Source organism: Rhipicephalus microplus, chromosome X, assembly GCF_043290135.1.
Source record: "Rhipicephalus microplus isolate Deutch F79 chromosome X, USDA_Rmic, whole genome shotgun sequence".
In the NCBI taxonomy this organism is placed as follows: Eukaryota; Metazoa; Arthropoda; class Arachnida; order Ixodida; family Ixodidae; genus Rhipicephalus; species Rhipicephalus microplus.
Window position 1 is genome coordinate 39,087,478 of NC_134710.1, and position 144,179 is coordinate 39,231,656.

Here is a 144,179-nt window from a genome sequence, read left to right on the forward strand (position 1 = left end):
GGGAACGGGTACAGAAAGAAAGAGATCGAGAGAAATTCTCGGTCAAAGAAATTTCTGGGTGAGCTTCGAACCCATGTATTCATAATCCGAAAGCGAGCGCCGACCACTAGGCTATCCAGGCACGCTAGCCGAGCATTTGTATAGTGTAGGGTAGTAAGAGGGAAAACAGAGAAGTGAGCGAAGGGAGGAGAGATGTGATGAGGAGGAAGATGAAAGGCGGAAGAAAGAGAGTAAAGCCCCATAAAAAGAAAAAAAAGACAGAAAATCAAATTTATAAAAAAAGAAAAAGAGAGAATGACAAAGGAACAACGGACGAGAAATAAAGAGAGAGCGAGAGAGAAAGGTATAGTAATAAACAGACAAAAAAAGGATAAAGACAGCAAGCAGAGCCACGCAGGGTGAGAAGGTAAAATCCTAGCCAAGCCAGGACCAGTTATTTGCCTACCAGCTATGCTGTGAACGAGACTTGCGAAACTTGGTGCAAGCTGCGCTAATGTTCTTCCTTTTTTTGCTCCACGCTATTGCTTACTTGGGCTCGGTAAGTAGCTACACCGTGTTTTACAAAGAAATAATGAGAAATTACGAATTAGAAGCAGAGAGCTCAACCACACTCACATTCACTGTGCTACAACAGATGGTTTGAAAGAGATTAAGGGCAGGAAAGAGCTTAAGAAATAAAAGGGAAATGGGCACTGCGTGTGCACCTGGCTGCGTCTGAATTTTTGAATCACTTAAATTTGGCAGCACCTAAATTTTATTTAAGCTTAGGCTCCTTATAAAGCGAAGCATCTTTGAAATTGAAATTTCGGGTTAGCATAAGCGGTCGATTGTAGTGTGGAGGTGAAGGCGCTGAAACACAACTGAAAAAGTATCTGGTGGGCTGCAGCTTCTCACGCTCACAACTACCGCGGAAACGAGGGTAAATGCTTTCCTACAGAAGCGCGAAAAAAATTCATGGGGGAATCATATAGCCACCACTGACACAAAACAATCTCTTTGTACGACCATTTAAGGTTAATCGCGCTTTCTAATGAGAGATAGGAAGAAGAATGGAAAAAAAGATATAAATACAGGAATAAGCTGCCTTGTTGAAAGGTCAATTATACTGAATTGCAACTGTACACAGGGACAGCACAATACCAGGACAACAACAATAGCTAATACGAGATTTGATGGTACTGCACCATAGGCCCTTCAGAGTAAGAAAAAAATATCGGTTCAAGGCCAACGCATGGCTTGAAAAAAAAACGTGCACTATATAATATAGCAATAAACAAGTTCCTGTAAGAAAGTAGTATACTTGAAAATCATCGAGGAAAACGTTTTTGTATAATTTTATGCACATCATCTGGTCTCACGGTGTAGCGTTATGCCTCGCTTGATGTGTTAACTATTATGATTCCCTGCGACTAGATTTTCCTAATTTCAATGTCGTTTTGTGACTGAACGTTGCGTACCTATATTTTCAGCTCATATGGTGTTCCTGTGACTGCATTTTCTGTGAAATATACTGTTATGTGACCAGACTGTATTGTGTGGTGCTTGCCAGGCGGCCGCAACGCTATTGTACTCACATGTACGTATTGTCGCTAGGTGTTTTTTTATGGAATTTCTTTGTCCTAGCTGTGATTATCATGTATCTTATTCTCTGTGAAATGGAGCAGCTGGTGGTGCATGAAAACGCTATCTCCCAAACAACAAGTATTTAACAAGGTGACCAAAAAATTTCAAGATTTCAATACTTCAACACTGTGCAAATAATGTACAGAGAAAAGAAATAGGTAGTTATGGGCGAATAACCACAGCGCAGTACTTATGCATCGTTGCAGTAGCGCTGCTGTCCTACTTGACAGGGCACACTTTCACACAAACAGAGAGACAATCAACTCTTTTTTATTCTGATAAGCATCTACAGGGGCCCTTATCGGAGACCATAGAAATTACTTTCTACCCAAAACTACCCAAGCACAAGCTTACCCATTTACTGGTGTGGACTCAGAGGAAATATGTTGCATGAAATATGACTAATTGCTTGCACATAGCAAGTCTAACATTGGCATAAAGTTGTGATGAACGCGAGGCTCTTCACAAAGTGAAGCCACGTAATTGCCTCACAAGTGTCGAAATCTGCACAGCTGTTAGGTGATTTTTGTTTTGAGAGGACAACTCTGTTTCCGGAGTGCTTGAGTTTATTATTTAATTCAGTGACTTGTTATGACGATCGTATGAAAACAAAACAGTTATCATTTTTATACTTTTGTGCGTAAAGTGTGAAGTAGTCGCTGTGAAAAAAAAAGATGGCGATATAGTAGGCGTCATGTCAGTGACGTCAGTTATATGCGCTGGAACTGTGTGGCTGATCTTCCAGTTCAGTGAAAACAGATGGTGTCTCGTTGTCTCTACCAAGCCCACTTTTCGAGCATTTTATTGTACGCGCTAACAAAGGGAAGCGCTACAGATGCATCACGAGCCCGATAAAACTGATTCTTCAGCCTAACAACATTGCCAGAAGACTCTTCCTTTCCAGGGTTATGAAAAAGCAATATGAAGAATTTGACAAAAATTTACCTGGTGAGCATAGACCAAAGTTGAAAAAAATGCTGTCGGAAAATAAAGGCACAAAATAGTAATATCTGCCTTTACGTCCCAAAACCCCGATATGAGTATAAGGGACGCCGTGGAGGAGGGCTCCGGAAATTTTGACCCTTTAGCGTGCACTGACAGCGCACAGTTCACGAGCCTCTACCACTTCACTTCCAACGAAATGCGACTGTCGTTGAAGGGTTTGAACTCGTGACCTACAGGTCAGCAGCTGAGCACTAAAAAATAAAAAAAAATGTTTCTGGATATGTGGGGTTAAACGTCCCAAAACCGCCATATGATTATGAGAGAAGCCGTAGTGGAGGGCTCCGGAAATTCCGACCACCGGGGTTCTTAAACGTGCACCCAAATGTGAGCACACGGGCCTACAACATTTTCGCCTCCATCAAAAATGCAGCCGCCGCAGCCTTGATTTGATCCTTCGACATGCGGGTCAGCAGCCGAGTATTTTACCCACATATACCACTACGGTGGGTCACAAGCAAACTTTTTAGTTCGGTGTTTTGAAACCCGTTCGGGTTCGTTGATCACATTCAAGTAAAATATTACAGATCATTAGGTAGTGATGAGATTTGTGCAAGATTCTTGCATGCGCTTCCAGTATACTGCCGTTGGTGTCGGGTTTAGTGTTACGACGAATAGATTGCACTCAAAGTTTGGCAAAAAAAAAAAACGTTATAACTTTGTTCTGGCAACAATTTTCTTTGACTTCAGTAAACTGTTTTAGGGGTTTTAGAGATGCCTGTCAGGTGACGATTAAAATATTAGTCCCCCAAAATATTCGAATTATATTGCCCAGACAATGTAATACAATGCCCAGGCACGTTCTACACATTTCACTAAAAGACTGCCAAAAATTGTCGCTCCTCAACAGTTGGTACACGTTTTTTTTTTTTTTACAGGAACGGCTACACATTAAATATACTAATCCTGAAGTAAACCAACCGATGGCAACGTGCCAGGAGTTCACGCAATCTGATCACGACCTAAATAACAGCATTCTTCACTTAGATTTCGTGTGAACACTGAATTTGAGCGGGTTTCTAAACGTCGAATAGAATATTTCTGGGTTTTTTTTTGTACAGGGCCAGTGTAAGGTTTTTGCGTTTTTAATCAATAAAGTCGTGAAAAATTACTCTATGAATCTCTTCAGTCAACCAATTATAAATAATCAAAACACTCATAACACATTAACAAGGCGTCAGTACTGGAACAAATTCTCTGCAATCATCTTTTAGAATGGATAGCTTAACGCATTCGCAGATGAGGTTTTCATCTAGCGATATAGCATTAGATGCATAACTGTCTGCGGTGGTAAACCAATACAAGTGCTGGAGTCTGAGCCTTTAAAGCAGATTAGAAATGAGTCGCAAAACCGCCAGTGACACCTTTGACCTCTATCCCATTTGAGTCAATATAGTGTAAAGCAGTCTCCTCTATCGAAAGAGGTGAACCGAAAGAAGGTTCATCTCTTCCGATTCACCTCTGGACCGTTTGCGTGTATGTTTCCAAAACTCAGTCGGCTGGCCAATAACTCTTTGTTGAAATAATTCGATATATTTAAAAATGAAGAGTTCGGTGAACTATTATTGTGCCTTCCAATGACTAGACGGGCAACGTTTATAGACTTCCTGTTCGTGCAGTCTTTATTCATGCTTCATCAAGATACGATTCAGATGGGGACAATAAATGCGAAGCATATTTTAGTGAACCTAAGGCTTTTTGAGCACTTCTATCTATCTATCTATCTATCTATCTATCTATCTATCTATCTATCTATCTATCTATCTATCTATCTATCTATCTATCTATCTATCTATCTATCTATCTATCTATCTAGCCACCTACGCCTTGGTTCTCTTATGATCGGCTCCCTTTTTTGGTGCAGACCAAAATTGACGTACGATGGTGACAGGATTGAATGAATATGACTGTCTGGGCATAATATAAATAGCATAACTATCATGGCAGGTATGTCTTCAGACCCTCTCCTCGACACACATGGGGCACAAACCAGTATATGAGGAGCTTCGGAAGCTTGGTATCGGCCGTTGGTAATCAACAGTTTGTATCTGCTCAGGTACAGCTAGAATAGCAATTGCTAATTTAATAGAAAGAGATTTCAGAAAATCCGACATGGGCAGCGTTGACCAGATGACTGCAATAAAAATGAGGACCCCAGCAAAAATTTAACCCAAGAATTCTTTGTGGCAATCAAGTATTCTATACCTTTCAGCCACACCAGGTCATGAGAGTACTTTGGAAAAAGACTCCGCACGCGTAATGTTTCTGTGATGTCAATTGCGGCTGCAGGGCTGGCTATCTTATTTTATAACAAAGCAATGAACACTATACATATAGTAGGCTCAGGGTAAGTAATCTGCTGAAGCCCTCACAGATCACAAGGAGGTAATAGTGAGGAAGGACACCTTTAAGACAATGTAGTCCGGGCTCAATTGACTGCTGTCCGCCGTGAGCGCGTCCCCCGAACGCGAACATGCCCCAAGTTGTTCATATTTTCTCGCGCAATCTAGCGCCTCCCCAATATGTGCTTTGTGTTACTGGCGTCATGTCGGGCTAATGTAAATTGTGGTCCATTCATTGGCTGCGCTATTATATATTGTAAAACAATACATTTTGTGTTTCTATATTTCAGCAAGTATTAATATTGAAGCGTTGCTCAACGCTGGAGGAATGCGCTAACTGTTGCAAACAAGACTTGGCCACACTGCTTCCTCCTTTCCCCACCTCCGCGTTTCTGTCGGTCGTTGAAGCGATACAAGTTTTTTACCCATTTATCTTCCCCCCCCCCCTTCTTCCTAGGTTAAGCTGCAAAATAAGTTTGCACTGAAGCAATAATAAATGATCATTTTTGCCAACCACCGGATGGCTGCGTTTGCTTTCCATAGCTGTGCCGCTGTGCCGCTGCATGCAACAGTAACAAAATATACGTGTGACATTCACATCATTGCATCGTAAAAGAAACTTCGTTTCAATGATACTGACGTCTGTGCTCGAACGTCAGTACATAATTGGTATACCTGTTAGCACTAAGAAAGAGACGCTCCTCGAACTGGGAGTGCCCAACACCCCCAGGGAGGTAATCGAAGCACAAAGAAAGGCGCAAAGAGTCCGTCTCTTGTCTTCGAAGACAGGCAGAAACATACTATACTAATGTCACCAGGAATGGCCCCTTTGACCATCGACGAAAATGTCACCATGCTCCCTCACAGAGACCTTTCAGGTTAGCCCTTTCCCGAGAAATGCGAACCCTCAATATTATGTGGCTAGGCGCAAGGCGTGAGGCCGCTCATGCATTGCGCCTAGCCATAATATTGAGGGTGCACATTTCTTGGGAAAGGGCTAACCTGAAAGATCTCTGTGAGGGAGCATGGTGACATTCTCGGCGTGAGGACGCTCATGTTTTGCGCCTAGCCTGAATGAGTTCCATCAACGAAAGCTCCAGTTATATTCTTGAGTATCTCAGTAGATCTCAGTAGAAAAAAACTTGGTTTTTCGGCTGATAAAGAGAGTGTTAAGTAAGTTTATGGGTGAAATTTATTGGGACAAACAATTCAGTTATTTGGCATGCATATATCCCAGACATTTCTGCGGGAAGCGGCAATAAAACTATGCCAGTGAAGGAAATTAGAAAAAGGAATTGCTAACCACAGGTTATAATTGTTTTCTATGAAATGATGAGAATTCGAAAATGTAAACGTATTCGAGTCAATTACAGAGGTGTCTTAAAGTCAACGAATAATAACTCTCGGTAATCAGGCTTTGATAGGGGTAGTTAGTTGATCTGAAGTCGTTTTTTTTTATTTATTACTTATTTATTTATTTTTTTATTTTAGTAAACTACCTTTTTATACCGGGAAAAACGAAAAGTTTACACACATATGTGCGCATTTGGGTGCCTATTGTCTTCGCGTTTTTTTTTCCTTGCTGTAAATGTAGAGCGCAGCCGAAGAACAATAAATATGTGTGAATAAGAAGACATGACGTTCCCAATGCAAGAAAAAAATTGATCTGAAAGAGATTGGGTAAATGCTAGGCGATACAGGAAGACCAAACAAACAACTATTCAGACTACCCAGGGGTAATTGAAAGTCAGATCGATTCAGGGATCATGTCTGAATTGTCCACGAGTCTAATGCATGTGAGCGACATATGAAAACCATGAAAACGTCACCTCTAGTAACACGTAATAATAATAATAATAATAATAATAATAATAATCAAACATTTATTTTACGTGCCCGGTAGCAACCATAAAGCGTTTGTGCAGGCACACGCAAACATAAAACTAAAGCAAAAAAAATACAATACACAAAATATCTTCAGAGAAAGAGCCTAAATCAAGAAGCGAAAATCCACTGACGAAAACATGTCAACACTAAATGCGAAGAATAAAAAGAGGAGACGATAAAAATTGATTTATCGTTTCCTCTTTCAAAAAAATTGATTGAAAGTGAGAAATAATGTGAAATATACACAAAAGGCTTCCTTAAAGATGGAAAAAAGAACGATTCTGTACATTGTGTAAAACTATTTTAAGACAGTGCAGAGATGAAATGAAAACAATGGCAGTGGACTGTGAAAAAGAGGAAGATCATGAAAGTAACATTATATAGACTTTGTATTCTGTGAATGTCAAAGTATTGGAAGAACACTGCAGGTACATGAAACGGCCGATAGTCTTTTGTTAACTTCGCGGAATTCGAAAATTATTACAACTGAGAGATACTTAGCAGGATATTATATCACGAACTAGCTTGCAAAAAGAGGTCAGCGCACCAGCGCACTTTTGTTGGCAGTAAAGTTATGGCACTGATAATAATCTAGCTGTGTTATGCGAGATCTAGAGGGACTACTTGTAAAACAATGGTTGTAAATGCTCCTAAATGCTTTCTAAGTTAACTCACTGATGTCACTGGCAGATTTAGCAATGCCATTTGAGATCAAAGATGCATATTCAAACTGAAGAATAGATATTGCGGTGAGTGTGGTGTGTGAGTGAGAATGTATTAGGAGACAGAGAGGTCAGCCTGAGCTAGTTCGCTCTAGCCTGCTAATCTACACAGGGGATAAGGGAAGGGGAAGGAAAGAGAGATGAAGCATGATGATGGGGACAAGAAAAGGTGGTGCGTATGTACAGTAGCCACTTAGCATAGTACCCTACAGTCTAGTATCCAGTCCAGTGCTTTTGATGTAGCAGTTTTTTGACACGGTTTGGTCGTTCATTGCTGACAATATGTAGCTTTCACTCAATGGCGTTCGTCTGATGCTTGCCAACGTTGCAGTTAGCATTTTTCTTTGCGTTACGCATAATGTGCAGTCACAAAATATGTGAGCTAAAGTTTCGCGCACTTGGCAGCGCTCACAATTCAGGCTGTCCGCGCGGCCGATTAGGTGGGTATAGTGGCGAGTGAAGGCGACGCCCAGGCGAATCTGGTGCAGTATATTAGCATGTCTTCGGCTGATTTTAGCTGGAAGACGAAAAGTCAAACCGGAGTCTGTTTCCCGCATACGCTTGTTCCGATGATCTGGTAGCGACCAGTAAGTGGCAGCGCATTCGCGCATGAGCGATCTCAACAATGTGTTGACGTCACTTCGCGAATACGTTACTTAGACGTACATAGGAGCGTTGTATACTGCCGCTCCTGCTTCGCTATCGGTAATTTCGTTTCCAACCAGGCCGCAGTGTCCCGGAATCTATTGGAGTGTAATCAAGTGACCACTCCTGTGTGTTAGGTCAAATGCTTGGATGATTCCTAACGCTAACACGTACGATTGGCTTCTTCTTGAACAAGAATAGATAGCATATTGCGGTGAAGAATGCGTGGAAGTCTAAAGGAGAATTTAATTCTTGCGAAATAAAGCTGCGAGGAGAAAGGCCTCGCATGACAGCACGAATAATGGCGTAACTAAGATGCTTTTTTGTGTAAAAAATCCGTACTGATTTTTTAGTGGCTTGGTGATATAAAGGGGTGTTTTTTTTTTCTTTTTTCTTTCCTAACCGATCCGCCACCTTGCGTGTTTTCGCTGAACTCATTTACAACGTTTAGCCTGTGCAGAAAAATTTATCATGCTTTCAAAAAGTACACCAGGACCCCTGATCTCATAAACCTTACGCAATGACAAAGTATCGACAGGAACGGAAATTACACTGTGGATCTTTTGCGAGTTACACTCATGAATTTGGTTCCTTAGGTATTCAGGAAAATGTTATTTTTGTTATACGCCATTCAGAGAAAGAACATAAATCTGGCTGCAGCAAGCGACAGTCGTCGGCTGAATTGAATTTGCAAAATATCTCTATGTCATCGGCATACAAGAGAAAAGCAGAATAACAAATTGCAAAATAGGCATCGTGACGGCAAAATAAAATGTAAGAGTGGGCCTAATACCGACCCTTAAGGAACCTCACAAGTCACTTTGTACAAAGATGACGTTTGGCCACTTACGGCAGCATTACATGCCCTATTAAGCAGATATGAAGGAGATTCACAGTAGGCGTGTCAACGTCGAAGTGTGCAAGTTTAACTAGAATTAATGAGTGGGTGACTTTGCCAAAAGCCTTGCTCAGGTTATAGTAGGCTACGTGAACCAGTCCTGTCTGAGAAGTAGGTGGGAAGATGTGCGTCGTGAAACTAGCAAGATTTGCAGTAGTTGAGCGTCCAGTGAGAAACCCGTGTTGATGAGGAATCATTGAACATTTCACGTTTAAATACAATATATTGTGAAAAGCCAGATCAAAAATCGTTGATGTGGCACAAAGTAGAAAAATCGAGTGATAATTAGAAACATCAATTTCGTCGAAGCCCAAATTAAATACTATAGAACACACGCTGTCTTCCAACAGGCTGGGAAATGAGTAAGTGTTGAGACAGATGTTAAATACTGCAGTCAGTACTGGGGTAAGTATATTACCACAAGCTTTTTGTGTGGCAGATGGGATTCCATCTAGGCCACACGATAGGCATTGTTTTAATCGCCTAGTTCATGAACAGATCAGCTTATTGTCCGATCTGATTGCTGTAGAGTGTGAGGCCCTATAAATGGACAGTCAGCGATGGCATCCGCATGAACTCCGTCTAAGTTCAGTGGTCGGGACTCCCCCCTTTTGCTAGACCAGTTGCGTATATACTTCCAAAACTCAGTCTATAGAAAACGTTTTTTTTTTGTTCTAATAACTCAAGGTATGAACTGTGGTCACATTTATAGAGGCGTTTAGAGAGAGTTCAAAAAAGGCTGGACTCTTCCTTCCTAATAAACATTAATATCGGGCAAGTTCCTATAAATACATCTTTGCAGGAAGTGCACAAATTTTAAGCGAGGACACGAAGAACTCCTTAATGGAGAACATTTACCCTTCTTCTGCGCGCCATCTTTTAATAATAATAATAATAATAATAACAATAATAATAATAATAATAATAACGATGATGATGGCCATGATGGCATCATCGTTTATGATGAACGGCTCTCCCGATAACGATAGTTATAGCGCGAGAACAAAACGACGAATCCCGGCTGCGGCGGCTGCATTTCTGATGGAGGTGGAAATGTTGTAGGCCCGTGTGCTCAGATTTGGGTGCACGTTAAAGAATTCCAGGTGGTCGAAATTTCCGGAGCCCTCCACTACGGCGTCTCTGATAATCATATGGTGTTTTTGGGACGTTAAACCCCACATATCAATCAATGGGACGTTGTACCCCACATATCAATCAACAAAACGACGACACAGAGACAAGAAGGACACGAAAGACACGAGCGGTCGTGTCTTTCGTGTCCTTCTTGTCTCTGTGTCATTTTGTTCTCGTGCTATAACTATCGTCATGCCATACCAACTAGCCCAAGCTGCCACACTTCTAAGTCCCCCGATAAATCCCAATTTCCCAGCATAACAGTTATCGACCATTCAGATTTCATGGCATTTTCTGTTACGCATTAGTTCCAGTGTGACAGATTTGCTGTGAATACATCTTCGTCAGGGATAACGCAGGCGGCGATTCACGCAGACCACACAGAAAGCGTGACGATGATTAGTGCTGAAAATATAACTGTTTGACTGTGTCAGCCCTCATTTGCATAGAAAGCTTTGCTTCCTACTTTTTCGCCTGCCTGTATTCTTGAAGCGAATAACGAGCAATCTTTTTCCTTCAGAAAGAGTGAGCTTTTTAAAAAGTTTACCTTTTGTTGAGATATTTGTGCAAGCTTGTTCCTGCCACAAGTTTTTCTTATTGCTTTTAATATTCGATAGACGGCTGCTCAGACTGAGGTGGCCACCCACCTATGGGCATTAAGAGCAATGTGTAGGAAATGAACTTTCATGTTAATTTTTCTATTCTTGTATGACGCTGTAAAGCAACACGTCATTTAATAACTTCAATAACTGCCATCAATGTGCTTCCTTAGCTGAAAAGGTTGTGCCCGCCCTTTATCGGCAGAACCTTTATACACCAGTGCTGGCGTAAGTGACGGTTGGTGGTGTTTAGGAAATAGGAGGCTTGAGTATATACGCCAAGCTACCTGTGTTATGACTTCACTGACAGCTCAACTTAAGTTATTTTTTTTGCCTTAATTGTAGTCAGTGCCATTACTCGCCACATTAGGGCACCGCCTTCCGAACCGTTGTATTGTAAAGCTTTTTTTTCTTCATCCAGCTTACAAAAAACTTAAATCTGCTGTCAGCAACCTCCTCCTGTAAGCCACTTCTAAGAACTTAAAGAGCGTCGCTGTATCCCGCTCTGCGAGGGCTTTCGAAACGAACAAAGCTTTTCGATAGTGGGACCTCGATTTCGAAAACATCGCCTTGTACTCTATAGCCACCGTAGACGAGGAGCAAGTCGCACTTTAATCGTATACCGTCCCAAATTGAGCTTAATCTCGGCGTTACACGGCACCTGCATCACGTTTTTCGCCGCCCCGCCGTGAAATGCTCTCATCCGTAGAGAGGTTAAAGGAATCACCATGATTTTAGCATTGCCGCGCCGTGGTGGTCTAATGGCTAAGGTACTCGGCTGCCGACCCGCAGGTCGCGGGTTCAAATCCCGGCTGCGGCGGCTGCATTTCCGATGGAGGCGGAAATGTTGTAGGCCCATGTGCTCAGATTTGGGTGCACGTTAAAGAACCCCAGGTGGTCGAAATTTCCGGAGCCCTCCGGCGTCTCTCATAATCATATGGTGGTTTTGGGACGTTAAACCCCACATATCAATCATGATTTTAGCATTTGAAGAACGTGCCTACGAATTCGTGAGTGCATGCGCGCGTCCAAAGTTGAAAACAACCGGGGACATCTGTGGTCTTGAAGACCTAAAAAAAGGTCCCTGAAAATTTTTATTAAAAAAAATGTCTTTTTCTTTCAAATTAGAGGCCACTTTGATGATATGTGGGGTTTAACGTCCCAAAACCACCATATGATTATGAGAGACGCCGTAGTGGAGCGCTCCGGAAATTTCGACCATCTGGGGTTCTTTAACGTGCACCCAAATCTGAGCACATGGGTTTACAACATTTCCGCCTCAATCGGAAATGCAGTCGCCGCAGCCATGATTCAAACCCAGGGGCCACTTTACAGAAATGTAACTTGTCCTTTTCAATTGAAACTCGTGATCTCATGAACGAAGTCTTAAGAGCCTTACTCGGAATTTTCGTCTTCCTCCATATGTGCGTTTAACAATGACTATGAGAAGTAACAACGAGGAAGGCATGGGGTGTAACTGTACTTTCCGCTTTTCTAGGTGAAGCGGGTGCAACAATCGCACGTGTATGCCGCTCACGAAATGAATCGATGTAGCGGGAATACATTCTGGTTTCGCCAGAAATGGAATGGAATGAAAAAACTTTATTTCAGTCCTACAGGACGCGCTTAGCGCGTAGCGGGCGTCTCCCACGTAGGGACCGACAGGGAGTACCTGGTGGCCGCTTCGTGGGCCTGCTGGACGGCCCATTGCTGGTTGGCGAGAAGTGAGCTCCTGAGGGACCTCTCCCACTTGCTTGAGGTAGAGTCGGGAGGAGTTGTTCTACACTTCCAGAGCATGTGTGCGAGTGTCGCTGTGTGTCCACATGATGGGCATGTGTCGCTGGGGTATGCATCGGGATAATAAACGTGAAGCGTGGCAAGGTTTGGGTACGTGTGTATCTGTAATAGGCGTAGGGTTAATGCCTGCGGTCGGTTAAGTTTCGGATGTGGGGGTAGAAAAATGCGGCGTTCCAGGTAAAAGTGCTTTGTAATTTCATTGTACGTAATTGGTGCATCCCGATTGGTTTCTAACCCAGCAAGATGAGGTTGTCCTGTGGCAGTGCGGTCGGTAAGTGCGCGCGCTGCATCATGGGCGATCTCGTTGAGGTTGGATAGGGCACCCGGCACCTGGCCGAGATGGGCGGGGAACCAGATGACAGTGTGGTGCTTCAGGGCACTCGGGTCCACATTGCGCAGGATACGTAACGCCTGGTCGGAGATGACTCCGCGTTCGAAGGCTTTGATGGCCGGCCTGGAGTCGCTGTAGATGAATTCCCGTTTGCTGTCGAGCATAGCTATAGCTATAGCTACTTGCTCCGCTAATTCGGGGTTTCGGGTGAGGATTGTGGCTGAGTTAAGAGTCTGCTGCGCGGATGATACCGCGACCGCGGCGAAGGCTTGGTTGTTGCGATAGGCAGCGGCATCCACGAACGAGACGTTGTCCGCTTCCATGTCTATGCGCTTGAGAATGGCGCTCGCCCGCGCAAGGCGCCTGCCTCTGTTGTATTCGGGGTGTACATTTCCTGGTATGGGAGCGATCGTGATAAGATCACGGATTTCACGGGGAATTAGAGTCAACTCTGGGGGGTCCCTGGCCCTTGAGGAGAAGAAGCCGAGCTCGTGCAGAATATGGCGGCCTGCCTTGGTGGTAGTGAGTCGGGTCAATTGGACGCGTTCCTGAGCTTCGGCGATCTCTTCTAGCGTGTTATGCACGCCAAGCTCGAGGAGTTCGTACGTTGGAGTGGTGATAGGGAGGCCAAGGGCTCGTTTGACCACCTTGCGAATAAGCGCATTGAGTAGATCGCGCTCAGCACGTAGCCATTTGTGTATAGCGGCAACGTAGGTAGAATGGCACAAAACAAACGCGTTTACGAGACGCAGCAGGTTGTCTTCTTTGAGGCCATGGTGCCTGTTGGCTACTCTACGAACGAGTCGTATGGCATTCTCAGTCTTAGTCCTGAGCTTGTGTACTGTTTGGGTGTTGGTTCCGTGGGACTCGATGATCATGCCGAGGACCTTGATGGTGTCTACCCTGGGTACAGTATGGCCATCTCTGGTGTGGAGGGTGATATTGCGTTCCGCCGGAGGTTTCCACCCTTTTGGCTTGGCACCCCGGCGTTTGGGCAAATATATCAACAGCTCCGACTTCGCAGGTGAGCACCTGAGACCGGTGTGGTCGAGGTAAGACTCGGTGGTGTCGATAGCCTCTTGCAGGGCGGACTCAATGAAGCCATTCGACTCTGGGGAGCACCATATGGTTACATCATCCGCATAGATAGTGTGATTTAGCCCGTCTATTTTTGAAAGTCGTTCAGAAAGCCCGATCATCACGAGTTTGAAGAGCGTGGGTGAGAGGACAGATCCCTGAGGAGTGCCCCGCTGTCCGAGCTCCACTTCTTTCGACACGAGGTCTCCTACGTGGAGGACGGCTTTGCGTCGAGTGAGAAAAGAGCAGATAAAGTAGTAAAATCGATGACCTAGGCCGAGGGCTGCAATCGCTTTCAAGATTAACGAGTGCGTTATTGTATCGAAGGCCTTTTCTAAATCGAGACCGAGTATTGCACGAGTGTCCCTAGTGTTTCCGCCATCTAGAATTTGATGCTTTAGGAGTAACATGGCGTCTTGAGTGGATAACCCTGGTCGGAAGCCAATCATGTGGTGCGGGATGCAGTCGTTATCTTCGAGGTATCGACCAACCCTGTTGAGGACGACGTGCTCAGCCACTTTGCCCACGCACGACGTGAGAGATATGGGGCGTAGGTTATCTAGGCTCGGCGCCTTTCCTGGTTTGGCTATGAGAACCGTGTGAGCTAGTTTCCAAGCATCGGGTATCTCACCCTTTTTCCATATCTCGTTGATAGTGTCAGTGAGGTATGTGACTGAGGAATCGTCCAGGTTGCGTAGGAGCTTGTTGGTGATGCCATCGGGACCAGGGGCTGAGCGGCCATTTAGCTCATGGAGAGCTCGGCGCACATCTTCAATAGAGAAGTCGGCGTCTAAGTTAGTGTTGTCGCTGCCAGAGTAATCAGGGTGAGGGGTCACAGGGCCTGTGGGAAGCGGGAGATATTTTTACACGAGGTTCTTGACAACATCTTCTGGTGACACTGTCCGTTTAGCCTGATGAAGTATCTTCACGATCGAATGACGCTGATTTGTGCGGGTGTTGGTTTCATTGAGGAGGTGTTTGAGTAAGTTCCACGTTTTGCCATTTCGAACCTGACCATCAATCGAATTACAAATTTCGTCCCACTGCTGTTTTGAAAGGATGCGGCTGTGATCCATCATGGTCTTGTTCAGCTGAGATATGCGTTTGTGTAACCTCCAATTAAGGCGATGGCTCTTCCACCGGGCCAATAGAGACTGTTTGGCTTCTAGTGGGTGGGCGAGACGACTGTCCATCTTTTCGATTGGAAGGTCTGTGCTGATAGTTTTGGTTGCCTTGTTTACATCAGCTTTGAGCTGGGCCGTCCACGTCTCGAGGCTCGGTGGGGTATCGGGAGGAGGTCGTTCTGCGCGGGTCTTACGAAGGAGGTCTCAGTCGATCCACGTGTACGACTTGGTCTTCCTGCTTACTGTGGGGAGGTGTACAGCCAATATGAAGTGGTCGCTACCGAGATCTACCGCGAGGTTTGACCAGCGGGCGTCAGAGATATTCTTGACGAAGCATAGATCCGGCGTAGTATCTCTTTGCGTGGACGTACCAGAGCGAGTGGGGAAGGTTTTGTCCGTAATGAGAAAAAGGCCCATGTCATTCGCAGTTTTCCAAAGCTCGTTACCTTTGGGTATCTCGTACGTGTAGCCCCAGGCGCTATGCGCAGCGTTAAAATCACCTGCAATCACTAGCGGGTTAGGCCCAGCGAGACGGACAGCTTTCTGGAACAAGCGTGTGAATCTTTGTCTATGGTGGCTGGGACTACTGTATACATTGAGCATGTATACGCTTTGTTGTGATATGTTGCCAGGGAGAATTTCGACCATAACGTGCTCAATTTCGGGCACATTGAAACTGTGAGCTGTGCAGGTAGTCTTGTTAGCGACCAGAGTGGCGATACCACGTCCTTCCGAAGGGCCGGGCAACCACTGGTATCCGGAAAACGTGGCGGTTTGTACTACAGTCTCTTGTAATCGCATGATGTGAGGTTTGGCTTCGTCGCTACGGAGGTATTGCTGCAGGAAAGCTTTCTTGTTGGTGAAGCTCCTGCAGTTCCATTGCCAGATTCGCAACTTGTCAATTGGCCTGGCCATGTTGAAGCATTTAGGAGTCGGCCTGGGCACGCGGCGGGTGCATAAGGGCCGCGTGATGCGGTGGACTGGGCACGGCTGCACGTTGCGACAACGGCTTACCTGCGGCAACGGCAGGGGCGACGACGTGATCAAGATATTGCTCCACTTGGCCCAAACGATTACCGTGTACCGCGAGAGTAGACTGCACGAGAGCCATGCTTTCGCCAAGAAAGCAAAGACTTTCCTTAATCGCCGATAGCGTGCTCTTAATGTCGTCTAACTCTTCCTTTAAAGCTGGCTGGTCATGGGTGACCGCGCGTTTCTTGGGTGAGCTCTCGCCGTCGTCGTTACCGGCGCCTACGGGTTGCGGCTGCAAAGGAGTAACTGCATTGTCGTCGTTGTCGGTTGTGGGCGTAGCAGCGCGTGTGTTTCTGTCAGTTTTTAGTTCGGCAATCGCGACTGTGAGTTTGCGTATTGTTTCTTTCATCATCGCATTTTCGTGCTTTAAGATCGCTATTTCAGATGTGGTGTGTGTATCATGCTCTGGGAGTGAACCCAACCCAACCTGTGATGTAGTGTTTCCTTTTCTCCGGACGGCGTCCGCCCAAGTGAGAGGTCCCAGCTTATTCTTGTTGGCGTTGCCTGGTGATGGTGGTGCCGATGGGCCAGGCGATCGTGGACGCGAGACCCCGGTGAGACTGGGGTGAGGCCTAGAACCAGCATGAGGCCCGGAACCTGAGTGGGAGCCGGAGTGTGACCCGGGCCGGGAACCTGAACGGGAACCGTGACGTGAACCAGAACGAGACCTGGAGTAGCCTCGCGATATAGATCTGGTTGGGGTCCCACTTCGCGCGCTGCGGGAGTGGGTCCGAGGGTGGCTCCGGGACCTCGATACACGCATGGTGCGGTTCCTGGGACGACTCCGGGATCGGGACAGGGATCGGCTGCCATCGGATCGACCATCTGTAGAAAGCTTCAAGGCCTGGTCGTCGTCAGCGGTTGCGTTGAACTCGTTCATTGTTTCGTAACTGCTGTGTCGCGTCGAGTGTGCTCACTCCCTTCGTCGTCGGCGCACCACGTATAGAATGTGGTAGCGTTCTTTACATTCCCTGTCGGCGGTGAGGTGGGCTCCTCCGCAAAGCTTGCATGTTGGTGTGCAGCGGTGTTTTTTTTTTTTCGGGGTTCGGCACGTTGTAGCCTCTGCAGATAACGTCTCCAGGGTTCGGGCACACGTCCGCTCGATGGCCGAGCCGACCACAGGCGTAGCAAATATCTATCTGTCTACGGTATAGTGTACATTGAAGTAGCACCGATCCGTATTGCACAAAATTGGGCACACGATGTCCATCGAAGGCCACGACCACTGCAGTGGTACTTCCAATGCGCTTGGCAGCCAAAGCTAGTGGATTGCGGTCGTTGACAATCTTCGCATCAATGTCCGCCGAACCGTCTTGAACGGGAATCCCTCGAATGACACCTTTGCATGTAGAATGTGGTGCCGCTTCGTAGGCACTAACTTCATAGGTCTTGTCAGCGATGCGGATTTCTTTAACGCACACGTAGCGATTAGCATTTTCTCTCTTTGGCGTGCTTGCTACTAAGATATTCTGTTTAATGTTGGGGCAGAGCGTGTCTGCTTGCTGTTCCGATGGGCTGATACCTGCCGAAGACGAAATGGCTTCAGCGATTGTCGTTGAGCCAAGCCTAGCGATGTTAAGGCCCCCTCTGGGCATAATGATAATGCGGATGTCGTTCTTTGGCAGGTGAGGCATTCGGCTTGCTTGAATAATCTTGTTCTTCACATTTTCTCTGTTGCGGGCTTGTGCTCGTTGCGTTTCAAAGCGCTATATGACGGCACACGTTTGGAGCCTTCATTTTTTGCTCTGCGACACGAGGCAGTCTGCCAGCCTTGGTCTGGCGTGATTTCTTCAGGGTCAATGTCTTCTCCTGTCACTTGGTACTCCATCGCTCAGCGAGACAGTGCAGCTATGGGGCGCGCAAGCAAGCACGCGCCACGTTAGAGCAAAGAAGACACTCGTCAGGGCTAGCTGTCGGTGGGCGAGCGACGATGGCGGAGGCGAAATAAAATGCAAGAAGCAAGCACTCACTGCACCCAAATTGTGTCGGCAGAGTCTTTGTGTCTTCTGGAAGTCGTTTCACTAATATGACGTTGAAATCACAAAGTGGCGTCACAAAAACGTTGAAAAAAGCAGGAGCCGTAGTGGAAGCGTTCGCACACTTCGGCTTCTTCTTCTTCCCTTCGCCAGAAACTCTTTCGCTGTTTCTTTTATTTTGCACGCCCAAAAGGTTGAACACACGTAGATAGTTAGCCCCGTTTATTTTCTTTTTGGAGTTGAAGTTTTAAAGGCTTAGTGCAACAATTGCATGAATTTGTTTAACGAAGAGAAAAACCGGGCGAATCATGGGACAGTGAAAAAAGGCAGACAAAGCCCTTTAGTTCATGGACTTGCGATTCGTATGTACTCAAAGAACAGTGTTGTACGAAACGGAATTACAAAGAACAACGTTCCAGGAACTATAGTTCATTTTGGCAGGAATGTGGTAACGACACCGTTACAGTCAGGATTGGTGGAACTAATTACGTTTACGAACCAACGGTAGACGAAACTGCGTTTCTTCTGTTAACGTTCTACGAAAATCAACAGGTCCGCGCACATACTCATGCAGCACATCATTCAGAACAGGGAGGATGGCAGACCGCATCTGTCACAAAATTGTACCACTCGCAGGTCACGCGTCTATTCTACATCTTGGTTTTACTTCAAGGCGACCGCCGGAGTTGCAGGCAAGTGAGTGACGCTGAGACCAACCGCGTGCGAAAGGGACTGCTGTTTTTTTTTTTTTTTACAGCAGAGCTGCTACGCTTCATGTTCGCCGTCTGTGTTAGAAAAACAAATCATCATCATCATGAACCATTCATTCTATTCTTCTCCTGCATCGGTTCCACGAAACGTGCGTTGATCGGTCTCGGTCGGGATACAATAAATTCCGACGGCCGAGGAAACGAGTGAAGAGAGCGTAAGAAAGAAAGATATGGCGACGGAAACTTCTTGGCAAAAAAAATCGGCCCCGTATCTGCATGTTTCACTGCAAATGTCGTCGAAAAACGACAGTCTTGCGTGTGGAGAGAGTGAACAAAACGTTTATTTGATGTTCTGCGCGAGCAAATCGGTGAATTGTATTCTGGAAGTGCTGCGTTAGAGAGTCTTGATAGGTGCAGCGAAGGCGAGCGAGCGCATCGAGGCACGTTGAACACGAGCGCTATCTGGCAGTGATCTGGCAGGTATCGCGGGAATGTTGCCTAATTGGGTATGGTTTTGGACTGTTTGATTGTTATTCTGTGTTTATTATAGCTATTTATTGAATGAAGGAGAAGTGGAGGCAAGGGGTGTAAAATTAATGTGCTTCTGTATTGACTGATGCCATCGTTGTGTTGGATGGAGGTGAGACGCCTTCGACTGAATTTTGAACGCACGCTGCGCCACTTATACACACGGTTTTCCGCAGCAGCGAAGGGGCGCTGCCACGTTTGAACAAGTGATTTATGGCCTTCTCCTTTCCACTTCACCGTCAACGACAGCTGGCCGATTTGCCTCGCCGCCTGTTTCTCGCCATAGGCTGCAGGGCAACGTGTGCCACATGCCACATCGCGGCCGCGCTGCCGCAGAGAATTCCATGGCGCTTCGGTTCGGTGGGACCATCTAATTTTCCTTAGAAAAAGTAGTTGCGGAAAATCACGGCCGGCTGGATCGGTCCGCCCGATCCAGGCGGCCGTGGGAAAATTGTCTATACACATCGCCCGCGTTCGAGGCAGACGAGATGAGGCACGAACCGAGCCGAGCATGCGCAGTAGGAGGGTGGACGGCGCCGACGCCGAAGATCGTGCTACGAAGAAATGCTCCGCATTCAATATCTTAAGCGCGGTATCCTGACCGTTTCTTTGGAGACCAACTTAGAAAATACCACTAGTGGTACACTTGAAATTCACGAGCACGAAAGTTGCAGTTCGACAAGCTTGTGTTATGGGCTGATGGTCTTCGAAAAAAATTTGTCTCAGAGGGTTTAACTAAATTACTTTTACCTACGTATAAGCAGCTGTCGGTGATTTCAAACTTGTATAACCTATGTAGCGTGATGTTAGCTTTGAGTTTCTTTCTTCATTTCGCTTCAGGATTATCGAACAAACTTTTTTTATTGAAATGTCAGACGTAACGTGCATGTAACCTGTTCATACACCGCTACTCAAGAGCCCCGATTAATGGCAGCGAGCTGGCTTTGAAGAACGTGACAATGCGATGAACTTTAAGCCGATATTTGACCGCTTCTTGTTGACCTCTTGTTCTGCCGAGTTAATATGTGGCTTGCGCGTGACATCATTGACTCACAATATGGCTCCAATATGGCAGCTTAGACGACATCAATAGAGTGTAAGCACGAGGTGGCTGACTTGCTTCACTGTGATAACAACCTCACTGGAACGTAATTGGTCCTGTGTGCGTGCATAATGAACGAACAGCATGTGAGGCACTGAGAACATTAAAGTAACCCCACTAAGTTGGCGTACCACCATGTGGGTACACCAGCGAGGCTGTTTGACTGACGTCAGTGCAAGCTGTCGATACCTTCTTTTTTTGAAGACTTTACATAAACCTGCGCCTTGATATTGTTACGCATGCCTGGGAAGAAAACGAAGATGGCTGAACATGCTGGCTGCCCCAAGCTGGAGGAAGAAAGAAGACGACGACGCTGCGATCATCAACCTGTTGGCCGCTCCGGCGCCTTTCTTCGCGACCAAAATAAACGGCCCCCTTCAGCCGTATACGCCCTGGTCCTCCTTGTGCGTAACAATATTTTGCGTGTGTGCAAGGAAATATAACTGAATTTCATCACTCCCACACAACAAATCTCGGTGAATGGCACACGGCAAAAGCTATTTGGCAACAATCTGTTGCAGTCATAGTTTATTTTAATTATTGGTATTGACAGCAGAAGGCTGGGAAAGCTTATACTGACCCTCAGATAAGTAAACTTTCAGAGTACAGCAAGTTTTCCTGGTATGGTAATCATTCGGCACGTGAACGGAGGAAAGAAACTTCGAGGGCTCATTTCTATCATTTGACTTAACCTAGATAAGACCAGCCAATAACGAAGCCAAGGACGGCGTGTGGGAGGTAAATTGTACGGTTTTAAATACATTGCAGCAATAGAAACAGGTGTGAAGAAAGTAAAGGGGACAAAAATCGGCCCTGTATCTGCGTGTAATCTGCAAATGTCGTAGAAAGACGATAGTCCTGTGTGTGGAGAGAGTGAAAAAGACATTTATTTGGTGTTCTACGCAAGAAAATCGGTGAATGGTACTTTGGAGGCGCTGCGTTAGAGGGCCTCGAGCGTGCAGCGGAGGCAAACGAGTGCATCAAGTCACGTCACACGTGAGACATGAGCGCCACCTGGCAGTCTTCTTTCAAAACGAAGCGCGTGGCTCTGAGACGGGTGTGCGCGCCCGTCTCAGGGGTGATAATGTGAGGAACGCAAGGCGACGAGTAGATGCCACCACCATCGCGTCTTAGCAAAGCGTTGGAAATACTCACTCTTTCGTGCAAGCGTTGCATGGTCAGCGCAGCGTGGAAAGCGCTATGGTCCTAAAAATTACTTATGTATGAATTTTCTAGTAAAAGATGCACATGCAGAATATATATGTGTTGTTATGGTGCCACAGACTTGCGCAAAAATTGCTTAATAATTGCCAATTGCACAAGTATGAACGCTAAATCTTGAGCAACATTGGTTGGCGCTGCGGATGGGGTCGACCGTTTCAAGTCGGTGCCGTTACGAGCAGACGAACAGACAAATGTACAGACAGACAGACCAAAATTTTTGCGTCGAATATCCCCAAGAAAGATTATCGTGTTTAAAAGGCAACCTGCTGCTATGTGAGGTACACCATGCTGAGCATATGAGAGTAAAGCTTGTTTATATATATATATATATATATATATATATATATATATATATATATATATATATATATATATATATATATATATATATATATATATATATATATATATATATATATATATACGAGAAAGCAAGCAGTTCCTTAATAGCTTTACGTTTCGGCCATGGCACGGCCGAAAGGTAAATCTATAAGGGAACTGCTTGCTTTCTCGTACGTGTAGCAGCTTCTTTTCTTATACGTACCAGAACCACTGAACTTTCCCAATAAAAAAAATTATATATATATATATATATATATATATATATATATATATATATATATATATATATATATATATATATATATATATATATAAACACGGCACCATCACTCTGATGCATTAACACCTATCTATGCTAGGACAGACACATATAAGTTTTCCTTTTTTCCACGGACTATTTCAGAATGGAATTCTTTGTCCGCACCATACAACTTGTGACGATGGGTGACATGTACTTTTCTGTACCTTTTTTTATGTGCATACTATCACAATTTTGTTAAGTTCTTTTGAATATGTTAATATGGGCAATTATATATTAGTGTATATATATATATATATATATATATATATATATATATATATAAGTGTGTGTGTGTGTATATGTATATATATGTGTGTATGTATGTATGTGTGTATATGTGTGTATATTGTGTATATATATGTGTGTATATATAGAGTATGTGTATGTATATGGATATAGATTTGTATGTTTATTTGTGTATGTATATACATATGTATGCTTTAGTTTTGTGTACAATTATGTATGCCCGTCCTGCAAGGACCACGTCGTGGTCTGCAGTATGTTCTAAATAAAAATAAAAAAAATATATCAGTAGGCGTTTTTTTAATGTACTAGTACCACCTGAGTACCATTACTAAAGCACTTCCCTTTGGTCATCCGAAGTCGTTGTTCAGTACTCGTTTAATGCTCTGAAATAAATGGTACGTGTTCTGTAGGCGCTATCAAGTACAAATGAAACAGGACGGGGTATCACGCTCACGCGCGAAATATGCATTCTTCTTCTAAGCGGAGTACGTGTTACGATCCTTGACCGCGGCACAGTTGGCGCGAACTAAACCTGTGCGGCGGACACATGTGTAACCGCATGACGGAAGCCAAATGGCCTTTGAGTGCACGTCACTTAATGCGGATGCACGTGCGTCGACGCTGCGCAAGGCAGAGATTCTTTTGTCTGGTCGTTTCGGGACCAGCAATGACGTTTAAGTTCGTCGTGATAGCAGCTTATCCACGATTCCCTCATCGTGTCTGGTACTGGTGCGTTCGTGTGTGTACATATACGCGAGAGACAAGAGCCGCCTAGAGAGTTATTTCACTCATGCAGCACACCCAGACACGCGCCAAACTCAGCCGACATTAACAACAACAGCTGTTCGGGAACGACGAACCTCACCCAGCAGCCGCGACAGGCGCGCGGCGAATCGGCGCATTTCTGCGCTCGACAACACGTGGAAAAGTTAGCGCGGGCCGAGTCGTGGAATACATCTGGGGAAGGTCCTGTGGTCCCTTGGGTTCGTACACTTCTCCGCTTTCGTCGGTTTCATTAGGGAGCAGAATATACCAGCAGCACCCGGCACTCAACAAGACTAACACGCATACATCTGAAGGTATGAAAGGGAAAATGGGAGTCCGTCTATGAATACCTGGAACGTTAAAAAAATTGATACGGGCTTGCAGGAACGAAAACATCGAAGCGGAAGTGCTTTTTTTGTTAAATGTTTACCTCGGAAACTTTATTTCTCGGGAATAGGTGCAAACACTCCTGTTATATAACTTCGTGCAACTTTTAAAGTGGGGCTATGCTGCTGCTTAACTTAAACTCGCTCCAACTTGAGGATAAATATTCAACCATTTGTCATTGCTTAACTATATAAGCTCACTGACTAAAGGCGGGGGTGTAGATATCCTTCTCGAGTGTGTCACTTTTGTTTGTTTTTGACGCCTTCAAACGTAATGTTCAGTATAGAGCACCAACTCGCCCAAGTTATCATCATCTTTTGGGCATGTTGGTGGTCCACATCTGCGTGCTTTTTGCTTGTTTTTTTTTGTTTTGAGAAGTTGTTCGCGGATAAAGCCTTCGGAGATTCATCTGCGGGTGCCTAGATAAAATGCTACATATATAAGATTCTGCTCTTCGGGTTCCCCATTATGCTCGCGCTTCGCTGGATGGGATCATTGTTTCATCAAAGAGTTCGTTTTCACAGAAATTCCGGCGTCGGCGTTAGTATCGGCGTCATTGGTTGTGAGCGAAAATTCATCATCCCCTGTGTGATTGAATAATCGAGAAAGATGCAAATAAGATAAGTAAAATGATGCGAAATCCTGGAGCAGAGTGGGGATCGACCCCGGTTTGTTTGCGTGTTGTTGCGTGGCAAGCGGATGTTGTACCACACGGCCAAGCATCTGCTGCCGTGAAAGTGGCTTTCATGCTTCACAAACGCACGCGTCCGGTATGCATGCTTCACAATGAAACATGAAATATAGCAGTGATAAGGCATGGTAAAAACATCCATTGCCAACGGGCGTCAGAATATGTGATTATCACAATGAATTCGTGGTTGAAAGCTAGTACCCCACTACAAAAGGCACGCACGCTACTGCGCCTATTTTCTTAAAGCCACGTAGTGGGGGCATAGAACATTCGAAAAAGTTTTATGCACAAAGTTTTATGCACATAGCGACATCTTGTTCCTAGTACGCACTAGGAACAAGATGTCGCTATCACGTTGAACTCCTAAGGGCGAAGCTTGAGGGTCCCCTAATTTTTTTGTTTGTCTGTTTGTTTTGAATCTAGTGTAGCCTTTAAGCATTAACAGGAGTAATTTTCGTTGCTTCGATGTCTGCGCTACCGCTTGCAGGGAAGTCAAAGCGTTATGACGTAGCATATTCCACTTTTGTCATTTTAAGTATGTCCGGCTTAGTTTTAGCAAGGTCTTTCGCTTATCTAGTTTAGGATTGCGTATAGTCGTTTGGACATTGCTACTAAGAAAGGAAGGAAAGTAACGTTATTTTTGTCCTGCAGAACGCTACTGGGTCACGCACCGGGCTCAGTCCTACTATATTACGTCAATTTTTTTTTTGTAGTTCCACTTCTCATAGGTCATCCCTACGAGCGACTTGCTGTTTGTGGTATATCGATGAGAGGAAACAAACAGACCAGAGTGCAACGAAAAATTGCTCCATACACGCAGCCCGAAATTTTTTTCTCTTTTCGCGTTGAGTGGTTATTACTGCAACATTCTGTGATACCTTACCATTCACCCGATATGGCATAAACCATACTCTCGCTTTTTTTAACAGCAGCTTTTTTTAATATACGTAAGCAGTTATTTAGGCCCCGCCGCGGTGGTCTAGTGGCTAAGGTACTCGGCTGCTGACCAGCAGGTCGCGGGTTCAAATCCCGGCTGCGGCGGCTGCATTTCCGATAGAGGCGTAAATGCTGTAGGTACATGTGCTCAGATTTGGGTGCACGTTAAAGAACCCCAGGTGGTCGAATTTTCCGGAGCCCTCCACAACGGCGTCTCTCATAATTATATGGTGGTTTTGGGAGGTTAAACCCCACATATGAATCAATCAGCAGTTATTTAGGACGCATACATACAGAGAGTATGCACTGACGTCAATTCGGCAGCCATTTCGTAGTACAGAATGCACAGAGAAAGGCACGCTTTCTTATTTTAATCTGCCTGTTTTCAGCAGAGCTGGAAGCTATGAATTTTACATCAAAATTGCGCGTGATGACGTCACGAGAATGCCCCCTATATAAGCTATCCGCCATATTCCAGAACGTTCCTTCACTCAATGCTTGACTATGACTTGAAAAAGTCGATGGGAGCGCCGTCTCTATGAAGCCCAAGTCACTGCGTATCGGCAATATCCTGCAGCAATTTTCGAGAAGCACAGCGCCAATTTTAGTCGAGCAGTGGCGCAGTGCTCAACTCAGTCAAGTGAAGGACGGAATTCGAGTCGAGGAGCGTTTCTGAATACGGGGGTATGTCTGTGGAGGGCGTTTGTGAATTTATGATACATGTATATGCTCTCGAGCAATACGAAAGCCACATTAAGCGTTTCAGGTGGCAGAGCAGGAGGCAAGTAAAATGTCCCGCTGCTACGCTCAAAGACGCGGGTTCAATTCCCAGCAGCACTGGCCGCATTTAGATGAGAGCAAATTGCAAAGCCGCCAGTGTACTTAGATATACGTGCTAAAAAAGAATCCCGCGTCGTCACAGTTAATCTTGAGTTCCATTCTACGGCGTGCATCAAAATCACATCGTGGTTTTTGCGCAGAAAACCCCGAAAAGGGTTATGAATGTTGTCACGAGGTCGTCACGTTGACAAAAGCAGCAACCAGCATAATAATGCGTAATATTCATATTCCATTCTCACAGGCAGTCTGGGCTTGAGAACCGTTCTTGTACTGAGGTAGATACGGCACACGACTTTCTTACAGCCATGTTTTGTCGGTACACTTAGCATAAGTTTGCACACTGCCTAAATAAAAAAGAGCTACATTATTGTATTTTTCAAAAGTTGTGCTGTTCAAACTCCTGTTGAAAATGTTTCTCCCGATTAATTAAGTGGTAATCGGCAATCAGAATCGCGCAACAGTGGCTGGACATTGCTTTTGTTACTTTAACAATGGCGCTATGACTGACCGAAATACAAAGCGGCTTTCGAGCAATGCTACTATTCACAAATAACCGTTATTTTGCAAATAAGCGAGCGTTATTCGAATAGCAGCTTCGCCGACAGCTCAAACAAAAGGCGGTGTGCTCGTTTCAAACAGCTGCCACGTGGAAACACCTGCCGTTCAGCAGAATACTTTTCATTTCACACCGGTACTCTGCTTGATGTAGAGTCTCATGACTCTCTGATTGACTCTGTTTTTTTTATATTTCCTTTCGTTTTGCCCCTCTACTCCAGAATATATACGGATATTCACAAGAGGTTATTCATTCGAATTTTCACATTACTTCAACTCTCGCTCTTTTTTTCAGCACAATAAGCTTGAATTACCTTGAGTGTGCGGTTTTATCTCAACACCAAGAGTACCAATACAATCTAAAAATACTTTTGCTGTAATGCATAAAGAGCATAAAATTGACTGTGTATATAATAACGTCATAAATTATACTTGGCACCGAAACGCGATGTGCTTGGCGTGAAATTTTTCCCATCTATTTTATCAAATGATTGTAGGAGATGGACACTCGCTTTTTCTTCCAAGCACTGCTGCTTTTGTGTGTTTCGTAGAAATGCTATGGTTTTGCAATAAACTAAAAAAACAATAACTATAGGCCATATATAAATGCCGACATCTATCAGTTGAAATGATTAGCCCCATCATGTTGGTCTTGTGGCTAAGGTGTTCGGCTGCTGACCCGCAGGTCGTGGGATGTAATCTCGGCGTTGGCGGCTGCATTTCAGATGGAGGCGGAAATGTTGTAGGCCCGTGTGCTAAAATTTGGGTGCACGTTAAAGAACCCCAGGTGGTCGAGATTTCCGGAGCCCTCCACTACGGCGTCTTTTATGATCATATGGTGCTTTTTCGACGTTAAATTCCACATATCAATCAGTTCAAATAATACTTTTTTGTTCGCGCCAAGCGTTTATTCTACAAATTATTTAGTTTATTCCATGTTGCTTCGTTTTATCGCGAAGGTGCTGTGCACTTACTAAGCCTGCCGGGGTTTCGCATCTAAGGTATGTCGAAACCAGCGTGTATACCGAGTCAACCTTTTTCAGAATTTTCTTACACCGGAGCGTTTGGATGTTGACAGTGAAACTGCGGAAAGAGTTCTCAAAATAAGCCGATGGGGAAATTGTGTAGTCTGGTGTTTTGTTGAAACCGGGTGAACGAAGTTCAGTAGGCGAACACCTGTGTGCTACCACGTGTTCGTGGCAAATGCCATGTATGGCTTGCGTGTAGGAAACGTGGAGAATGAAACAGATAAGTACAATTGAGCACATTTTGAACCTTTGTTACGGACTAGTGCGATTTGAAATTTATCTTTTAGGTTGCGTCTAACGGAAATCTTCGCGAAACTTCATTATTTTGGACTACGCTTGGAGAATTTCTTCATACGAGATTTCTCAAGGTGGATCACCCGTGAATAACAGTTTGATAAATCATTATCATTGAAAGATAGATTTGTTTATTTATTTATTATTATGTGGGGTTTAACGCCCCAAAACCAATATGATTATGAGAGATGACGTACTGGAGGGCTCCGGAAATTTTGACCCCCTGGGGTTCTTTAACGTGCACTCATATCTGGGCACACGGGCCTATAAATCATTATCGTGGTGCTTTACTGCGGTCTTAAGGCACCGACGTTATTGCCTGCAAATGTAGTGTTAAAATGCTTCTATGAGGTCCTCTTCTTACTTAGTGCTTTGGCAAAACAGAGAACATTAAAGAGTGCAAGCAATATTGCTTTTACACCTCAAATGGTGTTTGTGCAGTCAAAACTTGCAATTTTTTTTCCTTTATTTGACGGACACCTATCAGAAAAGTGCGCATTTCAACGGGTGATTTGGCATTGTATAAATAGTTTGAGAGGCTTTTCACTAACATTTAGACATAATCAACTAACCAATGACGTATTTCTGCCAGAAACGTTGTAGTGAAAGATAGCAGAAAATGCCAATAAACTGCAAGTTTTATGTAATAACAGAATTTTTCAAAATTTATTTCTACCTTTCAGATACGAGTGACTGTACCTACCACCCGCATACTTTCAGATGTACTCTTAAATATCGTGCATCAGTGCAACCTCTTATACACTATGGCAGGTTGGCGACGCGAAACTGTGTACTGACTAGAGCGCCAAACCTAATGGAAACCATGCTTAGGACTATGTGTAATGTTATGACTTAATTTTGATACGGCTAACGAAGTAAATTTGATTAGCTCCATATACTTTTTAGGACATCTTGTGGATTCATTCTCATACACTTGTACAGTAAAGAGAACAGCAAACTTTCAGGAGCGTAGGATTTACCTACCAAACGTTCCTCTATTTAGGCCACACGCTTTGTCTTTTTGTACGAGTGAACACCTCTTAACTAGCGGGCAGTCATGACATATTGTTTGGCGGCCAACTGAATTTATCAGCAAGTGTCAACACAAACCAATGAATCATGAAACCTGTTTTCCCAAACCCAAGGCACATATTCTTTCTGGTATTTAAAGTTTGCCGTTATTGGAAGACTCGCACTGTTACGTATTGCACCTCTCACACCCAAGCATATATGCTAGCGCTGTCACTCATCCTATTATCAGCCAGCATGCAAGGACGCGGATCTAATGGATATTGGTGAAGTGGGCGCGTTCAATGGTTGTGAACCTCTTCATATAGGTACACAGTTAGTTGGAGATTCACAAAGGCACGAGAAGCCCTTGATTTCGCAACAGTAAAAAGCATCTCCCTGCCATAGGACGCGACCAATTACGCAAGTAATCGTCATCACTGGGAAGGGCTGCTTGACGAGAGTAGCAGGCATTTGAAAAAATATCCAGGAAATCTACTGACCCGTAAAGCAATAAAAATGAATGTTGTGGTGGTGGCAAGACATAGCACATACACCAACACCCATAACGGCTGAATTTTCAAATTACTTGATTCCTGATTGGTGTTCCACTATTGTCCGATTGCCTAATCTGTAAAATGTGCAACCTCGCGAGTAGCGGCACCTTTATTACCAACACTTTTATAGTAAGAACTTTATCGTGCGCATTGCTTCAGGTTCTGTTAAAATACAGCGTTTGTTGCTTGAATCTGTACTGCAGAATCATAGAATACAATGAAGTAGCACGGATAAAGCCTCAATATTCTCCGATCATGTATTACTGTGCTTACTCAGCGACAGCTCTCTAATTAGAGAGCTGAATTTGTCACATCAATTCTGCATCACGCAATGTGCATAAACATTCATAAAAAAATTGACATTCATCAAGTGCAATAAGTAACAATAAATTTTGGTCAGCTTAGAAGCATTTTATTTTCGTTAAATACCCGTAGATAACTCTTGCTACAAAACAGATGGCTACTTTTTTTTCTTTTCATAAGTATAATAATTGATTGATATGTGAAGTTTCACATTCCAAAATTATCAAAAGATTATGATAGACGCCGTAGTGAAAGGCACCGAAAATTTCGACTACCTGGGGTTCTTTAACGTGCACCGAAATCTGAGCACACGGGCCTGCACCACTTTCGCCTCCATCGAAAATGCAGCCACGACAGACGGGATTTGATGCCGCGACCTGTGGGTCAGCAACCGAGAACCTTAGCCACTAGATCACCTTGACGAGGTCTTTTCATAAGTATAGAGTTGAAATACTAAACCTAATTACAGATTATTTATTTTGTCTTTGAAAAAATATTTGAAAAGCTGCTATTAGTTTTCATGTGTGGCCGTGAAGAAAATACTGATTATTATTGTACTTTTGTGTGTGATGATTTTTTTACTTTGGTCTTTGATGTACCGAAAAATTCACAGGCGAAAATTCTTAGAATGAACAGTAAACTAGTTCAAACCATGCAAAGAATCGTAAAGTTCTACCCAGTGCTGAATTGGCAATAATTACTGTTCGCAAGCGCTAATTGTCATTACAGAATACGCTATAATTTCTAAAACGCCTTTAAAAACGTCGCTATAAAACACCTACGAGAACTTTCTTGCACGCGGGACATTCTAAAAAAGTGTCCTATTCCGCCCGGCATACCATCAACTGGTGGAGCTTTGATTACAACACTGGGTTTCGTTTGTATAGAGACCCAGAGTCAAAACCAAACCATTGACAAATTTACTAATTTATTCAGTTATTTTAAACTACTGCAGGCCTGATAGGTTCAAGCAAAACTAAAATGTTGAAACAAAATTGAAACAGTTAAAGCTCACAAAGTAAATAATAGCTATAACACACAAACAAAGCTTTATCACAGCACGGGCAATAGTTGTTTGCAACAAACAGACAGACATACTAAAGGCAACTGCGTATGTTCTAATGCCTTTTCAAAATCAGCGTCAAAAAACCTATGGTAATAGTTTTTGATCAAAAAGTATGTAAAAACAGCGAATAAATAATATTTATAACGAATGTTGCTTGTTCATTTATTTTCTATTAAACACCGCTTCGCCACCACTGCCCTTTTCATCAAGGCCCTCATTCACGTTTTTGCTCAAGCTGCCGACTTCAGAATGACTCTTTTTTTCCAGCAAATGGTCCCGTTTTAAATGCAATATTAAATGGCGGACATGAGGTGGTACGAGCATAAATATGCGTTGTGAAGCTCGGCGTTGCTTGTTTACCAAACAGCTGCGGACGCTGAATTTGTATTAGAGAGAAATGCAAAACAAGGAACACTTGTATACTTGGATTTAGTTGCGCATTAAGCAACATCAAGTAGTCAAAATAACGTGAAATTTAGCGCTACTGCATTCATCATATAGATGATTACGCAGCCTCGCAAAGTGAAGCCTCATTGGCTATTGACTGAATGGAATGGAGAAAAAATACTCAGCATTAGTGGCCAAAAAGTAGTCGCTGTTAGAGAAATGTTCTGCAAAAATATTTCCGGGCTTGTGTTGTTTTGCATTTAGCGACTTTATTACATACGTGCAGATGTTCTGCGCAGAAGTGAGAGATTGAATAAGCATGAGGTATACAAACACTCTTGCATCGGCCCATTCGTGTTCTAGATGTCTAGAGCTGTGTTGTGCCACTAAGTTACCGGCCAAACAAGTATTCTACTCCACTTCATTATTTGCTAGTCATTTGCACTTAGCACTTATCAACATGGCATTAACAGTTACTTAGTAAAATACACAAAGGAAGCGTCTCACAGGTGGAAAAATAAGGCAGGCATGGAGGGGGAGTGATTTTTGTAAATTACGCAGCTGTTTGTAATGATACGTATTTGCATTGATTGTATATGGTCTCATAGTTGCAAAACGTTCTTTCATATGAGAGAGAGAGAAATAAAGGAAGACACCGCTTTATTCAGAGAAAGTCTCCGGTTGACTATCCTGTATTTGGGAAGAGAAAAGGGGATGTAAAATAAAAAGACGAGAAAAAACTCTGTGATGACACTACAGGGTCATGTGTACAAAATGTTCAACAGCACATCACTATTGACTGCGAACCGTCATGATTTGTTATGAAATCCCGTTTTGCGAAGAAAGCACAACGCTCCCAGAGCGGCTCGAGTTGAAGACCCCTAATGTCTGCACTATAACATTTTCTCATTTATGTTCATCGTGATGCAAATAAAAGGTGGTGAGTTATTTACAGGCATGCCAAACTCGTATAATTATGCACCTTCTTCTTAGATTAGTTCACTGGCACTTCAGTGTTCTAATGGCCTTTTAATTGCTAATTGTTGCGTATGTCCACTCCCTATAGTAGTGCATAAATATGCATGGGATACAGAGGTCAATAGTCTTTCGAAACCTTACGCAAATACTTGACCTTTGCAATGATTAGGTACGTTAACACCATCTGCTTGCTGAAATACGTACTAATTATCCCTGCCACTCGAACCTTGCGTTGCCATGCGCACTGCATAACAAATAAGCGATGGACAGGCATATAGTCTGGTAGAGTGGAGGTTGTGAAACGTCGCAGTTCCCCGTAAATGAAAGCCCCAATAAAATAAGTAGTCTGCTTCAAGTGGCGTCAGCTTACCGAAAGGAATGAAGATTTCTTAGACGTATACGCTACTGCATCTAGTTGCTGAGGTCACGAACTGCCTTTTTTTATTTTGCCGCAACTTTTGTGATGTTCAAGTATTGTAATTGAAATGCCCATTTGTCAGATCTGTTTTTTTTTTTTGCTAAAGATTTTGTAGCTGGTCGGTCACCTTCGGGGACGCCATCATTATTTTTTATTGTCCGTTCCGAAAAATCAAAGATTTAAATTTGTTAGACTTTTAAACATAAGTACCACTTATCGTTAGTCAGTCACTTTCTCAATAATATCTACAAGTACGCGATCGGCTCACCTTACTAAAGTTCGGGTAGGCAACTTTCATCTATTTTCTCTCACTCTTTTTTTTTAGCCCACTTTAACAAGGAACTGTTTTTTCAGAACATGTTTCTTGTGATTTGACTTTCTTTGTTTCCGCACACTTTAGACGTGATGCAAACGTTAAGCGCGTCTCCCACACAGAAAAAAAATCACAGTATGGCAGTATTTGGCGCAAGCTAATTAAGAAGATTCTTTGGGGAAAATTTGCTTCGGTAAACACACCTTGTCTGGTGCAGGAGACGAGACATCTGAAGTGCTCCCTAAAGGTCTTTGGCCTGTCAAAGTATACAATCAGGCTTATTGCAATGAAGTTCATGATTACCGACAGAAGGAACGGAAGTTAATGTACATCGGTTAACAAAAAGGAGACATAACGCCAAATGGCACATTGTGTTGCTGAATGCAGACAACATGATTCCAGTTACGAAGCAGCGTCAGACTCGAGTAGGTATTGTGAAACATGCAGAAAGGCGGAATGAACTGTACCGTTTTTGTTTGTACTTGAGCATATGTGCACATCGCAGCGGAGAAAGAGTATAGTTTACGTAAAAAAACCAGAACACCATCAGTTTGGCCAATCATCCTCTATACACTTCTCAACCTAATAAAGGGCTCAGGCTCACAAAAAAGGCAACAAGTGCACAAGGTCTTTTCTTCTCGTATCTCAGCGCTACCGCTGGTGGTCCACTGGGACACCTAGGATGAATTGCGTGCTCTCTCAGAAGGCTTGTTGGGGTCGAACACGGAAGTACACGTTCGTGTTCGATACTGCAGAAGAGAGCCGTAGAGTCAGCCCTACGGCACTACCTAATTGGAGGCACTCGACATTGGGGACACGTAGTGCTTATGCTCTGTTCCAGTTTTTGCGTGCGACTTTAATAAAATACGTGATTGTAGGTAAGTCATATTTTCGAAGGAGTACGTTTAGCTTCTACTCTCTCCTCCTCTAACGAACCGGAGAGAACGTGCATTTGGGATTGCGAAAATGAAGGCATTCATTTCTTGGTCATTTGAAGTGCAACGTCCCAGCCCAAAATTTGACCATCAGCGATCCTGCTGAAAAAAAATTTAGCTGAAAGGTAATAATGAGCGAGTGATTTCATCCAGGTATTTCTGTTCAAAAAAATCTTTGTGTTCACATAAATGTGTCGAAGAAAAAGAAAATTTAGGCGGCAATAAATTAAGCGTATGCAACGTTCAAACTGGGTATGGTGATAAATTTGGTTTTAAAGCAATATGTTGTCATTTTTTTCACGTGACGTAACAACTAAAACCATATATTACTTCATGATGAGACAAACGCAAAAAATACACACACTCAGAGAAGACACAGACAAGTGCTTGAACAAGATCACTAAGAAGATCACTAAGATCACCGCCTAAACAAGATCACTAAGAAGGACCTGTATCTTCTTTCCAAGATAGACGACGCCCTGGATCGACTTCACAATGAGAGGTATTTTTTTTGATGGACCTCAAGACCGGCAATTGGCAGATTGAAATCGACAATAGAGATCGAGAAAAACAGTCTTCATTACACTGGATGGCATATTCGAGTTCAAGGTTATGCCCTTTTGTTGTTGTTCGGCACCTGCGACTTTCCAACGTGTTATGGGTGCAGTACTGGCCTGCTTAAAGTGGCAGACTTGCCTTGTGTATCTGGACGACGTTGTGATGTTTTCCTCAAACTTCGAAGAACACCTCCGGTGCCGTGATGCTGTACCGCAAGCTATCAAGAACTCCAGACTCACCCCGAAGGCAGAAAAATGCGATTTTCATACGAGGAGCTCTTGTTCCTGGGCCAGGTGATCAGCAAGTCCGGCATTTGCCCCTACCCGCACAAAAAAGCTTCCATTGCCAACTTCCAAATGCCAACCGACAAAAAGGCCTATTTTTCTTGGCCTATGCACCTATTAGCGGCGATTCATCGAAAACTTCGCCCGCATTGCAGAGGCACTCACTAACCTTACCAGGATGGACGTGGAGTTTAAGTGGGGAACTCCGCAAGAGGAAGCAATTCAGAAACTGAAACGACATCTGCAGACGCCTCCAGTACTAGCGCCTTTCGACGAATTCACTGAGTCAGAAATACAAACCGACGCAAACAATGTAGGACTCGGCGCCGTTATTTTGCAGAAGACTAATGAACTAGAAAGAGACATCAGTTACGCAAGATGGTCGCTATCAAAGGCTGAGGCCAACTATTCAACAGAAAAAGAGTGCCTTTCAATCATCTGGGCTACATCGAAGTTCCACCCCTACCTTTACAGCAGGCCTTTCAAAGTTATGAACGACCACCACGCCTTGTGCTGGCTAGCTAACTTGAAAAACCTTTCAGGACGCCTCACACGGTTGAGCCTGAGACTTCAGGAATTCGACATTACCGTGGCTTACAAGTCTAGAAGGAAACACTCTGACGCCGACTTCCTGTCACGTGCCCCCATCGAACCACCACCGAAGGACGACCCTGACGATGACTACTTCCTAGGAACCACAAGTGCCGACGACTTCGCCAAGCGACAGCGAGCTGACCCAGAACTCAGGAGCCTTGAAGAATACCTCGAGAGCAAGGCCGCCGTTGTTGCAAAAGTATTCAAATGAGGAGTTAAGTTGTTTTTCTTGCGGAATGGCATTCTCTTGAAGAAAAACTTCTCGCCACTTCGGGCCAACTACCTCGTCATAGTACCTTCAGCGTTACGTCCAGAAGTTTTCGGTGCTCTACACGACGACCCAACGGCTGGACACCATGGTGTTTCCCATACGCTTGCCCGAATACAGGAGAAGTATTATTGGCCATGCCTTTCCGCGACGTCACTCATTACGTGAAGACATGCTGGGACTGCCAACGACGAAAGACACCAGTGACTAGGTCAGCCGGACTCCTCCAGCCCATCGAGCCACCTCACCGGCCGTTCCAGCGAATCGGCATGGACTTATTGGGGTCATTCCCGACATCAAACTCCGAGAACAAATGAATCGTTGTGGCTACCGACTACTTCACGCGCTACGCCGAGATAAGGGCTCTTCCCAAAAGCAGTGTCACGGAGGTAGCAAATTTCGTCATCGAAAGCATTGTCCTGCGTCCCGAAGCCCCACAGGTCCTCATTACTGACAGAGCTGCGGCCTTTACGGTGGACCTAACTCAGGCGGTCCTGAGGTACAGCCAGACAAGTCACCGCCGGACCACCGCCTATCCTCCACAGACCAATGGCCTCACCGACCATCTGAATAAGACCATCGCCGAAATGCTGGCCATGTACGTCGACGTCGAACACAAGACGTGGGATGCCATCCTTCCGTACGTGACCTTCGTATACAACCCCACCGTTCAAGAAACGACGCAAATGACACCGTACAAACGAGTCTACGGAAGCACCCCGGCAACGACGCTCAATGCCATGTTACCCAACATCTTAGACGAAGAAAACGTCGATGTGAGCAAGTACCTTCAGAGCGCCGAAGAGGCCCGACAACTCGCCCACCTCCGCATCAAGAACCAACAGACGACGGATAGCCACCGTTACAACCTTCGACGATGCTTCTTAAAATATCAGCCCAGTGAACGTGTTTGGGTGTGGATGCCGATACGCCGACGTGGACTCAGTGAAAAACTTCTGCGACGGTACTTCGGACCATACAGGGTAGTACGACGTATCGGCCCACTCGTCTACGAGGTAGTCCCCGATGGAATTACGAACTCTCAACGGCACTGATCGCGAACGGAAGTCGTTCATGTCACGCGCCTCAAGCCGTTTTATACGCATTAACGAGCTGAAACTCTGTATTCTATTGTTGCTGTTATTGCTGTATTGTAGTTTATTGCTTGTACTTTTTCCACTATTTTTGTACCGTCGTCTTTTAATAAAGCATCGGGACGATGTCTTTTTCAGAGGGGGACAGTGTCAGGTTCTGTTTCTCAAGTTTTGTTATCACCCCGTCACACTACATTTAGCGCAAACCGCACCTACGATGTTCGAGAAGCTTTAAGGCTTTAGTAGATCATTTTTTTAATTACTCCCACTGAGAGAACGTCACAGTTTATTCTGGAACTTAGCCCCGCCGCGGTGGTCTAGTGGCTAAGGTACTCGGCTGCTGACCTGCAGGTCGCGGGATCGAATCCCGGCTGCGGCGGCTGCATTTCCGATGGAGGCGGAAATGTTTTAGGCCCGTGTTCTCAGATTTGGGTGCACGTTAAAAAACCCCAGGTGGTCGAAATTTCCGGAGCCCTCCACTACGGCGTCTCTCATAATTATATGGTGGTTTTGGGAGGTTAAACCCCACAAATCAATCAAATGTTTTAGGCCCGTGTGCTCAGATTTGGCTGCACGTTAAAGAACCCCAGGTGGTCAAAATTTCCGGAGCCCTCCACTACGGCGTCTCTCATAATCATATGGTGGTTTTGAGATGTTAAACTCCACATATCATCAATTATGGAACCTACGTCACCGCTAGTGATGACGCTAGAATATTCGTTGGCAAGGGTGTAAATGCCGACACGCTTCGCTGCTTGTCAGTTGATCGACGGCCAATGCTCTTCCCGCCGCTATCAGTGTGCCAGTGTCTTGCTGTAATCTGTCTTTTTTTCGTGGCCGCAAGATCGGCAAATTAAAAACGCAAGGCGACGGGTAGGTGCCACTATCGTGTCGTCTTAGCAAAGCGTTGGAAACACTTGCCGTTTCATACAAGCGTTGCATGGCCAGCGTAGCGTTATAAAGTCTACGATCTTTATTATTATTTATGCATGCCTTTTTAAGTAAAAAATACACATACATAATATTGAAGTGTTTTTACACTGCCTCAGATATGCGCAATAATTGCTTTTTAATTGACAATCGCACAAGTATGAACGCTGAACTTTGAGCAAAATTGGTGGGCGCTGCGGATGGGGTCGGTCGTTTGGAGTATCGTTTAGTGACTTTGGTGCCATTTAGCGTACCGTTAAGAACGGACAAACATACAAATGTATAGACAGACAGACAGACAGACAGACAGACAGACAGGCAAAAATTGCTGCGTCGAAGGTCCCCAAAGAAGACAATCGTCTTGAATAAACACTTTTCGTTTCGACAAGTCGTCTTTACCTTTGTCAGCGTCACAACACCATGACAATATTGAATCGTGAATCATTGTTATATAGACCGAGAGTGTCACTAGCAATCGAAGGAAATTTAGGGCATTTCGAACAGGCGTTATCTGCAGCTGACAACTCGTTATCTCTTTCAAGTGCGAAGTTGTAAGCCTAAATCATGTAAGGTCCATCTAAAAAGAAACAGATTGATAAATAAATAAATAAATATGCCTTACTATGAAGTACAGCTACGTTCGGTATCTACACAGCTGGACACATTGCACCAAAATCCACGTTGTCTGTTCTCACCTCTCATCTGAGTTCCAAGCTTGTCCAAGCCATCATGTGCTATAGTAGTACATACCATCCAATGTGGGGCTCTGCTTCGATGAACATTCGCAGCAAAGACATGACTGATATTGTGCTGAATATGGGCATGATAACCAATAACAATGGATCTCCTACATTTTTCTTGGAATATCATACAGCAGCTGTCTGGACATTTGTTTTGTTACAATAAACCTCTTGTAAACGACCTCTTGGTGTGTATATGTACGAACGCGTACAAGTGAGCATCTCGCAGTGTATATACAACTAAAAAAATTACTTTGTTCTACTCCCCTGGCAAGCCTTCTAAACATCTGTGAATGCCCAGTGTGGGAACGTTTAATTTATTTCAGAAATGAAAGGCTTTATAGCATCGGCCTTGATAGCAAATACCTTGCTCGTCAGTGTGTCAAAACCCTGATCGCATTATTTATTTTATTTTTTATTTATTTGATACTGTCATCCCCGTTCTTGGGTCATTACAGGTAGGGTGTCACAAAGTACATAACGTCCACACAAAAAAGAAAAATTCAAAAGCACATACGAATACGAGATGAATAACCAACAACAGAAAAATAAGAAACAAACAACAGTGACTACACACGTAAAAATCTACGAATAAATGCTGACAACAAAATTTAGCACGCATCACTACAAAAAAAACTGTCTAATGCGATTTCGAAATTTACTGATGTCGTTGGTTGCACAACCGCATTGGGTAAACTATTCCACATATCTATTGTGTAAGAAAAAAAGGAAATGAAGCACTGTACGAGTACATGCGTGCAATCGATTGCCACGCAGAAAGAAAATACAGAAGGACGAGATCACCATGAAATCTGTCTACATTTCGCTAACCACTGTGACATGTACTCCGACACCTCGATGAGCTCGACAGGCAATGGTGGAGAACGTTTTGTGGCTCTGTGGATTCCAGGATACCACTATCACGAATATGGCAGGCTATGCGAAGCCTTCCGACACTTGCGCTACAGTTTTTCCATATATGAAGTGTAACCCTAAAGCAAGAACAGAGTTCCATAGTAAAAGTAAAAGGTTTTTGCCGATTGCTCGTAAGCATGTCCTTCTCAACGAGATCACCTTCATAATATCCCTCAATACCATCTTATGAGGAGCGTCTCGACTTGCCATTCACTTTGCACGAGCTCGACGCTGCACTCCCTGCCTCCTGAGGCCCCTCCACACCAAGACCTGCTGACATCTCTTATTGGGCTCTATTTAATCTAAGCCAAGAAGCATGAAAATTTCTTCTGTCATTCTATAATGCTACGTGGGACAAGGTGAGAGTACCGGATAACTAGGAAGTGCAACCGCTTTGTGGCCACATTAAAGCCAGGCAAGGGCCCTACCGAGCTCTCTTCTTACAGACCTGTTGCATAATTCAGTTGCATCGGCACGGTAATAGAGCGTATGGTGCTTACGAGACTGGCATGGCTCTTTGATAATACTGTAAGCACATTATTGACACCGTTTGACCTTCATCTTCTTCATCTGTATATATTCATCGTCACGAAAAACGTCGTCTTAGTTCGAAGGGTTGATCAGGCGATTCGGCCTAATAAACGCCGTCGAGACTCCAACGCTGCTACTGTCTTACAGACTGGTGGAGGCTGCTTTGATCCCCAAGTCCTCTCCGACGTCACGTTCCCCTGGAGCTTCGTTCGGGTCGCCGCTTGCTTCCCCCGTCCGCAGTCATGGCTCAAGAACCGCTGCCCGGAACATCCAGCATCCCTGTCCAACAAACCATTCCTGCGTGGATTGTCTACGCCCGGCGGCGCGACCCACCCATCTTCTGTGGTCTCCCACGCGACGACGTCGAGGTATGACTAAAATAATACGACATGACCAGTGTTTACAACCAATGGGATGAGCCTCAAAAACTTCGTCACGTCGCCTTCTACCTGTCCGAAGTCGCGAAGACGTGGTAACCACGAGAGCAGCTTCCCGGATCGGCCTACTTTTGCTCAACAAGTCCGTAGGATTTTTGGGAAACTGAACATCCATTCCGAAGTGTCGAAACGAAAGCTCGATGGGCGTGCCCAACATCCGGGGGAGACGTACACTTCGTACATTGAAGACGTCCTTGCCCTTTGCCACCGCGTGAACTCGACAATGACAGAAGCTGATCGTGTTCGCCACATCATCAAAGGGATAGGCCATGTCGCGTTTAACGCTCTGGCTGTTAAAAACACCACCACCGTTGAGGACGTCCTCACAACATGTCACCATCTTGATGAACTCCAAGCAATTCGATTGCACCCAGACTACCCAGACGCCAGTGACAGCCGGCCTTCCTCAGATACAGATTTGCGCGCGCTGATTCGCACTCTGATTTGCGAGGAACTTCAAGCACAAGGGTCGCCATGTGCACCCGCCCCTCGGCTTCACTCTCAATCTGCTGGTCTGCGCGACATCATCAAAGAAGAGCTCTCATCCATGGCTGGCGCTCTCCCATCGAACACTACGGCGCCACCAACACCACCCATGACGTATGCGCAAGTCGCTGCCATGCCACCTGCCTTGGTTCAGCACGCGCACCCTGTTCCTGCGCAGTCTAACGTAGCAGCATTTGCACCACACTCGCCTGTCCCAGCGCCAGTACCAGCGCCTGTGACAGCTCCGGCACACTACGCCCCCTGGCGCTCGCCTCGCCCAATATGATACTATTGTGGCATTCGGGGTCATATTTCACGATTTTGCCGCAAGCGCCAACAGGACGAACGCCGTGGCTACGATGTTTACGAAAGGGATTCGGAGCCATCCCCGAACCAGTACCAGCGACTCCCTACGACACGTTCCTTCTCTCCGACTTCTCCACTCGCCGCACCTCGCCCCTGCTATCCCGGACGCCGCCGGTCCCCTTCACCTCTGCGACGCTCAACATCTCCTCTGAGACCAGCTTTACCTACTTCTGACTACCACTCGGAAAACTAGCTGGTGCAGTTTTTGGAGGAAAAGCTGCATCGCTCGAACAAACACCAATACCTCCAGAGGGCCCAGCCAACTTGTTATTAGTGTATGTGGAAGGGGTACCACTTCAGGCATTGGTGGACACGGGGCTGCTATTTCTGTTATTCATGCGGATTTGTGTACTCGTCTACGTAAGGTTACCGCACCTTATACTGGCACTCTCTTACGTAGCGCAAATGACTCGCAGATACAGCCGTCAGCACAGTGCACCGTTAGAGTTTTCATTGATGGGATCCGGCATCATATTCAGTTTGCTGTGCTGGCTTCTTGTGCTTTTATGCTTATTTTAGGATGGGACTCTCTTTCTGATGCTGCTGCTTCCATCTCTTGTCGACAACGACTCATACATATGCGAGAGACGGATGATATTTCCCCGAAATCATCACGTGACCGGCTACGAACAGCCAATGACTTCCTTTTGCCACCTAACCACGAGCACGTTATCACGGTTATGTCTGACTCCATTGACCACGGTGACGTCCTAGTCAATCCATCAGCCCGTTGTCTATCCAGAGGGATTGCACTTTCATCGAGTCTTGTCCGCTTCTCCAACGGCCCCGCATTTCTCGCAGTACTGAATATCACCAATGATCCGATTCTGCTGACCAAGGGCACTGTTGTAGTTTCCAACGTGGACACACAACCTATCTCTGTAGTGGCTTCGGATACCAGTCTGGTGGAATCACGTTCATTACCAACAGATGCCCCACCTTCTACGGCTCTCGTCAATGCCATCAGCACAGATCTCACTCCCCCGCAAGCAGACGAACTACTGGCGTAGTTGTCTAAGCATAAATTTTCTTTCGACGTACATTCCACTGCTCTAAGCCAGACTTCTGCGGCGGCTCATCGCATACACACCGACGGAACTTCTATTGTCCGCCGTCGACCATACCGTGTTTCTTCCAGCGAACGCGAGATCATCGACAAGCACGTTGCTGATATGCTCAAGCAAAACATCATCCGCCCCTCCTCAAGCCCTTGGTCGTCCCCTGTCGTTCTCGTAAGAAAAAAAGACGGTTCGGTGCGATTCTGCGTTGACTACCGCGCATTAAACAAAGTAACCAGGAAAGAAGTATATCCCTTGCCTCGCATTGATGATGCCTTAGATTCTTTACAAGGAGCGGAATATTTTTCGAGCCTTGACCTGCGCTCCGGTTATTGGTGAATTCCAATGCGCGAGGATGACAAGGAAAAACTGCCTTTGCCACACCCGACGGACTTTACGAATGTAACGTCATGCCTTTCGGCCTCTGCAATGCGCCAGCAACGTTTGAATGACTGATAGACACTGTATTGCGGGGCCTTAAGTAAAAAACATGCTTATGTTACCTTGACGACATCGCCATATTTTCTTCAACATTCGAACAGCACTTGCAGCACCTAGATGAAGTTCTGACTTGTCTCGCAGCTGCTGGCCTTCAGCTCAACACCAAGAAGTGCCACTTTGCTAGCAAAAGTATTAAAGTACTCGAACATCTCGTCAGCAAAGATGGAATCCGGCCTGATTCCGACAAGATTACCGCCGTTCTTCACTTCCCGGTGCATCAACGCGTCAACGAGCTCCGAAGCTTTCTGGGCCTTGCGTCGTACTTCCGGCGCTTTATACGAGACTTCGCCACCATTGCTGCGCCACTTCACCAACTCCTTTCCTCCGGAGCATCATACGTATGGTCGGACGAATGCCAAATGGCTTTTACACCTTGAAACGTGCCCTCACGTTTGAGCCAGTGCTTTGTCTTTTCGATAACGCCGCACCCTCTCTCCTTCATACTGATGGCAGTGGACACGGACTCGGCGCTGTACTGTTGCAACGAACAGAGCGTTATGACGAATGTGTGATCGCATACGCTAGTCGCACCCTCACAGCAGCAGAGAAAAACTACACCATCGTCGAGCAGGAGTGTCTCGCCGTTGTCTGGGCCATCCAGAAGTTTCGACCGTATGTTCACGGCCGCCACTTTACCGTCGTCACTGACCACCACGCTTTGTGCTGGTTGTCGACGTTGAAGAATTTGTCTGGACGTCTTGGTCGCTGGATACTTCGTCTCCAAGAATACGAGTTTGACGTTATCTACAAATCCGGCAAGAAACACAATGATGCCGACGCCCTTAGCCGCTGTCCTTTACAATCCTCATCAGGCACTCCTGGCCTGTCACCGACTGTGAGTGAACCCATCAAAGTGTCTCCGTCAGTTCAATCACTCGCCGCTGTCAATTTTCTTTCTACCTTCGACAACGAGACGTTTGCATCCCACCAACGCAGTGACACTTACTGTCGCTCTATAATGCAGCGCCTTCAAGGCTCCTCTCGTCCTCCCAACGCCCGCGCCCATCGACAGCTGCGGAACTTCAAGACTGAAAACTCAATCCTTTACCGCTTTGTATTTCACCCCGAAGGACAGCGCTGGTTTCCTGTTGCTCCTCGTTACCTAAGGGCGCAGATTTTGGAGGCGTTTCACGATGACCCCAAGGCTGGTCATCTTGGTTTTCAAAAAACCTGTGAACACATCCGCAGTCGTTTTTTCCTGGCCTGGCCTTTCCAACTGCGTAGCGCGATATGTTGTGTCATGCTCGCTATGCCAACGCCGCAAGCGACCCACTTCCTGCCCGGCCGGTCTTCTACAACCTCTTCCGTGTCCTGACGCTCCCTTCGATGTCATTGGCATTGACCTCTACGGACCGCTACCAATATCAGCTAGCGGCAAGCGCTGGATTCTCACAGCAGTTGACCACTTAACAAGGTACGCCGAAACAGCTGCACTTCCTTCAGGATCACCAGAGGATATTGCCACATTTTTTCTGGAGGCAATATTTCTAAGACATGGTGCACCACGCATCTTATTGAGCGATCGCGGCAAGGCGTTTCTCTCGAAACTACTCGAACAAGTCGTCCGCGCATGTAATACGATTCATAAGACGACATCCAGCTACCATCCCCAGACTAACGGCCTCACAGAGCGCTTCCATCGAACTTTGACCGACATGATATCTATGTATATAAACGCCGACCACACCAACTGGGATACCATCCTGTCATTCGTGACTTTTGCGTACAATACCGCTACGCAGCGCACCACGGGCTGTTCCCCATTCTTTCTCGTCTATGGCCGTCAACCAACATCTCCGCTCGACATCACCTTTTTTGACGTCCCTGTGAACTCGTCATCGTCATCGAGGGAGCACTTAATCTCTCACCTGGCCGATTGTCGCCGACGCGCCCACCTCAATACACAGGCAAGGCAACAAGAGTGGAAGACTTGCTACGATGGCGTCTACCGCGTAGTTCACTTCAATACTGGAGACTAAGTACTGTTGTGGACCCCAACGCGGGTTCCCGGCCTGTGTGATAAGTTTCACTCACGTTTCATCGGCCCCTACGCTATAGTCGAGCAGACGTCTCCTGTTAACTATCGACTAACCCCTGTTGTCATGCCTTCCGACGGCCGTTTTCGTGGGACGGAGGTTGTTCACGTGTCGCGCTTAAAACCATTCGTGCGCCGTACACCACCGTCATAAACAGCGGCCTAATTGGCCGCTTCCGTGCGAGGGGGAAATTAGTGTAAGCACAATATTGACACCCTTTGACCTTAATCTTCTTCATCTGTATATAATCATCGTCACGAAAAATGTCGTCTTCATTCGAAAGGTTGATCAGGTGATTCGGCCTAATAAACGCCGTCGAGACTCCAACGCTGCTACTGTCTTACAATACTTTCATCTTGCCAGATTTTATGAATGCTTTCTGCTGGGGTCATTCATCTATAGACAGATTTATCGACCTAGTTTCGTTTGTGGAGCAGGAAATACAACACCGGAGGTTAGTTCGTGCAATTTTTTGGTCATAATAGGTGCCTACGATAACGTCTTTTATGAGGTCATACGGTTGCAGTTGCAGTTTATCGATTACATACGCATAGATTACGTAATACTCGTAAACAGGTGAGGATCCCAGAGTATAAGAACTGAAAACGGGACCATCGGTTGAAAAGTACAATAAAAGTGAATTAAAAACAATGGGCAGAAGATTAGCAGGTGATAATAATAATCATATAAACGGCCAAAAAGCAGATTAGTAAATATCAATTGAAGTACAAAATAAAACAACAGTACAATAAACTGAAAAACAAAATGAAAAATACAGTATACAAAACAATGCAACGCAAAGTCAAACGCAATAGAGAAATTAGAGCGAATGCAAGTAGAAAGACTCATACAAGAAACAAAAATAAAGGCGAATAAAAGACTGTGGACAAGTGAAAAAATTATATGTATTAACTCAGGTGAGCAATCAACAGTTAAAGGAAAGATCTTATTGCTGTTTCAAAACTCAAGAATGTGGGCACATTTTTAATTTGAATGGGCAGACTAATCCGAAGTTGAGTGGTAGAGAATTTAGATGTTTCCTTACAACGCGCAAATGACGCGATTGAAGACGTTGGAATAGGGAGAAACTTCACGCATGGATTGCCAACTGTTTCATTCAACGTGCCATTTTCATGTTGACGTCTGATGGCAACACCAAGAGGCATCACCTCAACCATGGTTGAGGTAATGCTTGTTGAGGTTAAGGTAACAAGGCGTGGTCCACAGCCACACACTGTTCAACATTACTCTCATTGATTCTAGTGGAGAACATCCTGGCAATGTCAAAACCAGTCTATACGCAGACGATTATTGCATATGGGTCTCAGGAGTAACGCGTACGCAAATGCGGCAAGACTACAACAGGTAACGTCAATAACATCTCAGTACTTTCACCATTAAGGCCTGGAATTTTCAACGGCAAAGGGTGCTGCAGTGGCGTTCACGGAAAAATCAATGACGCGGTATCTGATTTTAGCTGACGGAGCAGTGATTTTGCTGTCACACATTACAGATATCCAGGTGTTGTTATTCACCCAACCTATCATGGTCGAAGCACGTCACGGCACTGCAGACAAAACTAGTCAGCTTTGTAGACGTGCTTAGTGTTATAGCTGGACTAATATGGGGCCCCTCTTGGAGAATCTTTCAGCAGTTGCACCAGGCATTGTGTATGGGATATCTACGCAATAGTTCACCTGTTTTTTTTTTTCACGTATGCGTACAACGTGCATTCGTACGTTCAAGAGCCTTCAAGCGCGAGCACTCCGGACATGCCTATGCCTCCCGCGTCAGGTTCCACTGAAGAGTCGCACTTGCCATATGAAAGTTTAGATGTCTTGTGAACTTTTCTCTGTCTTTCTCTTTCTTACATTATATTACATTCTGGATGGTCTTTTAGACTAAAAGCTGTAATGAAACAGCTTGACTAAGGCCCAGAAGACCAGTTACATGACAAGTGACAGCTGAAAATTTTCGAATCCACCTTCGCCTGCCGACTCAACATGCGAACCCCCTTTTATCTTCATTGCAGATGCACCCCACCGTGGTGGTCTAGTAGCTAAGGTGCTCGGCTGCTGACCCACAGGTCGTAGGATCGAATCCTTGCTGCAGCGGCTGCATTTTCGATGGAGGCGAAAACGCTGTAGGCCTGCGTGCTGAAATGTGGGTGCACGCTAAATAACCCCACTTGGTCGAAATTTCTGGAGCCCTTCACTACAGCGTCTCTCAAATTCATATGGTGCTTTCGGGACGGTAAACCCTGCATAACAATAAATTATCAATCACTGCAGATGTATGGACCAAGTAGCGAATACTTGAAATGCACCAATTCTTACAGACGTACCGCTCCTGTGGGGTTTACACCAACCATCATCCCTGCAGTGCCACTGTGCACACAGCGTAATCAACCAGAGTGCCTTAAAATACCCAGGATTCTGAAGAAATAATGGGTTCCTTGAGCTGGCCTAAAGCAATTCACCTTGGCATACTTGACTCAGTGATACGACGCAATACACGAATAAACGTATGGGTCGCTGACTCCATGAATTTCGACTGCTGCATTTGTGTTCCATCAACTGGATATTTTCCACCAGTACAGGTTAGACCACAATTTATCATAATCAACAGTAGCAAACTAGGTCGCTATAGGTGAGCCTATTCGCATTGTATTGAATCAAGCTCCACAAAAGTGGACAATACCTTCTGATGCAGAATCTGCGTTGCTAGCTTTCAATTCATTCTCAATAGGAGGCGCTTGAGCTTTGCCTTCGAGTATATAGCAAAAACAGACCTTATGCTCATCGCCTCCTGAACTGCTAACCTGCTTCGGTTCTCGGTGCATGCCTCAGCCGTGCCGTAAGGAATCAAAAGTATTATCAATCACAGTTGTTAAATACGCACTATGCCATAATTATTTCTTTGGCGAATCAGCGAAGAGCGATCTACGCTTTTGTAAGGCACCACGTGAATCCTACGCGGCGGTTCACTTCATTGATGGTTCTGCAGCTGATCATAACTGAATATGTCTGAGCACGTTCTAATGGGTTGGCCTTTCAAACACCGATTCATTGCTCCATTCGCATCTTTGTTCGCCTAGTGTCATTGTACGTTTCTGCCAAGCGATATGACGCGTTAGGGAAACTCCTGCTCGCTAATCTTAGATTGCTTTTTTTTCTAAGCAGTTTCCCCAAATCACGATGCTCTGTGTTAGAACACTTGCTGGTCACGCAGGCGGCCTGTATTCGATCATCACTCGGACACTTGTATTATCTTTATTTTCATCTTTCTTGACTTTTCGGTCATGGACAAGATAGTTTTTCGCTCACAATCATAGACATCCTCGCCGGTGCTGACATGGACATCGACGCTGACGCCGGAATATCTGCGAAACAAGCTCTTTAAAGCTATTGCGTCAATTCACGTATTGGCTTCCGAAATCATACATGCATTCGAAATCGCGGAGCGAAATGGTTACTCGGCAATCGTCCGATAAGTACCCGGACACCATGGCTTATCAAATAACGTGCTAGTGGACGCTAGCAAAAGCCGTGTTGGATAACAGCGCCATTCTAGTAAAAATTGCCTACTTGTGAAGTGATGTGAACCCATTGTTGAGACCGCTTATGCGAGCGTTCACAACTTACTGCTCTAATCCGGACCATGCATTGGCAAAGGCGTCTGCGCGAAACAGACTGCCACAATAGTTTTCCACTCCCGCGTAAAATAAAGCAACACCATGCCCGTTTACTCTACAGGATTCGACTATAGGAGTCACCTTCACTAGACGGCTGCACGCGCACCCCATAGGCCGTGCTGACAGCCCGAATGGTGAGTGCGGCCAAATAGTTGAGACTAACTCAACTAGTGTGCGACTGCAATCTGCACCAGTCCCAACGCACGACGCTGGCTTCAGCGTTGGCCAGCATTTCTGTAACCACGCTATGTGAATATGATCTATTGTCCGCAGTGTCCGACCAGACAGCATCGAAGACTGCTACAAGGACATTTGTAGATTTTCTCAAAAGTACTGGGCTTGACACAAGTAGACCACTGTTTTGCGTAGTTATTGTGCATGTGCATCACCTCCTCTTGTCCTCCATTGTAATCTTTAACACTCTTTTGCTCGCTTTTCTTCGTCCCCTGTGCTGAGTTGTTGGCCAGAGTAGAAAAGCTCAGGCCGACCTTTCGACCGTCTATCTAATACGCTGTCTCTCTCTTTTATAACTTAAATTGCGGAAATATTTTTTTAATGAGTTTCTCTTTCAATAAAGAAATGCTTCGCACTTGGTGACAAATTTTATGTAGAATAATGTAAAAATAAGAGAAGGCATTTTGATACTTTACAACATAAGGAACCTATTTAGGGTAAAGAAGAAAGATGACGTTTTGAAAAGTTGATTACTACCGAGAATGGCCATCTCCTTAAAGCTGCTCAGTGGGTCGAATATGCTTAAGACTAATCCGTTTTCTCCTTTACTTTTTTACTAAACAATTTCTTTTCACGGCATGCCTCCGAAAGTATCTCTGCGACATGTTTACATAGTCGAAAAAATCAATTTGCTCCGTTCAACTTACTTAGTGGATCACGCGGCCATTCTTGACAAAAAGACCCCACGAAAGGTCAAATATTTTTGAAAGACACTTCACTTTGCTGATGCACAAAATGGAAGAGGCTTTAAAAGAAAGTGATCTAAGGAAAGAAAGTTCTGGTAGGCCCCACGCATCGCTGGAAACAATTTCATGCCAGAAAGTTACCGAGCAGCTGCCTGCGCAGCATTTTCTTTTTTACTTTGAGCTGTTGGAAGTGCACCTGCTTTTTTGTAGATCGAGAAGGAAAACGAGGACGTTGACAGAGAGATGCTCGTGGAGTTTGGCCTGTGTGGTGTTTAGTAGCCTGTGCGGCGTTTGAGTGTAGCCTGTGTAGCGTACGTGTGTTTTATGACGTGTTTGTGAACTATTCTTTTTATTACGAGGTCGAAGTCAACAATTCAGAAGTGGATTACCGACCTGAGTCAAAATATCAGTGCCTTCGACGGCTCCGAGGATGATTTTGCAATTGTGAATAGATGGAAAGTGTTCGTGAAACGTCAAATATTCATGGGTGGCCAGCTGGTTACACGCTGGAAACAGCCAAGGCCCGATTGGTAGGAGCTGCCGAGGACTGGTACCGCTCAAGGAGTTCCAAGATCACGTCGTGGGAAGAATTCAAGGTGCGCTTCCGTCGTGCCTTCGTCAGCCAGACTCCCATTGAAGAACGGTGGCACAGGATGATAGAGCGTGTGCAGCAGCGTAATGAGAGCACGGCCACCTACTTCCACTCTAAGGTGCGTCTGTGCCACGAAGTCAACCTCGACTTTACGGATACGCGAGAACAAGTTATCTCGGGGTTGAGGTCTCGTGAACTATGCACCATGCTCCTGGGTAGAATGCATGATGATGTCGACGACCTACTGCACGACATCTTGAAGCTCAAACGCATTGAAGGGGAAAGACAGAAGATTTTCGGCACACGCAACCAAAGCCCCAAACCTTCTTCAGGTTCACAATGCTGCCTGCCTCCCACCACGGCAAGAAAATTAACGACCGACGCGAATCAAGGAATGGAACGATGCCAACCATTACCGCACGTTGACCAGCACGTCACTCCAGAGACCGATGACTGCGTGACAGGCCGTCGTCTCCTCTCAAGAGGAAGCACCCCGGCAAAAACAGGTTACGCCCCGAGCCTACAAGAACCCGTAGTCGCGCCTGCTACAACCCCCGGAAGACACGGGAACCTGTTTTCCGAACGAACCCCATCACACGTCGTGAACTCCTGAGATAGTAAGGCACCGGTTCGAAGATAGGCGAAGAATAAAAACCCAGAACATTTGCCGCAGCGAACGGAAAGCAAAAGACAGGAACGAAGCGGAAGGTGAGGGTAAAGAAAAGCAGACAAACTCCCAACCCGGTGCTACCGAAAAAGACAGGGAGGAAATACCCCGAATGAAGAAAGAAGCAACAGTAAAAATTAGTGTAAAAGAAAAGAAGGGAGAAGACGAAGCAGCACTCCAGGGACAAAAGGCGACACATAGGAATAAGGAGGAAGAAACTGAGGTTGCATAAGACAAAAATCCAGAAGACCAGCCAAGTCAAGACGAAGAAATGAAAGGAAAAGAATCGGAATAGTTGGAAAACAGTGACGGAGAGCAGACGCAAAGAAAAAATGAACAGCCCCGGACCAACGCGAATGGAGATAGTGAGCTGAAGCAGCCGAAGCCAAGAGAACCAGACGACACCAAGAACAATGAAGATGCCGGAGCAAATCCGAAGAAAGAACCGCCGCAGACGGGCCAACGAAAGTCGAAGCCCGAGCCTACCCAGGCGTCAAAGCCGCAGTTTAGACAAGAGGACACTGGCATCGTGCGTGGTGTGGCTTGCTTGAAAAGTATGGTTATCTCACATGTGGTAACTCGCATATGGTTAACTCACCTGCCAAGTGGTTTGTGGAACTTCCCCGTAATATTTGTAGTGTCGTGTCATTCACTCGCTGACATAGCCCGTCTGATTTCCCTTTAAGCACCAGCCAGCACAAACAAGTGCCTTTCTAAGATATAGGCTACGTAGGACAAACTAGCTGGTACCTAAGTATCACAATCTGTTGTCTAAGTATCACAAGAGAATAAATGGTCGAAAAGGAAAGGTAGGTAGGTCAACCAGTCCAAGATAACCTTTTTGCTACGCTGCACGTAGGAACAAGATGGGGAAGATTAAAAGAGAGAGGAAAGACAAAAGGATAGCACACCACATAGTCCGTGCACAAGCATCTAGCCAGTAAGAGTCCATCAATCTGGTGTCTAACGCGATTTCACAGTCACATCTACTTGTACGGGTTCTCAATGGGGTCTTCATTATTTCAAGAGTGGCCGTAAAATTTCATTGGGTTGAAACTGTACATCGGCAGAGAGCTCAGTGCACAAGGGAAATCATGGATGTTTTTACATGTCACCGGAAGGTGACAAGTGCATAAGTCAACATTATTCATCCGTATCACAGGCAGAAGTTCCGTACTTAAAGGGGCCCTCCAGCACTCTTGAAGCACCTACTTTTTATTTGTGCTTTGCGTACACTGATAGCTGGAGATAATTTTAACATAGGTCTAAGCGGCGAGACCAAATGATTTAGTGGATTTAGTGTTCTGGTCACACAATAAAGTCACTACATTGCTGCCGACTTCATCACCCCGTAGTGGAGCTTGTCAGAACTTTGCGGCGGAAATGACACCGACAGGTTGCCGCCCAATTATTGGACAAATATAAAGTCACAAGCAATTATGGTGTAGGGTTAAAACTGAGATTACTATTCTGTTTTATTCTTTGTCTGTGTGCTGTTTTATCGAACCCTTAACAAACGTGGCCACAACAAAAATTAACACTGTGACTACAACTGCACGAAAGAGACGCCGGAGGACATTTCGTCGCTGAATGTTTCACTTGCGTGACTCCGATGTCCATACGAAAGATCTCTCTCTCTCTCTCTTTCTTCCCATTTCTTGCTTCTGGGAGTTTGCGAGCGTGCGCTGTTTAAGCAAAGCCACTATAGTTGAAGGGGTGCAGTGCACCATCGTTGTTTGTCGGGCGGCTCACCGAAATACGCGCCAAGGGTCAGCAGCTATGTTTTTGGATATTGTCTAAAAACGTTGGTCAACAACAGTACTTCACTGTCTTGCTTGTTCCACAACTTCTTTTCTCAAAATAAGAGGAGGGAGTGGCTCGAAATGTTCTAAACTACCGCGGGAAATACCTCGCTTCGACATAGTGGTGGCACCCGCTCACATTTTGGCCAGCCATGCGTCAGGCACCTCGTTTGTTACTGTAACAACAAGGTCAAGGGACCATAGTATTACTTTGAACAAAAAAAGGTACCAATGGGGTGTGAGCTTCTGCTACGTAGGCGCTTCCAGCTGATTTCATTGGGGTAGCCCTCCGACGTCACGGGCGAGTGAAATGTGGTCAAGGGGCCTCGCGAAAATCAAGTTGAGGGTCGGCATTCTTCTTGTATTTTGAATTTTCTATGCCGAGTAAAATCAGACTGCGTGCCGTTATCACTGCCGTTTTTGCTGCATTGTTCTGTATGCACTTAAGTCACAACCCATAAAAAAAACATGATGGGTTGAACAGTGTTGGAGGGCCCTTTAAACGGATGGTTTGTGCTATGTTTATATTTCATCAGCCTCTTTTTTGGGGTTTTGGAAATTTTAATACCTTGTGTGTGATGGTTGCGTGTTTTAGTGTTCTTTCAGATGCTATTTATTTTGTTTAAATTCGCAGTAAAGTTTCAATTGCGATAACGCACTCCTCTCTGTCTTTCTTTGCTCCTCCTCATTTTTTCGCACTACCCCGCCGTGAGGTGTATAGTGGCTAAGGTACTCGGCTGCTGATTCGCAGGTCGCGGGATCGAATTCCGGCTGCGGCGGCTGCATTTCCGATGGAGGCGGAAACGCTGTAGGCCCGTGTTCTCTGATTTGGGTGTACGGTAAAGAACCCTAGGTGTCACAATTTCCGGAACCCTCCACTACGGTATCTCTCATAATCATATCGCAGTTTTGGAACGTTAAGCCCCACATATCAATGAAACCAATCATTTTTTCTCACTGTTTATTTTGTGCAAGACAGAAGTGAACAAACTTGCCCAGTTGACCTATCGCAACCATGTTACGACACTTTTTTAATCAATATTGTTTTTTTAAACGTAAATCAATTTCTAAACAGCAGTGCCTTGATTTCTCCTAGTGGCGAAACATAGCAAGAGGGCGTGACGACCAGCAAACGCCAATTGGAGTATGGGAAAGTGACGGGAGAAAATGCCCTTGTCTTAGCTTTTTGTTTATATTCGATGGAGATCGGTTGGCAGACACTTTAGGGCGTTCGACATGCATTTCAAAGGAATTTACAGCCTTTAGCATGCGAAGGAAGCAATGGAAGGGGGGGGGGGGGGGGTAGTAATCTTTTCTGGCTTTTTCTTTATAGCTGTATGGGTTGTTATTGCAGATTCTTTTCATGAACAGATTAGGCAGGCTTTAATGGCGTTTATTACCTATTGTAAAACGCACATATGTCAAAAATAAGATTGGAACTCCGAAGGCTAAACTTCAACTTGCCGCTTGAGTTGTCACTTGTGATACCATCCGCAACAGTGACATCAAGGAGCCGTTAATGTCTACCGTCAGGGCTGTGTTCATTTAGTGAAACATATGCCTAATTTTACGGTGTCGTCATTGAAAATGTGTTTGAGAGCACAGTGCTGTGTTCAGTAGATAGATAGATAGATAGATAGATAGATAGATAGATAGATAGATAGATAGATAGATAGATAGATAGATAGATAGATAGATAGATAGATAGATAGATAGATAGATAGATAGATAGATAGATAGATAGATAGATAGATAGATAGATAGATAGATAGATAGATAGATAGATAGATAGATAGATAGATAGATAGATAGATAGATAGATAGACAGACAGACAGACAGACAGACAGACAGACAGACAGACAGACAGACAGAAAGACAGACAGACAGACACACAGACAGACAGACAGACAGACAGACAGACAGACAGACAGACAGACAGACAGACAGACAGACAGACAGACAGACAGACAGACAGACTTCCATTTTTTAGCGCGTTGTAGCAAGGCTTGGAAATTAGACCAGCCACGATGACCTTGAAAAGCCAGAAGCTGCACACACCCTTCGTAGTCCGACGGAATCCCGCCTCGTTGGGACATATAGTGCAATATAACAAAAACGCCGACCAAGATAAAATACACAAAATCTAAAGAATAGACGTTTCAGCTCCCTACACGGGTGCCTTTTTCACAAAAAGAAGAGGGGAAAAAAGTGAAAAAGGCTCCTGTGTACAGAGCTGACACGTCTCGTGTTAGCTCCCTACACAGGGGAGCTGTGTATTTTTGTGTATTTTACCTTGGTGGGCGTTTTTGTTATATTGCACTCCTTTTTTTTTTTGCTTGCACCATGCTGATTTTTGCAACGCAGTGTATAATGCATAGGCTGCGCATGCCCTAGAGAGCGAAAAACACGCGCGTCATGTCGCAAGTCGACGACCGTACGTGCTAATATTTTCAATAACGCACTGTCCGGCGTCTGTGCTGCCACGCCGAGCGAGCCAGTCTCAGCTTAGACTATGAACAGCCATGCGGAAGATCCTAGTGTGTGTAGCAAGTATGCTAGGGGCGCTTCTCCATGCACGTGAATGAATTCGCCGCTTTGTTTTCGATTGATCAGCAGTGCCATGGTGAATAAAGCGAAATGTAATCTTTCTTTTTTTTCATGTGGCTCACTCATTGTCTTTGTGCGTTGCTTTACGCAAGCAGCATGAATGGCCAATTTCATCGCGTCATTGTGAATGTGCGTGTTTTAACCATAGCCTATTACACACCCGGCAAATAAATCTGATATGCCTGTCCAGAAAGTTCGTTTCGAATTCAGCGCCTGCTTTTTCCACTTGAGCAGCATTCCAAGTGCATCGTTTTGCAGTGTTCTCTATTTGTTGACATGCGTCGTTCTGCCAGGCTTGCCACATGCGCTTGGCGTTTTGTGCATAATAATAACTGGCGTTTCCCGCAAGTTTCTCCCCTTCATCATTTTGAGTGAACTGGTGGTGAATGCTGGCGTTTGCACAATTGGCGTGGCACATTCGTCTCAGTAGCGGAGCGGTTTCCATTCGTGGACAGAAATTACGGATGTCATCATGTATCAGCATACACTATAATATATGGTAGCGCAGACAAAGGACACGAACAAGAGAAGGCACAGAGCACTGTGTTGTCTTGGATGTGCCTTCTCTTCTACATGTCATTTGTCTGCGCTATCATATAATATGAAGCTACCATACTAACAAAGCCAAAAAGCCACCTTCATTGACGACACGCATCCCTCACCCTTCCCTTCTTATAACCCTTCTTCTCCGTCTTCTGCTTCGCTCCCGAAACGCGAGCGCCAATTTGTCCGGGTGAGAATCAGTAACGTTGATGGGAGACAATGTGAACGGAAAAAGAGAAAGAAAAATTCTCGGCAGAAAAAAAAAACAGCACACGGGCTGCGATTCTTCCGGTGGGGAATGCAATAACTCTAACGGGCGAGAGAACGAGTACAGAGTGCGAGAACTAGAGAAAGAGCTCGACAAAAAATCACAGCATACCTACGGAGCGGATGAGTGGAGTGAAGCTTCCGTCAGTCCGTCTGTGCTCCCGTCCGTCCGCACGACCATCCGTGTGTCTATCCTTGCGTCCATCCGTCTGTCCATTCACTCATCCGTGAGTCCATCCATCCGTCTGTCTTCCCGTTCGGGCGTCCGCACGTCCATTCATCCATCCGTCTGTCCGCTAGTCTGTCTATTCGTCCGTCTGTGCGTTTGTACGTGTATCCTTCTAGTGAACACTCCAAATACAGCCATCTCCCATATTGTATCCCCTGTAGCACATACCCGCTCTAGAGCGGGTATGTGTCACAGGGGATGCAAGATGGGAACTGTCAAATGCGATTCTTAAATCTCGAACGTTGCAGCGAATCAAGAGACCTAGCGGTCATCAGCATCATTGAACAACAAACCACTGCTTCAGTGCTTTGCACCACTACCCGCGCTTCGCGAAGAACGAAGCGGAAACTGTAAAAAAAAAAAATTACGGCATATTCACGGGGTGAATGATGATGAATGGGCGAAGCTCCGGAGGGATTCATCGGTAAACTGTGAATCTTCCGTGTAATTCGCCCAGTCGATCATCATGTAAAGACGTGAGAAACGCTGTGTGTGTATATACACAAATCAACTTTTATTTGTTCTTAGACGATGGATGGCTTGCGATGTCCCTTCATTATGACGGCTTTATGGTCTGTGAAATGAAGGGAGAGCGGTTCCTGTATGGGTTGCAGTGGGCAATTTGCAAATACTAGGTCTATGCATGTTCCTCGGATCGTGGTAGGTTTCATATGGTCAAACTATATACGTCTGAGTGCATATCTAGAAGCCATATGTTGGATAAGCCAATTATTGTCTATGATAGCCACGTTAAAGTCTCCAAGTAGTACAAATGGTCCATTCTTGTATTTGTTCTCATAATTTCGTAACGCAGTGTCTATGAATGTCTTGATGTTCCCGGTCGACAGGTTGGGTGCGAGGTACATGGTCATGAGGACGATTCCAGAGTCAAAGAGTTTGATGGCTGCATATTCTCCGCACTAAATCGAACGATTGCCTTCAACCAATGACACGCGCCATATGTGACATCATTCCTATTTTATAAGATCTCGCGTCTTTCATCAACTACAAGTACCGCTTTCTAGTTTATAACTTCTTGCATCTTTTCATCATCAGCTACAAGTACCACCATCTAGTAAACACTACAAGAACTAAACGAGAGGTGGCTACATACAGGAGACGGTACCGCCATCTAGTGAACACTGCAAGAACTCAACTAGAGGTGGCTACATACAGGGGACGGTACCGCCATCTAGTGAACACTGCAAGAACTAAACTAGAGGTGGCTACATACAGGCTACAGGGGACGCACAGCCCACGCCCTAAGGAGCTTCGCCCCTAAAAAAAGTTCGTAGAGAATTCGCTAGCTAACCCTATTCAATCCGAAGCCTGTACTTTCCATAATCCTCATGAAAATACACGATCGCAGCGACAGATTCCTCTCTAGGTATAATTGTATGAAACTCTATGCCTAATGTGGACGGTAAAGTCCCTGGATATTTTTTTGGAGAGTATCATGATTTTTTAACCGAGCTGCCACGACTCGCACTTTTCTTTCCCGCCTCTCGCGCCGTCACTCGAAAAGGTCAAAAACATCGCGCGAGTTATCAGCGTGAAAGCATTTATGACATGACAACGGCGAGGGCCGGCGCCCGCATGATGGCCTTTCGGGAGAGGATACGGCGTGCTGGTTGAGGGGATTCGGCCTCTCGTGAGAGGATATAGAAGAAAGTACAGGAGTGGAGGAGAGCATAGCTGCTTTCTATAATAAATGGAATTAGGGGAAGAGCACCAATTCTGGACGGGTAGTGCTGCGATGAACCCCCCCCCCCCTTCCGTCAGCCTCGATGGATCAGTGTCTAAGGTGCTCGGCTACTGAACCGAAGATCGCGAGTTTGATGTCGTGGAGGTCTCATTAAGATAGAGGCGAAATGGTATACAGAGGCCCGTGTACAAAGCAATGCCATTACATGCTATAGAACACCATATTCTCCAAATTTCTGGAACCCTCCACTACGGTGTCTTTCATAATTATAACATGGTTTTGGGAAGTAGAACCCTATTATTGTTATATTAGGGGCGAAGTTCCATATGGTCTTCAACAATCCGGTGCTCTCCCGATGGCGTAGCCATCCCAGAATATCCATAGACAGACAGATGGGTGGACTGATGGACGGACGGGCGGATGCTTCACCCTACTCATCATCATTCACTCCATGGATATGCTGTGATTTTTTTAGTGCGGAGTATTTCTTAGTCGCACGATGTCACGCGTCGTGCGTCAGTGGAGATGTCCACACCCACACTGCGCATGCTTGCGCCTCGCGTATGATGCAACATGCTTGCGTCACGTGCCAACTGATTGCTCCCCCTCCCCCCTCTCGCTCCGCAGGGCCGACGCAGGCAGCGTCTGCTATGAAAAACCGACCGCTCAATCTGCACAACCGTTCACTGGCCACCCCGTATATTGTCATGGGGTCGTGACGTGAACAAATGGAGCACACTGCAAGTCAAATAATAAACTGTTTATTTGGGCGAACCTGTGCCCAGAAAACGGAAAGTCAGATTGCAGCCCTGATAGTGTCGAACGGAGCGTCAGCCGTCGATTAACTGACAACTGGCGAAGCGTGTCGGCATTTATACCCTTGCGATCGAATATTCTAGCGTTATCGCAAGTGGCGACGTCGGTTCAAGAATAATCTGTAATGTTCACAAAGTGGGCGTAATCTTAACAAAACGATCTACTACGGCCTCGCTGCTTCTCGGACATCGTAGGCGTGGTTTGCGCTGATCGTAGTGTAACGAGGCGATAACAAAACTTGAGGGAAGCAACGTGGCAATATGTAGGCACTGGATCGCACATCAGCGTCTTACCACTCGTTGAAGGCAATGCTTCTCATTCATCGAATAAATAGGAATAATAAAGCCCAAATATCATTTAAGCATTCCCAAACCATCTTTCGCCTCGCAAGGCCAACGCAGGCAGCGTCTGCTAATAAAGACCGACTGCTGGAGCTGCGCAACCATTTACAGGCCACCCCGTATATGTAGGCACTGGATCGCACATCAGCGTCCCACCACTTGTATCAGGCAAGTATCTCCTTCATTCAATAAACAAGAATAATAAAGACGAAAAAACGATGAAGCATTCTCAAACCACACCCAATTATGCAACATCTACGTGATTTCCCCCCCCTCTGCAACGTCTTTACTCGAGCTCCCCACGTGGGAAGATGCAAGCGCCATTTTTTATAACCTTCACCCCTTCTCCACTTGATGAGGAACTCTGCACACGCCTACGCACTCAAGTATATTATCCACAAGCGTGCTGTAAGTGAACGACAAACACGCATTGTTGAACGTAATGATGCCGAAAGTTAATATTTTTGCTAGGAAAACACAAGTAAGCCCCTTAAAAACGTGACAACTGACTTGAAAGTTTTGAAGTGACTCGGCGAAAAAAGAAAACCAAGTACGCTTAATATAAGCAGCCCTAGGAAACTCTGCAAATGATATAAACGCAAAAATAGTTCTGTGAGGAATATGATCGAGCGCATAGACTTCTCAGACTAGAAATTTTCTCCACCTTCACTGCAAACCTATAAGCGTACCCAATATGGCTTCATAGAAAAAGAACGATGTGCACTTGTATATACGAGGCCTTACACGTATGACAATACAACGCGCAAGTGGATTTAAGTGATTCCGCGAATTTCGTCCCATTACTTTTATGAAAAAGGACGAAAATTCGGGCTGCTTTTGAAAGAATTTGAACACAATAATAGCATCTCTGTGCAATGCAAGACCCTCAGCTCGCTTCGGGTTTCGAACAAAGCATACCCGGTGTATCGTCTTACGAACGCTTAATGGCGTATACGTAGGCAGCTGCTGCTGGCATAGGGTAGCGGTTCTCTGCTGGGTACGTTGAGCAAACACTAAGTAGCTCTAGTGGTTTTTCGATGTACATTCAACTCATTATCTTATAAAAATATGCCAGATCCCGCGCATTCAGGAAGTTGAAGTCACACGAAGCAGTGGGTATATAGCGACTTATACAGCATTTTTTATTGTTTTGAGTCAAGAGATAAAAAAAAACTGGCTCATTTGTGCATTGTGAGCAATTAAGTGTATGTCATGGGCAGGCCCTTAGCGACGAACGTTTTTCGGAAGGGTAGCAACCACTTGCTGAACGCCTAAACCGTTTGAGAACTTCTCAGCGCAAAAATTTCAGACAACTAACATAAAAGACGAGGACGAGCGTAGATTTTCAACTGAATTATGACTACTAATACGCACATATATATGTTACATGTCTTACATATATGGTCTTATCTTTTTTGCTGTAACATACGTATGCGCGTCTTAGTAGTAATAAATCAGTTGAAACTCTACGCTCGTCCTCGTCTCTTGTGTTCGTTGTCTGAAATTTTCGCGCTGAGAAGTTTAATAATAGATTACCAGCTAGCTGAACCCCACACATTACTTCACCATTGAGAAATGTGCCTATTTGAGAAAGCCACGATCAGGAGGTGGAAGAGGCTCATGGGACCCTCTCCGCTCCACTGGCTGCGCGATCGATCGTAGACCTACCAGGCACCCTGACTTTGCTGACGACCAAAGGTGTCCGGTGGGGACGTCTGTTTTCACGTTAGATCCCAAATGCCAGCTTCACTGAAATGAACCGCACATTACGGTGCGATGATGTGCACATAAAGACAATGGCACTGTTACGAAAGCCGATAGCGAACACAGCACCCACATGTAACGTTGCAGCTGTATGAGGCCAAAACAGGGACTTTCTGGTCAGCGGATTGAAGCACTGGCGTAGCACTGTGGTAAAATATAAGATTAGTGTGTATAACGTCTGGGTTCGATTCCGGCTGTCACCATAATTTTCTAATTTTTCATTCCTCACATTTTTCCCTCACTGACAAAGCTACCAACACCTGCACCCTTTAGCGATAGAAGCTTCATGACACGATCGTGTAAAGCTTTTCGTAAGTTTGTTATCGCCGATTACGGTTATATACAAAGTGTCTATCATCATCATCATCACGATCATCGTCATCATCATCACTATCAGCCGGACCACGTCCACAGCAGGACAAAGACATCTCCATGTTCGGCCGGTAAACTCGGTTCTGTGCTTGCTGCTGTCACTTTACACCCGCAAACTTCTAATCTCATCTGCCCACCTAACTTTCTGTCTTCCCCAAACCCGTTAGCTTTCTCTGGAAACATTCAGTTACCTACGACCCACAGGACTATAATGTTCACCAACCAAGTCAGAACTGCTAGTGATCTCACCATGACGTGCGCGACGCCCGACAACACCGCACATCAACGTGGTAACCCGAGATGGAACGCCGATACCACACAATTCGACGCTCACAGTTTTCGGTCTGCACCTACAGGATCTGAACCGCAACAACGTGACGATACAGTAGCTCCACGCAAAGCTCTCGCTGTCCTCCCGTTTACTCTAGAAGGTGGCCACGTGGTACCAGGGCATGAGAAAAGACAGTCTACTACGACTCACCCAGTCGTTTGCAGTCAGCCACATCTCTTACGGGGCATTTCACAACTGAAAAATGATCAGAAAGGCGTACAAGACGGCCCTTGGCCTATACGCCCACACCAACATGGGACACATGCTCGCGTTGGGAGTTCACAACACGCAGGAAGAAATGGCAGAAGCCCAGAGAACGGCGCAGTATCACCACCTGTCCGAGACCAGGACGGGAAGAACGATACTACAACGCATCGAGATCAACAGGCCAAGGACGACTACGGAGGTAGCAAAGCAGCTACTTCGGGACGTTCTCTAAAGACTGCGGGTACCGCCCTTACCGAAGCACATGCACAGCAAGTACACCAAGAAAGAAGAATGGCGAGAGCCACGGTCCTCACAAAGGGACATGCCAATGATCCGCGCGCGTACTATGTGGACGTGGCGAAGTATCCGCAACGGCCAAACACGTACGCCGAAGCAGACATTGCAGCAGACACCGGAGTACTCGCAACATCGGAAATCATACGATGCAAGTCACCCACGCAAATCGAGGAGTTAGCAATCTCACTGGCACTGGTGATCCCGGATTGCCGCATGGTATTCAGCGACTCAAAACCGGCATTATTCAACTTTGCTACGAACAACGTGCATGAAACCACCGCAAGAGTATGTTCAACAATAACAAGACTGGAAACCAACGTTACCGTCAAGTGGTTCTCTGTGCATGATGCAGAGCTGGACGCGAGCCCGAACCGCAATGGGGAGGCAGATATTGAGGCACACGCGCTAACTAGCCGCGGGTCTTCATCAACACATTCCTCGGAACCGGAACGACCTGATGCCGAAGACGAAGAGTATTCCATAACAACCTACGGCGACGTTCTGCAGAGGTACAGAACGAGCAGACACCTCTACCCACTGCCTCACCAACCTCTAGAACGCAGCGAAGCAGCCACACTACGGCGGTTGCAAGTACAAGCCATATAGACCACCGTCTGGGCAATGCACGTCTGCCCGGAGGTATACTCCACAGATATAAGCCAACTCTGCAAGAAGGCACGAGCCACAGAGAGACATCTTCTCTGGGACTGTGTGCCACCGCCGGGTAACGAAGAAGCAATGCCAGCTGACATCAGAAGCAAAATCATGAGCAAAGAGCCAGGCAACCAAAGAGACATGGTCCAGCACGTGGTTGACATCCTTGAACGCCAGCAGCTGAAAGCGGAGCCCCCACGGGCTTGACGCGAGTAGGTTGCTGCTCCGGGACGTCCGAGAATGCTAGAGTCTCCTTTTCATTCTCCTATCTCTTCCCCATTTATGCCGGATCAACAAGAAAGTTGTTTCACCAACTTACGTTTAAGGACTAGCGGTTATCCTGCCTATATGTGCTACATGCCCGGCTATGTCCATATCTTCTTCATTTCAAATATATCCTCAACCCCAGTTTGTTCCTTGATCCACTCTGCTCTCTTCTTGTCTCTAAAGATTACTCCTATCATTTTCCGTTTCATCACTCACTTCATTGTCCTCAATTTAAGCAGGACCCTCTTTGTAAGCAGAAACCGAAAGGCACAATCTGTGCCTTTCGGTTTCTGCTCCGTAAGTAAGTATACCGGCAAGAGGCAGCTGTCATATACCTTCCTCTTGAGGGATGGCGTCAATCTACCAGTTACGATTTGAGAGTACTTGCCAAATGTGCTCCACCCCATTCTTATTCTTCTAGTTACTTCAATCTCGTGGTTCTGCTCCACTGTTATTACCTGTCCTAAATAGACGTAGTCTTATAAAACTAAAGTGCAATAATAGCTATCTCTAAGCCCCGGTCTCTTCCGAGGTTGTTGTGCATTACTTTCGTTTTCTGATAATTACGTTTAAGACCTATCTTTCTGTTTTCCTTGTCTGATTTTGAAATCATGAGTTGAAATGCGTCCATACTGTGCCATAATCAATTTTTCAGAACACAGGAACTCCGACGAGAATGGTCAGCGCATGAAACACGAGTTTACTTACGCTGTACTGTGCACCATCTGTGCCTTTCGGTTGTCCATTTCAGCCATTCTGAGGCAAGTCGCTGGAACTTCACTGCTGCCATCAACTCCTTCGCGTTCATTCACGTTTGTGGTATGGCATCACAACGCTAACAGAAACTACCAGCCTTCTATAAGGGCACAATCACAAAAGCGAGACGTTTCGCGCGCAGAGTAAGATACTGGGAAAGCGTGACCTTACGGACACCTGAAGGGAGGCGAAGGAAATGTATTTCCGATAATATTTCCGCCAGAGGAGAAACCAGAGCTAGTGTTTAAGACTCAGTAATCTTGAGTTGCAACTCAGTAATCATGAGTTGCAATTCCTCCCCTGAGTTGCTCAGCAATGCAACATCATCGGCGAAGCGCAGGTTACTGAGATATTCTCCATTATCTCTTATTCCTAACTCTTCCCGTTCTAGGCCTCTGAAAACCTCCTGCAAGCACGCGGCAAATAGCATTGAAGAGATTGTATCCCCATGTCTTCCACCCTTCTTGATTGGTATTCTGTGGGTTTCTTCATGGAGCACAATGGCGGCAGTTGAACCTCTGTAAATTTTTTATGAAGTTTATATATGCTTCGTCGATGCCCTGATTCCGCAGTGTCTGCCTGACTGCTGATATTTTTACTGAATCAAAGGCCTTCTCGTTATCTATGAAGGCTGTGTATAGCAGTTGGCTGTATTCTTAGAATTTCTCTATTACCTGACTGATAGTATGAATGTGGTCAATTGTTGAGTAACCTGTTTGAAATGCTGCTTGTTCTTTCGGTTGACTGAATTCTAATGTTGTCCTGATTATGTTAGCAATAACCATTGTAAATAGCTTGTATACGACAGAGAGTAAGCTGATCAGCCAGCAATTCTTTAACTCCTTGTCATCTTCTTTGTTATGTATTAAGATGACTTTAGCATTCTAAGAGCGGTACCCTTCCCGTCAGGAGACACTTCGTAAGTAGGGTGGCCAGTTTTTTTAACACAATCGGTCCTCCATCTTTCAGATGATTTGATGCTTCCAGATCCTCACCAGCATCTTTGATTCTTTGCATTCCTTCCAAGGCTTTTCTGACCTCTTCTTTCATTTCGTCTGAGGTATTGCTAGGTCTTATAATAAGCTCGTGGTTGTCTCGGCTACTGTACAGATCTCTGTAAAACTCCTTCACTATTTGAACTATCCTATCCATATTGGTAGTTACTTTGCCTTCCTTGTCCCTTAGTGCATACATCTGGCTTTTGCCTATCCCAAGTTTCCTCTTCACTGCTTTGACGCTTCCTCCGTTTTTCGGAGTGTGTTCAATTCTCTCCATGTCATACATTTTCACATCGGATACCTTACACTTAATAATCAATTTTATAAAGGTCTTCCAATTCTATTTTGTATGTTGTATTTGAAGCTTTCATGCTTTGACGCTACATTATGAGTTTCTTCATCTCCTCAGACAGCTTGCAAGTGTCCTGTTTCACTATCGTACCTACCTTTTCAACAGCACACTCCGTAATGATACTCGTCAGATTATCATTCATTGTGTCAGCGCTGAGGCTGGTTTCCTCGATAAAAGCTGAGTACCTGTTCTGAAGCGAGACTCTGAATTCCTGTACTTTCCCCTCAGTGCTAGCTCATTGATTGTCTTCTTTGTGTATCAGTTTCTGTCGTTCTTTTGTCAAGTCTAGGTGAATTCGAGACCGTACCATTCTGTTGTCACTGCATCGTACCTTGCCAAGCACTTCCACATCCTGCACGATGCCTTGGTGTGCCCTCATTATAGTCTATTTCGTTCTTAATTTTGCTATTAGGGCTCCTCCATGTTCACTTACGGTTTCCTCGTTTTTGGTAGAAGGTATTCAAAATCCGTAAATAATTGCGTTCTGCGAGTTCTACTAATAATTCTTTTCTGGCATTTAAAGTATCAATGCCATAATCTCTTACTGCCTGGTCTCCAGCCCACTTCTTCACTACCTTTCCGTTGAAGTCACCCATCAATATAGTATACTGTGTTTTTACATTACGCATTACCGATTCCACACCTTCATAGAAGCTTTGAACTAACACGTCATCATGGCTGAATGTAGGCGCGTAAGCATGTACCACCTTCACCTTGTATCTCTTATTGAGTTTAATTACAATACCTACCACCCTTTCAATACTGCTATATTATTACTCTATGTTACCAGCTATGTTTTTGTGGACAAAGAACCTCGCGCCCAAATCTCTTTTGTCAGCTAAGCCGCGATAGCAAAAGACGTGCCCATTCTGTAGCACTGTATAGGCCTCATTTGTCTTCCTAACTTCACTGAACCCTATGACGTCCTACTTAACACCCTTTAATTCCTTGAATAGTACAGCTAGACTTGCCTTTATAGATAAGGTTCTAGCGGTAAACGTTCCTAAGTTCAGGTTTTCATGGCGGCCGGTCCGGACCCAGAGATTTTTAGCACCCTCTGCTGCGTTACAGATCTTACCGCCGCCATGGTCAGTTGTTTTGCAGCCGCAGGGGACTTAGGGCCGTGGGCTAATTTACGTATGCATGTGGGAGGTATGTCTATTACCAGTGGCTTTTACCCTCATTCTTTGGGTCGTGGTAAGCGGGTATGTGGCACACCGGACTGAAAGAAGCGTATAATGATGCACGAGAGAAGTATTTCACGCTATTTTTGTAATGGCCCCTTTATTGTTTTCGTCATACACTAATGCCCTGCCATGCAATATTTAGCGTGTGCCAAGTTAAGAAGACGACTTCGAGAGCACACAGACGTATGCACAGCTAGATAGATACTAGATATATGCGTAGATAGAGACAGACCAAACCTCTGCAGTTCACTAAGAAATGCTTCGCACTTAACATGTACTATGTAATATAAGCGCGATAGCGTTAAAGAGCTCATTTAGCAGGAATTCCGGCGTTGGCATCAGGGTAGGAGTCAATGGTTGTGAGCGCAAAATCATTATCTTATTCGTGACTCAGAAATCGAGTGCGACGCAAATAAAATAGATGAATATTTAAAAATGCTGAAACAGAGTGGGGACCGAACCAGGGTTGTTTGGGTCCAAGTGGGTATCGAACACGGGTCGTTTGCGTGGCAAGTGGATGTTCTACGAAATGGCCAAGCCTCTGCTGGTGAAAAGAGTGAAAATAACTTCCTCTACTTGGAAATGCAATAAAAGTAGCTTTCATGCTTCACAAACACACGCGTCCTGTTTTCATGTTTCACATTGTAACATGAAAAAATATGACAGTAATAATGCGTGGTACAAGCGTTCATTGCCAACGGGCGTCAAAATATGTGATTAGCATAATGGCTCCGTGGTTGAAAGCCGGTACCCCACTACAAAAGGCCTACACGCTACTGCACCTATTCCTTTAAAGCTATGTGGTGGGTGCATAGCGAATTCGAAAAGGTTTTATGCACTTGTCTTTGAAGTGTGGACAAAGAAAGGGATGTCACTGTCGAGTTCAACTTCTAAAGGAGAAGCTTTAGGGTCTGATAATTTTTATTATTGGGGTTTAACGCCCCAACACCGCGATATGTATATGAGAGACGCCGTAGTGGAGGGCTGCAAAAATTTCGACCACCTGGGGTTCCTAAACGTGCACCTAAATCTAAGCACATGAGCCGAAGCCTCTGCTCTAGTTATCTATTCCTAACGATACGACTGCAAGTTCTGCTGAAAATTGATTTTAAAAATTAGTCGCCAATTTCGTATAAGGCCTTCGAATGCTAGCCGCCTTGTTCTTGTGACGTTTGTTTTATACTTCTTTTCAATTAACTTCCCCGCTTCCCGAATCAAAGAAAACTACCATGTACGATGCGGTCTATTTCTTCAATTAAATGACGGACACCACAAACAACTTTTCGGTCTTCTAAACTGTGTTGTGTGCAGTAGAAAGCAATCAGGTGAAGTTGGTGATGCATTCATGGTTCCTATAGGACAGTTGAACAACACTGTTTGGGAAAATGTCTTTATGTCAACTCGTCCTCCAAAAAAGACGCTTTTCTGCGTGTTTATGTACTACGGCAGGGTATTATGGGGCCATATTGTAGACGTAGCACAAAGATGCCTTCGGTTCCATTTTTAGTTTCGACCGATCGCTTATCGATTATTCAATATTATGAAAGAGCATTCAAGCAAAGTGGACTGGCATAGCTGCAACAGTGCTGCCAATATAATATGTATATGACAATCTCTTATTATAAAGAATACGTCGGCGAGCTATTTTGAAGCGCAACATCTCAGAATGAGAGTCGTTTCGAGAGTGTTGTGAGATGCTCAGTAGTCGTGATGGCTAAAGAAAGTTATACCGAAAATCATTTTCAGTTCGTGACGCGAGGTAATCAAAAAGGCCGGAAACCATCAGACAAATTTTACCTTATATATCACTCCTCCTGAGAGAGAGAGAATAAATTCATAAAAATGCAGGGAGGTTAACCAGAAATGTGGGCATCCGGTTTGCTACCCTGCACTAAGAGACAGGAGAATGGAGAAGAAAGATGAGAAAGAAAGCGATGAGCAATATAGACGCACGAAAAAGAAAAAAAGATAGCGGGGATGCTGTAGCGTATTTGATAACCCACTAACACGCAAAAAGTTCAATAAATTTTATCTGATTTTCTGTGCGAGGACAGATCATGTAGGCTTTCGTGCACTAACTGTTCTAACAAGGGTATGTCGTCAAGGTGGGCCACGAAGCAGCTAGCTGCCGTCTTTGCACGCTGTAACGAGGACAGTGACAGAGAACGTGCTCTGTCGTTTCATCGCTGCCGCAATGATCACAAGCAGCACTGTCTTCCATGCCAGTTCGGCAGGCAAAAGATTTAATGAAAGCGATACCAAGCCACAGTCGGCAAAGCACTGTTGTCTCAAGTCGAGAGAGTCCGGACGTGGGCCGAAGTTGACGAGACTGATCCAGCCTATGCTGTCGCATGTGCCGTAAGCACTCTGTGTTCCACGGGGATTTTACACCTTCATTAGCAATTTGTCGCATTTTCATTGCAGTATCAGTCCTTGAGAATGGACTATAGATTCTTCTTCACCACCTTCGTCTGCGGATCGAGGAGCTGCATAGGCTTGTTCGTTGCCCAATATGCCACAGTGACTTTGAAGTCACTGAAACGTGATTTCGTGTCCTTCGTCGATGAGGTGGTGAAGCAGCTCTCTAATTTCCAGCACTGGGATTCATGAGGTCCCCGGCGAAAGGTGAATACCCAACACTTTAGTGCTGCCTTGGAGTCCGTGAACACGCTCCATTTCTCGGCTTGTTGATGTTGAATGACTTTAACTGTGCTACGTACAGCAGCAAGCTCCGCGGCTGTCGATGTCGTGTGGTGGGATAACCAAATCTTTGTCGTTGTCGCTGTTGCAGGGAAGATCACCGACCCTGCAGACCCATCCACTGTAGTTGAAGCATAAAAATATAGATGGTTATGCTCACTGTACTTCTAATACAACAAGAGAAGAGAAAGCTGCTTTAGCGCTGGAGACGAGAGCCGGGCTTTTGTCCGTATGCCTGGAACAGTGAGTTTAACCTGTGTATGAGTCATACACCATGGGGGAGTTGCAATTATGGAAGGAGTTGTGTATCCTGTAGGTATGCGTGTACGATATGACAAGGCTGTCTGGCAAAATGAGGCACGAAGTCGGTCTTCTGGCAATGAGGCTAGATGATGGGCCAAGGTATGATTAAGATGCCTCATGTGTGCTCCGAGCGTTTCCAATGTGATATGCGCCTTGAAGTTGAGCTGGTAGTCATTTGCGATTGCCATTGTCTCAGCTGTTGACGAACATCACCGTAGCCCCAGAAAAACTTGCCGAGCCATAGCCTGGACGCTTTCTGGAGTGTGAATGCTGGTTCTGCAGGCAAGCTGTATCGCAGATAGCCGAGAAAAAGCGTCTTGAACAATTGTATCACTGCATGTACTGGGGTCCCCCAAGTTTTTTCTCCAAGACACTTGATTAAGTTAGCAGTGTCCGTAAGCCTATTTTTCATGTAGGCCACGTGTGGATTCTATCAGAGAACTCTATCAATTAATACGCCTAGGAATTGGTGTGTCCTGACATATGGCATGATTTGGCTGTCGATAGATATAGCGTATAGTCTCATTGGCTTTCTACTAAAAGCAATCAATGCGCATTTCGCTGGCGAGATCTTCAGACCCTGTTCATTCATGTACACCAATACCAACGTCACAGCTTCCTGAAGCCTTCCGCATACCTGAGGTCAAGTACTGCCAGATTCCCAGACGCCAATGTCTTCAGCGTACATAGATAGCTTGACCCCACTTCGTAGTCATTCCACAAGACCAATGAGAACAAGGTTGAAGAGTGTTAGACTCAAGACGCCACCTTGCAGAACTCCATGGTGCATGGAGTGTTGGAAGGTTGTACCACCTGCAGTGTTCACAAATAGGTTCCGCCCTTGTAAATAACTGCGTGTCCAACAATACAGTTGTCCACCTAGGCGCACTGACTCAATGGCTTCAAAGATGGCGTCATGAAAACGTTGTATGCTTCTTTCACATCAAGAAACATGGCAACAGATAATCGTTCACATGCCTTTTGATGTCAGACGAATACGTGGCAAGGTCGATAATATTGTCGATAAAACATCGGTGACATCAAAAACGAGCCATGGCGTTTGGATATATTTTGTAGTATTCAAAGTACCATTCAAGCGTGGCCAGGATCATTTGCTTTAGTACATTTCTAACGCAACTTGAAAGCGCGATTGGTCGGTAAAAGGTAATATCTAGGGGAGACGTACCAGTCTTAAGAAGCGGTACCAAGCGGCTAATCTTCCAACCTTGCAGAACGACGCCAGCTTGGCAGAATTTGTTGAAGATGTTAAGGAGTGCATCTCGTGCCCATTCACCAAGGTGGCACACCATCCGGTAAAAATGTCATCCGGGCAAGGCGACGACGATATATTACACAGGACGAGCGCCGCATCAAGCTCCTGTGATGTAAACAGTATATCCATGTGAGGCTTCCGTGAGTTAGGAATATGGTTCGATGTATGTAGGGTTGTGTGCGTTGTCTAGCCCACAATTTTAGCGCTGAAATCTTCTGCCACCTCAACTTCATGTCGCTGAAGGAAAAGTGCGAGGGCTTTGAACGGAAAGCGCTGTTCTCGGACAGAACGTAGGCCTCGCACAGTTCTCCATATTTGCGACAGTGGTTTATAATGATCTAGCGATGCACAGAATTTCCTCCAATGTTCGGTCTCTAATTTGTCGAGGCACCATTCTATCTTCTTTTAGATGCACCGGGATGTTCGTAGATTATCTATGGAATTGGTGTAACGGTATTTTCTTTCGGCACGAGAGCGGATCGCACAAAGTCTCTCTTGCTCGAGGTCAAATTCAGAGTACTTAGGAGAGCATATTAGTGCGCGCATAGCCGCATGTGCAGTTTCCATAATAGCTTGCTGAAGACCATGAAAGAGGCCTTCCTTAGAAGCGTTCTAAAGTTGAGTTTGGAACATAGTCCAATCTATTTTTCATGTCGTGGTAGATGAGTACGTGTTAGAAATATCTTCGATCTTCAGGTAAGTGGGGATGTGGTCGCTTTCGTGTGTTTTGATGTCCAAAAACCACTTTACTCGTGTAGCTAATCGGTGCGACACGAAAGACAAATCAAGGCAGCTGCTATAAGTGGTGCCTCGCTAAAACGTGGGACTTGCGTCATACAGAAGGACGAGGCCATGGCTGCAAGCCAATCATGCTAGACGTCGACCTGTTCAATTAACACTCGAACTTCCCCAGATGAGATGATGTTCATTGAAGTCCCCTGTGATAACACAGGGACCCGGTCGTGCCCTTAGGATGCCGTCCAGTGTTTTTTTTTTCGTCGAATGGACCTGATTGGAATATATACACACCCAGAAGTGCAAAAGTCAACTTCCCATTCTTAACGGTCAAGCACACATGCTGATTGTCATCGTGAGGTTTCACTGGCTGGACGACGTAAGTAAGCTGCCGGCCAATAAATACAACAGCCTTGCTGCTCTCGATGTCACTTGATGAAAATGTGACTCGTAGCTGGATAGTCTGATCGGTTAGGATAAGTACGGTTCACATGTAGTCATGATAGGAAAAAGTTATAGACTAACGAACTAACGGAGATCAGAGATGCGAAATCTAAGACCTCTCGCATTCTACTGAAAAATCTATGATTCTCGGAGCTCTTGTCGAAACGACTTGTGATTGTGGGCCATGGCTTTACTGGAGACTTGAGAAACCAGGCTGAACGCGTCCAGCACTTGTAGCACACTTCTAGCAGTTGGCGTATCAATGCTTGTCACAAGACTTTTGATGACAGTCACAATAGATCGCAGCATACAAATTATTTCACGATCTGCTGTCGGAGTCTCGTGAACAGCAGCACTGGCTTTCGCTGGAATTAGGGAGTGGGAAGCCAGCTTAGAAGGCCGTGCTTTCGCAAGCGCCAGCCAATCTTCAAGGGGGATAAAGGCTTCAACGGTGAAGGTATTCTTGTGCTTTTCGGCTTTTCACTAGATGTTTATGGTAGTGTAGACTGAAGGGGTGCATGAAAACCACCGTGACTGGAGCGCTTCTGCCAGCAGCGACGTCAACGTCGGATTTTCTGTGATGCTTCTCTCTCAGTGGAGTTATCTATGACCATTTGTTTTAGGATACCAAATTATTTCTTGAGTCTTGAGCATTCCTCAGCCATGGCTTCATGGGTACCTCGACAGGCGTCTACCATATGCAACTCCGTACAGGCGTCTACCATATACATATACATACAGGCGTCTACCATATACCATATACATACAGTACAGGCGTCTACCATATGCAACTCCGCGCACCGGGGGCATCTGGTATAGTTCGCACAGACGCCCTTGACATGGCCGATCTTGAAACACGTATGGCACTGAAGCGGCTTTGGGACAAAATCGTTATCATATGCTGGAAATGCCGAACCTTGACGTGCGTAGGGATAGGGTCATCCTTAAAGACTATCTTAACGCAGCGGCTGTTCCCGAGGTGGCTTACATGCTTGATGACCACTCCTTTGTACGCCGGTTTCTTTTCAAAATGGGCAGATCCATGTTTGGGATTGTCAAGTGAATGTCGTAAATGACACCTGCAGTGCAGGCCCCAGCCATTGGTACGACCACTCGTACTTTGATATCTCCTAACTCTGCCATCGTTCCAAGTTTCTCCAGCCTGTCTGCCCCCGTTGTGTCCACAGCTAAAACTTTTTTACGGGCAGTTAGACGAACCTCTTTGATTTCATTCTGTGCAAATCCCTCAAGAACAGTGGACATAGCTTGCCTGTTCATGATTCAAATGCTGACGGAAGGATCCACGGGCATGAAAAGGGTGGTATGTGGCCAGCGTACACTTCTTGACATCACGGTTGACGTGCTTGCGGGTGATGACGCCTTGATGAGCCTCCATTGGGCCTTCTGACTTCTCACAGACACGGAGCTGTCGTCCGACGAGTCATCGCCGTCGATTGAGTAGAGAGAAAGAGAGAGAGAGAGAGATAAAGATGCAAGGAAAGGCAGGGAGGTTAACCAGACGCACATTCGGTTTGCTACCCTGCACTGGGGAAGGAATGAAGGGGAGATAAGAGGTTGCAGAGAGATAAGAAGGTACACGCAAGTACGAGCACAATCGGGGGAGCACACACAGTCTACAGGCGGTCACTCAGGTTTGTTGTCTTCAAGTTACGTAGGAGTGCTTTAGTCGCTTTCTGAGCAATCGAGGCAGATGCCCAAGGTCCCAGAATCTTCTGCACACAGAATGGTCTAGAGTCAAGTTGATTCAGAACCATCCATAGCTGGCATCGCAGAGTGTCGTAGCAAGAGCAGCTGCGCAAGACGTGTTCAATGGTCTCTTCAGCTCCGCAGGAGTCACATGTAGAGGTGTCTGCCTTACCAATGCGAAAAGAGTACACCTTTGTGAATGAAACACCCAACCAAAGGCGACATAACAGTGTCGCTTCAAAGCGGTAAAGTTGTGATGGTAGCTGTATCTTGAGCGAAGAATACAGTTCATATAAGTAAAACCTTCGGAAGCTGGTAGACGACCAGAACGTGTGTGTAAGATCTCGAGCCACCAAGTAAAGTTGTCTTGCTGCATCAGTCCTTGATAGAGGAATCGGGATCACACGGGTTCCTTCATGGGCTGAGCGGGCTGCATCATCGGCTAACTGATTTCCGGTAACACCGATATGCCCAGGCAGCCATTGATATATAATATTATGTCCTCGTGCTAGAGCTTCATGATGGCAATGTCTAATTTCATGTACCAATTGTTCATGATTCCTCCTACGCATGGCAAACTGCAAACTCTGAAGTGCTGCCTTCGAATCACAGAATATGACCCATTTTCCAGGACGCTCTTGAACGAGATATTGTAAAGCAGCTCTTATAGCAGCAAGCTCTGATGCCGTAGACGTAGTAATATGCGACAACTTAAATTTGATTGTGATTGCTGCAGCCGGAATTACAGCGGCACCTGATGAGCTGCTTGACGAGATGAACCCATCAGTGTATTTCTGCGTTCGGTCCGAGTACGATTCATATAATAATAGCAGTGTTGCTTCAATGCTACTCTGGAGTGATCACTTTTCTTTTTGATAACCGGAATTTCTAGACGTACTTGCGGCTGGTCAAGGCACCACAAAGGACATGCAATTCTCGTAGCTGGCGTATATCCTGATGGAATGCTGTTTAGGTGGTTGGCTATGACGTCTGAAAACGTAGCACGTGGTCGTTCGTAGGGTAGAAGGGCCAAGTGGTGGTCGGGGACCCGGCTAGCATGTCCAATGTGCTCTCTGAGGCAATCCACAACTATATATGCCTTGACCGAATGGTCTTTGGAAAGCACGATTGTGGCATAAGTAGAAGCGCATCGGGGCAGTACTAGGCAGATACGCATCGTCTCACCCTGCGAACTCTCCACTGAATGAGTATTGGATTTGCAACTGTTAGTCAGTACCGGCAAGCTGTAGCGCAATAGACCCAGGAATACGGCCCTGTACAGCTGTAGCATGGAGGCCACAGAAGTTCCCCATGCTTTCCCGCACATGAATTTTAATATATGCACAATAGATAGCAGTCTTTTCTACAAGGATGCACAATGCGGGTTCGACGAAAGACTTCTGTCGATTATTATGTCCAGGAAACGATGCGTCCGTGCATATTTGACACTCTGCCCATTGATGTAAGCAGGGTGTGGCGTCATTGGTTTCCGTGTTAACGGTATCAACGCGCACTTCAAAGTTGATATAGTCAGGCCTTGTTTCTGAAGGTAAGCTGTTGTGAGGGTTGCTGCCTGCTGTATTCGTGCACGCACCTGAGGGTGAGTAACTGCAGCACTCCAGAGGCAAATATCATCGGCGTATATGGATAGGCACACCGACCTTGGCAGAACCTCCGCCAGGCCAATGAGGGCAACATTGAACAAGGTGGGGCTTAAAACACCTCCCTGAGGTACTCCACAGTAGGTGTAATGTTCAGTAGTTTTACCTTCATCTGTTTGCACAGAAAAACCTTGCCACCTATATAATCTTTTATTCATTGAAACATCCATCCACAATGCCCATTGCTGCGAGAGAAGTGAGGAAGGCGTCGTGAGCTAAACTATCATATGCTCCTTTCACGTCAAGAAAGAGTGCCATTGATATACGATTGCGACTTTTTTCTTGCTGAACAAATATCGATAAGTCCAAGACACAGTCGATGGAGGAGCGGCATCGACGGAAGCCTGCCATGCAGGCATGGTAGTTGGTGTATTGTTCCAAGTACCACTCGAGACGAAATAGAACTATTGTTTACATCACTTTTCCGAAGCAGCTTGCGAGGTCAATAGGGCGATACGCAGTCATGTCCAATGGTGATTTTCCCGATTTCAGAAGTGGTATTAATCGACCTATTTTATATTCTCGGGGAACAATGCCGCTGAGCCAGGAGTTGTTGAAGCATGTTAAAAGTTCTCTTCTAGCTTTTTGTCCCAGATGTCCCAACGCACTGTAAGTAATACCATCAGGACCTGGCGATGACGTGCGCTTAAAGGCGACTAACGCACCTTCCAGTTCTTCCATGGTGAATGAAATGTCCATTTCTGGTAATCGCGTCTCAGGAATGATCACGGCGTCGATGCTTTCGTTTATAATATTCCCGGCAACTCTCGTGCAAAATTTTTCTGCCACCAAGGGTTCTGTTTTTCTATGATGGAGTGCCAAAGCTTTAAAAGGGTGCCGTTGTTGCGGAGAGGAGCGAAGACCACGAACTGTTGTCCAGATATATGACAACAGCTTATGAGGGTCTAGAGATTTGCAGAATGCTTTCCAGCGTTTCCTCTCCATCTTGGCAATGCGTCGTTGAATCTTTTTTGGAGCCGTCTTGCTTCCCTCAGGTCGTAAATTGCTCTTGTGCGTCTGTATCGTCGTTCAGTACGCTTTCGTATAGCTCGTAATCTTTCCAGTTCGATGTCGAAATGTGTTATTTTAGACAAGAATGATTTGCATAGCTTCCGCGATGGTATCTTCAAGGCTGCAGGCAAGGTCTTATTGGCAAGCGCATTTAACACGTGATGTAAACATCGACCAGTCAGTGCCAATTACAACACCGGAAGAGAAATTTTTTCTGATATCATCGATCTTCAAGTAGGTGGGTATATGATCCCTCTAATGAGTCTCAATATTGCAAAACCATTTAACTTTGTGAGAGAAGCACCATGACACCAATGTCAGGTCAAGGCAACAGCCATACGTGAGACCCCGCAGATATGTTGGGGTACCATTGTTTATGGTGGAAAGGTCGTAGCCGGAAGTGAATGTCACAATATTCATGCCCCTGGCACTCATCCTGTGCTCCCCCAAAGTATGTGATGGGCGTTGAAGTCACCGGTGATGATCCAAGACCCATCGGTCCTCATTAGGATGTCTTTTAATCTATCGCAGTCAAATCGCGATGACGAAGATATATATTCACCAATAAGTGTGAACGAAACAGCATTAATCTTTACACGAAGACAGACGTACTCATTGTCGTCATGTCAACTTATTGGGTGTGAAACATAAGTCAAGTCCGTGCGGATGTAAACAGTTACTTTGCTTCGTTCTTCGCAAGAGGCTGAACAAAAAGCTTCATAACGGGACAATCTCGAAGGCGTTGATACGTTTGGTTCACATATGACAAGTATAGGGAATTTATTGGCCCGAACAAATTGGCGAAAGTCGAAGATAGGGGACTTCATGCCTCGTCACACATTTACCTTAAGTGCGGAAGATGAGATTTTCTTGATCCATTGTACTTATACAATGTTAACAAGCACTGTCACTTGTCTGTCTTGGTTGGAAAGATCTCGAACCGGGATCCCGGGCGGGTTGTCATAAAACTCCTTCGTTTCGCTTGAGACTGCTTCCATTTGAAGTGCAGGCCACTCTGTCACAGTTAGGGTATGCTCACTGGCTTTGTCCTTTACAGTCATTCCACCAGCATATGGTCTGGGAGGTAAAGGAGGTGATAATGATGAGGGAGCTGGCAAATGCATCGAGAAGGTAGTGGGCGGCCCCAAGACCAACGTCGACGTGAACGACGCCTTCTGACTTTAGCTGCGGCTTCTCGATGAGATGAGTGATCGCGCACCATCTCCTTCAAGATGGCATTTTTTTGTGAATACGCGGGCAGTCCTTCGATGTGGTTTCATAGGATTCATTGCAATTCGAGCATTTCTTGATTGTAGCGACGCACTTCTCCGCTGCATGGGGCTCGGCGCAGTGGTGGCATACCACCGAATTCGCGCAGACGCTGCTCACATGTCCAAGTTTCATGCGTTTTCGGCTCTGGAGAGGCTTTGGAATGAAAGGCCGCACAGCATGTCTGAAGTACCACACCTTCACATGAGAGGGGAGGGATGGGCTCTTAAACGCAATCTCCACACAGCGAGACTTGCCCAGTCGGGTGACATCAACAATTGGAGTATCAGTTGTTTACTTGACAAGAAATTGTAAGTCATTATTTGAAATAGTCACATCTATGTCGTAGATCACACTGGTTACTACATCACATTCCCAGGGAGCAAGAAAGTGCACCTGATTGACGGCCAAGTCAGTTACACTGCACAGAACGCCCAAAGCACTTGCGTGCAAAACGTCAACAGCCAGTATATTCTTTCTGGCGTCCACTCTTATGTCCGTGATCTCATTTGGTACGCGCGCTTCCAGAGACCTCGACACAGACTGTCTGTTTCATGCTGACGGTAGGAAGTGCAGGCTGAAACAGGATGGTATTAGTGTTCGACTTTGGCGCTTCACTTACAGTTTGAATACTTGAGGATGAGGATGTCCTCATATTCCTCCTCTTCGCTTTGTGGCTCCTCGCAGGTTGGAAACCGTCATCTGAAAAGTCATCACTGCTGAGATAGTAGGAATGAGTATCTTCACTGTCGCTGTCACTCGCTTGTCCAATCCGCTTCCTGGAGGTGGCCGCCGCTCACGCTGCTGGTGCCGGCAGGCACCCGGGGTGGTCCACATCCATACCCTCTAAGGAAGCAGCGAAAATCGATCAACAGACTTAAATTGCCACTTAAATGCGCCGGAGTTAGCAGAAGTAGCTCTTATTCGAAACACACTTCTTCATCTTTTCTATCGAATGAGTAGATGTCTGTTTCTTTACTGGAGCTGCACCAAGAGCCTCGTGTCCTTGAGGAGCTTATGAATGTTGAGCTGTAGCCAGATGGGCCAGCAGTCGGCTTTTCGTCCATGGGCACGACAACAGGATCATCTCTTGAGCCGTCGCTGGTGTTGGACTATGAGCCTAGAGCCTCAGAAGAGCTTGAACGCGCCGGCTTTTGGCCACGTGGGTTTGCAGAAGTCGCCGCTGCGACGGCCACAAGGCGGGATGCGGAGAGCGTCCGAGTATTGTGGGAAATATAATGAAAAACAGCTAGTAGGGACAGACCCGTTCTATCTTCAAGCGACTTCTAAGTAACTCTAAGTATCTTTAAGGAACGTCCCGAGGACTCTAAGTAGCCCTCGGGATGACGACCACTCGTGAGAATTCGACTTAAACTATCAGCTCCAGGGGATACCAACGTATTGTTTGCATGGTCATGTTTAAACCAGATTTATTTCGCCGTATAGCAACGTTGAAAAGGTATCCGAAATGTTTTTCACATGGTTTTCAGTCCCAGTGGCCACAACACTGAGCTCATTTCTATGGCAGCCTCGGCACGGGCAGGGCGAAGTGTGCGTGAGCCCACACGGCAATATATGCGTGTACGGACGTGTACACTTCATATTGTACACACACACACACACAAACACACACACACACACACACACACACACACACACACACACTTTCCTTACACGATGGTTCTTGCCACCGTGCGTGCGCCTCAACTCCCCTATTAGGCCTTATTTCTTGGTCGCAACGGTTCTTAGCACTGGACATATCAGACGTTCCTGCAGCTCACTACCTTCATGCTTGTACTTAACTTATTGCACTACACCTAAAAAGAAAGTGGCCGCACGCGTACAGCCATTTCACGTGCGTGCCTCTCCTGCAAGTTTCGCAGTTGCAGCTGAAAAGTGTTTGCGGTGTACGAATATACTGAGAACATAGCCCAAATAATTGTAAAGTAAAATGAGAATAAGCCACTTGGTATTGCTTCTTGCCTGCCAATTCTGCAATGTAGCGTGTGAACACCTTACTTGCATTCTTATTAAAAACAACAATACAATAAATAAACTGAGTGTGCAGCCAAAACCAGAACGAGCACCTTGAACTAAACAGTATTGTATCTCTGGCAGCCATCGTGTACCCTAGTGCTGTCTCCTGACTCGTCGCTTAGTTGCAAATGTTCTATAGCAATGATTTGTCTACGCGCGTCGGTATTTGGGTGCAGACGCTTCGATTTATTGCGAAAATATCAAATCATTCTGTTTTATACACCTGTACTGTTCTGACAACGCAATTCGGCCCCCATAAAAATTCCATCTGTCTCTCTAACTCGTGTAGCTGTGCTTTTCACTATAGAGTTTCACAGCTCCTTTCTAACTAGAAACATGCAAGACTACAAGCGTACCGTGACTTTCGTTACGTCACTGCATCCCCGATGACTCACGTAATACGGATGTCGCAGCTGCTGCATTTTAAAGCACTCAGTTTGTGCAAATGTATTATGACACTGGAAACGGCGTAGTGGCATGCCTGTTGCTTGCGTAAGGTCCTCATTGTCTGGCGTTCAGGTTTTGTTTTACTTTGCGTGGTGCAACAACGTTTAATTCTGCAACAGAAGCTTAGAGCGACTTACTCTAACATTGCTCATTCAATTTAAAAATGATAAATAGAAGAAATAAAAACTTATGCCAGGCGTGGGTACACGTTCTCAAATGCTTGCGAGAAGGGGGAAGATATAAAGGAAATACAGAAAGGCCAACGAAATGCGTTTCTTATCTGCAACGCCGTTCTGAGAAAATGAATGAAGGAGTGAAAAAAATGGATTCCCAGGTACAGTGGGAATCTATGTCTTTAGAAGCATGCGGATAGAAGAAACAGCAGAAACTCTCCACGGTGGCAGGGGTCCTGCACTTCCCGAGCTTCCCTGACCAAGGATCCCTGCCACCAAACCGGTTCGCTCCCTGCGACCGGCGGTGAAATCCTCTGAACGCCGGAGGTCTCTCTTGTGCCACTTATAGGCCGCAGGCATCGAGAGCGTATTGGGAAGACATGAATTAGGCTGGCTTATGCTACTGATGTGGTCAGTGAGCAGACTACCGGAATGAATGTCCCCTCCTGCATTCAACCCAGCGCGTTTCCAACCAGGGAAACGGCCACGGCCCATGGTGGTAAACAGCTCCCCCACAACGCCCAGCGCCGCAACTACCGAGGGTGAGCAAACCGATCTTTCATTCGTTTGCCGCATCGAACGTGCTGGCTCTTGTCAAGTACCTGCCATCAGGGTACATGCTTTGTACACAGAAATATTCGCACTTTTGGACACTGGTGGCAGTATCTCTCTGATTGGCGATGAAATTTTTCGTCTGTGGTGGATACGTAACGTAAAGCTTGCTCAATGCAACACGTGACTGAGAACTGCTAACGGAGAATTATTAACGGCGCGTGCTGCAGTGCGCCCCGATCTCTCTTTTGGAAGCAAGACCTGCAGACAGCGTTTTATTTACTACACGGGATTGGCAGTAGCTATGCTACACGTTTTGGACTTCAAAGCACGTTAAAATGTCAATTTGCACTTCGCGAATGATGGCTTCCGAATTACCTGCACAGGAGAATTGCATCATTTTGTCCCAATGTCATTTTCCTTTAATCGTGTGCATACATCGATCACGTTCGTCGGCAAAACTACATTGCCATCTAATATTGTCGAAGCAGTCGAAAAGTGTTCATTTCAGTATACCCAGAAACGACAGCTCATGCGCGCACTGGAGTCATTCGCAGCCTTGTTAACGGAGCAACCTGAACACACTCCTGTCCTGTGTCATCGCATCGACACAGGCGACACGCGCCCTTGGAGTTGCAATCCCAGGCCCCTGAGCATCCACAAGCGGGCACACCTGGATGTCGCCCTACAGGAGATGATCGACACCGGTGTAATGAGACCGTCACAGAGCCCTTGGGCGTCTCCTATTGTTCTAGCGCCGAAAAAAGATAGCACTGCACACCTGTGCGTAGACTATCGCCGCTTAAACTATGCTGCTATTCGAGACGCAATCCTCCGACCACCACGACTGCCAGCTCCAACGGTCGAGGCCACCGTCACACTTTTTCGATCAGCCCGCCCCAACCTCTTGGCACAGGGTGCCTTGTCCGTGCCACTCGACAATTTCGTGGAATTTGAAGAATGAGCCGCCGCTCGTCGAGAGGGAGGGAGTAGTGTGGGTATCACCCTGGGTTTTTGGTGATCGAGAGCACGAGCTGACGCGCGCACGGGGAACGGACGCATTGAAGTCGAGCTTGGGGCTGCGGTCAGTAAAGTTGATGTTTCTTACGCTGCCTCTGCTTTCTGAGAGCTTCAGCCGACCCTTAGCCCTGAGCCTACAATAGATAGATAGATAGATAGATAGATAGATAGATAGATAGATAGATAGATAGATAGATAGATAGATAGATAGATAGATAGATAGATAGATAGATAGATAGATAGATAGATAGATAGATAGATAGATAGATAGATAGATAGATAGATAGATAGATAGATAGATAGATAGATAGATAGATAGATAGATAGATAGATAGATAGATAGATAGATACTCAAGGTGCCCGGAGTACGCGATGAAATCCTTCGCAGAAGCTGCCCACATCTACCGCCGCTGTATACTGCCAAATGCGCCTCCGTGGTTTCGCCATCGACGCGCCGCATCGATAACTGGGTGAAATACAGCGCGACATCCCCGTCTACCTCGCAGTAATACAGTGGACGCCCCTAGAATCTAGTGAAGTCCACTAGATTCTAGCGTAATAAAATTGTACAATAGTTGCCCTCATCGACCAAATTATGGAAGCCAGTCCTCGTTGATTCTGCAGAATCTACTCCGAGGAACGAAGCTCTTCACCAAGGTTTTGACGTCAATTCGAGTTTTCCAAAACCTTCCCCTTCAATACAAGGACTGCTTTTCGTCATCGTCCAACATTCTCTAGACCCCAGTCACGAAACACCACATAATAACCAAGGAAAGCGCCATGCCACTATATACGGCAGAGCCCCTGCAGAGTTTAGATGCGACAACACAAGCCCAAAAAGAGACAATTCAACGAAATGCTACGCGACGACATCTTCGAACCATCTAAGAGCCCGTGGGTGTCACCCGTAGCGCTAGTGAAGAAGAACTATGGAACCCTACGCTTCTGCGTCAATTATCGCCGCTTCAACAAAATAACACAAAAGATATGTTCATTTTCTCCCACGGATAGACGACGCCTTTGATCGACTCCACAACACAAAGTATTTTCGTCGATGGACATCAAGACTGGCTACTGGCAAATCGAGATCGACGAGAGACCCAGAGAAGACGGCGTTCTTAACACCAGATGGCCTTTTCGTGCTCAAGGTCATGCCCTTCGGTCTTTTCTCGGCACATGCAATTTTTCAACGCATTATCGACACAGCGCTAGCACGGTTGTAAAGGCTGACTTGTCTCTTTTACTTGAACTACGTCGTGGTGTTTTTCTCAAGCTTCGACGAGCGTCTTCGGCGCCTTGAAGCTGTACTTCAAGCCATCAAGACCTCTGGATTCACCATGAATCCAGGAAAGTGATCCTTCACGTGCGAGGCATTTTTATTCTTGGGCCACGTGGTAAGCAAGTCTAGAGTAAGACCTGGTCTACGGAAGACAGCGGCCATCGCTACATTACCACCACCCGCTGACAAGAAAGCCGTTTGTCAATATCTCGAGCTGTGCGCCTATTACAAGCAGTTCGTCAAAAACTTTGCCCTCATCGCAAAGCCACTCACTAGCCTTGGGAGGACCGACGTCGAGTTCAAGTGGAAAACGCCACAGGAGGAAGCATTTCAGCAACTAAAACGACGCCTGCAGATGCCTCCATCACTCGTGCAATTCAATGAAAACGCCTAAAGAGAAGTGCACACTGACGCAAGCAGAGTAGAACTCGGCACCGTCTTTGTGCAGAGGACTGATAAACTGGAAAACGTTATTAGTTACGCTAGCTGGTCGTTATCCGCGGCAGACAGCAATTAATCTACAAAAAAAGGAGTGCCTTGCTATCATATGGGCGACGTCAAACTTTCGTCCTTATTTCTCCGGCAGGCCTTTCAAAGTTGTGAGCAACCACCACGCCTTGTACTGGCTCAGTAACTTGAAGGACCATTCTGGTCACCTTGCGCGATGGAGGCTGAGATTTCCAGAATACGACCTTACCGTCGTTTACAAGTCCGGCTGAGAACACTCATATGCCGGCTGCCTGTTTCCAGCCCCCGTTGACCCACCACCACCTGGCGACCTGAATGATGACTGCTTCTTGGGAATGATAACTGCCGACGACTTCGCTGAACGATAGCGGACCGACCCGGAACTTAGGGGACTAATTGATTGCCTCGAGAGCAGGTGCTCCGTCCTTCCGAAGGTATTCAAACGGGCACTTACGTCGTTTTCACCGCGAAACGGCCTTCTCTAAAAGAAAAACTTCTCGACACTTCTAGCCAAGTACCTTCTTGTGCTTCCTTCAGCTCAGCGATCCCAACTCCTCCAGGCCCTGCACAATGATCTGACGGCAGGAGACAGTGGTGTTTCCCGCACGCTCGCGAGGATAAAATAAAGGTACTACTGGCCACGCATTACCGCCAACGTTACTAGTTACGTAAGAATATGCCGATACTGTCAACGACGGAAGACACACCCCCTCCCTCCAAGACCAGGAGGCTTCCTCCAGCCAATCGACTCTCCTCGGTGAGCATTCCAGCAAATTGGGGTGGACTTTTTGGGGCTGTTCCCAACGTCGACTTGCGGAAATACGTGGAACGTCCTAGCTACTGACTACCTCACCCGCTCCGCAGAAACAAGAGCCCTGCCCAAAGGCAGTGCCGCTGAGGTAGCCCAGTTCTTCGTTCAGAATATTGTCTTTCGACGTGGGGCTCCAGAGGTTCTCATCACCGACAGAGGTATAGCGTGTACTGCTGACTTGACTCAGGCAATCTTGAAATACAGCCAGCCAAGCCACTGCCGTACAACCACGTACCACGCACAAGCCAATGGCCTGACCCGGATTTTAAATAGGACTATCGCCGACATGCTGGCCATGTATGTCGACGTCAAGCACAAGACGTGGCATGCCATTTTTCCGCACATGACCTTCGCATACAACATGGCCATGCAGACGATGACACAGATGACGTCATACATGTTGGTCTACGGAAGAAACCCGGCAACGAAGTTCGACGGCATGCTATCAAAGTCGCTGACGAAGAAAACCTCGACATCATCGTCTACTTCAAGCATGCTGAAGAAGCTCGTCAACTCGACCGCGTGCGCATGAAAAATCAGAAGACGATGGACAGCCGTCCTTACAACCTTTGACGAAGCTTCGTGGAATACAGCCCGGCGATCAAGTTTGGGTGTGGACGCTGATACGCCGGCGTGAACTCAATGAAATACTTATACGATGGTACTTCGGACCGTACAGAATAGTCCAACGCCTCAGCCTACTCGATTACTAAGTTATTCCCGACACCATTACGACCTCTCAACGGCGCCGTACTTGACCTGAAGTCGTCTATGTCGTGCGTCTCAAGCCTTTTCATCAGTGAACCTGAGGACTGTATTTTGGTGTCGTAGCTGTGTTTTATTGCTTGTACTGATTGTTCATTCTCTTTATTGATGTAATTTCGCCTCTTGTTACAGAATCAGGGTGATGCCTTTTTTACGGGGAGTAATGCCCCATTTCCTCCTCAAGATTTGTTACCGCCTCATTTCACTGTCAGTATTTTTCAGTGTAAACCAAGACTACAAATTTTGAGAATCTTTAGGACTGCAGTAGATCGTTTTGTTAAGATTATGTCGACTTCATGAGCATTACAGATTATTCTGGAACCTATGCCACCTCTAGCGATAACGCTAGTATATTCCATCAAGTGCATAAATGCCGACGTGCTTTGCCACTCGTCAGTTGATCGACTGTCGACGCTCTGTTCACCGCTATCAGTGCCAGTGGGCATCGCTGTATTTTGACCTTCACTTAACGGGCCACAAGCTCAGCCGAATGAACAGTTCATCTTGTAATTACAGTTTGCTTCCTTCGTCCACGTCACAACCCATGACAACAGTACAGTCCTTACCGGTGCAACGTCTGCGTTCCTGGCAGTCACAACGCCCCAGCCATTGATTTATATGTGTGGTTTAACGTCCCAAAACCACTATATGAATCTGAGAGACGCCGTAGTGAAGGGCTTCGAAAATTTCGACCACCTGGGGTTCTTTAACGTGCACCCGAGTCTTAGCACACGGGCCTGCAACATTTCCGCCGCCATCCGAAATGCAGGCGCCGCAGCCGGGATTTGATCCCGTGACGTGCGGGTCAGCAGCCGAGTACCTTAGCCTCTAGACCACTGCGGCGGGGCACCGTAACTTATATTTGTGCCCACGAAAACTACCTATATAATCCCACGAAAGTTGCTATTCGTATCACTAAAGCTTGATTCCTTGAACGTTCGATTTTACTCACTTCTTGTGTGGCGCGATCATTAAATGCAAAACATTTTTTAGCGAACTTCGGTGACATTGCCCGTATCTATCTATCTATCTATCTATCTATCTATCTATCTATCTATCTATCTATCTATCTATCTATCTATCTATCTATCTATCTAGCCGCCGACGACTTTTAGCTCTCCTGGCCGTTTCGATGATGTGATCTATACCAAAATTTTTATTGCGTAACATAAATGTATGACGAGCATAAGTGACTAGTCATAACATGAAAATCATTATATGTATGCCATGAATGTCATGATTTACATTTCATGGCCTTGCTGCTCTTGCGGTGGTTTTGTTCACATGACATGTTGTAAAGCCGGTATATGATATCACAACTGCATGGGGAATATAGGTGACAGACCCTAACGTGGCAATCATGACATGCAAGCCATGTAAATCATGACTACATGCAACGCTCATGATGCATTCGCGGTCGTTTGGCTAGGTTCGCATCTATACCAAATTTGTATTACGTCACGTGAGTGGATGACAAAAATATATGACTGGTGCAAACAGAATCATCATGAGAGGCGTGTCATGTAAGAACATGACTACATGCCACACTCATGATGCCCTCGCAACCGTTTCGGTAGCTTCAAATATACCAACTTTGGTATTATGTGACGTGAATGGATGACGAAGGTATATGACTGGTGCAAACGTGATAATCACGACATGCATGTCATGTAAGAACATGGCTATTTACCAAGCTGCGATGATGCGCTCGTGGCCGTTTCGCTAGCTTTACATATACCGAATTAGGTATTACGTGACGTAAATGGTCTACAAAGGTAATTGTCACATCTAAACATGATAATAATTATATGCGAGTCATGTAAAACATGATGACATGCTACGCTCATAGCACGCTCGAGTCTGTTTCGCTTGCTTCACATATACCAAATTTAATAATACATGACGTGAATAGACGACGAACACAAATACCTGGCGCAAACATTTCATGCACGACATGGAAGTCATGTAGGACAAAATTTACATGCCTATCACTACTGGGGCTGGTATTGCAAATGTTGGTGGTGCCGTCGTAATGCGACTATAAACAACATACTTGCATCTTATTCAGATACCTCAGTGCGCAAAACATTTCTACTTTTGGTTACTGTGTACTACAATCATGCGCCTCGTAACGCTGTCGTGATTTTAAAGTGGTATATCAACTTTCCTCATTCATGCTTCGCAGATGATCGATTCTCATTGTACGTGGACTCTGCCAAATTTTTTATGCCGGCACCGGTGTGCATAATTAGGATGAAGGTCAGCTTGAGAATACTCGCTCGTAGTTGTCTCAAAATGCATTGTAATCTTTGTGTGTAACTGCTTCAGCACTGCATATTATCTTTATCAAAGTGTGAACAAATGGAGCAGCCGAGATGCTTATTACTTTAATTTTTCCAGGAACGCATCTTTCCACAGCACTCGAGCTTTCGCTAGCCAGACTTAAAAAACTTACCCCGGGGAGAACTGGAGTACGTGCGTCGCAGAGTGGTGGACGTGTGGCGTGAATGTTGGGTAACTGGGTATGGTTTGGAAATGTGTAATTGTTATCTCGTTTTTATTATTTTTATTCATTGAATGAAGGAGAAGCGTTGCCTGGAACGTAAAACCGAAGCCAATAAAAGACGCCCTTGACTGAAATTTTAACGTGCGATCCAGTTCCTACATATACGGGGTGGCCAGTGTACGGTTGTGCAGTGCCACCAGTCGTCTTTTTACTAGCAGATGCTGCCTGCGTCGGCCTTGCAAGGCAAGAGAAGGGGAGGGGAGCGACAGTTCAGCAGGTGTCTTCCTGAGCCGGCACGACACGCGAGCATGCGCGTCTCTGTGCGATACGCGAGACGTGATCATACACAGTAAGAGTATTGATGGTGCCTCCGCCGACGCCCAAGCGTGACATTGTGTGGCTAATAAATGCTCCGCATTAAAAAAATATGCAGACAAGGCCAGATGCAAGTTGCTGATTATCATGGAGAGTAAGACAAACTATTTTTTACTCTACGCTTAGTTGTACACTTGGGCATGGTAAATTAACCAAAATTTGAAGCAACAAAGCAAGTCAAAAAGTTTCAATGGTAATGTTGTAAATCAGTATGAAAAACAACCGATTAGACAGTTTATAGCATTACATTTGCTATATATCAATGTTCCTCGGCTTGCTACATATGGCCGCCAACATTGTGTGACCCTTAATCTTCGCATTTAAGAGTTCAACGTGATAGCGAAATCTGGCCCCTAGTGCGCCCTTCAACTGCTAAGTGCATACTTATAATGTGTTTTGGTACACACAAACGCACACACACACACACACACACACACAGTAGATTGTACCGGAGTGCGCGCGCGAATAGTACACACAGGTTATTTTATCTAAATTAAGAGTCGCATTGCCTCCAAGGTAGACGCCGCGCGCTCGCCATTTCAGAGGTCCAAAAAAGTCTCACAATGCCTCAGAGATGGCAGCACATTATCTAGCTTTTGCTGTTTGCTTGATGAACACCTCTGGAAAGGCATGATATGTTTTCTGCTAGATGGACATAGTTCTCCATTTTTAGAGCTGTTTGGAAGATCCTATGTATTTTTAGCGGCGATGGCTGCACTATTTCGGCCTTTTTCGACGTAGTTTGATGGCCTCCCATATGCGCCTACAAGTCGCCGAATAGGCTAGTTTTCTACGTGACACCTGTCGAACAAAATGCGTTGAGACTCTTTCCACTACATGGCATTTATGTAGCGTTTTTCCTGAAACATACGCGAGTAACATCGTGGCTTTGTGGTAGAACACCTGCTTGCCACGCGGACGGACCGAGTTCGATCCTCAATGGAAATGGAAATTTTGTTCTTAATTTCATTTGCTCCTTTCTTTACTTTTTGCTCACGGGCAATTTTTCGCTCACAACTAATAGTGTGGAAGCTGACGGCGGAATTTTCGCGACACGAACTCTCTAACGCTATCGCGTAAAAAAAAAAAAATATGGACCATCTTCCCGAAGCGAACCCTGATGGCATGCGTGGCAGCAACGGTGCACACGGCGTTCACCCGGTTAAAACAGGCGTCAACGCGGGTGCTGAAGGAATGGTTTGAAGTGAAACTCGGTAGAATTTCCTCGAGCAAACGTTTGTTTGAAACACGAAGACATGAGAGGCGGGTTAGGTTCGAGTAAGTTTCATCGCAGATAAACGAGCCGGAAGAGTGCTTCCGGAAACTTGATGTGCGGTTGAGCGTTGCGGGTGGGGAAGAGGGTTAAGGGAGAGAGTGACGTCCGCGCGCACCTACGAGGGAAGTGTGACGTTAACGTTCAGCTGCGGTGAAACCTACTTGGCACCACTCCAGCACCTGCGGCGAAGGGAACACGTTTGCGGTCGTACGGACGCAAGTACATACGGCGTCACACATGAGAGTCAAAAAGCTGGTTCACGTCTAAAAGAAAAACTATGTCACATGCTCGCTTACGGGCCTCTGCGCGCCTAATGCACGCCAAGGATGCAGTACTGCCTGCAGATATACCTACAGAAGATATGCTCCACTTACAGTGGTTCATGACAACGATAAGCATAAGCAGTGGTTATCTTTTGCATTGCATTATTCCACAGACACCCACCATCAGTGTTGTACTGCTTGTACTGTGAAGGCAATGCACCTGCCCAAATACTGTGGTCGTTTGCTTGCGAAACGTTATGGATCACGGCAATCACTGCCCGCATAGATTGACTTACACAGCAAGTATATTACACAGCAAGTAGTAAACATATGCAGTAACTCTAGGCGAGCATAGGCGTGCAAGTAGGCATGTCAAATAGCTTTTTTTTTATTTGGCGGGCATGTGTAGTAAGCAGAAAAGCACTAATGCTTATTAAGTAAAAATGGTTAATGCTTGTAATTAGGCGTTTTTTTAACCGATGTACAACTTTCTTATTGAACTTTTTGGCCAGCTTTGTTGCTTGAAAAATTGGTGAGTGAGCTTGCCTAGTTATTCAATTACAGCGCGACAAAAAATTGCGTAACTCAATTGATACAATACTAAGCAGCTTGCGTTTAGTCGCGTCGTCAGAGATTGCGTAATAGGCACACTTTAAAACCCTGACTACAGATAGCTTGAGTAAGATGTATATCAAAGTTGAATATCATGTTTGATAATTTGAACTTATTAGAAGCCAAACAAGGTGCATTGTCTCGATTGATAAATATCGCGGAATCACAATGAAAAAATCTATACAAGGACTACAGGTTAAAAAAAAGAAACGAAGTCAGCGGTTAAACTGAGACGAACGCATTAGCATGCTTGCGTTTTTGTACCATGACAATCCATTTTGAGAAACAACCTTGCGTGCAGAGCAGTTGCTGCGGTGATACTTTTTTTTTCATTTGAGGTATCAAGTGTGAGCAGCCTTTTAAACAACGAGTTTTAATAAACTGTTTGTTTGGTGCTGCAATTATGTGTAGGCAAAAACCTTCACACTAGTTAGGTAAGGCTCTGAAATGGTCGCGTAAAAATCCGTGTACAAAACTGACGATGTTCTAAAGGCTACACCCTTTGCCGAAGCAAGAATGGCATATCAACTTGCCAAGGATATGGTAGGCTTCACTAAAGTTGTACCACTGCATACCAAAATGCTGGAAGTTGTGTGTTGATATTCCCAGGACATAAATAGAAAAATGACAAGCTTCTGCAATCTATACGAGCAACAGTTTAAGCAATAAGCTAAACGTTTGCCATGCTATAGCTTCTTACTAGCAGTTACTCGTTTACCAAACACGCGTATCCCCAATGATATCTTATGATTTCTTTTTTTTTGTTCAGCAAGCAGCATTCTGCGTGTAAAGGGCAGTTTGTTTTGGGGGCTTGATAATACAACAACCAAACTTTACGGAGTGAAATTATTATTATGCATCATTGTTTCAACACAGTATGTGTCTTTTCGCAGTTTTTCGCCTTCCAGACATGGAAGAATTATTCTCAGTGGAGTAAGGATAAGTTGATTCCGAACGAAGCCGCCGATTGCGGCTGCTGTCACCTACCATGAGTAAGTACACAGTTGGCTCAACATCAGCTCTAATACGAAATTGCACTATCCTGAAACTAGATTAATGTGTAAGCACCTTCGCAATGCGAATGAATCTTACATTGTGAGTTTCGAAAGCTGATTTTCTGCAGGCACAGATTTTATATTTAAGCGTATTGATGTAGTCTATGCATTCTTTATGTCTTCGACTTATGATACACCGCGCGAGGGCAGGGGCCGGCCTCCGCCGTGGCTGCGGTCACTGTTGCGAATCGGCGGCGTCAGCTGCGCTGTCGCTTGGAGGCGGCACTCGGCAGCGACGGGCTGACCGACAAGCTTTCGGCCGTCCGGCAAGCTGAAGATGCCGCCGGGTGCAAGGTCTTCGAGCGGTTATTTGAGGCACCCCCATCATAATCGACACTGGGGGAGGGGGGAAGAGACAGGGGTTAATCTCCTCTTCCCCCACCTCGCCCAGCGAAAACTGCCGGACTTTAAATAAAGTATATTCATTCATTCATACCCGAGAAAGACAGAATGACTAGGCTACTGAAACCGGCACGCGTACCATATTCATGAAGCCGCCTCAACGCGGTGGCTAGTGGCTAAGGTACCTGGCTGCTGATCCGCAGGTCATGGGATCGAATCACGGCTGCGGCGGCTGCATTTTCAATGGAGGGGAAAACGCTGTAGGCCCGTGTGCTCAGGTTTAGGTACACGGTAAAGAACCCCAGGTGGCCGAAATTTTCGAAGCCCTCTACTACAGCGTCTCTGATAATCATATGACGGTTTTGGGATGGTGAACCCCAAAAATCAATCAATCAATCGATCACATTCATGAAGCCGACGTAATACCATAATTCTCGTTAGATCCAACACCCTTTGTCCGCCTTCTTTACTTAAGTTTTATCTAATTTTATAGGAATTAGTTTGATTTACTGAAAGTTAAATAACTTATTTCGGTAAAGTGCGAGGAAATACTGTGCGAAAACAATTCGTTTGACTTACACACATATTAAAGTAATCGACATACATATTAGCTCGTGTACAATAACTATGACAACATCATTCTGACAGTGTAAGCTCAGCAGCGGTAACACGTACGTTTAAAGCCCAATATTTACTGCTATCTTTCTCTTAACACTGCACCCGAAAACAGCCTTTAGAAAAATACTCTAAACGCACGAGTACTTTAGATGAGTTCTAAGATTACCAGTTCATGCATGCATGCGTACGTGCGCACGTATTACAGGCGAGCCACTTGCGTTGACAAGGCAGCAATATTTCGTGAGTCCATAATGTATTTTCGTGGGCTTTATTTTGCCAATATCTTTTCTTCACTTGGTAAAATTTATCGAAAGGAAATGTCAAGGATTTGTAAATGCACGCTGCCAGTAAAACAGAAATCCTAGAAGTGAAATTTATGAAAAGTAGCCGTATTATACCCACACTGTGTTGTTCTCTACTTTATTGTACTGCTGAATTCATGGAACCTTAACTTACGTTCTAACAAGCTTGGGATACAGATTTCGCACAGGAAAATATACAACTGAACGCGAAGTTTTTGCCCTTAATGATGATGTTTCTTTTCTAGTTTTCGCTCGCAAACGGAAAACTAGACTCCAGCTTTTTTTTTTTTTTATCGATGACGAAAGCGAATAGCTGTGGGTTCCTTCGAGAACATCTTTTCCTTGGACGCCACGTGTTCCGGTTAATGCGAAAGTGCTCTTACACAACGGCAATGAGCGAAATGCACAAGGAATAAAAATGACATGATTGATTGTCCTGACGCACCACTTGGAGTCCAGACCCGAAAATAAAACCAATATTGATGACGTTTTCACGATCGTCATCAGTCAGAGCAAAATGGCTTTCCACACGTCAACATCATTGATTTCTAGAAAGCCATTTCTCATTTCGCAGTGGTATTACTTTTTCGTTTTTATTTGTTACACCTTATAATAATAATATCTGGTGTTTTATGTCCCAAAACCACAATATGAATATGTGAGATGCTCTAGTGGAGGGCTACGAAAATTTCAACTATCTTGTGTTTTTTAATGGGCACTGACATCGCATACATTCTTTTTGTATGAGCAAATAAATAATTGTTTTTTGCAGTGGTTGTCTAGTATTGTTATAGGGCTCGACCACTGATTCTAAGGTTTCGGGATCAAATCCCAGCCGCGTTAAAGAAACCCTGCTGGTCGAAGGTTCTGGAGCCCTCTACTACGGTGTCTCTCATTATCGTATACGTAGTTTTTAAGAGTAAAACACGAACAACTATTAATGCATGATTGTTATTTTTGGAAACCTGTCAACAACAAAAACAAAAAAAACAGACAGAGAAGCGCCGATGTGGATTCGCTTAATCAGTCTCAGTACTCTTGTATAAATGTTTATGCAACTGTATGTCCACCCGCCGTGGTGGTCTTGGCGCTAAGGTGCTCGGATGCTTACTCGGAGGTCGCGCAATCGAATCCCGGCTGCGGCGGCTGCATTTTAAATATTGTAGAACCGTGTCCTCATATTTGGCCGCACTTCAAAGAACCCCAAGTTGTCGAAATTGTGGGTACCCTCCACTACGGCATCTCTCATAATGATATGGTGGTTTTGGGACGTTAAACCCCAGATATCTATCTAATCTAAGGACTGCATGTCTACACGTACCTTATTCACAGATCAAACATCAGATATTCACTTGTTGCTTATACATGCATGCTCACTTATTTTACCCTGATAGGGCTACGGTTCATGCTTAAGTAAGGGATAGCAGACAGATGGCATTGAAAACGAAAGTGAGACGGTGGTAACGGAGAGCCTTATCAAACAATCTCTATCTAATAGATGACGCCTTTATTGGTATGGTTGATACAAAGCCTTGTGCTAGTGGCTGTAAACCCGGGTCATACAGGCAAACACGTGTCACAACCACAAAGATCCAGTTGACACCCAGTGACGAAGAAACGGTGTTCGCGGCATCATCTTTGATTTTTTTTTTCATATTACTTTGCCGCTTCTGTTACTCCCGTAACATGATCGGCAAAACATGTTGATTGTGCTAATTTGTGGGATAAAGTCTGCTGCCTTATTGTTGTTCAAGTTTTTTTTCGTCCCTTCCAAGGCAGTCGAGCTTCCCCGGCGCCTGTTCCCTGGAGCGTCCCGTTAACAGAGGTGTCCCACCATCCCACACAGCGGGCGGGAATCCACTCGTCCAACAAGTACCTCTCCTTCTGGCTCCTCGGCTCACTGAGCATCACGTTGCTGCTGCTCCTTGTGCTGCTCGGCTACTGCTCTAGGCGCGTCGCACATCGCCGTGCGACAAGGGAGCAGGTGCGTGTTCGCCACAGCTTCGTTTGCTGTCAACTTGTTCGGTGTTCACTTCCAATCAACACACCCACGCTTCCTTCTACCCCTCTTACCGAATAACAGGGCAGAAGCAACCTTACCGGTCTCCTGAAACAGAAAAGGCGCAATAACATTCTGCAAACACTTCTTGGCATTTTTTGTAACACAGCGCTCATAAGCAATCGTAGAAATATGATGAAAGCCCGTCTGGCTACGAACGCCGACCAAAATGATCTTTGTAAACGTATGCATAGTGGAGCATATTTGGCAAGCATTCTCAAATAACGACTGATAGATTGCCACTATCCCTCAAGAGAAAGATAGTGAGAAAAAGGGTGGGAAGGGGGCAATATATAAGTAAGGGAAACGCGTGGAACGTAGTTTTAAATGCGAAACATTTCAAACTACGTTCCACGAGTTTTAAATGCGAAGCAAGTGACATATCAACCTTTATCATTCGTGTTTCGCATACTATCGATTCCTACTGTACGTGGGCTATCTGCCCTTTTTTTTTTTCTTCATAGAACTACACAATGTTTCTATCCGCAGCGTTGTGCAACTGGCAGATACAAATTGTCTAAGAAGTGTGCTGGAACGTCGAAAGTGTAGACCTGCTCACTTGATAGAAAAAGAACGTGGCCATGCGGGGCGGCGGCACGAAAGTGCATAGGCTCACGTCACAGCCTCGGCAGTGCATTTGTGTGTGTGGGGGGGGGGGGGGGGATCACGCCTATTTGCCACAGTCCAGAGAGGGTCGTGGCAGTCTCCAGGGAGCCATCAGTAAAAAGGTCAACACGAAGGAAGAAAGCTGATGCGCCCTAAATGAAAGGGGCAAGAACAAACAAAAAGGGGAGCCACAAATGTTAAACAAAAATGTAAACAGAAAAAGTGGAGGTGAGTGAACTGAAAAAAAAACATTTAAAATTCATATAAAGTACGATGAAACGCGGGGCGGGGCGGGGCGGGGCAGTAAAGCTTCATACATAAAATATGGGTTTTTATGTCTAGGAACTAAGGTATTATTATGAAGGAAGCGGAGGGCTCTGGAAATTTCCGCCAAGGTGTTCTTTGACTGGTGCTGACATCACACCGTGTATACGGGTCTCTATCATTTCGCCTTCACCGAAATGCGACCACCGTGTCCGGGCTTCAACCTGCGACCTTTAAGTCAGCAGCCGAGCACCGTAACGACCGTTGCACCATGGCGGACAAACCTTCATAGAGGCTACAATGCGACTAACGCAGATGAAAAGAAAAAGAGAGGACAACTCAGTGCTGACAATCATTAGAAGTTTAATGGAAGACACTACACTTTATCCACTTGACCAGACGCAGGCCCTCAAGCACAAAAGAATTATCAAAAAATACGAATGAAACATCACGCACACAGTATAAAGATGATAAAGCGATTGTAAGTTGAAACAAAAGCTCGGAAAATAAAGAAAAACCAAGAAAAGGAGCATTCAAAGTTGTAAAAAAGTATATTTTTCGTTGTAAGTGGGGAACATCAGTACCAAGACAGACGATTCGAAAGCTGAGAAACAAAAAAAAAGACATGCGCTGACTAGCATTAGGTTGTTAGTAAGCGCTTGTCTTGAGTTTAGATTTCGACGGTCGAAGCTTACGACGTTGCCTCATGATTTCATAACAAGTGTAACACCAAAGTATTTTTTGGCACTCGGTCATTAGCAATAATGGCTTCTCTATACGAGACTGTGAAATCTGCGCTTTATTTTGTTTTACACTGCTGTTTTTTTGTGTGTCTATTTTTTGTCGTACTTTGAGAGCGCTGTCTGAAAACAAATGGTTATTTCGAAATGAGTTCTTGTAAAAATTCTTTCCCAAGTATCTTCAACTCACTCACGTCATTAGTTGATAGTATCCGAATTCGCAAGAATGCCTCCTGAAATCACACTCTACACATTCGTCCTCATTTCTTTATTTCATATCTATATGCACATAAACTTTCATTACATTTAAAGAGCATTGTAAAAACCCGTAGCCACAAATTTCAGTGACGTATATGCATAATGACTTTGAGCAAAAGGTTTTTAAATCTTGCCCCAGAATATCTGTTAAGAAAGCCATTCATGCGCTTTAGTGATTCTCTAATGGCTGCCGTCTGTCGACAACGGCATTGAACAGACACCGTCCACTCGAGTGCGCCTCCTTGGATTTCTAGCGCTTTCTATAGGTTTACAGAGCGTCATACGCATTGTGCAACTGTAACATAATTCATAGAGACCATGCCCGACCTTCTTTTTTAGGCTCACGTTCTCCCAGGTGCCAGTGTGGCCCCAAGAGCGGGCCGCTACCTGCGGCCACCGGTAGGCGACCCGCACTCCCGCGAGATACTTCTCTGTGCGGCTTGCCGAAGTGCCCAGGAGGAAATGTTCCGTTTGGCCAAGGCGGCGCCCGTCCCCGGCTCAGCAGCCCGCTGGAGTCCCCCTCCTCCCTACAGTCCGCGAGCTGTGACACCTTCGAACACTTCGCCTGGAGCACAGTCGCACTTGTGACGACAAGACATTTGCGAGGAAATTATTTTGATGGCACAGTGCCAACTGATATCGTGGCCCTGGTCGCGATGAAAGCGACAAACGTTTATTCACTGTGTCAAGATTCTTGCCACGCACAATGCAGAGCAAGCGCGGTGTCATAAAATCATGTCAGTTCATCCGCTCGGCTAAAAAGCCCACGAGAACATGGCTGCATGCATGCGTAAATGCTTTCACCGTGGCACATCTTAAGGCAGATTTATAAACGGCCCTCACTCACGACCAGTTGGGCATTATTCGCAACTTATTCTGTTTTTATTTGCTCGCGTAGTAGCTACAAAAGCACATTCGAACAAGTAATTGGGATGGGCAGCGCTAAATACCGCTACTGTCTGAGCTAGAATACAGGTGAGATCGCTCTGTCCACCGCATTTAGCAGTCAGGCTCGCAGAAAAATTACATTATATTTATCTACATGGTAGCAGCACCTCTTATAAAATAGCATCGCTATTGAATTGTCCTCATCAGGTAGATCATTTAGCTTGCCCTTATTGAGCGATCAGCAAAGAAAAAAAAAGAGCGTGCTTCGTCATGCTATAATAATGCCAAGGATGAAATTCCTGATAAGACTTGAATTGCTTGCTTTCGTTAAAATATTTTACCAAAAAGATAGCGCTGCGCATTGCGCTACATGCCACACTACTGCTAATGCAATATTTCCTAATATTGCGTTGCAACAAAAATATTCGTGGAGTTATTTACCACAGTATGGAACAGGCGTGAGAAAACACAGCAGGATACTCTCAAAATATATCTTTACGCAAAACCGCGCTGTGTGTGCCAATATTCGGGTGGTTTATTATATCCTATTTTACTATATCCTATTTATAGAAGTGCTATTAAGTCTGTTCTCGCAAGGCAATAAAGAACAACAAAAACAAAGCCTTCAAAAAGTTGATAAGTTTAAATGTCGTAGTAACTGAAAGCTCTACTTATTTTCTACATAACTGAAGCCACAGTTATGCTGTTTGTTTACCTAAGGACGCATGCTAATAAAAAACTGAACTTTATGTTTAAATTTGTTTTTTCTTATTTTTTCAACATGCAGGGTCTTTTATAAGTGTCATCATACAAAACTAGTCGTGAATGTCATACGCCATTGGCGAACCTCGAATTTTTAATACTGTGTAGGGTAAAGTGGGTTGAAATGAAACACCGGGCAAAATGCGACATTTTGACTTTGCTGACTTCCAGGTCACGGGATCGTATCCCAGCTTCGGCTGCTGCATTTTCAATGAAGGCGAAAATGCTTTATGCCCGTGTTCTCAGATTTGGGTGCACGTTAAAGAACCCCTGGTGGTCGAAATTTCTGAAGCCTTTCATTGCGGCTTCTCTCATAACAATATGGTGGTTTTGTGACAATAAACTCCACATATCAATCAACTTTGCCGACCTCTGTAGCTAACACAATGAGTACTTTTTATCTGTTTCTCTATTTCAGTAATAGGTACTGGTAGTTGTCTTCCTATTTGTGTGTAAAATTGCATCATTCCTCAAAGTATTAGCCTGATAAAGTTACGCAGCGGGGGTCGGTGTGTTCGTGAACCGTCAAAAAAGAGGCGAAATTCTGCTCGGCTAAATTTTTGGAGGCGTGCATAAAGCTACTGTGACCTTTTTGCAACAACTTACGAATTTATTCTGTCACTTTATTTTACTCCCTGGGAAGGCGCTGCGGTCACTGAGGTGTGCGGACGCGCTCCTATCGGCTCCGTAGTTTTCAATGTTGTGCAGCGTTGTTCGGACACCACCCATTGACCTTTTATCATCACCGTATCGGCCTGAGCACCAAGAACCCGTGGACACCCAGTTTTCAAAGTGGGCGTCCTTTTTCGTCATTTTGGGACGACTTGTCTGCCAGCGTCGAGCAGGCACTGAGCTAAGCCTGGGCGTTCGCGCCAACTGAGCGCAGACGGAGAGGATGTTTCTCCCGAGGAACTTGAATCTCCTGGTTGGACCACGGCTGTTAATCGACGGAAAGTCAAAACCGTACCCGACCCTACGGGCGAGGCACCGAGAGCGAAGCCCGGCGTGGCGATGGTGTCGCAGCCTCGTCGGTTACCCACGAATGTCAAAAAGCAAGTCATAGCCGCGTCAAGAATACCACAGCTTCCGAAAGATCATTTGCGTGTGATGGTCCGTCCACGCGATGGCCTTGACATGAGGCATGTTAGCCAAATCAAGTTTGCATTCGCCCTCGCCAAGGCGGCGAATCTGGACGAGGAAGAAATCGCCGAGGACGTAGTTTGTCCCAACGTCATGCAAAACATTGCGGTGGTGAGCACTCCGACGGAGAAGAACGCCATGGCGTATGCCAGCATATCCAGTGTTGCGTTGGACAGCGTGGAGTACGAAGTCAATGCATATATGGCTGCCGCGGACGACACTTGCAGAGGGGTCATGCGAGGGGTAGACCTCGACATCGACCGGTGAAACTTCAGGTGCTGATTGTTCATGACAGGAACCCAACAGCTCTTGAAGCAAAGCGAATCGAAAACTCGAAAACGGTGGTGATTCTGTTCGACGGACTCAAAGTTCCCAATCATGTTATTTGCGGTGCGAGCATGTTTCGCTGCACATTGTTCAGAAGGCAGACCGATGTTTGCTACGCATGTGGCAAGGTTGGACATCGCGCTGACGTATGTCCTACGCCAGATGAAGTCATATGCAGGGGATGTGGCAAGAAATCCCCATCGGAGGAACACGAGTGCAAGCCGATGTGCAAACTTTGCGGAGGCGCCCACGTAACAGCAGACAGAAAATACTAGCAGCGCTTCCAGATCCCATATCTTGTGCGTCACAGGAGAAAAGAAAGACAGAGGCAAGACTCCAACCTGGGTTTTCAGCGAGGCTACGCCACGGAAGAAGACTTCCCACCACTGCACACTGACAAGCCAGGGAATGCCAGTGCGACACAGCGCAGTCACTCCCGAACTAAGGGCAACCGATCACGATCCAGAGGGCGATCAGCCTCCATGGCAAGATCCCGTCTTCAGTTCGCATCACAACACCAGGGGCTGACAAGGGACCGTGGGCCACCAAGGCCAAGAAAACGTCACAGCCGCAGGTAAAGGGGGGTGCTGACTTAGAGCATGTTAGCGTCGAGCTAGTTAGTAGTATCCAAAAGGAGAATGCTACTCTCAAAAGCATTGTCGAACAGCTCAAGGCTGAAATAGCAGATATCAAGGGAGCTAAGATGGTGAATGCCGCTCCTCCATCGCGGCTCAACAGGCCCGTTGAGAATATAGGGGAGTCGCCAATAGCTGAGGTTCCAATGGACACCCATTCTGAGGTTAGGCCGGCAAAGAGAAAGGCCACTATGAGCATATGAGGAATTAGGAGCTCGATTTTTAGGTGCAAACCACAGATTATTTGGCGGAGATTAAGGAGACTTTTAAGCAAATGACCGAGGCGATGGCATCTCTTGGTGCTAGGACTTCCAAGCTTGAAGAAGAGCTGAGCAAACTGAGAGCCAAGAAGGGCGTGAAGTCGCTGGTTAAGAGTAGGGCTACTTCCTTGTGGGCGACCTATGGTAGCACCCAGGCTGGATCAGCCGACATCACTAATGATGGCTGCGAGTAACAGCTTATTGCACTTCACGATCTGGCAATGGAACTGTTGGGGCTTCTCTCAAAAAAGGGCGGCCTTACAACAGTTCCTCAGATCGAGAGCATCGCGACCGCAGATTATCTTATTACAAGAGGTATTAACGGATACAGTTTCTCTGTCGGCCTACACATCATACGTAAACAAAGGGCTGGAAGGTAGGGGGGTCTCCACCCTGGTCTCAAACAAACACACTTTTATTGAGCATGACCTAAAGATGGGTAGGTGCAAAATAGAATACCTTTTTGGCGAGGTTATCCCGAGTGGCGAGCTCAAAAATAGCATATTCATCGTCAACGTGTACAGTTCCTCTAGAGGGGGGCAGCATCGCTTCACTTCGTTGTTGGCAAAGGCAGTTTCTGAAGCAGGCAGGGTCAGGGCCCCCATGGTGGTGGCTGGGGACTTTAATGCCCACCATCAAGCTTGTGGTTACCCTCACACCACACGCAAAGGCGCGAATCTCTGGCAGGCAGCGGCGGACCTTGGACTCACATTATTAACCGATTCCAACTTTCCCACTAGGATTGGCAACTCTGTGTCAAAGGATTCGACTCCCGACCTCACATTCGTGGGGTCGGCAGGGGAATTTTCCTGGGCTAACTCGGGAGTAGAATTAGGGAGTGATCACTATATTGTCAGTACAGAGTTGCAGGTAGGCAGGAAGCCTCCCAGGACATTCAAATACATAGACTGGGATCACTTCCGAAAGGTCAGGGAGGAAAGAGGGGGGGAATCATCGGAGAACTTCGAAGATTGGATGGCTAGTGTCAGAGGGGACGTTGCGACCAAGTTGATACACACCGAGCTCGAGGTTAATCAGATAGATAGCACATTAGCACACTTACTGGAGGCCAAGGATTCTCTGCTGTCTCGGTGGAAAACGCAGAAGCTCAATCGCAGGCTTAGAAAGAGGCTAGCCGTGCTAAACAAGGAAATTATGACACATTGCCAAGTACTTGAGAGACAGCAATGGCAGTAGGTGTGTAACATGGTGAATGTACAGATGCGAATAGGTGGGAAATGGAACCTACTCAAGCACCTGCTCCATGGAAATAAGACCAAAACCAGACAGAATCGGGTGGCGGATAGAATTCTACATGCGGAAAGGCAGCACCACGAGGATGACGAAATCGCCACGCGCTCAGCACGGAGGTATCTTCCTCTGGCGGGCGATGCTGGATCTCCGGGGCCGGCCTGGTCAAGATATGAGGGAAAACAAGCCATGTGCATTGATAGGCCGTTTCAAGAGGCGGACGTTTGCGAAACACTACAAAAGCTCAATGGCCGGTCAGCCCCGGGACCCGATGGCGTAACTAACAAACTGCTGTGCAATTTAGACGACAGGTCGATAAAGGTCATAACGGCAGAGATCAACTGTATATGGGAATCGGGTGTCTTTCCAGATGAGTGGAAGGTTGCGTCCGTGGTTCTTATTCCCAAGCGTGGGCGCAGCCCCGGGGCTGAGAACCTCCGGCCAATCTCCCTCACGTCTTGCTTGGGCAAGGTGGCGGAGCATGTGATAAATGATTGGTTCTCTAAGCACATTGAGGACGAGTATCTTTTTCCAAACAACATGATAGGCTTCAGGCCTCACCTCTCTGCGCAGGACGCTATGCTACTCATCAAATATGATATATTAGATAGAGACACCCGAGACACAAGGGCCATTCTCGGTCTCCATCTGGAAAAGGCCTTCGACAAAGTGTCACATAGGCATATTCTAAACTCCATCTCACGCCTTGACCTGGCAGAAAAGTTTTACAGATTTGTGCAGTCCTTTCTCGGAGGTAGGAAGGCCACTATCAAATTGGGTGACCTAACACCAAAGGCTTACCATCTCGGGCAACGGGGTACGCCACAAGGGTCGGTTATTTCGCCGCTCTTGTTTAACGTAGCGATGCAGGGCTTGGCAGTCGAGCTTGAACAAACGGAGAGTATTGGTTCCGCAATCTATGCGGACGACATCGCCCTCTGGTGCTCTGGCGGGTCGAACGAAAGCATTGAAGGAGCACTGCAAGAGGCAGTGCATTTCGTCGAGAAACACGTTAGTCAGATGGGCCTCCATCTCTCACCTTCTAAATCAGAGTTGCTTTTATAACGTCCCACTAGAAGGGGACCGAAGCCTAGAGGGCCTCCCGAGGAGACAGATATTAGGGTACGAACTTCATCCGGGTGCGAGATCCCCAGGGTTCGTTCTCTCCGGATGTTAGGCATGATTATTGAAGCTAACGGTCAGCATGGGCGTACTATAGATAAGCTTACAGGACATGCTGAAGGAGTACTCAGACTCATTGCAAGGGTTTCCAATAAAAAGGGGGGGCTTAGCGAAGATAATCTACTCAGGCTATTTCACGCGTTCCTCATGAGCCATGTGAATTATGTCGCTCCTATGCACAGGTGGCCGAAACACGAGATTAACAAGCTGAACACGCTAATCAGGAAGTGTATTAAGAGAGTCCTCGGACTCCCAATGCACACACGCACAGAAAACCTAGCAAGACTTGGCATACACAACACATTGGAAGAAGTGATTGAAGCTCGCAGACCGCACATATTTCAAGACTCTCGTCTACGACGGCTGGAAGGGGAATCCTGACCAAGGTCGGGCTCAGTCCGACGACTTTAAAGGATAGGGCCATTCAGCTTTCGGATAGTGTGCGACAGGCTATTACAGTCTGCCCTATTCCAAGGAACGTGCATCCAACTTTCAACGCTGGCAGGAGGACGGCTCGCGCCTCCGCGCTTCTGCGGTACGCGCATGCGCATGAGGCAGAGTCGTGTTTTGTAGACGCTGCCCAGTACGAAGGTGACTCCAATCGCTTTGTTGCTAACGTTGTGGACCTAAAGGGACGCGTATTATCAGCCGCGTCAATCAGCACGTAGTCGGCTTGTAAGGCAGAGCAACTGGCCATTGCACTGGCAATCCTCAGGTCGGACAGAGAAGAGATATTTACGGACTCGAGATCAGCCCTTCGCGCTTTCTCAACTGGGGCTGTTTGTGAGGAAGTCGCTAGGGCACTTGAGGGTAAGGTGCTGACTCATCACGTCATTACATGGTTCCCGGCAAACGAAGGCGCTGAGGTAGGGGAGTTGGCCCATGCCCAGGCGCGAGGTCTTGCTGGCCGCGCTGGGCACTGGGAAGCCGGTGTGCCGGGTGGGACCGGCGACGGGCTTGGTCCGACCCTTTCGGAAGCTGACCCACCCCGCTTCAGGGACACTCTCTCTACCTTTAACGAGATCACTAGCCACTACCAGATGAGCCGCAGGGCTTTCCCCTTGCCACATCGAAATCTCGCGAGGCCCCAGGCCGTGACTCTCAAGCTTCTGCAGACAAAGTAGTATCCCACACTCTCCTTCTTCAGTAGGTACACAGAGGTCTCCCTTCTGTGTCCCGACTGGGGGGCAGTTAGCGAATTAAGCACATGCTCTGGGCATGCCCCTCTTTGCAGCACCACACAATCCACGTCTTGACGGAGGAAGCCTTCTCTGCTTTCCTCACGAGCCACGACTGGTTTGATCAACTCCAGGCTGTCCTGAAGGCCCACAATGCGGCAGTGAGGCTTGGCCTCCCTGTCCCAACGTGGGAGGGGCCCGCAGTCTTGCCCCTATAAAAACGGAGTGAAGATTCTTCCGGACCCGAATGAAGTTATCTATCTATCTATCTATCAATCTATCTATCTATCTATCTATCTATCTATCTATCTATCTATCTATTTTACTCCCTACGTGCCACCAAAAGCTGGTTTTTTTTCTGGTGCGCGACGTCAAAGCAGATTTTTTTAAATTTGGGCATGTGAGAGGGCAAAAAGCGACAAAAAGGCATCAAAATGCCTCATGGAGTGTGTTATTAGGTAAAACATTTACTCATACAAATTACATATTATAATTTTGCTTAGGAGGGTTCAGGCGTGCAGGCTGTTTCATCAGGGAAATCTTGGAGCGCCTGGCATCGCGATGCAACTAGAGGTGCAATCGCGCGCCGGCAGCAGCTCACGCGTGCACAGACACTTCGAGCGTTTAAAGTTGAACCGCGTCATCTGCTACGGCAGGGCGCATGCCGTGTTGTCGGCCAGCGCACGGATATCATTGTTAATGTACAAATTGAGATTAGACTTTGCATTATTCATTTTCAGAAAAATCTGCGCTGCAATATGCGATACGAAGAAACAAGGAACGACAAACTAGTGCATGCTTTCTTTCTTCATGTGCCGTCTAGCTGCGTAGTCTAATGAGATGTTCCCGTACCCTCTTGCCCAATTTTCAACGCGTGTCTGCATTAAACGTTGTGCAATGCCAACCTCTCGGCCTTTATTGGAGATATTCGGGCACTAAAAACAGTATTTGACAGCATCCCTTGTTTTCTCTATCGAAACATCGTGGCACTGTGTGCGTTCACGATTTTTTTATATTAGGGAGTTTTAGAATAGCGCACCCCGAGCACTTGCAGTGCAGTCGCTGCCACTGCGCATGCGTCGTAACGCGAGTCGGCGTTCACGTTCGCGGACCACACGCAAAAAATCTGAAATTGCGGGCAGTGATGGTGGCCCACATGTGGCCCGCAAGCGCTGGTTTCGAGGCTACGGGAGGTGATGGCGGCCCGCATGTGGCCCGCAAGCACTGGTGTCGAGGCTACGGTGTCGCTGCGATCGTGCGTTGCGGATCGCAGTAGGGCAAACGCTATTCTAAAACTCATATGGTGCGCGCTACGCCCGCAACGCCCGTAGCGCTTGCAAACGGTATTCTAAAGCTCCCTAATGTCTGCGTGCCACAGTAAGCGTGGATGAGGAAGACACGATAATGAGCATGCACCGTGCGTGGTCTCTATTTGACTGTAAATAAATCAAAGCACTCAGCGGTGACTTCTGAGCAGCTGTGTGGGTTTAACACAACAAAACAAACGGGAATGAATTAAGGAATGATTTAGAACAACCACAAGAATGTGCTTATTCTCGACGATATGTGATCACAACAGGCAGAAAATGCTTCCGGCACCAAAATGCACTCGTGACGTTTCCAAGTTCATGTCTCCAGTGGTAGCTATGATGGCGCTCATTCTAGATGGCAGTGAAGGCGTGGTGTCAGCGATGTGTCCTGCCGCAGCATGTCCGATTCGTTGACTATCAGGGCGTGGCATCACAAGATCTAGATTAATCTGAACAAAACAAGAGCTTGTCTGCCGTACATTTTTCGATTTCATTTTTTTTTGTCTGCAAATAGCAGTACTCTGTTTGCCTGGTTTAGCATGTTTCGTGTATATACCAGAAAAAGATCAACTTGAGATTATTAAACTTTGTTGCAAAAACTACACTTCATTTCGGAGCCGGTAAGCGAGTCTTGTGGCAACGAAATGTCGTCGTACAGAAACACGATCAGGCTTTGACCTCGCCTAAAACATTCCTGAATTTGTTCCCATTTGTTTCACTATGTTAATCCCGCAGGTCGCGGGTTTTAATCCCGGCTGCGTTGGCTGCATTTCCGATGGAGGCGAAAATGTTGTAGGCCCGTGTGCTCAGATTTGGGTGCACGTCAAAGAACCACAAGTGGTCGATATTTCCGGAGCCTTCCACTACGGCGTCTCTCATAATCATATGATAGTTTGGGGACGTGAAACACCACAAATCAATCAATCAATCACCATGTTAAGGCAGAGCAGCAGTGTATGACTCTTACAGTTGATCATAAGACATAGCGCACGAAACACGGGACGGAAACAGGTCAGGACCTCTTTCTGTCCCGTGTATGGTGCGCTCTGTTTTATGAAGAACTCTAAATAACCAACAAGCGCAAACCTTCTCCCTTTTGTACAGTTGAGTTCTTTTTTTCTTCAAAGTCAAATCAAGACAAGGCACAATCCGTGCTAATTTTCGGGTCTTCCTCATCGAAGTGTACTGCGGTGCATACACAGTGAAGAAATAGTCATGAACGCACGCAGCACCATGGCGTTTCGAGAGAGCAAACAACGCATACTGTCAAATTCTGCTTGTAGCCCCCCAATATCACAACTAAAGGCTAAGAGGTTGGCGTTGCACAACAATTAGTGCAGCTTATCGGCCCAGTTTCTGCACTAACAAGAATATCCGCGCACTGGCCAGCAATGCGGCAAACAAGAGTCGCCGTAGCAGACGACGCGGTTCAAAACTACACTCCTGAATCATCTGCGCATGCGCGAGTGGCTGACGGTGCCTGGTTGCAGCGCTGTCGGCATCACGTTGTCACGTGCTCCGAGATTTGCCTTAAGTGTGAAACAGCCTGTAAAGGAGAATAATATATACAGCTTCATGAGCGGAAACCAAAATGAAAAAGCACTGACTGCTGTTGAGGACAGGAGTCAATTCATTCGCGCTACATCGAGGCTGCACCGCGTTCTCAAGGATGCTTTCAAGAGGCGCATGAAAAAATTGAAAGAATCTTCACGTCAAGCCGTTCACAAACACGTGTTAAAATTGTGTTTTAGCGCGATTTTTTTCATACAGGAATTTTAAAAATAAGCAGTGATAGAAAATCCGAAATCTATCGCCTCCTAAAACCCGGCTGATGAATTCAAGAGCCACAAAATGCTCATGCAGTTCTTGCATCATAACGCCAAAACAAACGAAGAAAATGCGTCAAAAGATATCTCGCCTCCAATCATTGAATAATATAATGAAGTGCGAGCGTTCAACAAAAGACACCATTAGCACAAAAAAGACTGGGGCTGCTTAATCTGCCAGAACTTTTGGAGCAACAGAGTGCCAGGTTCTGCCTGGATTCGGGGCGTGGATTGCTAGGAGTGGGCTCATGAAAACTGCGTTGAGCCCACGGAGTGAATTTCAGGTGCTTTTACTGGCAAACCTGAGGGGATGAACTTTTTTCTATACTGTCTCGTTCTGCCCCGCGCTGTGTCGCGTTTCGCCTCGCAGGTTAATACAAAATGAGACATCTGGTGCATTTTCTATTTCGTTTTAAAACACGATTTTGAACTATGGCGTCATTAGCATATATATACAGCACATATTTTGTACCCATTTGTACCTATTTGTCACATTTTACCCCCCCCCCTATATACGTATATGCATTTGGCCTTCATACCTCAGAATATAGAATTTCTAGGCGTTTGAGCTGAAAGTTAAAAACCGGTTAGGTTTCTTTCAAAAAATTTAGTTGGCGCGAACTGCAGGGCAAAAGAAAGAGAACGTCACGAGGCACATGAGCCAAGAGGTATATGCTCGTTCGCTCAGTTAAAGCGATAGACGATGGACCACGCTGTAAGCCAGGCACGGGTTCTTGAGCACTGTGCCCTGAAACTAAATTTGAACAGGGCTCAGAAATATGCATCCTCCCTGTCCAACTTCCCCTTATACTACGTAATTCACTCGCTAGGCCACGAGCACGTTTTAATATTATTAATATCCGGGGTTTTACGTTCCAAACCTAATATATGATTATGAGAGACGCCGTAAGGGAGGGCTCCGAAAATGTTGACGATGTAGTGTTTTTTAACGTGCACTGACATCACACAGTACGCGGGCATCTACCATTCATCCTCCATCAAAATGTGGGTGCAGCGGCCCGAATTGAACCCGCTGTACCTTCGGGTGAGCAGCCAAACACCGTAACCACTGTTCCACCGAGGCGGACAGAAGCACGCTTTAGTGGAACCTCCTGGATACATGGTGTAAAAAAATAACACAAAAGGATGGATGTTCATTCTATCGCATAAACAGGCGTAGAAGTTCTGTGTTACAGATGAAGTTATTCATACTGCCGACGAAAAGGACGCAATTGGCAGCAATGATCCCCCATGATTACGCTCCCATTCAGCACCATGTCACTGTGGATGTTAGTTATTGGATCACACTCGATGACTTAGTGAGGGACATGGTTCCTGGTGGCGCGCAGCGCCCAGCAGCGAACGCGACAGCATATAGCGGCGGTCTTATGCCGTAGTGTCTTGTTTTTACTGTCATCGTCTGTTAAGTTTTCGCGAGTTTGCACGCCACAATTCTGGTTTAATCTACAAGGCACCCTGTCTACGACAGTCTGTTTAGAGTTGCACCAAACAGCAAAGCAGACAGTGCAGTTAGTTTCCAGGTGAAAGGATGCGCAAGGGGAAGCAGCGAAAGTTACAGGACGCTTCTTGTCAGCGGCCACATCAAAACAATGGGTCGAAGGCAGTCAAGAAATGCAGGCAAAGATGAGCCGAGCCTGCTCATCATCGGACGTTGTTGGTCTTGGGAAAACGAACGTTGCTCAAATATTTATCCTAGTGCTTCTCAGGGGTTCCGGCAGAAGACGAAGCCACCTCCGCTGGGTAAAGCCGAGTGTGTGCGCTCCTCAGGGCAAGCGCTCGCCGCTGATGATCATCCGTTCCAATGTGTATAGATTGCACCATCGTGCCATGGCCCTGTTGGACCATGTAAGACTAGGAAAAACACTTCTACGGTGCTGTGGAATGCTCCAAAGTAGTTTCATGTGGACGAAAAACACCGCATTGACTTGTATAAGGACTGCATCCGTTTAGTTTTTTTTTATTTTAGTTTCTTCAGTGTCGTGCGGCAAATATAAGAGCGTAGATATAGCAGGGTAAAAAATCGTATTCTTATATATAATGTACCAAAAGCTCATCTTAAGGAAATGCCACTAAAAACCGGGCATATAGATCTGAGCCCTGACTGAAAAGCAGTGAACGGCAGTATTTATGCCAAGTTAGGGCAAATAACCAGTGTTTTTAACGCGCTCAAGAGGACGTCACATAGCGCTAGAACTCTTAAAAACTCAATGACTTAAAATCTAGTGTAGATAAATTCAGCGCTTTTAGCGATGAATATTATTTCACCTTCGATAGGGATTAAGCAGCGTTTTTAATAGAGAACAGATATGCATACTGATGTTTTGAGCGTTTGTCCAAAACAAAAAAATATTGTAATTTAACGGCGCCAGTCTTGAACCCAAATATTGCAACTAATTCAGCAGTATAAGGTATAAAATAATACCTTGGCTTGTTTTTTCACCACAAGTTCAAAGCAATGCTGGAAAAACCAAGGGGCCAGTTGCAGAAATGGTATCTGAAGCCACATCATATGCGACACAAAACCGGCGAGCACATGATAGCAGCAGAAATGCTGAATATCTCGTAGCTTAAAAACATAGTCCCTGATTATTCGATTCAGCCTTTATCCATTATTATGGGCATACATACTGCACGTGCACAAAATGGCACAAACAGGATTGAGTAACATAAAAAGCACTTGAGGGAAAAACATCGTACAGAAAGAGTAAAAAATAATAAACTACTAGTTCCACAAAATTCTGATTTATTTAGAGAGGAAGAAATTGTCCTAGCCTTCTTAAAAACAACTATATAATAAACATGCAAAAACACCCCGCCTAGGTGGTCTAGTGGCTAAGATACTGAGTGCTGACCCGCAGGTCGCAGGATCACATTTCTGCTGCGGAGGTTGCATTTTCGATGGAGGCGAAATTCCTGCAGGCCCATGTGCTAAGATTTGGGTGCACGTTAAGGAATTCCAGGTGGTCGAAATTTCTTGAGCCTTACACTACGGCATCTCTCATAATTATGTTCGTGGTGTTGGGACGTTAAACTCCACATATCAATGAATAGTAACAAACACTTATAGCGACTAGTCAAATAGGTCATAATAAGTGAGATATAAGAATCCGACATTATTGAATAAAACGTACTTGCTTTAGAATATATACATTTTGACAAAAACTAGAGCAATTCGTATGACATCATAGTTGTGAACAGACCAGTTAACACATGAGATGACCTTCAAGGACCACAGCAAAACTTCGCGCTTGGAAGACCGATAAAGTTTTTGATCAATCATTCAATAGCATTTCCAAAACAAGGAGGCACTTGTTAAAGAGTGGAAAGATGAAGCATTACAAAACCACGCGAACATCATGCCGTAAACTCAAATGTATTGTTATCCCCGCGAGTGTCTATTGTGGAACAACCAGCTTATTAACAAGCGTTGCAAGTGTTTCGCAAGCAATTGTATTGTAGCTATCGATTTTTCAACGTGCCTATGGCTGACATAGCAAACGTCAATTAACAGTAGGTGAAAGAGGCACCTTCTTTCAGTTGTTTATTGAATCAATTGCAAATGCGACAGATTACTATATTTCTTGAACACTTGAATCCGCATGGAAGCTTAGTACGCAAAGTTTCGCACTTCTGCTATCCAGGGCGTGGGCCCGACTCTTGGTCACCACGGCCGCATATTGATAGGGCCAATACGTAACACTAACGTACTTCAGGTTTAAAAACACAGTGAAAAATTGCTGGCGAATAAAATTAATCCGGAGTCCATCGGTATAAATAAACTGGCACCTTGAGCGAGTTAGTACATATTTATTATTCGTTAAGTGCCGTGTGCACAGCAACGACAGAAAAAAAACTGGAGAAGCAAACAGAGCAAGTGCTGACTCGCAACTGAAAGTTTTTATCAGAACGCAAATATTTAGACTTATCACAAAACATGTGTCCCAAAAAACGTTAAGCAACTAAAAATGCATATGATACGGGTCACATCGCGTTTCTTTCGATACATCATCTCTTGCAAGTGTGTGCGTGGTAATAAAATTCTATCTCACTCATGTTGATTGACAGCCTGCTTACACATTAATCCTCCTTTATTTTGATATCGGAGGCTTGGACAAGTTCTCTATCTATCTGCTGTCTGTAATGTGTTAGAATCATTTTGTCTTCAAAATGGGGGCAGTAGCCACACTCGTGGCAATGATTTGCGAGTGTAAATGGTCGATGTTCAGTTAGTGTGCGCTTATAATCTGTTTTATGATCCATCTGACTACAAGGGAAATCACTAAGGTGGAACGAACAATACTATACCCTGATGTTGTATTCACGAGCATGAAAGACTTCTCCCAGGAACAACCACCACAAAGCCAAAAGACATCTGGTAACACGTACGCATATGTTCCTGAAAAGAAGCGTGGGAAATTCATGGGCTTGTTGACTTCATCAAAATCATCGACACGTACCTCACAAGACCCACCAAGCCAGCACTTTCATCACCAGTCTCAGTCACCGCAACACAACAAGGAGATCTGTGAAATACAGCAACACGGAAACACCGATCAAGATGTCACAAGCATACTAATTCATATGTTGTTTACAGCCCTCAAAGCCTTCGTCCGCGCAAATCCTTCGCCAATAAGACTTCCAGAGGTAGAGGCAATCCTTGCAATGGAGCTCTTGGTGTCGATGTCCTACGCACAACAGGGGCACATTTCTTCACAGTAGCAATCATGGCTTCCCCAATGACATCGGCACCTGAACGGACAATCCATAAAATATTTAGCACATGCACCATATTCCAGTGGAACGCTCGCGGGCATCGCTCAAAGCTTTCGGATTACCGACAACTGGTACGAGCGTACCAATTCCCTTGCATCGTCATCTCTGAATCACGAGTTGGACCACATTTCAGAATGAACGGGTATTATTTCCATCAGTCAAAACGACTTGACCATATCAGCAGAATACTCATAGGTATACGCGAAGATATTCCGGCCTCCGAGATTGACATCCCACCCCACAACGACAATGAATATGCGTGCGCCATCACAGCAATCGGTAAACAAGAATATACATTCATTGGAGTGTACCTGGACACAGGCAAGCCTTTCGATGCTTCAAGTCTTGAAAATGTAATTTCAAGAACACCTTCTCCACACATCATTACTGGAGACTTCAATGCCCACAATGAAATTTGGGGCAGCTCACACACTTGCGCGCGAGGAGCCAAGCTCGTAGAACTACTCTGAAAACATTCCATTGAACCTCTGAATGACGGCAGCATCACATATATACGAGGCTTTTCAGCTACCAGTAGCATCGACATCACCTTCGCAACAAGCTCAGTTGCCCGTAACTTTCACTGGTGCACCTACTTGTATACACGGGGGAGTGATCGCTACCCAATCATGATATCAGCTGTTGGTGCGAAGATGTCATTAAAGAAACTAATTACGAGGTCTACTTATTGGGATGCATAAAAATACGCCGCTAGCAAAGGAATTACTGCTGCCACCAAGGACGAAGAAATACTGACGACAATGCCTTATTGCCTGAGAGCATGCACACGTCTTTCAGCTAATAATGACAGATTTCCGTCAAACAATGAGTGTGAAAAACTGTGTGCTATTCCCAGGCGAGCTGAAAGAAAAGTATTGAGCACAAAGTGTCTTGAAGACCTTCGAGCCTGCCGCCGGACACCATGCCATATCCGGCGTTACCTGGATAAGCGTAGCTGACAAAGATGGCGTGACTTTTGCTCCGCACTGGACGTTCGTCAACCGGTAGCCAAAATATGGCGGGTCATTAGAGGCATGCGAACGCCAGTCCAACAGCTTCACCCTTTCACCGCACTTTCTCTACCCGAAAGGAAATTCCTCAAAGAGCTGTCAGAAGGATACTGCACACTGTTATCATCAACTTCTATACCCTGGAGCCCTTCCGCAAGCAAGAAGTCTGGCTTCTCACGATAGGCAGTGCCAGCATTGGATTCGCCTTTTACAATTGAAAAACTGAACACCGTGATCAGCCAATAAAAGAGGCACATATCACCAGGTCACGACGAAATAATCTATGAAGCCATCTCAAAGTTGCCCCACACTTCCCACCTATGACTCCTAGAATATTGTAATTCTTCATGGCTGTCCGGGGAGCTTCCTGCAGAATAGAAACTCGCTAAAATGGTGCCCATTTTGAAACGTTTGAAGCAGCCAACAAGCTACGCCTATTCCTGACCCGTTGCCCTGCTGAGTTGCATTGGCAAGCTTATGAAGCGGATGGTTCATAAACGAATGACTTAGTTTTTAGAAAGCCACGACAAATTTCCCCAAGAGATGAATAGATTCCGTCAAAGCAGATCAGCTATTGATAAAGTCATCACCCTCGTATCTTCACTCCAAGAGGACCTCTTTGCTGGACGCATTCCAATAGCTATCTTTCTCGACATTAAAGCAGCTTTTGACTCCGTCTTTCATCATGCCATTCTTTCAGCCATAGTCACTCGTGGCCCTGCAGGAAGACTGTATAAATAGAATGAGAGCTGTTTGAAAGAACGGAAGATATTTATGTGCACTTGAAGCGGTCCCACACAGTTATACGTAGTAGATCAGGGCGTACCGCAGGGTGCGGTGCCCTGTCCACTCCTTTTCAACATCATTCTGATATATATAACCAGGATATTGCCGCGAGGAGTGCGCATCACAATTTACACCGACGACATATGTATCTGAAGGGCTTCAAGTTCGCGTTTTGTTACCAAACACCGCCTTCAAAAAGTTTTACGGAACCTCTCCACGTATTTGGCACCCCGGGGTATGCACTTTTTTCCAGAAAAGAGCACAGCCATCTCATTCACGAGTTCACGAGAAAGAAAATGGTGAAGTATCCGCTCCTCCTCGGTGGCCGGCCACTTACCTATGTATGGTCTCAGCGATTCCTTGGAATAGTCATCGACAGAAGTCTTTCCTGGTCTACTCAGGTGAAGAAACTTCGAGCGAGAGTCGCTGCAGCATCAAAACTCTTCAAATCCATGGCGGGAACACGATTGGCATGCAAGTGCCGATAAATGTTCCTGCGTCAGAAAGCGTATATCGAAGGGACCTTGCGTTATTGCCTACCGGTGCTCCACCGATTATCACCAACAAACAAGTGAACTTTAGAACCCGCACGAAACAATTGTCTACGAATATTCCTAGGCTTTCTGAAAAGCTCATCAGCCTCGGGAACTGTATCGGAAGCAGGATGTCTCTCGCTAGATATGATCTGCCCTCAAGAAATATTACGGACTCATTTCCCCCATTTCAAATATGGGAAGAAGCATTTTCTGTACCGCATACATCTCACCCACAGCAATTCAGCATTCAGCAAAGCTGTGCAAATGCAGCAACTTACTGCTATTAGATTGATTGATATGTGGGGTTTAACGTCCCAAAACCACTATATGATTATGAGAGACGCCGTAGTGGAGGGCTCCGGAAATTTAGACCACCTGGGGTTCTTTAACGTGCACCCAAATCTGAGCACACGGGCCTACAACATTTCCGCCTCCATTACTGCTATTAGACAGCCAAAGAACTTGATGCCTCCAAGATTTCCTCCATTGACGCTTTCACCCCTTGATATTAAACCGTGTGTCCCAAGAATCAATGAAGCGAAGACACGCATTGCACAGACCGCACTGCTGCCGACTACACTCTTCTACTTAGCCTAGCATTACACTCAGCAATCTCAGATTTATACTGACGCCTCAACTACTTAGAAGATTTCGTCATATGGTCTCTATGTTCTCTCTACAGGACACAAAGCCATCCTTTCGGCTACAACGCAGGACATCATCAATGACTGCAGAACTTCATGGAAATAAAGAAGCAGTCCTTCACATCCTACGTCAAACGCCGAACCAATGGGTGATCTTCAACGACTCTAAGGGAGCACCACAACTACTTTTCATCCTCTTAAAGGAACCACATTATCACCCAATTTCTTTTGATATAGCGTACTTACAGCACTTGGCTATTATCGCTGGTCACGCTATCACATTTCAGTGAATACCGGCTCATTGCGGCATACTGGCCAACGAAAAAAGCAGATGAAGCGGCCCGCAAGTGACTTCAAAAGCATATTTACTAGTGAGCATATTTCACTAAATTGGATGGTTCCCAGCGGGCTAAAAGGTTTGCTTCCGAAGAAAAGAAGAGGCTATGGAACCTCCAGACGTATCATTATGCTTTCCTCAACTATATCGACCCAGATCTAAGGACTAGACTCAAATCCCGAATCCCTCGACACCTGAAAACTCTCTACCACCGTCTCCGGCTGAACATTGCTTATGGAAACAGTTTAAGGTATCGCTTCGGTCAAGTAGACAGTCCATACTGCAATAACTGTAGCTCCATCATTAAAACATATCTTGTTTGAGTGCCGTGCGTATGCCGATGAGCGTCCGCTCTATGAACACTGCAAGCATCTCTTAACCCAAAGAACTCTATCGTTTGATAGTGTCCTGGGCCTTTTCGTCACCTTGACGCAACAGAGGCATTCAATGAAACTTTCATTTGCGTATTTAGACAATATCGGTGAGCTAGACAAACTGTAGGGGCACCTTGAAAACTCGTAATAAGTTGCGTTGTCAGCACACGTCTCCGCCCAAGAGACAAAAAATGTCTGTGTATCTACTTTTTCTTTCCATTTTATTTCTTGATATTTTTATCTCTCTTCTTGCCTTTCAGTCCTTAATTCCCTTCCCCACGCCGAGTAGCAAGTGAGCGACACACACACGCCGGCTAAATTCTCTGCTCTTCAATAAAGAGCTGTCTCTCTCTCTCTCATCTGCCGCTCTGTCCTTTGTGGATTTTGCCGCCGGATAGCGGTACTCGGTGGGCAATTACCACATCGCACTGAACAAACTTGCTGATATATTTCCCCCATAGGCAGAATTTTGAGGAACCAAGTTCGCAACTCAAAGCATGTAATCACCACAGACAAAGTGATGTTTTCAAAAAATCCGTCCAACTTGGTCATGAAAAAATACCACCCTAGGTGGGCGCTGCCTGTGTACAACTGATCACAAGAACTTAGGTCTCACAATAAACACATAGGTCGGCAAAATTCTAGAGTTCACTCAGACTCACTTATAAATATATCTTGGACTTGGGATCACTCCGACTTAGGCTCACCGAAAACTTTCTTCAACCTGACTCACTCACTCTCAAGCACTGGGCTTGGTCTGAGTCTGAGTGCGCCCGAGTCAGTAGACTCATGAATCCGTTAGTCCAGAATTAGCTTTCGCAATCCCGTGTGAGGGCTCTTGAACACCGATATCTCACGTAATCGGTGCCCTTCTTGGCGCATTTTGACGCAGCAGCTTCGAATACGAGTAAAGCGCGAGACAAACGTGCGATTTCCGTGCGATGCCGCGTGCGATGCGACGATGCGACAGCCGGAATTGGTGACGTTTCGTGACGTTTCGTGACGTATCATTGCATGGCACCGCCGCAAAGCCGGTGCGGCGAGCATCAAACCGGCCAGATATTTTCGTCGCCGCATCGCACCACTACAAGGCAGCAGCCAATCACAGCACGAGCAGATGAGTGACGTCACGCCGCTAGTGGCGCCATCTCCCTGTATCCGCTCCCATCACCTGTGATCCATCCAGGCCAGTCGGGGCCAGTTCAAAGCGAGTCGATGAAGCGGTGCGTGCGTAGATTTGCTGATCGCCGACTGCAGTGGCGTGACAAACATCGAGTACATTTACCTGGTGACGTGATATTATTCCGGATTGAATAAAGTGGTGTTTGAAGTGTCCCGTTTCAGCACGACAATGCTCGTTTTAAAACCGTTAGCGAGACCGGAGATTGTCAGCAGCGATGCAAGGTCATTTCGCAGGTAAACACGGCTACCAGCGTTTCGGCACTGGTTCGCTTCGCTTCTGCCTTTGCTCTTCCTATCGATGGCAACGAGAAAGTAATAGCGTATGCTAACGCATTACATACGAGTGCAAAGCCTAATAGTGTTGTCAAAAACAAGCGCTTGATGACGAGCTCACGTGTGAACGGTGTAGGTGACTGCCGGTGCCCGCCATGCTAGGCCTACCTGTCGGAGTCGTGAATAATCAGCTGTTACCGCTACAGCGACGTACTTGTCGTTCAAAAAGACGTTTTATTCATTATTTTTTATGGGACAACGAAGCGTGGAGCCACAATGTTGTTTGTTTTGAGCTTAATTACGAGGATACGAAGTCGTCCGACCACGCATGCCGAGGAGCCGCATTGAGGTGGAGCCAGCCACTGAGAGCTCCTTCGCCCCCGTGTGTCCCAAAACGTCGCATGCGGCACGCCGCACCATGCGACACCGCACGCCGCATCGCACGGAAAATCGCACGTCTGTCTCGCGCTTTACGAGTGGTTGCAAACCAGTACTTTTTATTGCGATAGCAATTTTATGGACTCTTTCGGCTGGATTTTGCCGCCGGCGTCAGCGCCCGCGTCGATGTCATGCACTGTATATATAAACGTATCTATATATATATGAAACGCAAGAAAGAAAAAAATTCAGAAAAAATGGCCCCGGATCTGCGTGGTACATTGCAAACGCTACCGAAAGACGATAGTCTTGCGTCTGGAGAGAGTCAACAAAACATTTATTTGATGTTCTGCGCAAGATAATCGGTTAAAGGTCTTCTGGAGGCACTGCTTTAAAGTGCCACGAGAGTGCAGCGGAGGCGAACGAGCGCATCGAGGCACGTTAGGCGCGAGTGTCATTTGCCAGTTAACTTCGAAAACGAAGGAAGGCATGCGCGCCTGCGGAGAAAGATGCGTGCCTGTCTTGTAGGCGATAAGGTGTACAACGCAAAGCGACGGGTATGTGCTACCACCGTGCCGTTTCATCAAAGCATTGGTAACACTTGCCTTTTTGAGCACCGCGTTGCACTGTCAGCGCAGCGTGTTTAACGCTACGGTCCTTAGAATTACTTGTGTTTGCCTTCTCCTGTATAAAGGCACACATACAAAACATCGACGTGTTGTTATTGTATTCAGATATGCGAAATGATTGCATTTTAATTGAAAATCGCACAAATATGAACGCTGAATCTTGAGCAATACTGGTGGCCGCTGCGGATGGGGTCGGCTGTTCGAGGTATTGTTAGGAGCAGACAAACAGACAAAGTTACAGACAGATTAAAATTTTCCGTCGAAGGTCCCCAAGAAAGACTATAGTCTTTAAAAAACTCCGGTGTGCGGAATCGAACGTGGGACATCTGCGTCGTGAAAGCGAGGCGTTAACCACTAACCCACCCCAGAGCACATCCTTCACCGTTGAAATGGCAAGCTACTTATATCTTCCATTTACCACTCCTGAAGAGTATCTCGGAGGGAGTTGTGTTTTCGGCATGACCAGTAAGATGGCGCAAAGCGCGCGCGTCGCCACATCGTGCGGCGGCGCCCGCTCTAATCTCCTACGCGTACTTCACCCGGCGAGATAAGGGCGCTTGAGAGAGCGACGCTCCCTCACGTGCCCTTATCTTGCGGCGGCGAGAAGGGGAAGACCGTATGCCTTCGCTGACCTCGGGCTTTACCTGAAACGATTTTGCTGTAGTTACCTGGTGCACAATGGCCACTGCAATCATTGAAGTCTCCGTTTGCGAAAAGCGCGTGCTTTTCAGACACAGCAAAGTAACAAATGAGACGGTTATTCGCGTGCGCACGTACCTGTGAGTACGTTTTTTGTGTGAGGAACGCGGGGCATGTTTCGATCTGCTTTCAATTCTGCGCGTGACCTTTCAATTCGTTGCTATCGCGTTCATTGCTTCGCCTTTACGGCAAAGCTGAGACTTTTTTTTCCTTAAAAAATATGACATAAGTCATTTTTGTGAAGAACTTCCTTGGACAAGAAGCCAGGGGTGGAGTTCAAGAAGGCAGGGGTGGAGTTCTGATTGACCAAAGGCGTAACTCACGCCTCTGGTCAATCAATATTGAAAAAGGCCTATTGAAATGCTTTGAAATACGTGGGAGTAGACACGAGTATAAATGTAAAATCAAGTAATGCCAATAGTAATGCCTAAGGTGACTATGCTGTGCTTCGCATAACTTTCAATTCTGTTGCTATCAGATTCGTTGCTTTGTCCTTGTAATCAAACTAACTTTCATTTGCAACTGTGCCCACTACATTGTGCAGAACGGTCGGTCGCTATCGCTCTTCCTCGCATTGACCACATATCGAGGTGGCTATAGCAATCTGTAGACCAATAACGATGTCTTCCACCACAAAATAGTAGAAAGAAAGAAAAGAAAGAAAGAATGAGAGAAAGGAAGAAAGAGGGAAAGAAAAAAAAAGAAAGAAAGAAAGAAAGAAAGAAAGGAAAATAAAGACAGACAGACATCGCTGCCGACAGGCATGACACCTCTGCCGACATGAGCTTACCTCGCCTTTTCGCGCGGGTTCTTACCGGAAACCTGCTGGTTACGCTGCCCATGGTTTCTTCAAAGTGAGTGGAGGCCTGCTCGTCTTCATATTCTACGTTACGGACAGATGCGTGCGATACCATGATTATGCCACTCCCTCTGGTAAATGACAGGCAAGTGCCAACGTTGGATTTTTTTAAGCATCTGGCCTAGCAACCACCTTCGTCAACTGATAGAGCAAGGGTGGAGGCCCTACTGAAGCATCAGTTCGACAGCCTGCCTCTGGGGGGTGACACCGCTGCCGACATGAGCTTTCCTCGCCTCTTCGCGTAGTTTAGTTACCGAAACCCCATAATCTTGCTACCGATGTTCATATCGTTGTTTGATAGCGGTGTCGTGCTCCGACTGCTTATTTCAGGTGTGGAAAAGTGGATGGCTTTGCACGCGTTTTGCTCTCACGTCTTTGATGTATGGATCTTACTGCTCTCCGGCGACGTGAAACTAAACCCTGGCCCTGGTTCGGTTACAAGAAGTAAAAGAGATAGTGCTCGTCTTGAAGACATTTATGAAATCGTAAGCCGCCTAGAGCAGGACAAGACGCGTTTATTCGCTGAGCCAGAATAAGTAAGGAAACAGCAGTCTGCTTTTGCTGCTTCCGTTCAGGAACAACAGAGTACCGTTGCTGCTCTTCAGAGCGACTTTCTTACAGTGAAAGAAAGCTCATCTGAAAATTGACATAAATTGGTTGAAGTTGAAACGTCTCTCGAAGATAGCGGCAACAGGTCTCGCAGGAACAACATGATAGTGTTTGTGCTGCCTGACAACGCAAAATGAAAGCTGGCGCGAATCCGAGGAAAATGCAATCGCGTTTTTCAAGGAAGAAATTGATCAGACTGTCACAACACAAGATATTGAACGTGCCCACAGGTTAGGAAAATACTGTGAGGGAAGGAACCGACCGATAACTATCTCATTTTCTAGATTGTTAAGGAACAAATTTTGTATTCAGATCAAGGCTGAAGAATAAAGACTAAGTAATTCGTGAGGATTTCGCTCCTGCTACTAGATGGACGCCTTTTAAGTTGACTGAATATGCTCAAGGTCTCAAACTTTCTTTCAAGCTACGCTTAGATAAACTTTATATGGGAAATAAAACTTTGGTCCGTGACACTGCAGAAGATAGGGTGAAGGAACTCAAGAGATAGCTACGTGGCAAGCAATTTGCTAATCAAAAAGCCGCAAGTGCAAATTCTAAACGTGTCCCTTTTCGCAAGTTATCTCTAACTATACTGCTGCAGTAAACACCGCAACCTCAAAAATAAAGTGGATGAATTCGCTACTGCGTTGTCTACTACGCAACCTTTCATAGTAATTGGAACTAGAACTTGGTTACATGAATTCATTGCTAACTTTGAAGTCTTTTCTCCTGGTTTTCATTATTCAGTGTCTGTTTGGTGCAAGGTCAGACTTAACAATGGAAATCGCTTTGCAGTTAGTTCCTTCTACCGATCCTCTAGCTCGGCTAACCGAGAATCATTCTTTGTGTTATCACAATTTTTAAATAGAATAAACTGCAACTTTATTCTTGGAGGAGACTTCAGTATGCCTCTGGTTGCCTGGAATAATGGTAAACCTCTGTTATCCGACTCGAATTCACTGTCTTCTTCTTTCTCAGGGCTTGTCGCGACAAACAATCTGACTCAATTCATATCTGAGTGAACGAGACAATAAGGTCACTCTTCCGCCAGCATGCTGGATTTGATTTTCGCTAACTCTCAGTCATTGCTGCCCGATTTGGTTGTCATCCCAAGTATTAGTGACCATGACTGTGGCGCTGCCACTTACACTAACACATCATTAAAATCAACCAACAAACAACCCAAAAAAGTTTATTTTTATGAGCGAGGTGAGTGCGCGTCTTTGCCTCAAGAACTTTGCCTTTTCTACCCTGAATTCTGCGAAGTGGCTTAGTCAATCAACATGAATGAATTGTGGTCTATTTTTTGTGATATATTGATGAATTTAGTTAAAGAATACATCCCTTCTAAACTCGCAACAAGTCGACGCTGAAATGACAAATCATGGGTAAACAGGGAAATTCGAGCTTTAATTTGCAGGAAACGCCGCCTCTACGCTGCACATTCAAAAAATCGCAAATAGTGTGTCTGAAGAAATGCGTGATATAAGCTACAATATGACACATTTAATTAAAGCAAATAAGGAGAAATACATTTCTTCGCTCGATGTAGCTCTCAAAAATATTCCCAAAGAATTTCAGAAATTTAAAAAGTGAACAGTAATGAGGTGAACGCGATACCAAATCTTTAGTCAACAGAGAAGCAGTGTTTGTTGATTACGAAAAAGCTTGCTTTTTTAACTCCTATTTTAAATCCGTATTTTCCAACACGTGCGCTAATTACTTCCCGTAATTTCATATTTACCCTGCGATAATATGTCCATGGTCACTGTCACGTACAATGGTGTTCTTAAGCTGCTTAGTAACCTGAAAAACAATTCAGCTGGATGTGCTGATTGCGTACCAACCAAGGTAATCAAGGCATGTACTCATAAAATTGCTTTCTAAGTCGTCTTATTTAATAAATTTCTACACAGTAGTTCTGCACCAACACAATGGAAAACAGCACGAGTTGTTCCCATTCATAAAAATTGTCGCAAACATTCTATTCAAAACTATAGACCAATTTCGCTAACTTTTGTATATTGTAAAACTTTAGAAAATATAATTTACAGTGCTGTGATGAAACAACTCGAAAGCAATGGTTTCTTTTGACCTGCTCAACATGGGTTAAGGTCTAAATTGTCCTGAACAGCGCAGTTGGTTGAATTTTTTTATGATATTGTAACAGACTAGAAAAGGGTAGAGAAGAGAAGCAGAGGAAGACGAAGAGTCTTGGCACGATCGCAGTGTGCTGCCGCAAACGACCATCGTTCACCTCCTGTAAATAAAACCATCTTATCACAGCTTGCTGTTACAGTTGTGGTGGAGGTGCGGGGTAATCGACACCCGAAGACGGAAGGTGAACCGCAAGTTCTTCGACGGAGCCGTCGCATTGCTGGACTTCCACCGAATCCATCTGGGCTGGACATGTCCCACAACGCAAATGAACACCGACCCCTCTCGACTTCTGCGCCGACCAGTTCGGCTCCACAACTGAGAGATGCTCGTCCCTTTGCCGGCAGACCAGATGAAGACGTCGAGGCTTGGCTCATCCATTACAAACGGGTGAGCGCCGCTAACAAATGGGATGCCGCTTCTCAGCTTTTGTACGTCGTGTTCTTTCCGACCGATACTGCATTAATGTGGTACGAGAATCGGGAGGAAACGCTAACGACGTGGGACAGATTTGTTTCTGAAATCAAAGAGCGTTTCGGCGACCCAACAACGATAAAGAAAAGAGCAGAACAGACGCTAATGCAACGCGCTCAAGTGCCAGGTGAAACTTGCACGACCTATATTGAGGAAGTCATAAAGCTATGTAGGACCATTGACTCCGGAATGTCTGAGGAAGACAAAGTCGGGCACATTCTAAAAGGAATCGCCGAGGATGTTTACAGTTTCCTCATCGCGAAAGACACCTTGACATCTGTCACTGATGTCATTCGTCATTGCCGCAATTTCGAGCAACTAAAGACGAGGCGCATCACGCCAAAGTTCGGCAGGCTGCCCAATGTGACGACCATCGCGAGCATAGACAGCAACCAGGCACTTGATCTTGCAACAACAATCCGGCAGATCGTACGTGAAGAACTCGGCCTGTACGCGCAAGTGGCAAACCGCCCAAGCACCCATCCTCCCTATCAGCCACCAGAGTTCGAGCGAAACGTTGCTTCATTCTCCTCGCACCGAGTGGCGGAGGGCTTTGAGGATTCTGATGCCACACCTCAGTATCAGCCACGTCTATACGATAGAAGCCCTGCCTATGACGCACGATCACGACGAGCACAGCCACATTCTTATACTCAGGGTTCTCAGCCGGACTACGTCCCGCTCCGGCAAGGACAGTACCAACCCTACTACCAAGATGTGACTTACGACGAATAGAATGAATTCCAGAAAGTGGCAGAAACCCGTTCTTTGCGTGATAACGAACTTCCTCACCGACAGCAGCGGCCCAGGATTCGTTCCATTCAATATAGTATAAACCGTGACCCTCCCGTGTGCTACAACTGTGGTTTCACTGGGCATATTGCTCGGTATTGCCGCCAACAACGACGCCAATCACGAAGGACACCAGCCATGTCTTCGCCACCAAGACCCGGTGCTTCATATGACCTGCGGACAACCGACTTGTTTCCAAGGGACCGTTTTTTGCGCGAGACCAGACGCAGTGATTCGCCAGCATCCGAGCGGAGTTTGACACCACCATCCAACCTTTCTCGTCGCTCGCCGTCTCCTCTGCGTCGTTCTTCTCCGCCGCCGGGAAACTAGCATCCGCGGCCAATGGAGGTGAGGTCGCCGGACGGTCTTTTCAAGATATACCTCTGCCTATTGTTATGATCAAAAACAAAGTGAATGTGCTGATTGATGGAATACCGACGATGGCGTTAGTTGACACTGGGGCGACTGTGTCTGTGATGAGCCTCGCCTTCAGAAACCGCTTAGGTCGCAAAGTTATGTTTTCATGGGACGATACAATCACCTTTCGTGGTGTAGGCGGCGAGTGGCTTAATCCTCTTGGTGTATGTGCTGTCAGTGTTTCATTGGCTGGAAAAGTATTTGTATCGGAATTTCTGGTTCTATCTCGTTGTTCGCACGATGTCATTCTTGGTATCGATTTCCTGGAGCAATGCGGTGCTTCCGTTGACTGTGGTAGTGGGGAAATATCACTACACAATTTGTTTCCGCCGTCACTTTCCGAAGAAGACTACCGTGGCGAAGACAGGAACACACTTAGTGTGATTGATGAAGTGATAGCACCATCTTGGTGCCTGACACCCGTTCAAGTCTCTTCCACAGCGGTTGATGATGCTTGTGTTGACCTCGTAGTGGGGCCTCTGCGCAAGAATTGTTTTAAGAAGGACATACTTGTGCCTTGTTCTGTTGTGTGCATGACGAAAGGAGTAGCAACATTGTGGGCGCTGAACTGTTCTGCCACGCCGGTTGTGCTTCCTCGCGGGATGAAGATAGCTCTCTTTGATGAAGCCTCATGCAACTCGATAGCAGCAATAGCTACGGACCTCCCCACTTCACAACAGTAACAGCAAGCTGTGATAAGATGGTTTTATTTACAGGAGGTGAACGATGGTCGTTTGCGGCAGCACACTGCGATCGTGCCAAGACTCTTCGTCTTCCTCTGCTTCTCTTCTCTACCCTTTTCTAGTCTGTTACAATATTTTTTACTCCTGCAATTCAGGATTTCAGGTTGATTGCATTTTTTTTAGATTTTAGAAAGGCCTTCGATTCTGTTCCTCATGATTTGTTATCGCGTAAATTATCACCTCTCTGTAATCAATCGGCAATAGTTGTTTGGATTGAAAATTACCTTTCTGGAAGAACACAGCATTTAATGATTAATGGCTTTATGTCAACTGGAATAACAGTTACTTCAGGCGTGTCGCAAGAATCAGTTAAGGCCTTTGTTATTTTTCATTCATATCAATGATATTGCCACGTTCCATTTCCCAAGTTTTTGTTATCGTCCCAAAACACCACACGATTCTCAGCGCAAACCGCGCCTGCAGTTTTCGAGAAGGTTCCGGACTGTAGTAGATCATTTCGATAAGATCACGCCCACTGTGCGAACGGTACAGATTGTTCTGGAATCTACGCCACCGCCAGCGATAACGCTAGAACATTCGACGGCAAGAGTATAAATGCCGACGTGCTTCGCCGCCTGTCAGTTGTTGATCGAAGGCCGACGCTGCGTTCGCCGCTATCAGTCCGAGACTGCTATCTGTGCAAGACTGCTGCTGTAATTAGACTTTCCCTTTACCGGGCACAGGTTCGCCCAAATAAACAGTTAAATCCCAACACGAAGTTTCCTGTCTTCGGCCACGTCACGACCCCGTGACATCTGGTGGAGGTGCTGCTTCGTTCATGTACCGGACGCCCCCGTCAAGCCGTGAACCCAGCCCCCGTCGCGGAGAAGACACCGACGCCAACCAAGAGCAGCGAACAAGCCGCCGACAGCAAGGTCTCCCACCGGAGTACGGCCTTCTACAAGACAAGGCGCAGAAGACCAAGACCATGACCTCGACTGCAGCGACAATGACAACCGGAGCGTCCCAGCCCGCGATCGTCATTCATCAACCCAGGGAACCACCAACGTTCCATGGCTCATCGTTTGAAGACCCGGAAACCTGGCTAGAAACATACGACCGCGTGGCCGCCCTCAACCACTGGGACAACGAAGAAAAGCTCCGTCGTGTGTACTTCTACCTGGAAGACACCGCAAGGACCTGGCTAGAGAATCGGGAGTCCACGCTCCGAACGTGGGATGTCTTCTGCGGCGCATTTCTGCAAACGTTCGCGAGCGTCGCTCGCAAAGAGAGGGCCGCTGCTCTACTCGAGACCCGGGTTCAGCTACCAAATGAAAAGGTTGGAATTTTCACAGAGGAGATGACCCGCCTATTCCGTCACGCTGACCCAGACATGCCTGAGGAAAAGAAAGTTCGTTTCCTCATGCGAGGGGTCAAACAGGAGCTTTTCGCGGGACTGATGAGGAATCCACCGAACAGCGTCCAAGAATTTGTATCCGAGGCGACCACCATCGAAAAAACCGTGGACATGCGCACCAGACAGTATAATCGTCGCCTGACTCCAGCATGCGCTGCTGCTCAAGCCAGTGACTCCCACGACCTGCGTGAAACGATCCGAGTGATCGTGCGGGAAGAGCTGCGAACACTGTTGCCTTCGGCGCAGCCTCAAGTGGATTCGATCGCGGACATTGTGCGAGAAGAAGTCCGGCAATCACTTCAAATTCCCCACGCACCGCTGCCCGAGCCGGAAGCTATGAGCTACGCCGCTGCACTGCGCCACAACGCTCCTCCCCGTACACGCCAAAACGCCGCCCCATCGCACTTCCGTCGACAGACGCCACCGCCGCCACCACCCCCACCGACGTCATACCGTTCGCCAGCGGCCCAGCGCAGTGCACCGAGGAAGACTAACATCTGGCGCACCCCTGACCATCGCCCGCTCTGCTACCACTGCGGCGAGGCCGGACACACATACCACCGTTGCCAGTACCGACAGATGGGACTGCGTGGCTTCGCCGTCAATGCACCGCGTCCACAGCCAGGAGAACGACCACGTGACATCGCCGACTACCTGAATGGAACTCGGTGGACACCACGAAGCCCTTCGCGTTCGCCGTCGCCCAGCCGCCGCACGTCACCGCACCACCGGCGGTACTCTGGCTCAACGCGGGGCCGGTCTCCTAGCCCGTATCCGGGAAACTAAGGGCAGCAACCGGTGGAGGTGCGGTTGCTGTGCGACGAACTACCGAAGATCCTCCGACGACGACGACGCCGCGACGGAGCTTTCCGAACACAACGCCAAGCAGGCAAAGCCCTGACGGCGAAAGCTCACTTACCGAAGGTGGCCTGACGACGCAACATGGAAGCAGCGGAACAAGTCGACGCAGCCGTGACCCGACGCCACGCCCTAACTGTAATGCGAGACGGCGAACTAGCGACCTCGACGTTCTCATCGACGGCCACAGTGTGACCGCTCTCGTCGATACTGGAGCCGACTATTCTGTCATCAGTGGGTCGTTCGCCGCGAAGTTAAAGAAAGTTAGGACAGCTTGGAAAGGCCCTGAAATCCGCACAGCCGGAGGTCATCTCGTAACGCCTGCAGGAATCTGCACAGCGAGAGTCACCATTAACGGCCGTATTTATCCTACAGACTTCGTAGTCCTACAGCAATGCTCGAGAGATGTCATCCTTGGCATGGACTTCTTATGCCTCCATGGTGCTGTCATCAACCTAAAAACAAAGTCGATAACGTTATCCACAGAAGAAGCACTACCGCCGCGCACGCCGTCAGAACACCATGCCTTGAATGTGCTGGAAGAACAAGTCACCATTCCGCCTCGCTCAAGCGTCATTATTTCAGTCGGCGCTCCTAAATCACCTGACTTGGAAGGCGTCGTTGAAGGCAGTCAGCATCTGTTGGTCACCCGAAATATTTGCGTCGCAAGAGGAATTGCAGAGCTGCGGGGAGGCAAAGCAACGGTTATGCTCACGAATTTCAGCAATGAGTACAAACATGTGAACAAAGGAACAACGGTCGCATACATCGAAGAAATTGTCGAAGCCACCAGTGCTTTCGCCCTCGCCGATTCTGCGGAACCTGTTCAGAGGAACCAAGCCCCTCCCATAGCTTTCGACGTCAATCCCAGACTTCCGAACGATAAGCAAGAACAGCTCAAGGCCCTGCTCCTGCAATACGAAGATTGCTTTTTGTCGTCATCGAAAATTCGGCAGACCCCAATCACGAAACATCGCATCATAACCGAAGAAAATGCCAGACCACTCCGTCAGAGTCCGTACAGGGTTTCGACGCGAGAACGTGAGGCCATGAAGAGACAAGTTGATGAAATGATGCGGGATGACATTATCCAGCCGTCCAAGAGTCCATGGGCATCCCCCGTGGTGTTAGTGAAGAAAAAGGATGGGACCCTACGTTTCTGCGTCGATTATCGTCGCCTGAACAAAATCACAAGAAAGGACGTGTATCCTCTCCCACGAATAGACGATGCACTTGATCGGCTCCATAACGCCAAGTACTTTTCGTCAATGGACCTCAAGACTGGCTATTGGCAAATCGAAGTTGACGAAAGAGACCGAGAGAAGACGGCGTTTATAACACCGGACGGCCTCTTCGAGTTTAAGGTGATGCCTTTCGGCCTTTGCTCAGCGCCTGCAACTTTTCAACGCGTTATGGATACAGTACTGGCAGGATTGAAGTGGCAGACTTGCCTTGTTTACTTGGACGACGTCGTCGTGTTTTCCTCGAGTTTCGACGAGCATCTTCGGCGCCTTGAAGCTGTACTTCAAGCCATCAAGACTTCCGGACTCACACTGAAGCCAGAAAAGTGCAGATTTGCGTATGAGGAGCTCTTGTTTCTGGGGCACGTTATCAGCAAGTCTGGAGTTCGTCCCGATCCACGGAAAACAGCCGCCATCGCCGACTTCCCGCCGCCCACTGACAAGAAAGCCGTGCGCCGATTTCTGGGCCTGTGTGCCTATTATAGGCGGTTCGTGAAAAACTTCGCCCGCATCGCCGATCCTCTCACTAACCTTACCAAGGCCGACGTGGAGTTTAAGTGGGAAACGCCGCAGGAACACGCTTTCCAGGAGCTTAAACATCGCCTCCAGACGCCTCCGTTACTTGCCCATTTCGACGAATTCGCCGAGACAGAAATACATACTGACGCAAGCAGCGTAGGTCTTGGCGCCGTTCTTGTGCAGAGGGCTGACGTACTTGAAAGGGTTATTAGTTACGCCAGCCGATCGCTATCCAAAGCAGAAGATAATTATTCCACAACAGAAAAGGAGTGCCTCGCCATCATCTGGGCTACGTCGAAATTTCGCCCCTACCTCTACGGCAGACCCTTCAAAGTTGTGAGCGACCACCACGCATTGTGTTGGCTAGCCACCTTGAAGGACCCTTCAGGTCGCCTCGCACGATGGAGCCTGAGACTTCAAGAATATGACATTACTGTCATTTACAAGTCTGGCAAAAAACACTCCGACGCCGACTGTCTCTCTCGTGCGCCTGTCGACCAACCGCTACCCGACGACCCGGATGACGACTACTTCTTAGGAACGATAACTACCGACGACTTCGCTGAACGACAGAGGGCCGACCCGGAACTTAAGGCCCTAATAGAATACCTCGAAGGCAGGACCGCCGAAGTCCCGAAGGTATTCAAGCGCGCACTTGCGTCGTTCTTTCTACGAAACGGTCTTCTACAGAAGAAAAACTTTTCACCGCTTCGAGCTAAGTACCTCCTTGTGGTGCCTTCAGCTCTGCGACCAGAACTCCTGCAGGCCCTGCACGACGATCCGACGGCAGGGCACCTCGGTGTTTCTCGCACGCTCGCGAGGATACAAGAAAGGTACTACTGGCCACGTCTTACCACCGACGTCACTCGTTATGTGAGAACATGCCGGGACTGTCAGCGACGCAAGACACCGCCGACAAGGCCAGCGGGACTTCTGCAGCCAATTGATCTACCTTGCCGACCTTTCCAGCAGATTGGTGTGGACCTACTGGGGCCGTTCCCGACGTCGGTTTTCGGAAACAAGTGGATCGTGGTAGCTACCGACTATCTCACCCGCTACGCCGAGACAATAGCCTTGCCAAAAGGCAGTGCATCCGAGGTAGCTAAGTTCTTCGTCGAAAATATCGTCCTACGTCACGGCGCCCCGGAGGTCCTTATCACCGACAGAGGAACGGCATTCATTGCCGACTTAACTCAAGCGATCTTGGCATACAGCCAAACAAACCACCGCCGGACGACAGCGTACCACCCACAGACCAACGGCCTCACCGAGCGGCTTAACAAGACGATCGCCGACATGCTGTCAATGTACGTCGATGTCGAACACAAGACGTGGGACGCCATTCTTCCGTATGTGACCTTCGCATACAACACGGCGGTGCAGGAGACGACGCAGATACCTCCATACAAATCGGTCTACGGAAGGAGCCCGGCAACGACGCTCGATGCCATGTTACCCAACGTCACCGACGAAGAAAACCTCGATGTGAGCGAGTACCTTCAACGCGCCGAAGAAGCCCGACAACTTGCGCGTCTCCGTATCAAGAATCAACAGACGACCGACAGCCACCGTTACAATCTTCGACGACGCTTCGTGGAATACCAGCCCGGTGAACGTGTTTGGGTGTGGACGCCGATACGCCGACGTAGACTAAGTGAAAAGCTTCTGCGACGGTACTTCGGACCGTACAGGGTGGTTCGACGTCTCGGCCCACTTGATTACGAGGTTGTCCCCGACGGCATCACGAACTCTCAACGACGCCGATAGCGACCTGAAGTCGTCCATGTCGCGCGCCTCAAGCCGTTTCATGCGCGTTAACAAACTGAACCAGTTTTTTTTATTATTGTTGTATCGTAATTTATTCATTGTACTTTCTTGCATTATTATTGTACTTTCATCTTTAGTTGAAGCATCGGGACGATGCCTTTTTTTCAGAGGGGGGCAATGCCACGTTCCATTTCCCAAGTTTTTGTTATCGTCCCAAAACACCACACGATTCTCAGCGCAAACCGCGCCTGCAGTTTTCGAGAAGGTTCCGGACTGTAGTAGATCATTTCGATAAGATCACGCCCACTGTGCGAACGGTACAGATTGTTCTGGAACCTACGCCACCGCCAGCGATAACGCTAGAACATTCGACGGCAAGAGTATAAATGCCGACGCGCTTCGCCGCCTGTCAGTTGTTGATCGAAGGCCGACGCTGCGTTCGCCGCTATCAGTCCGAGACTGCTATCTGTGCAAGACTGCTGCTGTAATTAGACTTTCCCTTTACCGGGCACAGGTTCGCCCAAATAAACAGTTAAATCCCAACACGAAGTTTCCTGTCTTCGGCCACGTCACGACCCCGTGACAATATTGTGTAAAGTCTTCAATGCATTGTCAGATTATATGCAGATGACCACGTAATTTATAGGAACATAATAAACAAACGCGATGTTATTAGTCTACAAACTGATTTAAACACAATTCAAACTTGGTGTTTCACATGGTGTAATCTCTTTGAATATTACTAAATGTCAATTTATATATTTTACCCGCAAACGTTTGCCTGTGAGACAGGATTATCATTTGAACGACATATCACTTGAACGGGTACAGCATTACAAATACCTTGGCGTTTATTTTACAGAAAATCTCCCATGAACTAGGCATATTTAACATGTTACAATAAAATCTTCCCGAATGATTAACCTCATGAGACGCATTTTTCACAAAGCCCCCAGGGGCGTTAACGAATTCCTTTATAATACGAACGCTCGCCCTTTACTCGAGTATACGCTTGCGCAGCATGGGATACAGACACCCTCTGTCTTGTAATTAAACTTGAGCGTTTACAGAATCACGCAGCTAGGTTTGTTTCCAGATGAAAAACTTCCGGCCAATAAAATAACGCACACAGGAAACGAAGAAGGAGACAGGAAAGAGGCCAGACTACCAACTGTTTATTCACATATGCGTGGCTCAAGTATATATACTCATACGGTCACATGGTGAAGCTAAGTGCTCTTTAAAAAATAACCAAAAATTGCCCAAAGTAATAAACTGACTCATAATCATTCAAAGCTTTCTTCGCTCTACTAATCGCTACAGATTACAAACAAGATTCTAGGAACGTGTTTTCCTTCCTGCGCAGTGTCACGGAGCTATCGCTGCAGCATGCTTCACCACTCTTTGCAATATGAAAAGCTTCCAAAATTTCCCGTGCCAATTTTTCATGGCTTTTGCCTAAAATCTTGATTTCGTTCAGCAGTGGCTTACAATTGCACTGTTTACAATGAAGGGCTAGATTGGAGCCTGTGCCTTTCTCAAGTGATTTGAAATGTTCCCAGGCCCTAAAATTCACACAACGCCCTGTTTGGCCTATGTATAACATCCCGCACGTCAATGGAATTGCATACACCACGCCAACAACACACTTCACAAAAACCTTCCCATGCTTCGCCTCACACTGAAACTTCTTCTTTTTCCCGATGCGTGCACACAAACCACCCAATTTCCTTGGTGCGGAAAATACCACGGACACTCCAAACCTGAACGCCACTTTTTTCAAGCCATGCGCTACACGGTGCGTATAGGGCAACACCTGTGGTATCCTCTGCTCTGGACCTGTCTGTTTGGTTTTCTTTTTTCCTTTCATTTTTTGTAGTAACGTTTCAGCAACAGCTGACAAAACAGAACTGGGAAAGCCAGCGTTTTTTAGTCTCTCTATCTGGGCGGTGAAGCTCGTCTCTTTTTGTCTCTCGTGATTACAACTATAAAAGCAGCATTTCATTAATAAAGACAACCTTGGCTAGAAAACCCTAGCTCAACGCTGCTTAGCAACGAAATTGAAACTTTTTTACTGTATTTACTCTGATCTCACATGTATTAGCACAAACTTGTACATTTTTCCTTCACTTCATCTCTACGCGTTGCGATAATAATTGTAAGGTACTTGAAACGCGATGCCACACAAATGTGTTTCATTGTTCATTTTTTCCTCACACCTCCACGCTTTGCAACAGATTTCCTAGAGGTATATATATTGTAAAACACTCTTTCAGTTCCAGTTGTTTTTACATTCAAATTTCCTATGCTGTCTTTTATTGTGCTGTCTTTCCTGTGCTTTATTTTATTGTGCTTGTGCTGTCTTTAATTTTTTTATTTTTTTATGAGATTGTTGCCTGAACTATATGTCATCACTTTTTCTTGTTGAATACACCACTTTAATTATTAGCTCATTTTTTTATCTTTGCTTTTGTTTAAACATATATTTCTTACGAGATTATTTTTCCTTGTGTTACCACCCTGCCATCATGCTCTCGTGGCGCTGCAGGTACTTGTATAAAAAAAAGAAAAAAAAAAGCCCGACAAACCAATTCACTCACAGACTATCTCCACATTGTGTGTGCTCTCTATCTCTTTTTATGGCAACTCTAACTTTCAAACAACACCATCTCATTCTACGGTGTGCTGTTGCAGACCTGCTATTCTAAACTGGTCAACCCCCTTGTGTTTTACCCTCTTTTCTGTTTCTTCATCGCCCACAAAACTGCTAGTCATACAACCCGTTTCATTGCTATTAAGGCTTTGACAAGAGAGCAACATTCAATTTCAGGTCGTCAGTTCATAAACGTTTATTGTCAATCACCTTGGGAGTTCAGAATGTTGAGCTAATCAGAATGTTGTTTGGAACAACTGCAGACATTGCCAAGTGTGTACGTTCAACTAGGCAGAAACTTCAGAGTATACACTTTTACCAATAATGGTTTTAAAAATATAAAAAAGACAGACAGACAGCTACAATAGTACTGCCTTCGGCAACACTGAAAAATCGCGAACGCATTGCTAAAGTAGGCTGCCTGTGCCTTGCTCGATTTGTAGAAAATAAGTCGGCATGGTTTCTAAATTGTGTTTGCTGTGTGTCGAAAAATGGAAATGAGTTGCAAAGTTTGCACGTGTAGTGTAATCTATATGGTCACCTATGAATTTGTTTTCTAAGCAGCACTGGCTCTGTAAAAGACGGAGTAAAATACCTGCGTTGTCTATTACGTACATCATGAACTGTGACCTTTCAGAACGGGAATTTTTGCAGAATAGACGACAGTCCGACAGGTTCGCAGTGTTTTTGCATTAGCAGGGTCTATTTGCGATAACAAGCATCCCCAGAGTTCTTATTCGACTGAATAGGAGAAGAGCAAAGCCTCACGAAGTGTTTGATGTCACAAATAAAGGGGAAGGTTTGTATCGCAGGAGACAGCATGCTAACAAAGGCGTATTTTGTCAATCGGGTTACGCTGGACTCAACTTCGATCTCTTTTTATTATTTTTCAGCGACAATGCTTACTCTGTTATACAGATAAAATAAGTAACATTGCTCGAAATTGCCGATTAGTAAAACATAATACTGGCTTGTACTGCCTAACAAAGCTTGATAAACTTTCGACAGAAATCTTGCCTTAAAAACCTTACGTAGCGTAATTGTCTAGATAGATCTCTTCCAAGCTAAATTGACCAGAGGGGAACCAATTCATTCTAATAGCCACACAGAATCATTTGTTGTTGAATTCTTTTTAAAGCCACATCGATGTTTCGTGGGTCAACGCTTGAAAATTTTACTTCTTTCTTCTTATTATTTTTCGAACGCTCAGTAGCGAGCCCCTACCAAAAATGAGAGATCAATTTTCTAGGAAAGTAAATAGCATATGAAAACAACGCTGATACCAATTTATTGATTTATTTATTTTTTTTATTTTTAAATTTATTTATTTACACTTTAGAGATACAATTTAGTCCAGCAGAAGTCTGACTGGGATGATATATTAAGATGCAAACCTTTGATTATCCATCAAACGCGAAAATTGACTGGTGGTGTCCGTGGCAGTGGTGTTGGCGTCAACACGTCTGATGCGAAATATCATAATGTGATGACGCCGCCCTTTACTCAGAAGAAAAAAAAAGAAAAAGAAGATGCCTTTCTATTGAGAGTTATCTTTCACAAATCCATGATGAAATTTGTGACTTTTTTGTGACACACTGCTTAGAAGTTTGTAAGGTCGTTGGTAGCGGTGATAAAGAAGGCATGAAATTGATTTCATTCCGTTTTAGCGCGCAAATTAAGCTGTTTACTCCAAGCTTGAACTGACTGTGAATGCGTTCTGAAATTAAGATGTAAAAGTTACAAGTTCTATGTTATGTTCCGAGTTAGTTTATTGATTATTTACCTTGACACATACATAGCTCCATTAAAAATGCATTGACGCCCCAGAACCAGGTGAGGTAAACAGTAATGAATTTCTTCTTGGTGCGAGACACTAGCGTGAGGAGAATCATTGTGATAATGTAACGTATGGCGTAGTTCTGTAATCACTCATCCACGCTCATCAACGAGGAATTCTATATATTTCATGTTCAATGAACATACTCGGCTTGAGGCTGCATCAGGGCTCTGAATATAGATAATTTATCATGGACAACCGCGGATGATAAATTGTGTCTTCAGAACACCATTGGGAGCTTAGCGTTGCATGAGTTCCACATGGGAATTCCACGGAAGACAAACAGCATTCGAAACGCTTAATATTAATCCCGGAAATGTTACCGTGGTTCCGCCTGGGTCTCCGCTCCAGGCGTCGCATGATGACTACGGTAAACTATATAACCGTGGTACATACAATGGTGACACATACGCACAAATAATTAACGTGTGTTGTAACACAAACGAACATGCACTAATCAGTAGTACATAGCATTTATTTAGGCTTTGTTGCCTCTCAGAACGCGAGCCGCACATTTAGGTTGCGTAGCGCACAGGTGGTACATTCCCATGGGCCGAGAAAAAGTCGCTGCTGCGAGAACTAGCCGTGCTGCGAATGCAGTACTGCCTTAAGAATCCGTCCCTTTGGGTATTAGCGCACATGACATGCTTTAGGTCTTCACGCGTATTACTTGCATAAGAATGAAAGGAAAGGGTCTCACTGTAGAAATGAGCAGTTTAAGTAGTTTCAGTTGAGTCTCATCCCGTGAATATTTGTTTCGCCGTACCTCTATTATCCTCTCGACTTATAAATGATACCAGATGAATGTATTTTGTGTTATAGCCCATATTTTGTGAAAGGTTTGGAGTTGCCTAAACATCAGTGCATTCAAATAAATTAGCACTCATTTCGGGAAGAAGGGAAATCTTTTCGGAGAACCTTTCTTCTTCTTTTTTTATTTTCTTCATCAAACACAGTCAAATCAATCCAACAGCCGCGTAGTAATACACGTGCGGCGGGGTTAGAGTTATTCAAATAAGGCGAGAGTCGCATTATTTCGCACTTAGTTACGTTGAGCCTTATCAATAATTCAGAATCTCTGCGGCATCTTCGTTCGGAGCATTCTAAGTCATGTGGAAATCTAGCGGTTTATTGGAGTCTCTGACATAACGCACGCTTTCCAGGGGGCATCGGCGTGGCGTCTTTCTGTTTCCAGCATTCGCCAGAGTCTGGAACGACCCTATGGAATGCGCGTCCGGCAACCACCGAAATGCGATTCCGGCATTCGATTTAATGAATGTATAAATTTTGGAGGTGTTTAAATTTGTCATATCGGTATTAACATTTTTACTTTAATTTTAACTTTATTTCAGCATCAACAGGAAGGAATACTATACTGATGAAGCTACAGAGGACTAGCAAAAAGCGCAACGACTTGACACAGGCCAGCACTCCGTTTATAAAACTATATGAAGCAGAACAGAAGTGTACAAGAAACAAGTGCAAACAAGAAAAAGCCTATAAACATAGCAATGGCTTTACATACAATTGGTTCGGATCCCGGCTGCGGCGGCTACATTTCCGATGGAGGCGGAAATGTTGTAGGCCCGTGTACTCAGATTTGGGTGCACGTTAAAGAACCCCAGGTGGTCGAAATTTCCGGAGCCCTCAACTACGGCGTCTCTCACATTCATATGGTGGTTTTGGGTCGTTAAACCCCACATATCAATCAATCATCTTTACATACAATTATCAATTTATATTTACATGATACGACCAAAACATGGTGGGGACTAAAATTGCACTCATTTCAGTCGTTATAGTAGGCTATTAAATTGTTAAGTTTCTCGTATTAGCGAATGAATTAAGAACCTGTGGCCGCAAGTTCATCAGCACCTGGCAGTCAAAGTTTGAACGAGTCTAGGGAACGTTCTGCGTGTGACTTATTCGTATAACGCATGTTTTTGCAAGCCGAGTTAGGGTGGCGAGTTTTTCTATAAAAGAGCTGTTTTTTTGCGGTGTGCATGCTACTGTTTCCATAAAAGTGTACTGAACAAGTTCAGCAGCCATGTTATTCCAAGATCTTCAAGTTTAGGTATTGTATGTGCATCATATGATTCATTGGAGATTATTCTTACTGATGTTTCTTTCAGGTGATGAAATCTGGACGTTTGCGTCAGTAGTTGTGGCCCATACCAGATATTCATATGTTAATGCAGATAAAAAAAAAGCATTGCATAAAAACTATTTGATGTTCTTCGCACTACCGCACTATTCGCGAAAGTTTTATGTGGGCCCAATTAACGTGTGTGTGTTTAGTTTATGTGCACGTGTAGTTCCCTAATGTGTGTGTGTGTTTATTGCGGGTTCTCCTTGCGAGAAATCCTATTCAACAACCATAAAATTCAACGTACACTTCATATAAAGTTTGTTATTTTTACACTTGGTTTGTCCCGCGGGTGGAACGCTTCATAATGCTTCCAATAAATTCACATTGTGCAAGCGTGGGTTCGTTGATTACTGACGTCCCACCTTTAGAGCATGGGGGCCCGGATTCCAACCCAGTGCCGCAAGGTTGATGGACAAACGGACGGAGAGTCTTCTCGGCGAGTTAGTGTAGAAATGCTTACGCAGTTAAAGTTATACGAAGTATTCTCGCGCAATCGCATTGTCACGGGAGTTAATAATAGCTTAGTCACCACCGCTAACAAACAATAGTTTCATAGCAATCTAAATTTTACCACAGCGATCCTTCACTAAGTTTACAAATAAGAGCAGGCATTGAAAAGTACCCTGTGGCACGACAAAGGTAGCAAGGTAGCTTTGTGATAGCTTTACAACCGCTGTTGTAAATAAATATGTACTGCGAACGTTATTAAAGGAAGTATTAGATTTACATCAGTACATTAGAATCAATATTATATTGACTTTGTTAGTGAAAAAGTAAATCAAGTGAGATAAAATTGGATGCCGCAGCAAAGTTCAAAAAATGCAGTTGATCATAATGCGAGGGTCAAGGGTCTAAACGAAATCACTGGTAAAAGACAATAGCTCTGTTTCGCAAGAAAATTTTCGTAAATTTTGTTCGTAAAAAATAAAAAATAAAGAAGAACAATTTAACCAAGTATGAGTAACACCAAGTTTAATTTATTTGACTAAAGCTCTGTTTAACAATATAAGACACTAATTAGCAGGTGGGTGTAATGTTATCATTGTCTTTGCTCGGGCTAAGCCCTAGTGCGCAGCCCTATGACGTCAATAGTGCAAAGGATTAAAAAGCGGATGTTAAATAGACAACGGGCTACTTTTAGGTCATGATATTGAAGGGGTGTGTGTCTTTCGATCACATCGTACCACTCGGCTTAGAGCGGATACGACGCGGCGTCAGAAGTTGGATGAGCCTTCCATTCCTAATTGCTGTTGCGGCCCTCACCCTGCGTTTGACCCGCACGATGGCAGCTCCACCAGCGGCAGGCATCTCACCACCAACGCTGTTGAACTTCAAGCGGACTTTCGAACGGCCAGAATTGATAATGGAAGAAAGAAGGGCAAACTTTAGTGCTCTTTTACTCTTTAGAAACAATAATTATGAAAACTGACAGACAAATATGCCAAAATAGTATAGCGGATATTATTTAATCTAAGTGTAAGGTAAATGTGAAAGAAAAAACAAAGTAAACGATCCCTTAAGTTTACCCTTATTTCCTTCATTCATAGCGAGGGTCTCATTTTAGCAGACTTAGTGCCTTCAGGTTTTATACCAAGGATTATTCGTGTTATACCAGATCGTAATAAGATCAGGTGCTACGGGACGCCAATAGGAAAACAATGAGTGTCCAATATTCACAGGAATGGCAACAGGCGACGCTCACTGACGACTCTACTGTTAATGCACATACATATTCAAGCAAGTGAATGGGGGGATAGCCGCCATGGTAGCTCAGTTGGTAGATCATCGAACGCGTTACTTGAAGGTCGCAGGTTTGGGCCCTGACCACAGCAATTCATCTTTTCATTCACTTTTCTTTCCTCACATTTGCATTATAATTACATCTAATAATATCCGCTATAAATTTCTTGACATAATTGTCTGCCAGCTTTTAGCATGATCGTGTCATTCTATGATTACCGCTGTGCATCGGAACTCAACGAAAGAACGGAGGAAGCCCAGGTGCGAACGCTTATGTACACCATAAGCAGGCCGGCCAGGTAAATTTTCCAGACTATTGGCCTCACCGAAGAGGATTTTGGAGGCTGCGAGATAGTGAGAAAAACGTTTGACACCCATTTTGTGGCCACGAAGAATATAGTCTACGAAAGCACGAATTTCCGTCGCCAGAAGCAAGAACTCGTCGAAAGCGCGGATGATTTTGTTACCGCCCTGCACGAGCTCGCCGAGCACTGTGAATTTGCTGAATTCCAAGATCGAATGATTCACGACAGATTAGTTGCTGGTCTCGAAGACGAACAACTCTCAGAAGCACTCCAGATAGATTCTACCCTTACGCTAGCGACTGCGCTTGCGAAGGCCAGACTTAATGAAACGGTTCACCGGAAGCAACTGCAACTCCGGGGCGTCAGCAACAAGGCGACTATATACAGGTGAACTTGACATGGTGCAAAAAACATCGAGCAAGTTTCCCAGCACACGAGAGAACGGAACAACAGGACAGCAAAGGCCCTCGTTCCAGCGTTGGTCGCAGGGGCAGAAACGACGGCAAGGTTGCCACTTCTGTAGACGTTCTAGCCACGCCAGAGCGCAGTGCCCACCGCGTTAAGCACTATGTCACCACTGCGGAATCAAAGGACATTTCGCCCGTGTATGCCACAAGAGAACCGAAAATCAGGTTAGCGTGTCTGCACTAGAAGGCGTTGGAGAAAATTTTTTTTTTTTTTTTTGGGGGGGGGCACTCACTTGCTCAAATGCCTAACAAGAGGAAGTGCCTATCCATTATCAATAGGGTACGCGTAAGTGCTGAAATTGATTCAGGAGCCGAAGTTATTGTTGTTCGGCCCGATTTACCTGGCATACCGTCTTGTACAGACAATTCGCAGGCAGTGCTGAAAAGTGCTGCCAACCGGCGCCTAAAGTTAATGGTTGTTAATGTACCACCATGCGCGCGCAAATGGTACATACAGGTTTTCGATCTGATGCAACAGTCGCATGGCCTCCAAGATACACGCCCCGTGCTTGCCATCACGGAGGCCATAAAGAGTCTGACAATGCCTCACAGATGGCAGCACATTATCTAGCGTTTACTGTTCGCTTGATGAACGCCTCTGGAAAAGAGTTATATGTTTTTCGCTAGATGGACATAGTTTTTTCATTTTCAGAGCTGTTTGAAAGTTCCTGTGTGTTTTTAGCGGCGCTGGCTTCACTATCCCGGCATTTTTTGACGTAGTTTGGGGCCTCCCAAATGCGCTATAAATCGCCGAACGGGCTTGTTTTCGTCATGACACTTGTCGAACAAAATGCGTTAAAGGAATCCTGAAACACTTTTGAAAAAGTGTTTCAGGATTCCTTTAACGCATTTTGTTCGACAAGTGCCATGACGAAAACAAGCCCGTTCGGCGATTTATAGCGCATTTAACCATGGTATGAATTCACTGGTAACCATGGTATGAATTCACTAGAAGAACTTATTGCCTCACGAATTCAACACCGCAAAAGTTTTAAGAATTAGTCCAGTGCGTGGATTACAAAGGTTTGTCGCATGCATTCTCTCTTCTCTCGCCCCGACGAAAGCACTGGAAGCTAAGCAGCGAGAGGTGGCAGGGGCAAAGAAAGAACATCACCCGTGCCTCGTGCCCTTAAGCACTTTTTTCTTCTTTCTCCTTCCAATGCGCGGCTTGTTCAGTGTGATCGCGCGCGTACGCGTGGACAAGTAGCGGCCTCCCGCGGCGATCTCTGTAACAAGCTTTTTCGCTCACAGACAATTTTTCGCTCACAACCAACGGGGCCGACGCTGACGGCGGAGTTTCTGCGACACGAGCTCTCTAACGCTATCGCGTTAAAATCTAAATTTAATATGTTGCATTTAACGCCTATTTTGATAACCTGGCCTTCTCGGTGGTATTAATCGGTCGTGTTTGCGTGGGGGTTCAGCGTTAAATTTAGCCTATAGTTTTTTTAGCCGTAGAAATTTTCATACAAATGAAGCCATTTTTTTATTTTTTTATGTTTCAGCAGACTGGAAAAAACTTGTATGGAGCCCATTGAATAACAGAAAATGCCATCTTTTGAAAGTCGAAGTAAAAATTGCAAGTCGACTGTTGGAGACGTTGAAAGCCTGCGAACGTACATCAAAATTTATTTAAATTTCAAATAAATTTCTCACTATTTTTATAAGCGAGCTGAAATTGAGACATCCGCGTTACGCACATTGGCCCATCCGCCATATGTAAGCTAATGTTTGTTGGCATCTACTGCTGGTGTATCCTGCCAAAAAAAAATCTTGGGTGTGAGACATATAATTAGCATATTTGCTAAGCCTTTCGGTTACAGTGGTAGGGGGTCACCCACCCCGCCACGGTGGTCTAGTGGCTAAGGTACTCGGCTGCTGATCCGCAGGTCGCGGGGTCGAATCCCGGCTGTGGTGGCTGCATTTCCGATGGAGGCGGAAATGTTGTAGGCCCGTGTGCTCAGATTTGGATGCACGTTAAAGAACCCCAGGTGGTCGTAATTTCTGGAGCCCTCCACTACGGCGTCTCTCATAATCATAACGTGATTTTGGGACATTAAACCCCACATATCAATCAAAAAATGGTAGGGGTTATCATTAGGCTGGCAAGCACCGTTTCACGGCAAGAGAGGTGTACGCGCATACCACAGGAATGCAAAAAAAAAAAAAAGAAGTGCCTCAGCTTGAACCGGGCGGTGCCAGTGCAACACAGGGGCCGCTGATTTTATAATGGTAGTCTCGTGCTGTTTCATTTCCGAGTTCAGACTGTGAATCTACGCAATCTGGTGTATTCCCTCTTATCAACTGTCATGCTTATTGTGCAAAGTGAAACTATGAATACAACAAAAGCTCAAGTAACACAGTCGCAATGACGGTTTGCTTCATTTATATCAGTGTTATCATATAGGAATTGGCAATGCTGGTGGAAAATTCCAAGACACCGCGAAGCCGCAGTGAAAAATCATTAGTATAAAGTTTCATCTGAAATCATTTTGACAATATTATGTTCATTTACCACTACTTCTGACGAAACGAACAATTAAGTGTATTTTATAAGTCACTCCACCGAAACTGTAGAGCAACTCGACGCCAACCAGAGAAACTCCATGGCAACAGCGGGATCGCGATGTTGTCGAAGGCGATGGAGGCGATGGAGGGCTTGGAACGAAAATGTTTTTTTTTCCTTTGAAGGTTTAACGTTGCCACATCGAACAACAACAAAAAAATAAGATGAATGCTTGATGAGCATGACTGAACGCCACCATGACATTCCGTTACCTCCTGAAATTAAATTAACGAATTGTGTTAAGCGCCTGTTGGAACGTTTTGAAAGGAACGTATCAGGTCTTTTCGCTCGCTACCTTTGATGTGTGCATAATTTTCAATCTCCTCCAGGTTAATATCACGGTCAGAAGACCTAAGTCTACGTCGTACAAGTGCATGGTGCGTTTACCTTTGAAGCACTTCTTAAAGAGTCATGCAATGTCCGTTGATGTGGTTAATCAATGTCAGCCGTGTTCCCGCTCACGCTTCATTAAACTTACACCGTCTTCAAGTAACTTTTGCTGGGATAGAGTGACAGAAGATTTGCTTTACAACTTGCATCCTTGGTGTTGCCACAATTCTGAAGTTTTGTCCTGCTGTTCCTTTTTTATTTCTGCTGCTCACGCTACTTCCTTTCTGAAGTGTGAATACTACTAAAAACCAGCAGTTTATTAGTGCCAAATACTAAATACAGTATGCATCATGACATTTTTCGCAAGCAATTAGCGAAAATTTCCTTACGGTAACACCTGAACCACAAAGAGAGTGCACATCACATTCTCATGATGAAAAGAGAAATGACGTGCACAAAAGCTATCACAGTTTCGCCGTTACCAAATTTCATGATTGCACACTTCACTGTGCTTCCAAGTAATAACTGATTGGCTTTAGCGTCCCATAATCATGCTATAATTATGAGATGCACCGTAGTGGAGGACTCCGCAAATTTCGACCACGTGGGTTCTTTAACCTTCACCTATATCTAAGTACACGAGCCTCGAGCACTTTCGCCTTCATCAAAATCGTAGCTTGTGTGGCCGAGATTCGATCCCGGTATACTTGTGGATCAGCAGTCCAGCACCCTAATTACTAGTTCATTGTGGCTTGTTTCGTCCGGAACGTTTTTGGGTGGTCTATACTGAGCAGGCGTCTAATAGGTGCTAAATTCTGACGCATAATGATGCGTTTTTATCGTGCCACAAATTTAGGCTACTGTCCAGCGCACCCACATATATAGTATCGATATTGGGCAATACTGTTCTGATATTGTCCTTTGATGGGAGCTCCACACGCCAGTCGACCCGGTATTACAAAATCTCCGAAATCAGTCCTCTTTTTTCTGCTTGTTGTTTGAAGGACGAAGGAATTGACAAAAGGGAAGCTTATTGGAGAGACCAATCAAATGGTGCTTCGTCTTTAAATAGCATCGTTCGCTAGAAAATGCCCGATTGTACACACACTGTGCCCACTATAGGCAATACTTTCGGAACCTACGGTATTGCTTGTACATAAATTTATTCCCACCGAAACAAGGTACGGCACACAAATAGACCAAATATATACGAGGACATGTATTTCTCTCACACGTTATTCGTTTCAACTTTCTTAAATCATGGTGTCGTCCTATTTACTACCATGACTACCGAAGATACATAAACAAAATTTAAGAAGAGATCCTGCATGGGGCTCCGTCGACAACCTTAATAAAAACCAACAGACTATGAAATCAAGTGAGGTGTAGAGGGCATTATATGTATTCCTTTATGTATACTGTAATATTTAGGACATAACTGCGATGAAAACTGATTGATTGATTTGTGAGGTTTACCGTCTCAAAACCACCATATCATTATGAGAGACGCCGTAGTGGAGGGCTCCGGAAATTTCGACCACCTGGGGTTCTTTAACGTGCACCCGAATCTGAGCACATGGGCCTAAAACATTTTCGCCTCCATGTGAAATGAAATGCGATGAAACTAAAGTGGACAAAAAGCGAACTTCCTGCTGCTGGGAACCGAGCCTTCAACTTTCAATAACGAGCCCGATACTCTACCGAGTCGGCCAGTGCGGCGGCAGTGGTCATCTTGTC

General features: G+C 45.7%; 1 protein-coding gene across 3 annotated transcripts; it reads left to right on the forward strand.

Annotated features, from left to right (window-relative positions):
• The first annotated feature begins 23,480 nt into the window (after window positions 1-23,480).
• On the forward strand, window positions 23,481-97,846 carry LOC119175830 (uncharacterized). 3 transcript variants are annotated; one of them, XM_075881172.1, is made up of 4 exons: window positions 23,481-23,721; window positions 90,851-90,949; window positions 94,050-94,258; window positions 96,541-97,846. In XM_075881172.1, exons 2-4 carry the CDS (start codon window positions 90,946-90,948, stop codon window positions 96,787-96,789), a joined length of 462 nt encoding a protein of 153 aa, XP_075737287.1. In that variant the 5' UTR covers window positions 23,481-23,721; window positions 90,851-90,945; the 3' UTR covers window positions 96,790-97,846. The 3 variants fall into 3 exon arrangements, with proteins under 3 accessions (XP_075737287.1, XP_037282724.1, XP_075737288.1); XM_037426827.2 differs by having other exon boundaries at window positions 23,481-23,625; XM_075881173.1 differs by lacking the exon at window positions 23,481-23,721 and adding an exon at window positions 48,677-48,729.
• Window positions 97,847-144,179: the final 46,333 nt, after the last annotated feature.

Bases quoted from the DNA above. Each gene is read 5' to 3' on its own strand.
- LOC119175830 (XM_075881172.1), top strand. The intron at 94,259-96,540 runs GTGCGTGTTCGC...CTTCTTTTTTAG, and splicing joins GCCGTGCGACAAGGGAGCAG to GCTCACGTTCTCCCAGGTGC.